The sequence below is a fragment of the Mustela erminea genome, chromosome X (assembly GCF_009829155.1).
Source record: "Mustela erminea isolate mMusErm1 chromosome X, mMusErm1.Pri, whole genome shotgun sequence".
In the NCBI taxonomy this organism is placed as follows: Eukaryota; Metazoa; Chordata; class Mammalia; order Carnivora; family Mustelidae; genus Mustela; species Mustela erminea.
In genome coordinates this window covers 6,661,614-6,794,837 of record NC_045635.1, presented here as the reverse complement: position 1 = coordinate 6,794,837, position 133,224 = coordinate 6,661,614, and the positions used below count along the sequence as shown (strand labels likewise).

The 133,224-nt window shown below is 51.2% G+C and overlaps 1 protein-coding gene across 4 annotated transcripts; it reads right to left on the bottom strand.

Moving 5' to 3' along the window:
* Positions 1-20,576: 20,576 nt before the first annotated feature.
* Positions 20,577-129,526, bottom strand: WWC3 (WWC family member 3). 4 transcript variants are annotated; one of them, XM_032329507.1, is made up of 23 exons: positions 129,374-129,526; positions 89,982-90,091; positions 84,893-85,096; positions 76,732-76,808; positions 75,528-75,607; positions 64,568-64,697; positions 62,010-62,156; positions 59,147-59,220; positions 48,220-48,462; positions 45,513-45,602; positions 43,746-44,311; positions 38,355-38,475; positions 37,534-37,608; positions 37,089-37,175; positions 35,930-36,122; positions 34,673-34,840; positions 34,175-34,326; positions 33,175-33,340; positions 29,238-29,402; positions 26,550-26,642; positions 23,835-24,062; positions 23,280-23,407; positions 20,577-21,712 (listed from the first exon to the last, which is right to left on the bottom strand). In XM_032329507.1, the coding sequence occupies exons 2-23, from the start codon at positions 89,995-89,997 to the stop codon at positions 21,646-21,648; spliced, it is 3,270 nt and encodes a 1,089-aa protein (XP_032185398.1). In that variant the 5' UTR covers positions 89,998-90,091; positions 129,374-129,526; the 3' UTR covers positions 20,577-21,645. The 4 variants fall into 4 exon arrangements, with proteins under 4 accessions (XP_032185398.1, XP_032185400.1, XP_032185399.1 ...); XM_032329509.1 differs by lacking the exon at positions 89,982-90,091 and having other exon boundaries at positions 129,374-129,442; XM_032329508.1 differs by lacking the exon at positions 129,374-129,526 and having other exon boundaries at positions 89,982-90,110.
* Positions 129,527-133,224: the final 3,698 nt, after the last annotated feature.

Here is a 133,224-nt window from a genome sequence, read left to right as displayed (position 1 = left end):
TTCCCAGTGATTCGTTACAATATTGTAATTTTCAGTAGTTACCAGTCATATCAACTTTCGGAAGCAGCTCAAGTTTTATCATTGTCAGAGACACACGGAAGAAATGACCACGTTCAATTAGGCTTGCAGGATAAGCCAAATTAAGCTTCACCTGCATGACCAAACTGGTTCTGTGTGCTCAGGAACCCTTCAAGGTTGGTCTCCCTTTGTTTCTAAATTTAACAATCACCCCCCCCCCTTTGGGTCACCCTCACAGTAGGACCAGCCATTGGAGCCTGATTCTCAGTTACCACCATTGATGGGGTCAGGCAGGAAGATCGCAGGTTTGCTGTTTCCGTTAGCTGAGTCATTGGGCTAGAGGGCCATGTAGGCATCAGCTTCATCATTCATGTGGTTATTGTTGATTTCATCCAGTTGTCTGTGTGTGATTAGCAGCCAACAAGCACTTAAAGCTTCCAGAATATACAATGCCCTAGAAAGGTCAATAGGATGATTGTAGGGAAAACAACAGCCAAACATTGAAGACTTCCCTGGAGCAGAGATACCCAGGAGCCATCGTTTAAGGAACCCAATAAATCCAATGCGTTGTAATGAGATTCAGGTTTCCCTTTACTAAGTCAATCTACAAAAGAAATTTTTTTAAATTATGTTCATAAGCATAACATGATTTATCAGCAAGCACATATCCTCATGATGACCCGGGGCGGGATGAATTGAAAAAATGTATTTCAGGAGATGCCGATGCACGTGGGCTTCCCTCTGAATTAGAACATCTATATGGTGTGAGCCATCAGGTAATTTAATGAGCAGTGTACCCACGGAAACAAAAGAAAACCAAAGACTAATAGCTCAAGCAAATTAGAAATTCCGTTTTCTGAGTTGGGAGAGCCGTCAGTTGAGATTTCAAAAAGTTGGTTTCGAAGTATCTTTACATAGAGTGCAAGCAGGACAGTCAGGCAATCAGACAGATTTTTCCTGTTTGCAGCGTGAAGGTCCCCGGTATCTTTCCAAGTGGCCGCGTACAAGCAGGCCCAAACATCCTCCGCAGTGCGCTGCTGTGATTTCTTTGATGTTTATTTCAAGTTGTCCAGTTTCAGCTTGCATGGCTTGGGGGGGGCAGGTTTAGTTTCGTAGTGATTCCAAGTGAAAGTAGTGAGAGAAAATTGGTAATGCTGGTCTGGAGAGTTTTAGCCAGATATTGGAGGAAGCTAGAGCTCAAGATCCAGGCCAGTTTACAAGTAGAAAATAAACTCCGAGAGAGAGATGATCAACAGCCCTAGAATCTAATATCCACAGGGGTGTATTACTGAAACATAAATTTCTCTCCATAATTATTTCCATTTCCAAAGACAACCATGGCAAGACTAATTTGTTTTGCAAATTAAGTTGACTTTTAATAAACTTGGCCTGATTATTTATGTAAGTAAGCAGGAAAAGTGATTGATTTCTTTCTTGTTCTTTCCGTTCCTTTTAATTCTGCAAACAGGGACGCCTGGGTAGCTCAGTGGGTTGAAGCCTCTGCCTTCTGCTTGGGTCGTGGTCCCAGGGTCTTGGGATCGAGCCCCGCATGGGGCTCTCTGCTCAGCAGGGAGCCTGCTTCCCTTCCTCTCTCTCTGCCTGCTTTTCTACCTACTTGTGATCTCTGTCAAATAAATAAATAAAATCTTTAAAAATAAATAAATAAGGGGCGCCTGGGTGGCTCAGTGGGTTAAGCCTTTGCCTTCAGCTCAGGTCATGATCCCAGTGGGATCAAGCCCTGCATCGGGCTCTCTGCTCGGCAGGGAGCCTGCTTCCCCCCTCTCTCTCTGCCTGCCTCTCTGCCTACTTGTGATCTCTGTCAAATAAATAAATAAAATCTTTTTATAAATAAATAAATAAATCTGCAAACAAAACATTAAAGAACCAACAACATTTGAAATGAAGTCAGAAAAATTCTAACTATCTTCATTAATTTATTTGGTCTCCTGTAATCAATTCTTGTTGATCTCGATCTTTTGTTAGTTTGAGGAATTCATCACTTTTCCGTTAAAGTTTTAGAAATTCTTACACAGTTCTGTGTTATGATCTTGAAGTCATCGGAAACCTGTATTCTACAGAGTACTTGTGGGAAGAAGGGGTCTTTTTCATGAATCTTCTCCAAAATAAAGCATTTTTGCGGGAACATTTTTTGCAAAAGCATCAGAATAAAACAGTAACTTCTGTAAATGATAAAAGGCCTAAAAATTGGCAATGGTCAAAGCTCGGATGAGAAGTCGTTATAATGCAATAGACAAGAAAATTTGATTCCTTCTCCGATATACCATATTTTAAGACCATAGCTGGGATTGATGAAGTTCTAGAACCTACGTGAGGTTCGGTGGGCTGAGGTCCAGAGCCGATGACCAAGAAAGAATTCTTGAGACATCTTTGGTGCAAAATAGTGGTTTATTAAGGCACAGGGACAGGACCCGTGGGCAGGAAGAGCCGCTGCCCCGGGTTCTGAGGGATGGCAGGTTATGTACCCTGCGGTTGGGGGAAGGTGAGGGGAAGGGAGGTTTCAACGGAGTTTTCAGATGCTAAAGACGGCCTACCAGGTGCCGGGAGGAGGCCTTGCCCTTGTGGCTTGATCAATGTCGTCTTTAGGCCAGCCATTAACATCAAGATAGTTGGGAGATCCTTGGTGGGGTGTTACGATCCTGCGATCATTTACCTTCCCTTCTACCTCAGTCTCCTCCAGTTTCGTTTATGATGGGGAGGGAGACATTAGGGCTTGAGGAACTGAGAGTTATTTGCCTCTGGAAATTTGTGCTATTGATAAGGTAACTTCTTTGTAGATCTCTAGGACATTTGTAGAGCAAGGGAGATTGCTGTCTTGCAGGATTGTGATCTCTGCAAGTTAACTATTTGTTTATCGTTTATGGCAGTCAGGGGTGCCTGAGGAACGCTACACATATTACAGAGGGGAGCGGGTGGAGAGGGGGTGCAAGGCGCCAGCTTTTGCTTTGTCTTCAGCCAGGCTTCTGCTCCCTCATCAGGAACATGACAGATAACGCTGTGTCAGTACATCAGATCCCCATGAACTTCCTATAATTTCTGGAATATTTATGTTAATAACTTAAAGTTTAGCATCACTTATTTGACAATGCTTCCCATGAAATTTAACATAATATTAAAAAGTTAGTTGAGAGCGCCTGGGTGGCTCAGTCATTCAGCCTCTGCTACCTTTGGCTCAGGTCATGATCCCATGGTCCTGGGAATGGAGCCCCACATCGGGGTCCCTGATTGGCAGGAAGCCTGCTTCTCCTTCTCCCGTTCCCCTGCTTGTGTTCTTTCCCTCGCTGTCTCTCTCCCTCTGTCAAATAAAATCTTTTAAAAAAAAGAAAAAAGAAAGAAACCTCCCTTTAAAAAAAAAAAAAAAAGTTCGTTGAGAAAAAACTTAGCTTTTAAAAAAAAAATTATTTTTTTCAATGTTCCAAAATTCATTGTTTATGCACCACACCCGGTGCTCCATGCAATCCGTGCCCTCCTTAATACCCACCACCAGGCTCACCAACCCCCACCCCCACCCCCCACCCCCCCACCCCCCACCACACCAAAACCCTCAGTTTGTTTCTCAGAGTCTACAGTCTCTCATGGTTTGTCTCTTAGCTTTTTACATAAAGAAAACAGTTTCCTTTAATAGTCTGATAAAGCCAAAACACAGAATCTTTGTTTTCGAGGCAGAATACATAAAAGGTAAAGAAAAACCTTTGTTTGGGATTTCTTATTAAGAGCAGAGCAATAATCTAAGAACACTTCGTCCTTTTAACTAAGAGAGAAGCAAATTCTAACTGTGCGCCACTGCACTTTTGATATTAAAATTCTTCTCTTTTTTCTTTTTAATTTAAATAAATCCATTTTAATCTTGGTCTGCCTGGCCACACATAGGATTCCTTCCTCAAGATCCCTTTTCTGTAAGCCTTCTACAGCTTTCTCTATCCATTTGGGTTTTGTCCTATCTTTTTCCCTTCTTATTCTTGAATAACGATTTTCCTTTAGGATGAAATTACTTGCTTTTTCCCCCCTTACCAAAAATGTATCTCCGTCCCTCAAACCTTCTTTGACCCAAAATACATCTCCTCCTTTCGGTATACAGTCACTTTCTTTCATCCTTATTTCTAGTAGTTTTGTAAAACCAAACACCAAAAGAAAAACCCCCAAACCAAGCAAACGAAACCCTCTTTTTTTTCTGACAACTTCCACTTGATCGGTTCAAATGTTGTTTTCTCAATTTCAAAAACTTACAAAGCTTATCTTGGAAATAAATGAATGGCCCAAGGCCGGCACTAGGGAATCATCACAGACATACTCAGAGAGGGCGCCAAAGTCACCTCTGCACTAAGTTAAATGAATATACCTCCCTTCTGGATAATGCACTTAAAACAAACCATATGCTTTTTAAAACTTACAGCACGAGATTTACTCGTGCGTCCAGGCTCATCCTGACATCGCTCTGGGAGGCTGCGGGGGACACGGCGGGCAGGGGCGACGGGACCCCCCATTGTTGCTGAAGGCGTTTGCTCCAAGCTGAGCAGACGGGATAAAAATTCGAAAGGTAGAACAGCAAGGTCCCAACTGAGGGCGGGGCTGTAAATTGCTGGGAAGCCGCCATCAGAATTCCCAGCGTCGCAAGTAGTTAACAGGAAATGGGGGAAATGCTTTTTAAATAAATTTTTCCCTCTTCCCCACCCCGCCCCACCTTTTGTTCTTCTTTTACTTTTCTTTTCCTTTCTTTTTTTTTCCTCCAAGGGTGGTGATTCTTGTACTGGTCTTTTCAGCAAGGCCACACAGACCCGGTCTGTTGCTCAGTTTTCTGTGGTAGAAGCGCGGCGGCCTTCAAACACTCTGGATCATTCCACAGCCAGAAAGACGGTGCGTTAGGGCCCAGCACAAAGTTGCACCGATAAAACCATGTGAGTAACCGGAAGAAAAGCAGACACGTATCTCCCATTTTGAGTATATGCCACGCAAGCTCTCTCTTTTGTACTTTGTGAAATGATACTTTTATCTATATGCAGCTAATAAATCCATCTATAATAAATCTCAATAAATTGTAGATAAAATTGAAGAGATATATTATCCATGTATCTAGAGAGATGCAAATTCCAGGTGTCTTTTCTATTTAACTGAATGCTAATGCTCACTCCCCCTGGGTCTGGGAGCCCAGTTTGGGAACCAGGAAGTTACAGCAAAGCCTCGCACAGCAGGACGGAGCGCGCCGGCTTCCAAGCCCGGGCTTGGGCGCAGTTCCTTCCTGTTCCCAGTGCTCTGACTTACTCTCTTTTTGGTTCATTTTGCAGTCCCAGCCCTTCTCCTAACTTTTTAAACTGGTCGTAATCTTTGCTTTCCACGGAAAACCGAGAAGCAGGGCGCCGTGAGCTGTCCAGCATAAGTCAGGATCCTGTGGTACGTGAGCAAACCAATAAATACATTTCAAAATCATCGGAAGTGTATTCTTTCCCGTAATAATTTCTTCTCAGTGTGGCCTAAGACATGGTTATCAATAGGCCCGCGTATTTGTTTCTCTGTAAGAAGTAAAAGAACAAAAGTAGATAAACTTAGGTTTCACATATAATGGTCACCTTACTTGGAAATGAGTCACAGTTTCACTAAATAGCCATCATTTCATTGAACTTAGCACGAACTCTGACCTTATTTATGCTCGTTTAAATCGCTCTTTTTAAAAAGATTTTATTTTTACTTATTTTCAAATTTTATTTATTTGAGAGAGAGAAACAGAGAGCAGGAGGGGGAGGGGAGGGAGAAGCAGCCTCCTGCTGGGCAGGGAGCCCTATCCCAGGACCCCAGGATCATGACCCGAGCTAAAGGCAGACGCTTAAACAACTGAGCCACCCAGGCGCCCTAAGATTTTATTTTTGAGTAATCTACACCCAATATGGGGCTCAAACTCACAGCCGCAAGATAGAGTTGTACCTTCAACCACCTGAACCAGCCAGGTCCCCTTAAATTACTTCTTTCTAATAACACTGATGTTGGATTCGACATCAAATAGTTAACTATTTTCTTGGTTATTTTTTGTTGACAAATTTGAAGAGATGCTTGCTTTTATTAAACCAATGAATTTAAATTAATTTTTATTTATCAAAGATTATCACAAATCATGTGAACTTGAAAAAACGTATTTGGGTTCCTTTCTGAGAGTATACTTGATCTATATAAACAAATTTCCTTAAGCCAATTAAAATAGAGCTCTTTAAAAATTCGTTAATACCATCCAGAGATAGAAAAACATCATATGTCTATAACGTACACACACAGACATAGAGACGACACAGACATACAAAAAGACACAGAGCTCTTACAGCTTTTATTTTAAAAAGTTTAGCCATGTCTCAGTTACAAAAACTCAAAAAAATAGTTAGATCCAAACTGTGTTTCTGGCAGATACACTAAGTTAAGGTTACATGCTCAGATGACCAGTTTTGTGTGTGTTTGCGTGTGTTTTTAAGATTATTTATTTATTTATTTATTTGACAGAGAGAGAGAGAACAAAGAGAGGGAACACTGCAGCGGGAGTGGGAGAGGGAGAAGCAGGCTTCCTGCTGAGCAGGGAGAGATGGATGGGGGGTGTCAATCTCAGGACCCTGGGATCATGAACTGAGCAGAAGGAAGACGCTTAATGACTGAGCCACCCAGGTGCCCCCCGGATGACCGAAGTTTTTACTAAAGATTTTTATTTGCATGCTGTCAAGATCCTTTCAGAACTGTTTTTTGAGGTCACTTTGTGTTTTAGAGGCTTCCCCTCCTCTCCCTCAGGCGGGTCTCCCAGCTGGTGACATGAGCCTTTCAGCCCCGGCATCCCCGGGTCCCCTCCCCGGCCGGCCTCTACGATCCCAACAGCTAAGGACGTGGCATCGGCGGGAACATCCTCTCGCCCACTTCTCCTGTACTTCGAGGTCCACGTGAAACTACACGTCGCATCTATCACGCCGGGAAAGGGGGCCCAGGTAGCCCGGTCTGCGCGACATGCTGGAATGAGCCGGGCGCAGCTCGGCGTGGGGCAGGGGCCCTCCGCCGCCAGACGGGGTGACGCGGGGGCAAGAGGGGGCCCGGGCCGTCCCTCTCTCGGGCTTCAGGGCGGGTCGGTGCCCGCGGGAAATGGTGGCTGAGCGGGACGGTGTCCCCCGGGCGCCGCAGGGAGAGCCGGGAGCCCGCGGGTCCCCTGTGCCGGCCCAGGGCGGCCCTCCCTCTCCGCACGCGTCGGCGCTTGTGTCCGGCGGGCACCGCGGACCCATGTCATCGCTCACGGCCTCGCCACTTGGACAGAGCGATTGTTTGGAATTGAAGTTACGTGAGAAAGAGCGAGCGTGAGGACGCTCGGACCTCCCTTGTGCCCTGGAAGCGGGACATAGGGTCCCCCGTGAAGGTCCCCGGCCTGTCCCGGGAGGAAGGCAGACGTCCTTCTTGCCAGAGATGGGGAAGTCAAGGCCTAGAAGGTCGTGTAAGCAAACCGGCCACTTCACTAATCTGTTACTGCAAGCCCCAACGTCTGTCAGTTCTTCGTGGATTTATGGTTTCTTTGTCTAAAAGGTATAAAAACGGCTTGCCTTGGTCACTTCTGGGGGTCTCGTCTTTCTGTGGGCTCCCGTAGGTACAAAACCAAATCTGTTTTTCTCCTGTGAATCTGTCTCCTGTCCGTGTCATGATTAGACCAGCCCAAGAACCGAAGAACTGGGAAGGGAAGCCGGTGGAAGTTTTCTGCGCCTACAATGTACTATATTTGTATCTACATGAATTCCTTCATAAGTGAACGTGTAAAACAGGCAAAACCACTAAATTCTCAACCAACCGTGAGATTTCCCTGGCTAGTGGAATTAGGGGCATTTTACATTTGTCTTCCTTTTAGCTTAGTTATATTTCCCAAGTTTTCTACGATTACCACATATTACTTTTATAACAAGAAACAGCTACTGCTAGCTCTCTTAAAAGCACAGTAGTAGACAGGATGGTCCGGGAATAAACATTTTTGACTGCTTTCGAATGCAGGTTTCATTACTCAAAAGTTCTCACATCTTTTTTTTTTTTTTAAGATTCTATTTATTTATTTGACAGAGAGAGATCACAAGTAGGCAGAGAGGCAGGCAGAGAGAGAGGGGGAAGCAGACCCACCGCTAAGCAGAGAGCCTGAGGCGGGACTCGATTCCAGGACCCTGGAACCACAAGCCAAAGGCAGAGACCCCAACCCACTGAGCCACCCAGGAGCCCCAGGTTCTCACATCTTAACTGCAAAGCCCCAAGAGAACAATTCCTAGTCACCCTAGATGATTCTGCTCATAAAAATCTTAACGAAAGAAGATGCCAACCCAAAGCCAGCGTTACTGTTAATCTTCTGCAGGTCAGTCCCAATTCCTCTTCCATATAAATTCCCTTCTTATCCGGCTTCCTGTAGAGATAGAAAGCTAGCCGTTACCAGCCTTCTGGAGAACATCCTCCACATACTTGCGTAGCAAATTCTGAGTTTCTGTCTTCACAGATTTCTACTTTGTATTCCTTTGAATCCCTGACATTTTCCTTCCTTTCTGCGACAGGGACGGTTTTGCTGCCTGGGCTCTGTGAGAGGAGCGCTACTGCCATCTAGTGGCAAAAGGCTGGAGGTGCGGCTCAACGGCACCACAGGAAACCCTGGCTTGAAATTACTTACAAAGTAGAATCTGATGCCAAAAATGTTCCGTTTCCCAGCCACTTTTAAGAGTTCACCATTGTCGGGCGCCTGGGTGGCTCAGTGGGTTGAGCCTCTGCCTTCGGATCAGGTCGTGATGTTAGGGTCCTGGGATCTAGTCCTGCATCGGGCTCTCTGCTCAGCAGGGAGACTGCTTCCCTCTCTCTCTCTCTCTCTGCCTGCCTCTCTGCCTACTTGTGATCTCTGTAAAATGAATGAATGAAATCTTTAAAAAAAAAAAAAAAAGTCCACCATTGTGTAACATGCTGGAAACTCGGCTTCATTTTTAGTCCCTTAAATGTGGTTGTTCGGGCAGGTGGGAAGTATTATTGCCTGCATATACTCACATATTATTTTGGAACGGATGTGAAGGAAACTGCAGGAGGTAGTTCTGTCTGATGAGGAGACCCTGGAGTCTGGGACACACAGATTAAAGATTTTATCCATTCATCTGACATAGAGCTAGAGCTCGTGAGAGAGCACATGCAGGGGGAGGGGCAGAGGGAGAAGGAGAAGCGGGCTCCCTGTTGAGCAGGGAGCCTGACATGGGGCTTGATCCCAGGACCCCAGGACCCCGCCATTACGACCCCAGCCGAAGGCAGATGCCCAACAGACTGAGCCACCCAGACGCCGTGAAGGGAAGTTTTCATAGACACGGAAACACATTAGTTACATGGTTTAAAAAGAATAATAATAAAAAAGCAAAAATAAATAAATAAATAAATAAATATTTTTAAAGAGCAGTTTTCAAGCCTCCTTATATTAATGACATGAGTGTTCAGTGGCTGCACACTGGTCTGAGGATGTCATCTGATTGTCGCAGCAGGCTGCGGGCAGGGTAAAAAGGCAGGCTCCCTGAGTCTTTCTACAGAGCGCATTTCAGGTTATACCCAAATCATGGGCCCCCATTCGCCTCGAGTTCCTGAAGGAAGAGAAGAGAGCTGGATTTATCTACCGGGCTTTGCAGGGCCGGTGTTGAGGACTGTCTCTGTTATCCCAGAACCAAAAACGTCTCTGAATATCCTCAGCCAAAGACTAGCACCTTTTGTCAAGCACCAGCTGGATGGATTACATGACCGTATTACAATCGCCTGTGCTATTTTGCCAAGTGTCTGCAAGCCTTGATTTTCCGTTCTGTAAAGTGGGCAGCAGGAGCAGACAGTAATGATAGTATCCACCATCTGAGCGCGCTGTGACACTTAAGTCAGGGATCTGGAATGTGTAAGCAGTGCCATGCAAGGCCTCATTGGAACCAGAGACACAAAGAAAACTATTTGCCTATAAATGCTCATCAAACGAGCCTTCAATATTTTGAGCCCAGGAGAAAGGCTGCACAGAAAGTGTACAATCAAACACACACATCCACAGCTATCTCTAAAGCCCACGTGGCCCAATTTCTTCTCACACCTTTGTTAATCCAGATAAACCCACCCGGTGGGGCCAAGCAGGGCGCATGACCTCTCGCTTCCCCTACCACGGTAATGCGGGGACATTGAACGACAGCCTGTTTTCACTTTTTAATTATGAGATTTTGCTCCTTGTGTTTTTTGCATTACTTTTGATTTTTATACATATTGTCTTGATCATCAATTTTCTTTTTCTTGGTGCCCACTTAAATTTTGTACCCGAGTCAAGTCCCTTCCTCTCCTCCGAATTCTAGCCCAGAGTGACTGGCAAACTATTCCGTAAATGGTGGGTCTGATAAAACCTGGATCTGAGGACCCTGTTTCATCCTGTCTCTATGTCCTGAGCTACAATGCATACGAACACCTTCTCTGAATGAATGAATGAAAGACTGTGTCCCCTCACACCTAGCTCAGGGCTACACACATGGTCAGTGTCATCAAAGATGAGAGGGACGGGCACCTGGTGGCTCAGTCGGTTAAGCATCTCCCTTCCACTCAGGTCTTTTTTTTTTTTTTTTAAAGATTTTATTTGTTCATTTGACAGACAGACATCACAAGTTGGCAGAGAAGCAGGCAGGGAGAAAGGAGTAAGCAAGCTCTCCGCGGAGCCGAGAGCCTGACACGGGGCTCGATCCTAGGAGCTCGGGATCATGACCCGAGCCGAAGGCAGAGGCTCCAACCCACTGAGCCACCCAGGCGCCCTTCCACTCAGGTCTTGACCTCGGGGTCCTGGGATCTAGCTCCGCATCAGGCTCTCTGCTTAGTAGGGAGCCTACATCTCCCTCTGTCTGCCTCTCTCTCACACACACACACAAGTAAATAAAATCTTTAAAAAAAAAAAAAAAAACACAGATGAGGAGTGCCTGGGTGGCTCAGTGGGTTAAGCCTCTGCCTTCGGCTCAGGTCATGATCTCAAGGTCCTGGGATCGAGCCCCACATCAGGCTCTGTGCTCAGCGGGGAACCTGCTTCCCCACCCCACCCCCCGCCTGCTTGTGATCTCTGTCTGTCAAATAAATGAATAAAATTTTTAAAAATTAAAAAAAAAAAACAGATGAGAAGGAAAAGTGACCTGTGTAGACTCTAAGTAGATGCCCTCCAGCCTCTCCCTGGCATTCCGAGCTGCGGTCATAGCTCCCAGCGGGCATCTGAAAGCTGCAAATGTGGACCCTACTCCCCTGACATCTATGGAAAGGGATAACCTCGGACGATGTGACAAAGCACGGCGGTGAAAGCTCTCTGCGCTTTTGCCGTAGAGCTGTTGTCAAGGCAGTTGTCTAGGCAGTTGTCATTCTGGGAAGCCTGAGAGTAGATCCCGTGCAGCTAAGAGAATCCTTGCTTTGTCCCCTGAGAAATCACTCCAGTGGAGACCGTGTAGCTGGCAGGGTGCGCTTTTTTCTTTTTGGGTGCCAGGAACCTTAGATGGTGCTCGGACAATTCGGTAGGACTGTCCCCTCAAATTGGCTATACACAGTGGTGTGCTGGCCAGGGTTCAGGAAGGCAGCCCCATGCGGATGGAGATGGGGGTGCGGCGCCCTAATTTGCAGCGCCTGCAAATTCCATGGCCAAAGTCCTCCTGCCACAGCCAGCTTGCAGCCACCGAGGGTGCGCCCGGAGTGTGAGTCAGCGTCTACACTGTTCCTATGTGGGTGATACGAGCAAGCTGTTTTATTGCGCCTGGGCAAGGGACAGCTTTTCTCACCTAGGACCTGGTTTTCGAGAAAAGCTGTTCCTCTTTTGAGGGCTTTAGATCGGATAGGTGATTTTCGTCAGTTGGACTGCTTCAATACGGGAGCCCAGAGCCTCGAGGTGCTGTTTACTTTTATATTAAAGCCATAACATTTAAAAGTCAGGGGCATCTGGGTGGCTCAGTGGGTTAAGCATCTGCCTTCGGCTCAGGTCATGATCTCAGGGTCCTGGGATCGAGTCCCGCATCGGGCTCCCTGCTCAGCGGGGAGTCTGCTTCTCCCTCCGCCTGCCGCTCCCCCTGCTTGCGCGAGTACTCTCTCTCTGTCAAATAAATCAATACAATCTTAAAAATAAATACGTAAATAAATCCTTTCCCCCAAAATGTCAAAGTCAGTTCCTCAGTCACGCTAGCCCCTTGTCAACTGCCCAAAAGCCACAAGTGCTAATGAATACACCATTTTAGCGCAGATAGAGAACAGTTTCACCATCACGGATGGTTCTATTAGATAGTGCTGTAAAGCATTTCTTTTAAACTAATTCTGTTTGAACAAGGCAATTTACGTTTATTACCCAGGGCATTCAGCCTGTAATTGCAGGGTAGGAAAAGCAACCTGGCCAGAGTGTCTGTTTGTGGGAAGGACAGAAAAGCATGGATTCCAGAAGGCTCGGTGCCTCCCGCCGCAGGTCCTGGGCAAGCGGGTCCCAAATGCAAGGATGGGCAGCCTCTGCCGTCGGACTTCACTCGGGGCCTGCAAATCTTGTTCCAAAGTGAGAGGACAGTGTCTGGTCACTTGTTTCAAAGCAGAAATTTCGGTGCCTGACATGGGCATGCACCTGAGAACAGAGAAACAGGGCTTTCAGAGACGAGCGCTTCTGTAGTCAGTTGAATACTGACCCTCCCGAAGATGTTCCCTCCCTGATTCCACGGGTCACCTCGCGCAGCACAAGGGACTTGGCAGCTGTGATTAGGTTCCTGAGATGGGAGGTGGCCCCTAGTTGATGCGGGGAGGGGCCCAAGGTCAACCCAAGAGGGAGGCCTGAAGGGTCGAAGTCAGAGACACGGAGCTGTAGGCCTTGACCATGGAGGGAGAGGCCGGGAGCCATGAATACAAGTGACCCGGAGACGCTGGGAGAGAAAGGAAACAGACTCTCCCCTCGAGCCTCGAGAAGGATCGCAGCCTTTAGACTTCTGACTTCCAGCTAGAAATGTATGAGAGTAAACCTGTGTTGTTTTAGCCACTAAGTTTATGGACATTTGTTACAGCGGCGATCGGTACCTAATAGAGCCTTGACTTGCTGAGTCACCCAGTTCATTCTGCGAGAACACACCCAGGGTGCGCAGCGCCCTGGAAGCAATGCTTTGGACTGACCCGGTGCCTCTGAGCTCAGAGTTTCTGGTCTCTGGGGAGAAAGCCATGAAACGAGCCTTTCCAATCGACAGTAGGCAGCGCTCCAACGAGAGAAGGCCCAGGTGATGGGGAAACACAGTGTTAGGGGCCGAACTGCGTCCTCTCCCAAACTAATACGCGGCCGCCCACCCTTAGTGTCTTAGAATGTGAGTGCATTTGGAGATAGGGTCTTTAAAGAGGTGACGTACATTTAAAGGAGCTCATTAGGTTGAGCCCTAACCCCATGGCTGGTGTCCTTACAAGATGAGGAAGAAATACCAGGGCTTAGGGCACCAAGGGGTGGCCATGGGAGGAGGCGGAAAAAGGACGGGCGGCCATCTGTAAGCCAAGGAGAGAGGCCTCCGAAGAACCCAACCCTGCTGGCACCTTGATCTTGGCCTTCTAGTCTCCAGAACCGTGAGGAAATTAATTTTTGTTATTTAAGCCCCTTGGTCCATGGCATTTTGTTATGGCAGCCTGAGCAGACCAATACATAAAGTGGGGTTCTCTGCTCTCTGCAGGGAGCCTGCTTCCCTCTCTCTCTCTGCCTGCCTCTCTGCCTACTTGTGATCTCACTCTCTGTCAAATAAATAAATAAAATCTTAAAAAAAAAAAAAAAAAAAGAAAGTAGGAAATGCAAGGGGGAAGAACCTTCTGGAAGGGAAGGCAGTGCCCTCCCAAACATTCTTGTGCACTCTTGACAGACGGGAAAACAGGTGAAATTGGTCATTTTTAAGAAAAATACAACTCAACTGAAATTGACCTCAAGGGACAGGTCTAACAAGCTCAATTTCCACGGAAGAAATAGAGTAAGTGATTTCAAGAGTGCACCGGTGATAAAAAGCCCAGAGCCCACCCAAAAGCCTCCTCAGCCAAATGCTTCCAAACCTCCCCTTTTGGAGCCAAGAAAAAGAAGAATTTTCGTATTTACTTTATAAAGGATGACGTTGACCCTCAATCTGGCAAAGCCTGCACTACAAAAAAAAAAAAGGGGGGGGGGGCGCCTGGGTGGCTCAGTGGGTTAAGCCGCTGCCTTCGGCTCGGGTCATGATCTCAGGGTCCTGGGATGGAGTCCCGCATCGGGCTCTCTGCTCAGCAGGGAGCCTGCTTCCCCCTTTCTCTCTCTCTCTCTTTCTCTACCTGCCTCTCCATCTGCTTGTGATCTCCCTCTGTCAAATAAATAAATAAAATCTTTAAGAAAAAAAAAATCTGGTGAAGCAATGCAAAATTTATAAATGCAACACCAGCAGACCAACTCCAAAGCCCATGGATGTATATGTATTGTGACCAAATGGAGGTTTTTTTTTTTTTTTTACAAAAGTTCTCTATTAGGAAATCCATTAATACAATCAATATTTTTAAAGCTCAGGAAAATCATATGATCATTTTAGCAGATGGAGAAAAGGGATTTGAAAAGCCCAATACCCATTCATGTTGAAAACACTCAAGAAGGGCGCCTGGGTGGCTCAGTCGGTGAAGCGTCTGCCTTCAGCTCAGGCCATGTTCCCAGGGCCCTGGGATGGAGCCCGACGGTGGCCTCCCTGCTCAGGGTGGAGTCTGCTTCTCCTTTTCCCTCTGGCCCTGCTCTCTTCTTCTCTGTCTCTCTCTGTCTCCCTCTCGAGCACTCTAGCAAATAAATAAAATCTTAAAAAAAAACACTCAAGAAAATATTGATTGACAGGTTCGTCCTTAACATCATAAATATGTGTGTGAAACTGACCTCCTGAAGCCAACACTTTATTTATTGGGAAACACTAGCTTTTTCACTGAAGTCTGTAAAAAAGGTATATAGCCTTGTCTGCATAGAACTTATCTTTGTTTTCAGTCTTTATGTGGATAAAGGCAGAAAACAAAATAGGCCAAAACCTCTCAAGAAATGTCTAAAATATAAATGAGTAAAATTGCAAAGCATTCCTGAAAGAACAAATGTAAATATACAATACATTCTCAGATGAGAGGCTTCAACATCATAAAGATGTCAGCTCTCTCTACTTTGTAAATTTAATGCATTCTGGTAACAATGCCATAATTTCCCTCCATTCCTGGGCTAGACAAGTTGAGGATAAAGTCCATTTGGAAGAAAAATAATCAAGAATAGCCGAGAAAATGCTGGAAAAAGGGAAAAGGGTCAGCCCTAATAGATAATAGAGCATATCAAAAACTTCTATGATGAAAGCCACCTTGCACATATGTAGACTCTGCGGAGGTATCATTTCTCATCTCTGGAAGTGGCAAACATTCACAAGGGGACAAGGTTTCGCTGCTGACCTTGCAGTGGAACTGTGCCCACAGCGCTAGTGGGAACACAATATGGCGCAGCCCGTGCGAGAGAAATGTGGGCATACCCAGCAAAACCCCATACGCCTTGACCCTCTGACCCAGAGCTCCCACTTCTAGGGATCTAGCCCACAGCAACCCTGGGAAAAACTAGGAAAAAAAAATGTCTGCAGAAGGTTTTCATGGCTGAATTATTTTTAATAGCAGAAGACCAGAAACACAAAGGGGTATTGGATAAATTAGGCCAATGGGAATGGAGAGGCCTATTCCTGCCACTCTGGGGGGTGTGGGGGTCGGTGGATGGATCTCACATGCGGAATGGATGTGAATTTGGGGGAGCCAGAGGGCAGATGGTAGTGGGCTGAACGGTGACCCTCTGAAAGAGAGGTCCCTCTTTAAGTCGTGAACATGATCTTATTTGGAAAAAATGAGTCTTTGCAAAGGTGATTAAAGATAGATCTTTAAGTGCCAAAAGCCAGGTGGAGAAGTGCGTTTGGTGTGCTGCTGTTCTTCCGAGAGGGGAGCGAATACAAACACATATTAACAGTACTTGCATGTATTGTAATATGATAGCCACAAGAATGGAAAGATTCCAAGTTACTTTAAAACACCCTGCATTTGGGCCCCTGAGTGGCTCAGTTAGTTGAGCAACTGCCTTCCACTCAGGTCATGATCCTGGAGTCCCAGGATCGAGTCCCGAATCAGCCTCCCTGCTCAGCGGGGGGTCTGCTTCTCCCTCTGACCATCCCCCTCTCGTGCTCGTTCTCATTCTCTCTCTCTCAAATAAATAAAATCTTTTTTTAAAAAACCCTACACTTGAGTACGTATTCCTAGCGAGACACACCTCAGAAACTAAAAGAACGGAGAGAAAAACGGTGGTCTCTAGTCCTTCGATTATTGGCGCTCACGTTGGTTCTGTTATTCTGGAACTGTGGTGTGTGTGTGTGATATGGGATAAAGCGAATGAGTAATTATATGACAGTCTGTCATCCCTTTATCCTGGGGGAAGAAAAAAAGAAAATACTATCTATCTAAAAGGCCTAAAAACAATGATAAGCCCAGTAGCAAGGAGTACCAACCCTCCTTGGAGAAAGGCCCACCTTCAGGTCAGACTCATGAGGTCACGCGGGCTAGCAAGGAAGTCAGCTAAGATGCTGGGGACACACAAGTAAGGACCCAGGAGCCAACCAGAAGAGGTTCCCCACAGCCAAAGGCGAGAGAATTCAAGCATCAATAAGGACAAGGCCAATGGGTCAAAGCACACCAAACGTATTTAAATTGTGTGTTCATAATGATGATAGCAAAGAAATTGTTATTTTTTTCACAAACCAAAACCAAATTTTTTAGCACTGTGCAGTGCTAGGAAAGTAATTCTTTATTTTTTCTTTTTTAAAATATTTTTTTAAAAAAGATTTTATTTATTTATTTGAAAGAGAGAGGGAGTGCACGCACAAGTAGGGGGAGCGGCAGGCGGGGGGGGGAGAAGCAGGCTTCCCGCTGAGCAGGGAGCCTGATATGGGGCTCTGTTCCAGGACCCTGAGATCATGACCCACGCCAAAGGCAGATGCTTAACAACTGAGCCACCCAGGCATCCCTATTATTATTTTTTAAAGTGGTTAGTAAAGAAAAAAATGAAGCATCTCTTTTGCTTTACCCATGGGAACTCTACCACTAGGTAACCAAATGGATGGGTTTCTTTTTATAAAGGTATTTCAAGGTAAGTTTTAAAAAATTAATAGAATTAGAGTATCATCACTGTGCAACCTTAGTGAGTTAATGGATCTAGCCATTGCTTACCAACAGTTTCAAGCATTAAAAAAAAAAAAAAGACATTGTAAGCCACCTGGTAGATAAATATGATTCTCACCGCCTGTTCCCTGCCCCCCTTCCTGCCAAAAGGAGAAGGAAATGGACTGGAACCTGGTCAAGCTTCTAGATTCAACAACAGCTTTTTCACCAGTATTTATTCCTTGACAGTAGAATTAACAGGAACGCGTTAAGCTACACCACAGGGATATAATTAGCAAAACCCAGAACAGGGGAGGCTCCGAGAACATGAAATGTCCTTTCTTCAACAAACTACCCTGCTCTGCTACTGGGGGGAGATAGATTCTGTAGATTAAAGACAGACACAACTACGATGAGCCACCACTTCACACCTACTAGGACAGCCACGATCAAAATGACATAATTGTTGGCCAGGATGTGGAAGAATTAGAGCCCTCGTGCACTGTCGGTGGGGACTGGAGAAGGTGAGACGTGAGTGACCGCCTGACCCGACAATTCCACCCTTAGCTTTAGGTCGAAGAGAGATGAAAACACATGTCCACACAAACACTTGAACGTGAATGATGGCGGCAGCATTCTTCATATTAGCCAAGTAGTGGCAACAGCCCCAATGTCCTTCGACTGTCGGAAGGCGGACACAAGATGTACTCTACCCACACAATGGGATATTCTTCAGCAACGACAAGCAATGAAGTCTTGACACCAGCGACAACATGGACTAATCTGGAAAACCTAATGCTGGGTGAAGGGTGGAGGAAGCCAGACCCAAAAGCCTACCTAGAGCGCGATTCCATTCATCTGTGATATCCAAAACCGACGAATCCGCAGAGCCAGAGAACAGGTTAGAGGTTGCCAAGGAGTTCGGAGGGAGAATTGGGGGTGACTATTAATGGGTTCAGGGGTTCTTTCTGGGGTGATGAGAAAGTTCCACAATTGATTGTAATGACACCTGCATAATTATGAGTAGCCCCAAACTGACAGATTACACACTTTAAACAGGTGAACTATATGGGATGCGAATTCTACCTCAAGAGAACTGTTACCAGATAAACCCCCACAGGCACAAAAAAATCCTAATAAATATGTATTTGGATTCTATTCGGTTAAAAAATGACGTATAAGACATTTGGAAAAGTGAATCCTGCATATTCAATGACGTTAGACATTATTAGATGTTAAAATGTGATAAGGATACCGTGCATGCCTTTCTCTTTAGCGGAACATCCTGAAAATATGTAGAGCTCAACTGAGAAGGCGTGCGGGATTTGCTCTGACACACGGCGGGGAGACGAGTAGAGGTGTAGACCAAACAGCCCCCCATGACCAATCCATGCTGGGGCGGGGGAGGGCTGCGTGTGTGTTCCTTTTCTTATTCTACTTACATACCTTTGCTTTTATGTTGGAAAAAATACTTTCTGAAAAAGATTTATTTAGAGAGAGAAATCGAATGCGTTGGGGGTGGATGGGTTGGGGCTGGAGTGAGGGGTGGGGGGTGGCAGAAGGAGAGAGAGAATCCCAAGCCGACTCCACACTGAGCACAGAGCCCGACACGGGGCTCGACCTCAGGGCCCCGAGACCATGACCCTAGCTAAATCTGAGTCAGACGCTTAACTGACTGAGCCCCGAAAAAATGAGTATATTTTTATATATTTAAGCCCATGTCATTACATTTTTCTTTTAAAAAATCACACATTTCCATTCTGTTCTTAAGGCAGGTTAGTTTAATTTTATAGAAGGAATACTTTCAAACGGTACAAATGACACAATGAGGGAAGAGTGACAAAAACAGAGATGAATACTGAGTCTAACGTATTCCCAGGACAGGTCATTTCAGCAGTGACAATTCAGAGACGGCAGAACGTGAAGACCAAATTCCCCTCTACTCGTCGCACCGTTTCTAAAGAATCCTGGTGGCGGACTTGGGATTGTCTCTGGGCCAGAAGTGCTGGTCAAACACGGCAGCTTTCTTATCCCAAGGCACGGTTATGGGCAAGTTCAAGCGGAAGATGGAAACAGCCCTTCCGACAGCAGGACTTCACTTCCCCGATGTGTGCGAGTGTGGGGCGCAGTCTTCACTAGAAAGAAGCTGCAAAACCAGGTCAGGAGAGAGAAGCCAATCATGGGACCTCCTGTCCACCCGCCAGCTCGGCTGGCCTGTCGCTCACAGAGCCCGGCCGGCCGGAGCAGCGCGGAGCCCCCTGCCCTCCCCCTCCCCCATCTGTCTGGCTTTTCCCTCCCCCTCACTCTGGTCCCATTCAGGTGCAGAGGGAGACCCTGGCCAGAGGCGGGAGAAGTTGGGTGGCAAATCCAAGCGCTCCTTGGACTGACACTGGAGTAGGGACTGTATTTGTCTCTAGGGGGGTGAAGCGCTTTTTAAACACACACACACACACACACACACACACGGACGCACACGCACACACGCACACACACACACACCCAACTAAACTCTGGGGTGTGTGTGGGGGGGGGCGCCCCAAACAGAAGCCTGGATCTACTGGGCAGTGAAGTTAACTGAAACCCCCACGCTGAGGGCCTTCTGGAGTGACCGTTACTGGCAGGGGCAGGAGGAAAAGCTGCCTCAAGGCCCCAACCGAGCGCTCCGCGCGGCAGGTGCTGAGAAACAGCCGCCAGGCACCGCAGCCCGGGGACTCCTCTGCAGCCCGGGAGCAGGGCCCCCGAGACACCCAAGTTGGTGGCGGACAGTTCTTCATTGGAGTTCAAAGTGTCACGAGCTGGGGGCACAGGGAAGGCCTGTCATTGTCGCCACCTGCTTGCCAGTGCGGTTTGCTGGGGGGGGGGGCAGGTCTGGCAGGGACTGAGGTTCGGAGCGTCCCCCTCCCCGGACGCGGGGCAATCAGCTGACAAACCCTGCGCGCCTGGAGCAAGGGCTGTGCTGTGAAAGCACAGCGTCTCCGGTCCCCGCGCAGTGACAGGCCCCACCGTCCGTCAGAGGTCTCACGTCCGTGAACTGCTTCTACAGGATGCATTTTAGCAATGGAAAGAGGCGGGCAGGTTATGCAAGGGGCCAGTTACAGACTAAGGAGGAGAGAGAGAGAGACCAAGTCAAGGGGCGAGTTTCCCAGGGATGAGGAGGAAGACGGAGAGGGCGAGTTCTGTCTTCTCTGCGGTTCGCGGGCCCTGCCTTGCTTACGTGCCTGAGGCCTCCGGAAGGAGAGTACAGTTCTTATATAATAAATAGGCATTCGGCAAAACATTCAGATCATTTGACATTTTAGAAGAATATCGGTATATTTTTATTACATAAAAATTTTTTTTGCTCATGAACTACTTTCTAAGATTTCTTAAGAAATACTGGGCAGACTCCAGTATTGGGGGGGTGGGGGGCAGATTTTGATTTAAATCAAATACTCTCCTATAAGTGACTCCCTGGGCAAGCGTCGCTCCCCACATGTGCTCGCTGCCTTCCCCAGACAAGCGCCTTCAAAGGCCGTCGCGTCTGTGTCATAGCACTCTGTCCACCCGCGGACTCACGGAGTCTGCGAAAACGCGCGCTCCTAGCTCTCGTGGCGTCCCTTCCCGACAGAGCCGTAGTGCGGGAGCTCCATGCGGCCTCGTCGGTCATGAGCATCGGATGGGGCAGGCTCCCGGGGGGGCTGCCGGCGGTCTGCTGTGGGCGGGCGGTGCAGACGGCCACCCTGGACGGGCAGGCCGGAGGCCGGGCTGCGGGGGCCGGGAGTCTGCCCCAGACTCACAGCGAGCGCACAAACACGCAGACGACAGGAGAGGTGGCCGGTGCACCGTCTGCACAGGGGACAGCTCGGCTCGTACGGCCCGTGGGCCGCCCGCAGGGCCGCAGCGCGTGCAAGCGTGAGTGAAGGCAGAGAGCGGAGCGTGCAAGATGCACGGTAGGTACACGCGGGAAACGGATACAAGTGACGCGCTCAGCACAGAGTGTTTGCGGTTTGGGTGGCAGAAACAGAACCGGCCCCAAAGCTCCATTGTAACCGCATGACAAATACTGAAGCACAGAAGTTTAGTCTTTAAAATACATCTTAAAGTCAGTATTTTCCTTCAAGGAAAAAAAAGTATTATAAATAAATTACAATACAGTGAATTTGCCTGAACTCACTTTGTTTCTGTCTTCCAGCCTTTAAGTCAAATAAAACAGCGTAAAAACTGTACATTCTTAACACGACAGCTGTTCTTTTACAAAATAACCTGTTTTCAGAGATGTCAGTTTCACAACAAGGAAAAACCAAGCCCTGTTGCCGTCACTATTATAAAATATATACGTATAGATATATGTGTGTGTTTTTTTTTACAAAGTGTGTATATTAATAGCTTTGCACAAATATTTTAAGGACAAATTCAGCTAGTCTAAGGACGTCATGAAAATAAAACAGGCGGATAAATACTTCATGTGTACAAAGCACTATGTCAAACGTCGTCCGCAGGCAGAGGAGGCACATTAATCCTTGGTCTTGTAAAAAATGCTATCTTCTCCCTGGGATTGGAAAGGATTACAGGTTAGGAGTGGATGCAAATGCAACAAAAGCTCTCAGATCGATGACAGCTTTTCTCACTCATACAAGAAAACTGAACTTCTGTTCCACAACACATCTGTCTCTATACGGATTCTCTAAATTTTATTTTATTTTATTTTATTTTTAAAGGTTTCATTTATTTGACAGACAGAGATCTCAAGTAGGCAGAGAGGCAGGCAGAGAGAGGCGGGGAAGCAGGCTCCCCACTGACCGGAAAGCCCGATGCAGGGCTCGATCCCAGGACCCTGAGATCATGACCTGAGCTGAAGGCAGAGGCTTTAACCCGCGGAGCCACCCAGGCACCTGATTCTCTACATTTTAATACGAGGTATGAAGCCTCACATTATCCCAAGTCAGAGCGGCCAAGCACAAAGGATCACACAGAGTAGGAACCCCCCTTACACTGAGCATACAGAACCGGCAAAGCCTGCAGGGTCAGGGGCTGTGGGGCGGGGGGGAGACGGGGAGGGGCTGCTTCATGGGGACGGGGTTTCCTTCTGGGGTGAAGGAAATGGTCTGGAACTGGACAGAGGGGACAGGTGCACATCGCTGTGAGTGCACTAAATGGCATGGAGCCGCTCACTTTAAAATGCTGACTTGTACGCTATGTGACTTTTGCCTCGATTTTTTCAAAAGTCAGACACAAAAGAATATAGATGTCACTGTAACTCTCTTCATACGAGAAACAAAAACAGGGAAAACTACCATACATTGTTCAAATTTAAGACATTATTGTCTTATAATCACTATTGGTTATTCTGGTGTGGAAATCAGGGGGGTGGTGGAGAATAATGTTCGATTCTTGCCACGTGGGGTTGTGACATCTTACCATTGTTTTATACACACAAAATGCATGCTTTCCTAAATGTCTGTTACGCTTCTGTTAAAGTTAAGTAAAAAGGCAAAGCTGATATGTGTGCATATAAATATATGTGTGTAAAACCACTGTGCTGTTCACAATAACAAATATTTGGAAAGAAGGTTACAAAATAAAGTAGTTATGGGGTGCCTGGGTGGCTCAGTGGGTTAAAGCCTCTGCCTTCGGCTCAGATCATGATCCCAGGGTCCTGGGATCGAGCCCTGCATCAGGCTCTCTGCTCCGCAGGGAGCCTGCTTCCCCATCTCTCTCTGCCTGCCTCTTTGCCTACTTGTGACCTCTGTCTGTTAAATAAATAAATTAAATTAAAAAAAAAAAAAAAACGAAAATAGAGTAGTTAGACAAATTACATCTTAGATGAAACATTACAGCCAAAAAAGAGGACAAATTATGTGGCAATGCAGGATATTTTTATTTAGGAAAAGAAAAAAGCTAAAAGCACACTTGAACCCATGACGATGGTGGGCAGCATGAACAAAACTATTATCGAGACAAAAGGATCAAAAGGCAAAATGCTAATAGCAGTGGGGACTTCGCTTTTATTCTTAACTGCCTGTGGGGTTTATTTTTTAATATTTACTTTACTTTTTATAATGACAATGGCAGGACAGTAAGAAGCAAGCAAGAAGGCGGGTCGCGGCCCTCCCTACCTGAAGGTCTGCACCTGGATGGGCTCCTGGTGGTTCTGGCCCCGCAGCTGGCACACCCCTCTGGAGGCCTTCTTCAGCATCTTCTCAGCTGCCTGTTCTTGATGGAAGTCAAGTTTGGTCTGTCTTGTCTGGAACGGCAACATTGGATGAACGAGATATTTTTACTTCTAGTTTTGAGGAAGAAGGAATAAAGCCACTCCCGGCTCTGGGCTCCCAGAGGGGAGAAAGGGTGCCCCATCCACACACACCCCGGCAACGGCAGATCTTCACAGGCGCTCCCGGGGTCCCTGGGGTCGTGCCTGGCAGACGGACCCAGAACATTCCACTACCAAGCAGAGGGTGGCGATGCCAGCAGGAGGGTCTGGGGATCCTGCCCTCCAGCAGCCCCCCACCTGAGGGAACACCAGCTGCCAGGCCCACACAGGGAGAAACCCAGTCCCTTCAGAGGAGCCCTGGGAGTGTTCAAAGCACAGCTTCATCATCATGACCAGGCAGGCCCCGGATGCCGGAGGGACTCCGTAGCGGGCCTCGCCAGGCGGGGCCCGGGCCTCTTACCTGCCTCTCGGCTTCCTTCAGCAGGCTCCGGAACCGCTCGTCCCGCAGCACCCAGTGTGGGAGGTCGGTCTGGCCTCGGAGCTGCGCGTCTTCCAACCGCTGCCTCAGTTCCCGCAGGGTGCAGATCTCCTCGTTCAGCTGCCTCTGGCGCGTTCTGGAAGCCTGGAGATCCAGCTCCAGGTCCAGGGAGGTGCGGGCCATGAGCTCGGCCAGGGAGGACCTGCAGGGCTGCGGGGACGACAGCTGTGAGCACACACGCTGGGGGGGGGGGGGTGCGGCGGAACCAGCAACCTCGGCGCGTGGCAAGGTCCCTCCATGATGGGTGGGGACAGTGTTTCTCCCTGACGTCGTAGCCGATGTCAGACAAACAGAGATTTGGGCGAGATTAATTTAAGTCTCTAGTGCAGTATCAAGTTAGTGATGCCAACGGTCTGCTTTAATGGTGACCTGTGCATTTGCAAAAGTGTGAAGAAAGAGACCCTCTCATACGGAGCTGGTGGGGTCAAAAATGGGTATGATTTCAGGGGCGCCTGGGTGGCTCAGTGAGTTAAGCCTCTGCCTTTGGCTCAGGTCATGATCTCAGGGTCCTGGATCGGGCTCTCTGCTCGGCGGGGAGCCTGCTTCCCCCCCTCTCTCTCTGCCTGCCTCTCTGCCTACTTGTGATCTCTGTCTGTCAAATAAATAAATAAAAATAAAAATAAATTTTAAAAATGGGTATGATTTTAAAAAGAAATAAGTAATAAAAAATGGGTACAGGGCGCCTGGTGGTTCGGTTGGTTAAGTGGCTGCCTTCGGCTCAGGTCATGATCCCGGAGTCCCAGGATCAAGTCCCACATCGGGCTCCCAGCTCCACGGGCATGGAGGTCCCTCTGACCTTCTTCCTTCTCATGCTCTCTCTCACTGTCTCTCTCTTTCAAATAAATAAATAAAATCTTAAAAAAATGGGTACAATCTTTCTGAAGTTCTACTTGCCAATACACATCAAGCGACAAAATGTACATTTTCTTTGGTTCTGAAATTTCATTTTGATTTGCATTTGAAAGGCACAACTCATAATGCACAGAAGGGATCCAATTAAAGTTTAGGATAGAGAAAACCTAAATACGTAACAAGAGGAAACAGATTAAGTAAATTATAAGGCCAGGAGAAAATACAGTCACACTGTAAAAAGTCAAAAAAATATACTGGAAAATCTTAAATGATCCATGGTATAAAGGGGGAAAAGCATGTCATAAATCATCTGGGTGCCTTTGTTTACAAGATTATACATACCCACATGCAAGCTATCAAACTTTTCCTTCCCATATAAGCCTCAAGTAAGCAAACCTGCCATGTTTAAGAAAAGTCCTAAGATGAGAGAAGAATTTTGTGTGCTGCTGAGAACAGTACTTCCCACCCAATGGGAAACGACCCCAGGAAAGGCAGTGAACCCACACCAGCGCTGTTCAGTGGGCTGGATAGCTGTAGGCTTTTTACATGCACGTAACACTATTCCGCACACATACAGAATTGGAACGCAAACTCATGATCTGACTTAAGAAACCAAGTTTACTTAAAAAGCCCTGCTCAGGGGGTGCCTGGGTGGCTCAGTGCGTTGAAGCCTCTGCCTTCGGCTCAGCTCATAATCCCAGGGTCCTGGGATCGAGCCCCACATTGGCTCTCTGCTCAGCAGGGAGACTGCTTCCTCCTCTCTCTCTGCCAAATAAATAAAATCTTTAAAAAAAAAAAAAAAAAAAAAAAGCCCTGCTCAGTTCCTAGTAGAGCTCAGCGGTTCTCAAGCAGGGGTGACTTGGCCCGCCAGGGGGCGCTGGGCAGCCTCAGGAGACAAGTTTGGTTGTCACCAGTGGGCGTGGGGAGCGCAGGGCAGCCCCCACAACCATGACCCAGTCCGAAGTGTCAACAGCGCTGCTGCTGAGAAACACTTTTGTGGCTGAATTGTCTTTTCTTCTCGTTCCCAGTTGGCAGCTGCTCTAAATATAGGCACCACAAGGAATTCTGGATTTATTATTTCTTTGAAAGAATCTTAGCCTAAAAAAGACAAGAAACTGCTTGCTTACAAACAAAAAGCAACAAAACTGTAAACTGACGCCATGGGGAGAAAACACTCGGTGGGTAAAGTAAATGGAAACAACAGGACAGGCCCATGGAGAAGACCACCCTATGCTGAAAAACAAATTCCTCAACTATACATACCCCCTTGTTGGAAAAGAATAGAGGGTCTTTTTTTTTTTTTTAAAGATTTTATTTATTTATTTGACAGAAAGAGATCACAAGTAGGCAGAGAAGCAGGCAGAGAGAGAGAGGAGAAAGCAGGCTCCCTGCTGAGCAGAAAGCCCGATGCAGGGCTCGATCCCAGGACCCTGGGATCATGACCCAAGCCAAAGGCAGAGGCTTTAACCCACTGAGCCACCCAGGCACCCCGAAAAGAGGGTCTTTCATATAGATTGGTTGGCTGTTAGTTTATTATATTTAAAGATGTAAAGATCATGAATTATCTAAGATCATGATGTTATCCTAGGAAATTAAGAAATATTGGTAACATTTTGGACATTATATAGGCTCCTGAAAATCATACCTCGGTAAACAAGAAAATAAATGCCTTTTTACAAAATATATTCCCTTTAAATTAATGTTATGTAAACTCTTACCGTCTAAGTTCTGTAATACAACTCCCAGGGTAAGGACAGGTTCCATATGGGTTTACGTGGCACGTACCTGCTTATAGCGAAGGGTCCGTCTTTCCAAGGTATTTCGGACAAACGGGGACTTCCGGGGCAGCGTTGAACTGTCGCTGTCACTACGGTAAAGCTGTGCCAAAAAGAATGATGTTTAGAAACACTTTCTCAGAAATGCACTATTCATGCTCTCTGTGTATCCAAACTGTGTGATTCCCCATCGTCTCATGGAGGGGGGCACGAATGCACTGATAAGGTGGGCACTTGAACCCAGCCTTCTGGGCTCAGTGAGGACGAAATCTACTTCAAGTACCAAGTAAGATCAAAGACAAACCTGAACAAACCAAGTAAGCAAACCGACGCCCCACCGTCCCTCACATGACATGTCACCCGAACCGTGGGAAGCTTCCAGGGGGGTGGCATCAACAAGCCTCCTGCCCCGCCAGCACCGGCAGGGACTCTCGGGGCCCTGCGGCCCTCACCGAGCCAGAAGTGGCCTCGGCGCCTCTCACTTGCTCTCAGTCCTTCTAGCTTGCTCTATTCCTGGCTTTGCCAAGAGCTGGGGAAAAAATGACTTTCCAAAAAGAGACCCGTTGCTGGTAGTAAGACAAGCCAACACTACTAACAGCCACTCTGCCCATCAAGAGAAAAGGTCTGCTTTTAAAGAGAACAAGAAATAACACCTTCTTCATGGGAGCCAAGACAGCCGGTGGCGGGTTCCTGCTTCGGGGTCAGTGTGCATCCGTGTGAAAGCCATGGCTCCTGGCTCCGTGGCTGCTCTCCCACGCCAGCTAAGCCCAGAGACCCAGGGAAGGCCGTGGCGAGGCAGCGTCCATGCCCCCTCACTCGATCGCGAGCAACAGAGAAAAACGACCAAGCCTCTAAAAGCAGCAACTGCAAATGCTTGTACGCAGGGCATGGAAGCCAGCACAGGAGCTGGACACCCTCCTCTGGGGAAGGTCTCCTGCTCCGCCACACAGCAGACCCCGCCCGCTCTGTGCTGGGTGGGCAACAGCCTCCGGTGAGGAAGGGACGCGAAGGCAGCCCTGGGTCTAGAGCCTCCAGGCAGGCGTCTGGTTGAGCCCAAGCCTCCACGGAGCTACAGCCTGATGGGGCCAGAGTGCCGGAGCCTGACTCGTGGGACCCCGGGCAGCCACACCCGGACACCTTGCTTCTGCGGGGATAAGCGAGGCAGGTCCTGCAAATGGCCCCGGGGCAGCTTGGGACACCTGGCCCTGCCCCCTGCTGTTCTCCCCCGGCCCCGCCCCACTATGCCTCAAGGTAAAGGATTAACTTTGCTCCAAGAAGGGTCTGGTCCTTGCCCAGCTCCTGGGAAGTGACCGATAACCCCCTGGAATGTCCTGAGTGTCTCTGTTTATCTGAGGACCTCGGGCCAGGCCAGTCTCTGCCAACAATGTGATTTATAGTGCGGGCCTTAGGCCATCAGCTTGACCTGTGGAGGGGCTGGAGACGAAGGTCAGGAATGCAGGCCATCAGCACTGTGACCCCCTCCCACAAAACCCGGCTGGCAACCCTCCATGCGGGCGGCCTCTCCCAGCAGGGACGGGTGACCAGAGCCATCCGCACAATCCCACTCGAAGAGACCCAGAAGCTTGCGCCAGGTCTCCCTGAGCACTGCCCGATGTGCCTCTTCCCTCTGCTGACCTTGGTCTAGATTCTGTCACCATAATAAACCACAACTGTGAACAGAGCCGCTTGGCTGAGTTCTGTGGGTCCTAGTAAGTTACGGAAACTGAGTGTGGGCGAGGGGACCCCGGAACCACATTCCCGGTGTCTCATCTCCCACACATGCCCGAGCTCGTTTCTCTCGCGGGACTGAGACCGGCTCCCCAGCAGTCCCGGTCAAGGGAAGGTGTTTTGCTTCAACAACCCCAGTTCAGAGGTGGGAAGGGTCAAAGTTCTCCTTGATCCAAACAGCCCCATCAGGCCACTGGGTCGTGACCACTTATCCTTCAACTTCCCTTCTCTTTCCTAATCCGTCCTGTCACTGTCACACCACCACTGCCAGCCCAGCTCCAACATGTGGTCCTATCTTCAAGGACCATAGTGCAGTTCTCAACATCAGAAGCACCAGGGGTCCTCCCCAAGCCGCACCAGGAACCACCATGAATCCTGGGGGTGGGACCTGGGCACCAGCATTCTGGGAGGCCCCACCTCCACCCTCAATGGCACCGACATGACTTCACTGCAGGGCACAGCCCTGGCTGAGAACCACCGTTGTCTCCTGCCGTCCCCTCAAGCAGAGAATTTACGTGCTGGGGGTTCTGAACCCGGCCTCCGAGTCCTGAGACTTCAGCGCTGCTGTCCGCCCTGGGACCTGGCTGAGCGACACTTCAGGACTCCTGACCGCTTAGTGGCCTGATTTCCCAACCTCAACCCAATTCAGGATACGCCCTGTTCCGACCCGTTACCCGCAGGCCACTGTGGAAACGATTCTCCGGGCTACCCGACCATGAGACGGTGCACACACGAAATGAAAATCCGGGGAGAAATGTGTGAGAATCTTGAGGACATCCAGAGGGCGACAGGCACAGGAAAGGGGCGAGAAGGAGCGGCCACGCGGATCCCGCGGCTCCCGTGTGCCGCACGGGTCGCCGGCACTTGGGGGAACACACAGGTCTTTCAGGATGAACAGTAAAACGAGACCCGAAAGCGGGTAAGAAAAAAGGAAACATCTCAGACAAGCGGCAAAGGAATTTCAACTTACTCGGCAAACGTACTGGCTTCGCGCTCCAGGGGAGAAGGTCTGCGACCGCACGATTGTGCTACTCCGAACGAAAGGCGACCCTCGGGCCCTGCGGCCGGGCCTCTCCTTCGGGAGACTCGCCACTTCGTCCGGGAAGACGTCTTCTGTGTTGGTTTCTTTATCGACCTAGAGAGCGGTTCGTTATTACCATGACTTGTTTAAGGACATGAGTGATAAGCCTCACACGAATGCCCCTGGCCTTCTCCACTTAGAGATTTGTTTTGTGTTTTTAAAGATTATTTTCTTATTATTTTTACAGAGAGAGACAGCGAGAGAGGGAACACAAGCAGGGGGAGTGGCAGAGGGAGAAGCAGGCTTCCCACCGAGCAGAGAGCCGGATGTGGGACTCGATCCCGGGACTCTGGGATCATGGCCTGAGCCGAAGGCAGACGCTTCACTGACTGAGCCCCCCAGGTGCCCCGTGCAGATGCATGCTTTGACCACTTGTCACCAGCCTTCCATTTGGGTCACCGTCATCTCGTGCCTAACCGGCACCCCAAGCTTCTGAGCGGTCTCCCTGGTTCCACAACTCCTTCCCCGTTCCATCTCCACTCAGCCCAGCACAGAGGGAGAGCCTGGTAAAGCTGGTTAGAGGCGGCAGCTCCACTCCCAGGCGTTCACAGAGAGAGCGGAACGCAGGTGTTCGAACATTTGCACGCAAACAATCACCGCGGCGTTATTCACGTAGCCGAAAGGTAAAAACAGCCCGAGCGTCCGTCCATGCATGGACGGATGACCAAAGAGCCGAACACCCATCAAGGTAATACTACTCGGTCACGGAACAGAGGGAAGGTCCCAGAACAGGCAAATTCCTAGGCAGAAAGCAGACCGGGGGTTGCCAGGGGCTGGGGGAGACGGGCTGGCGAGCGACAGTCTCACAGGTGCGAGGCTTTTCGTCGGGATGATGGAAAGATTTTGGAACTGGACAGAGCAGTGGCTGCCCACGTTGTGAACATGCTAAATGCCTCTGAACTGTTCACTGTGAATAAGTTCCCTTCATCTTCTGTACATTTCATGCCAATTTTAGAAAAAGAAAAATCATGGGGCGCCTGGGTGGCTCAGTCGGTTAAGCAGCCAACTCTTGATTTCAGCTCAGGTCGTGGTCTCAGGGTCATGAGATCCAGCCCTGGGCCGGGTTCTGTGCTCAGTGTGGAGTCTGCTTGGGAGTCTCTCTCCCTCTGCCCCCACCCGCTCCCCACCCCCTCACACGCACACTCTCTCAAATTTAAAAAGAAAAAAAAAGAAAGAAAGAAGAAAAAATCCACAGAAAACCTTAAGTCAGATCATGTCAGCCTTGTGCTCAGAACCACCCATCACGTTCCCGATCATCTCAGAGCAAAGGGAGAGTCCGGAGCGGGCCCTGCATGATCTGGTCCTTTTGCCTCCCTCTGTGCTCGGCTCTGACGACCGCCCTGCCCCCCTGCCCCACACTGGTCTCACTGCTCTCCTGTCATCAGCCCCCTGAAGCCCCCCACTCGTGGGCCTGCACTCGCAGCTCCCTGCACCCGAGTGCTCTTCCCAGCCCCCCACAAGGCTCCGGGGTCTCCTGCCTTGAGGCTTCTGTTCCAAAACTGCGTTCTCCGTGAGGCTTCCATGACCTTTCATCCTTTTTTATTGTACGAAACATGTAAAATACAGCTTAACTGGTTTTCAGTGTACAGTTCAGTAGTGTTAAATATATTCGTGTGCTTGGGAAACAGAACTCTAGAAATTCTTCATCTTCCCAAACAGCCTCTGTCCCCATTAAACAACTCCCCATCCTCCTGTCCCCTAGTGACCACCTTTGTACTTCCTGTCCACATGAACCTGTAAGTGGAATCGTACTGTGTGCTCCCTTCGTGGCTGGCTCATTTCCCTGAGCACAGTGTCTTTAAGGTCTGCCTGTGTTGTAGAATCTAAGAGGATTTCTTTCTTTTTGAAGACTGTATGATACTCCACTGCTTGGACAGACCACCTTTTCCTTATCCATTCATCTGACAATGGATACTGGGCTCCTTCTATCTCTAGGAACAAGGGTGTGCAAATATCTCTTGGAGACCCTGAGGTCAACTTTTTTGGATATATATCCCGAAGTAGGATTACTGGATCATATGGCAGTTCTAAGTTTTGGAGGAACCTCCATACTTTTATCCATACAGGCTGCACCATTTCACAATCCTGATCTAAAATATAAATGCAGGAGCGCCTGGGTGGCTCAGTAGGTTAAGCCTCTGTCTTCGGCTCAGGTCATGATCTCACGGTCCTGGGATGGAGCCTGGCATCGGGCTCTCTGCTCAGCAAGGAGTCTCTTCCCCGTCTCCCTCTACCTACCTCCCTGCCTGCTTATGATCTCTGTCTATCAAATAAATAAATAAAATCTTTTTAAAAATAAATAGATAAAATATAAATACAAATCTGTATATATATATATATATATATATATATTTTTTTTTTTTTTTTGGACAGAGAGACAGAGACAGCAAGAGGGGGAACACAGAAGGAGGAGTGGGAGAGGGAGAAGCAGACTCACCACCAAGCAGAGAGCCCGATGCGGGGCTCAATCTCAGGACCCTGCGATCATGACCTGAGCTGAAGGCAGACACTTAATGACTGAGCCACCCAGGCGCCCCACAAATCTCTATCTCTAAATGTAAACCCCTTCTAAAATAGGAAATCTTTCTAAAAACGCAAACCGCACTTGCCTACCATCCTGTCCTCCAGCAGCCCTCGTCTCAAGCACGGCTGTGTCTGCTGAGTGATGGCGTTGCCACCCACCCCCCAACCAGGGCAGGATTTCCCATTCATTTTCTTCATGGCCGCATCTACACTGCGCCGCGCCCGCCCACGTGCACATGCAGAGAGAGAATGCGGTCAAGAACGAACAGCCAGGGAGTTCCGGTGAAGGGCGTATGCGTATTTGTTCCATTACTCAAGCAGTTTGTAGGTTTGAAGTATTTCAAAATTAAAATCGGGGCTGGGAGGCGGGGATGACGACCGCACACCAAACTCACCGCCCACAGCCCCCTCCCCCGTTCGAGCCCGCACTTTAAAGGGTCTGAAAACGCTGACCCCCAGCAACCACTGGGAGACCGGGCCACAGAACCGCTCGTGTAGAGCGGCCGCACGTGTGCGGTTGGGAAGCGGACACCATGTCTCTCGGGACTTGTGCTTTGGGGTAACAGTGGGGGGCACGATGATGAAACGGTTCGAGGAGTTGAACGGTTGGGAGAAAGCTGTCCCCAGAGCACGGAGGTAGCGTCTCCCAACCTCACAGGCTTCCTTAGACATCTGTCATGGCAAACGTGAAAGACATCCTCACTGAAAACATGGCCCTGGGCACAACTGAGATCGGGTGAACAGAAGGGGCGACGGGCCAAGGGCCACTTCACAGTGCCTAAGGTCACAAGGGGAGCAAAGAGAGGAGACGAGCCCAAGCGAGGACACATGAGACCTCCTGAGCCGTGTGGGGCGCTGAAGACCGGAGCGGGTCACCGCCGGGCGACACGGAGCCCCGATCTGCCCTTTCTAGCTGAAGCTGTTCTTTCTTTTCAACTCAGAGTGGGGGACGTTTCTGCGGTACCTGCTGTGCCCATTTTAAGCCATCTACAGATTTAGGCCCTTCCCTTCTCTCCCTCGGCTCTCCGAGAAATGCCCCTGGGCTACAGCCCTCTGATCCAACAGCCACAGCGCCCCCACAGCCACTGTCACAGGGAGAGTCTGCAGGTAAGCCGTGGCGTTCTGCTCGTTCTGCTCTCAGGTCGGAGCCGGTCAGCTTCATCTGGTCCGTCTCCTCCACCCATCCCCTCCCGTTTCGTGGGGGTGGGGCGCACACACGCCCTCCTTCCAGGGCTGTGCCCGGGGCTGGGCGGCAGACCATGGCGGGGGGGTGCCCAAAAGGCCCCTGAGCCTTTCCACTCACCTTCAGAGGTGGGGGCTGAAGTTTCTCGGGGCTGAAAGGGTCGGCCTGGCCAGCAAATGCATGTCCGTGGAGGGGGTCGCCGCCCACGCAGCAGGGCTCCGGGTGCGGGGGGCTGGTCTGGGCACAGCTGCTGCAGCCGCTGTCCACCGAGTCGGCCTGCCAGCTCCTGCAGACAGACGTTGCCGAAGCCCCCAGCGTGTGGGTCAAGGTGGCCTTCTGCCCCTTCCTCTTTTCTTCCCCAACTACCTCCGGCCGCCCTGCCCTCTGTCCTTATCAGGGATTCTCCTGTGAATTTTACTAGTGTGGGGTGAGTGGAACCGACGGTAACAGCTCTCCAGGATTTCCTGTTTTGCATTTTGTGGATCTTCCCCTTCCTCCCCATCCCATACATAAAACATTCTGTGTAACCACCGTTGAATTTGGTAAAAACCTCTCGCCAGGACGGACGTGTCACAAAAACAAAAGATACTACTTCTTACAAAACTGGGGAAACAGCACATCACGGGACCAGGTACCCTGCCGCAGACGCACCCAGCGAGACCTACGCGCTGTCGGTGGTCGCACACAGGCACTCTTCTCATCAGGTCAAAGGGCCTGTTCTCTAGGGGCCACGACGTGAGGAGGCCTTTCAGTAAGAGGGCCTGTGCGTCTCTAGCACCCAAGGTCAGCACCCTGAGCCCCCGCTCCCAGCCTCGCCCAGCCCCGCCGGGCATCCAGCCAGCCGCTGAGTACTGCACTCTAGCCCTCGCCGTGCACTTCCCCTCCCTGCAGTAAATTCAGGCAAAGCCCTTCAGAAGCAGCAGGAAGCTTTGGAAACGGGAGGCTCTTCGTGGAAAATGTGGAAGTAAAGCAGTACCAAGGTGCTTCCAGAAGGGATCGGACAGAAGTCCATTCCCTCGCGGCACTGGCCCATCTACTGTGGCCCATCTACTGTGTGGCGCCCCCACGGCACAGCAGCCGCCGCCGAGTCGAGGCTCGGCCAATGGGCCGCCTCCGGTACCTCTCGGACACGGCCTCGGCCAGCTCCTCCTTCCGCCCCAGCTCGAGGATCTCGTCCTCCGCGCACTCCAGCTTCACCCGCTCCTCGGCCAGCTCGCGCTCCACGGCCTGCAGCTGGGCTGTGGTTCTGGCCAGCAGCGCCGTCACCGCATCCTGCAGGGGGTACAAGGTCAGCGCCTGAGCCCGGGCTGGCCACCCTCCGTGACTCTCCAGGGGCAAGGGGTGCCCACCGTGCCAGCGGGACAGGGCCGGGCCACCTCGTACAGCTCTGAGGGCTCAAGTTTTAAAACCACCAACGCGTCACCCCCCACCACTAGCTCGTCTACATTAAAGCCACGGCCGTGAACGGCCGTACACACCGAAACCTCCCATTCCTGTGCCTTCCCTTGAACCTGCCTCTTGGGCACTGCTGCGCTTCCATGCTAAGCGCGCAGAGAGGCTCGTGAGAGACAAAGCCCCTGTGACAGTGGGTGCCCGCAGCGCGACAGGGCACACGTACCGTCTTCCCGGCAGTGGCAGCTTGTGCCGGGTCCCCAGCAGCAGCCCCCAGCCGCTCGCTCTCCCTCGCCCTGGGCGGCCCGCAGCTGCTGAACACCTGCACCGCGTACCAGCGCAGCTGCATTTCGCTGGACCCGTCGTAGTCGGCCAGGTTGATCTGAGCAATGCCCTGCAAGGGTGTTTGAAAAAAAAAGCAGAATGATTTCACCTTAACAACCAAGGGGAATCTCATAAAACATCAGGGTTGCCCTTCGATTGTAACCTTGTAACTGGAAACACAGAATGCTCTCCAAAGGACTGCAGTGAAATGAAAGTGGTAACAGAGGGTATCCTTGAGGGAGGCTCCCGGGCCATTGCTTCAGCCCCGTGGGGAGGTGCCGGGAGGGGGACGGGGGCCGAGAGTGGACAACCTGGGGGAGGGGAGGTCAGGCTCAGGGTCCACCCACTGATGAGCTGCGAAATCACTCGGAGATTTCGGAAACAAGAGAGGGCTGGCTGAACTCCACCATCTAATTCTACTGCCGAGGGGTGAGACCAAGGGGAGAAATTCCAACCTCACCAAGAAAGCATCCTGGCTGCCTGGCCACGGCCCCAGATAGGGTGTGGTTGGGGTACTGAACACAAGCTGTTCGCACTCCTAGTTCAAGGAGGACCAGGTAAAACCTAGAGCAGCCTGTAAATGTGAATTTCGAATAAACAATGGATTTCTGTACAGTGTAAGTATGTCCCAAATACTGCATGGGACATACTTATCTTAATAAAGAATCCACAGCTTATTTGAAATTCATGTTTAACTGACCATCCTCTATTTTTTATTTGCCCAATTTTTCAACCCTACTTAGTTCCCTCAACTGAAAATGGGGGTCTTCTAGAAGTCTTGCAAGGGTTAGTTGAGATAATATATTTAAAGTTACTATATTTAAGGCATACTTGGCAAGACAAATCCCTTTCTGTACTCCCAGCTGCAGAGATGACTTCACAGGACAATTTCTAAGCAGCCCACCACCGGAAAAAGGAAGGGGGGGGTAGGAGGGAGCCGGGAAGGAATGGAGGGAGGCAGAGGCAGAGACAAAGGAGAGAGAAAGGTGGGCAGACAAAGAAGACAAAACCAAAGAAAGGACAAAAGATGGAGCAACAAGAAAGAACGAAAGACCAAAAAGAAAGGCAGAAAGACAAGAGAAGGGGCGGGAGAGAGACGAAGACTGTCGGGACAGAAAGAGAGGCAGGGGAGGGGCGGCGGAGGGAGGGAAGGACGCACCAGCAGCTCCTCCGGCAGCTGCGGAGTCACCGCACACACGTACAGCTGGAGTGACTTCAACGTCAACATGCTTGAATGCACAGGGATTCTGAAAATTTCATTAAATACCAGGGGGGTCTGGAATTCCAGAGCCTTAGAGCAGTAAGTGTTCGGGGTGCCAGAGTCGATCGGCGGCAGATAGACTCGGATGTGTCTGGAACCAGAGAGAAGGAAGAAAAAAACAGAGACGTGACACTTCCGGACAGGTCTGTGTGATACAGTGCACAAACTTCATGTATGTGTATACGCATTCCCCTGTTCGGATGCCCAAGGGCAGAATTTTTAAGTCTTTTGGAAAAGGTCCTTTCTCAACTAAGAGTAAGTCCAAGGACTGACATGCCCCCTGAGACCAGGGGGAGAAACGCTCTCGAAGAGAAAGGCTTACAAGTCAGGAGCTACGACTTTGGAAGGAGTCAAACAGAGGTCCTGCTTTCACCGGCTTTTTGGGAAGCCACCTATACTGATCTCTCCTGGCCTCCTGGCTCCCTCTTCAAGCTCCGTGTGCCTGGCCTCCAAGACCGCTCACACCAGCCCGGGCTTCCCGCCCTGTCCACCCCCAGCACGGAACAAACGAGAAGCGCAAACACCAGCTGCAAAGCACAGCATGACGGTGGGCAAAACCCCAGGGTGAGCCCGCGGCCACTGACAACCGGGCTGCTCCCGAGGCCTTCAGAAGACAAGCTTTAAAGACTCCTGGGAGGGCCTGCACCTTGGGCTCAAGGAGACCGTGAGCGCTGCGCTCGGCCGCCGGGTGAGGGGCCCCGCCGGGTGAGGGGCCCCGCCGCGCAGCCAGCCCGAGCCACGGGGCTCCCAGTGGCGGCACCTGCCTGGCACAACCCTGCGTTCTCCCTTGTCCTTCGCTCCGACAAGGGCCCCGGCTCCCGCCCAAAGCCTCTCCGTTTGCTCTGCACGACCACAGCCTGGGGCGCCGCCACGTCACCCAGTCTTCTGAACGCCGCTGAGCCTTCCCGGGCAGACGCCGCCTGGCATTTTACCAGGAATGAGCCCTGGCACGCACACGCCCTAGGCATCCTCTCCCCCGACAGGGGCTACCACTGCCGGCGGGGTGGTCCCCAGTCCCCGGACCGCGGGGAGAAGCGCTGTCGCCACGCTGGCTTACATCTTGCTGTCCTCCTTCAGGACCAGCCCCGCCACGTTCTTCAGCTGGAGCACGTTCACAAGAAGACACTCGTTGGCGCTGTCGAGCCTGGGAAGTAAAGAGCAGCTCGAGCCGGCGCCCCCAGCCCCCGGGGTGGAGACCTTCCGGGGGCCTGTGCTGCTGTGGCCACCTCCCTGGGCGTCCTGGCCCGTGAGGGGACAGCTCCCCACCACAACGCTCAGTACTGGAGGGCGACCGTGGAGCCGCTCTGGCCCAGCCCTCCTTCCCGCCACCTCTGTCCCCTCCCGGGAGCCACTGAAGCGGGCCAGGCCGGGCCAGGCCGGGAGCAGCGCCCAGACGGCGGGGGTCCCCACATCCCTCCCGGCCTGGAAGTGCGGGTCACCGGGTGGGCGCCAGTCTACAGATCAGTTCCAGGAGTGACAGGGGAAGAGTGTCCCGTACTCACAAGAATCCCACGTGGATCTGGGGCCCTTCGTTCCCACAGGTGTCTCCGGGCACAGACTCGTCAGCATCTTCACTCCTGAACAAAGCGGAGGGTCCCCGGCGTTACCGCCCAGGGCGCAGGTGACCGCGGGCTCGCCAGAAGCTCTCTGGTGCTCCGGGCGCTTCTTACCGCCAGGGGCTTTCTTACACTGTGACTTAAATGACCTCTGACTGTGACTGAAAGGACACAGCAGGCCCACGACATACCTCTGTGGGGACCCGCCTACAAAGTGCTGTTGTCTCTGAGCAAACTACTCGGGGCAAACTTCCGAACTAACTCTTACACCATCTGTGACAAGTAAAATGTGTGACAGACACCGGGAAGGAAATAACGATGTCAAACGTGTCAAATCAAAACACAGCCCAGAATCCCAAGAGGTGTTCTGTCGTTACGAAGGGATTCCTCTAGCTTAGGAAAGAGGGGAAGGAGGGAGAACATTCATTTGTAACGAAGGCCCTTTCTAGAAGGGCAGGTCTCTCTTGTCCACTGGCTCTCCTTTTCCAGCTAGCAGGGGCTTGGGCCTCCAGCTGACCAGGGCCAGACAGGAGGAAGTCATGCACGAGCCACGGAAGGAGGGCCATCCTCCAGCCGCCACACAGAAGCCGGAGGACTTTTCTCGGTGGGTTGCCAAGGCCCAACTACCAAAGTGGAGAGAAGCCCGGAGGAGATGCTAGCCTTGGAGACACACGTTTGCGACACTGCACAAGTCCCCGTAGGCACACGTCTTGTGCCTGACAGTAACACTGTGGCAAGTCTGCTGAGGAAGGAGATCAGCTTCTCACCTTTTGTTCAGAGGCTCAAATACCCCGCTATCGCTCGCCAGCGAATAATCCGACAGGCATGCGGACACTCGGCGGGCTCTCCTCTCCAGCCTCCTGGCACTGTCTTCTCGCAGAGTCACTGCTATAAACAAAAGACACACCTGGGGTCAGAGGTGACAGCACCGGGGGGCCAGGGACCGTGATGCCAAGAAATGAGCACCCTATGTTAGGGCACATACAGACTTACTGAGTGTTCCAAAGACACGCCATTCTATACACAGACATCATCAAACAGACATGCATATGTTTAAATTCGCTGCACTCAAAATTTTTTTTTTAATATTGAAAAACTGAAAAAATAAACTTTTGGCTACTTCTTTAAAAGCTCTTTACTTTTTTTGTTTGTTTTTTTTTTTTAAAGATTTTATTTATTTATTGGACAGAGAGAGAGCACTAGCAGGGGGAGCGTCAGGCACAGGGAGAGGGAGAAGCAGGCTCCCCGCTGAGCAGTGAGCTCCACATGGGGCTGATCCCAGGACCCCAGGATTACGACCTGAGCCGAAGGCAGATGCTTAACCAACTGAATCACCCAGGCTCTCCTAAAATCTCTTTAAAACAGTCACAAATCTCTCTTCAACTCCTTAATGAGCACACAGAACAGAAGAAGATGCCCCTTCGTATCACACTTTGAGAAAGACCATCATCCCTGAAAGACCAGGAAAGAAAGGTTACCCCAAATGCGGACAGCACCTCTTACCTAAATACATGTGAACGGGGGGCGGGGTGATTTTCATTTCCTTCTTTACGATGCTTGGTATTTCCCATATTTTATACAATAAACATATACTCTATATTTCACAACCAGAAAAAAATTTTTTTTTAATTATCCAAATAAACCCTAACAAGATGGGGTGACTTTCAGGTCAGAGGACACGGCTGGCCCCAGACTCAGCCTCTGGAAACAGCTCCTCTGATGGCCACGTCCTCCCGGCCGCCCAGGGGCCAGACCTGCTTCTTTCTAAAATTGCTTTCCCGGGGTTAGCAAGCTACTGGTACTAGGCAGCTTATGGTTGCCTCGTCTCTCTCTTAGTCGAGAGCCGAGAGCAACCACCCACATTCTTCCTTTTAGCACTTCATGCCCTGTCTTTGCTCCTTCCCTCACAAGTTCCTTTTCACAAAGCCAGTGAAAGCCGGGCCGCCACCCTCCGGTGCCAGGTGTGAACGTGCACACGGGCGTGTCAGCGCCTTCCAGGGGGGCAGACTTGGTGAGGAGACGGGAAGTGAACACGGAGCCCCGAACGGGGCCTTCCTCTGACATCGCGAGGCCTCCTGTTAGCAGCGCGGGTCCCCCCGTCCTCTCTGTGCTTCCCTTCGGCCATCTCAGCTCTGAACACGACAATCTAGGCACCTGCGCAGCCCTACGTTGAGGGAAGTGTCCAGGCCACTGAGCACCAGCTCGCTTTCCAACCAAATCGTCATTCGCACACCGAGCCAGGCCAAACACGCTAGACAGCGCCCAGACGGACGGGCCGGCTCGGGCCGCAGCTCTCGGCCGCAGACGAAGGCTGTCCTTCCGGCGGTCTGCAGTGCCGGGCCCGCGCAGCTCCGGGCGCCTCTCCGGTCCGGGATCGAAGCCGGCTCCGTGCCGGGGCGGCCAGAGGCGCGGACTCTCGGAGCCCAGCTCTTCTCATCACTCCTGCCCCTCGGGAGGCCCCGAAGGCCCCAGCTGGGAATCCAGACGGAAGCCCTTTGTCGCGCCGCTCCCCCGCAAACCAGAGCGCTCCCTGCCTGCACCCCGCGCCCCGGCACTCCGCTCGGCTTCCCGGGCACAGCCTCGCGCTCCTTCCAGGCCAGCCCGCAAGCGAGGAGCCCGGGCCCTTCCGGCGAAGCCGCCAGTGCAGCGCTCACACCGCTTCTCTCTCACTGCAGGGCCAGTCTCGGAGGAGAAAAAGGAAACGAAGGAATTAATCCTCAGTGATCCCAGGCTTAGTCACCGCATTCACAGAGCGACTGGCAACTGGCAGCAGGTGTCGGAAGGAAGTAGCTCAGCCGTGGCCGGGGCTGAGAAAAAGCGCATAGCAGCTCCCACGCTACATCCGCGGCCACCTGCTCCGGGGCCTCCAGACGGCGCGACGGGGCGCGGGGCGCAAGGCCAGGGAAGGAAGGAACCGACGGCCCTCCCGACATTCCTTGAGAACATCACCGACCTTTCTACCGTTAAAGACAGACAGACAGACACTGAGACCTAAGGACATCAGCACTGCTTGATGAAAAGCAAATACAATGAAAGTCACATTGTGGGCAAAGCTGCCAGGTGGCCTATTAGTAAAATAATGACAGCCACTGGTATGTGGGAAAAATACACAGAAATATGTACTTCAAGCTTTTAGATAAGTTCTTATGCAACTTTAGTAGCCATGATAAATATTAACATTGAAATAATAATAATAATATTAATAATAATGATAACGGTAACTAGCAAGCTTCTTTAAGGCACAGCTATGCGGTATGCCCCTCCTGGCCACACCCCTCCCACGCTAACTACACAGATTCATCGCACAAAGATGTGCCTACTGCCTGACCAACAAGGTGAGGGATTCCGAGGTCACTTACAGTGAACGTTTCTGTCGAGCCGCATGAGAAAGGAGATAAAGAAAAAAGCACAAAGTGAAAAAACTGCAGAATTTAAGCCAACAGTTTTAAACAGAGTATGAGTATCATAAAAAGTCAATCAGCGGATGAATAAAATCAAGGTTTCCCAGATTTAGATTAGCAAATACTAATGGGAAAAGAAAACAGGAAAAGACTTCAAAAGTCATGATACATTTGGCTTTTTAAAAGATTTTAAGTAATCTCTACACCCAGCGTGGGGCTTGAACTCACAACCCCGAGATCAAGAGTCACACGCTCCATGGACTGAGTCAGCCGGGTGTGCCGACACAATTGGCTTTTGAAATCCCAGAAAGATAAAAGTGTAGTAAAAATATTAAAAACGTTGAAGATTAGAGTCTATTCCCCCACTCCCCTTGCCCACCTTCTGCCTCCTCAGCTTGATTTAAAACACAATGGAAGAAGTGACTCCTAGAGGTTGCTTTATAGGTTTGGGCAATTCTGAATTTCCACATACCACAATTTTATCTTTCTAACAACTAAACGTGCCGGAGGTCAAACTTAGGCTGTCCTGTTCCTAAGGAAACTAGAAAGTCGGGGGGAACTATGTCATAAACGCGGGCGTCATAAATGCGGGCAGAGTAACAAGCAGGACCAAGATCCCTGCCATCTTTACGAAGCTACGATGACTCTAGGCTCAAGTGTTCCCACAAACATCAAGAGAGGCCAGAAGTCACCCAGTGTCCACGCCTGGAGCTGGTTCCCCAACCCAGCCTTCGCAGGGGGCACCCACTAGGACCAATGCATTCACAGAGTTAAGGATTTCAAAACTATAAAGACCCAAGTCAAGGGACACTGTCATACAAGAACTGACCACAAGGTGGCAGTACCCAAACACAGCATAACCAAATACCTCCCAGTCTAGGGACTGAATTACACAACGTTAGCCAGAGTGGGAAGAAAAAAATAATCAGGATCGGAAACTCAATCAGCTCTTCTCCCCTCTCACCCTGTCTTTCCCCTGGCCCAAAAGGGCCCCTGGGCCTTGGGACTTTCTGCCTAACAAGACTGATACTCGTGCCTCAACCTTTAAAGCCAGGCTGGCAGGGAGGCAAGGCACTGAGGGCAATCAGCTTAAGCAACAACAGATGTGCCATTTGGTCCCGATTTTGTGTTTTCTTTTTTGAATTAAAGGAGTAAACATGGAACGCTGAACCTGTGATTATAAAGAACAAAGGGACGAAGGGCACCTGCACACGTGAATGCCAGAAACCGTATGCCTGGGGATGCGAAAGGCATGCTTGTAAACACAGAGAAGACAGCAAAGTCACAGGTGCCGCAAAGCCACAGGGCGGCCTCCCCAGCTCACACATCCCTGGTCCAGCAGGCAGGTGCTAACAGAGCCTATCATTTGATTAGAGCCACAGTAACCAGCGTGCTTACATACGTAAAACTCAGGCAAACACAACGGTGGTGAGTGAAGACCGCCTTGTTCGTGGGCAGGGAAGCCAAGACTCAGCTGAGTCCGCGCATGCACTCAATCAAGGTCATGCAGCTAGCGGGCCAGCAGGCCAGGCAACAGAGTCTGGGCCTCGAAGCTGTGTGTCTGAAGCTGTTACCACCATACCGCCCTGGCTTTGTCCTCACGTGTCGTCTCTGCCCCCTGCTGCAGGACCGCTCACCGGTGCACGGCCAGACCAGGCCTCTTGGCCTCAGCATAACTGACCTCTTGGCCAGACGGCTCCTTGTGACGGGGGCCGTGCCGGGCACTGGACAGTGGGGAGCCGCACCCCTGGCCTCCACCCACTAGACGCCAGCAGTGCCCCCTCGCACAGCCTTCACTTGTGACAACCCAAACCTGTCTCCAGCCACTGACCAGTACCTTCCAGGGTTCAAATAATCCCTTGGTTGAGACCCACTAAGCTACACAAATATCTTGCGTTTGCCTAAATGGAAGGTCTAAAACCTTGCCGTGCATATAAAAGTTCACGAACCTGAGGAAGGAGACCTTGCTCTTGGTCCTCTCGGAACTCTAAGGGAGTTAAAGTTGCTGCAGTTTGGCTCAGAAAAGCACACGGGGTCCCGATGAGGAGGGGCGGAGCCTAGGCCCTGCTCTGTGCATAAGCCATCGGTTGGAACGTTCTCTGGAGCGACAGACCCGTTTTCTATGGGGGCTACCACTGGTCAGGGCCGGGCACCAAGGACAAGCTGAGGTAACTGACTGGATGCACAAGGTCGGCCTGGCTCGATCTGAGGGGCACCAGAGACATCGCTTGGGTGAAATGACGGATGCTTACGGGCGTGTCTTTTGAAATGACACCAATTATTTTCATTCCCACGTTTGATAAATTACAGCTTTGAAAACTGGGAGGTCAGAGGCTGAAGAGATGAAGTCACGGGTTCACCGGAAGTAGAGCTTTCCACTGGGGCTACGAGCAGACCCGGGCCAGGGCGAACCCCGGGGAGCTCACGGAGGCCCCAGGACCTCCTGAGCGGCCTCGGACTGCGGGAGGCGGGGGTGCTTACCATCCTTTTCGACAATGGAGCACATTCTGAAGACAAGCAAACTCCTGGGGAAGACGACCTGACCAGCTCCACGACCTCTCCAGACCCCAGACCCCGGGGCCCCAGGAGGAAAGCATGCAGCCGGCAGGCGTGACCCCACCAACCGTCTGAAACCAAAGCTCGCTATGGAATCGAAGAGCCGGCTGACGTCAGCGCAACTGCACGCGATTTCATCCCCGAACCCGAAACCGCCGTTTCCCCAGCACGAGCAAACCCGCAGCACTCCTCCGTACTCACGGGCAGCCGTGGGAGCGACGGTCGCTTGGGGTCCTCGCTCGCGAGGTCCTTCCCCTTCCCCGAGGAAGCCGTGCGGCTGAAGGGAAGCCGTGCCCTGCAAGTCTTCATCCCCCAAAGCAGAGGCCTGGGCCCGCAGTCTGTCGAGGGTGCCCAGGCCGGGCACCTCGAAACCGTCCCCCAGTTGGGCCAAGGGCGAGTCGCGCGAGGCCGGGAGGAAGGGCGTGTCCAAGGGCGAGCTCGGGGGAGACAGAGAGGACAGGGAGGAGCGGGAGGACAGGGAGGCCAAGGACTGCGGCGTGTCCAGGGAGCGCCTCTGCTTGTGGAAGGCCGAGGGCACCAGGGGGTCCAAGAAGGGGGCGTCTCGTCCCAGGGAGTCGAAGGGAATGAGATCGAAGCGCAGAAGCTGGCCACACTCGGCGTCGGGTTTCTCGTACTGCGGGAGGCCGTAGATGTCGGTGAAGCTGACGGAGCTCAAGGACCCGCGGCTGGAGGCCAGCGAGCCCCGGCTGGAGGCCAGGGACCCGCGACTGCTCCCGGAAGACACAGTCAGGGTGCTGGCGGACAGGCTGCAACAAGACATGCCCACACTCTTAGAAAAGCGCCCCGGAGACCCGTGCTTGAACCCCGCCGCGGTCCACTGCGAAGTGGCGCACCTGGTCGGTTCCAGGGGGAACAGAATCCTGCTCCCCCGTCCCCTGCCCTGGAACAGAGTGTGTCTCTAACCACTCACAAGCACTTGTGAGGCACCTCCACTAGTATTTCCTTTGCTTCTTGTGACTGTCAGTCGAGAGCGGTAGGTAACATCGGAGACTCATGCCTGGCTTCAGGTCCCAGCTCCCAAGGCCGACCAGCCGAGCCCACCAGGTCAAGTGACTTGCCCTTTCGGGATCCCCCCACCCCGCTTTCTCACTGGGGGCTGCAAGATAATCATGCCTACCTCGTGGTGGTGTGAGGGGGAATTACTGAGAAAATAAGACATGGAAAGCCTGTAATATATATATATGTGTACTTGAAAAGGAAGCTACCACTGAGCAATCAAATCTTACTTTAAAAATATTCATATCATTGAGCAAAAAAAAAAAAATTAAAACTATCCATGTGCATATGGAGATGGATATATACACCTGAGAAGCTGTAAATTATAAAATCGCCAGGCCAATTTGACTTCAGACCCTCTATTGTGCAGCCAAGCTCGGTTCTCCTCCCGCTCCCTGCCCCCTGCATCAGCGGCTCCTCTTAAAAATACAACGTAGCCGCTTCCCGCCTCTGTGTTTACAACCACTTCTGGTTCTAAATTCTGGTAGGAGGAAAAACACGTTCAAGGGAATGATGAAGTTCATGGACATGCCTTCATAACATGATAATTAGGCATAGTTTGCTCTTTTAAAGTTACCTGCTTTGGGGCGCCTGGGTGGCTCAGTCGATTAAGCCTCTGCCTTTAGCTCAGGTCATGATCTCAGGGTCCTGGGATCGAGCCTCATATTGGGCTCCCTGCTGAGGAGCCTGCTTCTCCCTTTCCCTCTGCCTGCTACTCTGCCTACTTGTGCTCTCTCTCTACCTCTCTCAAAGTTTAAAAAATTTTTTTTTAAAATAAGATAAAATAAAGTTATCTGCCTTTTTAGGGGCACCTGGGTGGCTCAGTCAGTTAAGCCTCTAACTCCTGATTTCAGCTCAGGCCACGATCTCGTGGAGCCTGCTTGAGATTCTCTCTCTCCCTCTGCACCCCCCAACCCGCTGAAAAAAATAAAAATAAATAAAGTTACCAACCTTTTTAACTGGGACTGGAGATAGGATGTCAAGCGGGTAGCTTCTTCCAGCTGCATAAGGAGACAATTTCTTTTTTCCTGAAGCAGAATCCTGTAGGTAAGAAAACAGTCCACTGATGGATTTCAAAGAAGGTGAGTTTACTTTCCCAACAAGAAATTCAACAGTAAATTCCCCGAAATGATTTAGGTCTGAATGACTCCATTCTAGAATACACTTGTAGGTCACGAACACCACGATAACAGAGACTGCTTGTGTCTTGCTTGACGCTGTCCCCCCAGCACCCTGAACAGTGCCTGATACACCGTAGAAGCTCCAGAGATGGGTGGGTGGGTGAACGGATGGGGGGTTGGGCAGGTGCACTAACAGACAGAAAGGATGAGAGCCTGGATTAGACTAGAAGACGGCCTCACATGCACAGCACGCAGTAATCCGCTGGAATTCCTGCCAACGAATCAGAGTGCCTTGCTTAAGCCCGCCTCTGGGCAAAAACACATGTGATTCTAAAATCCATAGAATTAAGATTAGACACAAATAAAACAAAACAGCAACTGTCACAGGGTTAGAGGGCATTTTTTCTCTTCTTTCCACTATCTTCAACTTTAGGGTTTCTGAAATGACCTCTGTCCACTGCACTAAGTCCACCGCCTTGAATGGAACCCGACACATCCAGGCACTCAACGCTGAATGAATGAATGAATGTGTTTGCCTCAGAACAAAATAGTCCTTGTTTATAAATCAAACCACAGCATTTAACATGTGACCAAGTAGGCACCCTTAAAACAGGTCTGTCCTTTGATGGAGAAAAGGCTTGACACCGTCCCAATCCCCAGTGATACTCACTAGCCCACCTCAGCCGGAAGACGCCGACCTCAGCCACTTTGCTCCGTCTCCACATTGGGTCTAACAGCCCTCAGCCTGTTCCGGGGGAAGCCTCCCACCTCCAGGTCCTTACTCCCAATTCAAGCATGCATCAAGTGAAGGGAGGCGCACAGAGAAACAGGCCTGCCTCCACCTGACCCAGAAGGTCCCGGCAGCAGGAGCCCTGGGGGGGGCACTTAGCCCCTGCCCAACCCCACGTCGCTGCACAGCATGGGTCGCAGACAGTGACCACTGGCAGAAATGGCCGCCGTGGAAGTGCCTGTCAGCAGCAGGGGACACCCCTCCCGGCCCAAGGCCACTCAGCGGCAGATTCAGGAGACACACGTGGACCAACTCAGTTCCAGTGGTGAGGGCTCTGCATCCCAGGACTCAGCGCCTGGCCTGGTCCCGGAAGAGACTCCATCAGCTGGACGAGCTTGGCCAACCCAGTCCCTGAACCCGGGCACCGAGAGTGCCACCAGCTCCATGGGGTTCTGTGGATTTGTACCCTGGGACCCTGGCACTCATGTGTGCTGGGATTTCCATGTGGCGAGGGCAAAAACAGTCAAGGGTGCATGCATGTGGGGTCTTGAGCAGCAGGGGGCATTCGCCGGATAGAGTCCACCCTCCTTAAGAGACAACCCGGCCAACGAACTCCCAGGCCCTCCTACCCACACACACACCACAGAGTACCCAGGGGAGAGCAGAAGCGCAGGCGCACAGGCGAAAACTTCAGTTCATGGTCCCTTTCCAGGGTCAAAATCAACTCCACGTTTATTCTGAGTGAAGTGACAGGGCATGCAATCGCCTCAAGCAAACTAAAACTCACTCCTGTATCCCTTTGAGCCAGGCTCTCCCATGGCCACCACTTCCCACCAGCAATGACATCAGCCACTAATGTCACCACACAGACATTAATGATGACTATCCAAGCATCGATAACCCCAACACGTACCTCGGTTGGGTAAACTCCCGTGTGATTAGATGACAGCCCTGAGGGCGTCGGTCCTCACGCAGTGATTCAGCTGTGACACGCTACCTGTGAAGGCTCATATGTACACAGCATACAGCCCTCCTGACACACCGCATGTGAAGGTCTAGTACACGGTCACATGGGTGATCGCCCCGGGGGTGCTCTCCAAAGCTCAGTGGGTCCCCACAGATACCCTCCTGACAGCTGCGAAACGCAGAACAGAGCTGGCCTCCGAAACGGCCCCGGACCGCGCGCGGCAAATGGAAGGCGGTGGCCCGGCACACGCCAAAAGGCCGGGCAATGAGGACTTGGGCTGCCAGCCGGCCTCACCCCTCCGACGCCCGCAGACAGCCCGAGATGGTCCGCGGACAGACGCCTCTGGGAGCGGGCAGGCACCAGGCCGCTGGCAGCTCCCGGGGGAGACCCAAGTGGCAGACGAGGCGAAGGGGTGGCTCGCCGCCACGCCGGCTGGGCCAGCAACGGGGCTCCCTCTCTGGGGCCCACAGCCTGCCTCCCAGCCTGCTGCCGGCCGTCCCGCAGACAAGGGGAACGCACCCCGATGCTGCAAGGGGGGGGCGCTAAGCAAGGGGCTCCCGGCTGCCCTCGCTGCATGCCCTCCTGCTTCCGAGCAGGGAACAGGAACCGCGGGCGCCCGGGCAGAGCTGGCACCTCCCGCAGCAGGGAAGGCGCGCGTTCCCTCCAGCGCCCGCCTTCCACCTGCTCCGCCAGGAAACACACCAGGCAGTCGATGCCCTGCGCCTTAACGACCAGGCCCAATCGAGGGTCACGGGCTAGTTCTCCGAGTTCGCATTTCTGGTTGGACCTTGCCCGGGCGCTGAGTCCCGCTTGCTCCCGAAACCGCGCAAGGCCGCCCACCTTTCCGTGGCGCCCTGCACGGACGTGGCCCGGGCGCGCTGGATCTCCTCCTCCAGGCGCCTCCTCTCCGCCTCCAGCCGCGCCACGTCTTCCGCCGGCCTCCTCTGCTGGACGATGAGCTGCAGCTCCTGGAGCAGGGCTTCCTTCTCCTTGATGAGCTGCAACCGGTCCCTGTCGGCCTCCGCCAGGCCGGGCCACGACTCGTTCTCAAGCTGGGCCAGCTGCTGCTGGATCGTCGAGACTCTGCAAGAGACGGGCCCAGAAAGATTCATGAGGCCAACATAGCACCGCACGTTCTCCACACCATCGCACGGATTCTGGAAACTCCCTGTGCTAAGTACGGAAATTACTGCACTGAGTGAACCCTAAATGACAAAAAGAAAGCATTTGGAAATGATGGATGATAAAAGGAACGTGTAGACCCTCTGCATCGCCTGCCCCGGTCTAGGAGACTAGGGATGGCAGTAAGCATGGCAGGCCTGCCTCAAAGGACGGACGGGAAGGCCGGCTCCTCCACCCCCCAGGCCCCGTGCTGTTCCGATCCGTGCTTTCCTCCACCGCACTGACGCAGAGCAGGACGGAAGCAGCTCCTCTCTCCCCACCTGCCATCATCAGGAGCTAAACAGTGCTGGATCCCCGATGGATGCTTCTGGCTTCCTGCCTGCTCTGCCGGGCCTAACTGGCAACAGCACCTGGACGGGAGAGCAGTGCCCCCAGCACAGGACTCTGGAACAGAAACCCCGGAACGCCCGGCGACCCACGCCACCTTCTGCGTGTTTGCTTGGCACACAGGCAGCGTGGCTTTGTGTCCTGAGTTGTCGCCAAATGCAGATTAAATGAGATGGATGGGGCTTATATTTTCAGAGCAGCCTTTCACGGGTGGAGGAGAATGGTTTCAGCCCTTCAAGTTGAAGTGGGGCTGCCTAGGAGGGCTATCTGTTTTCAGACGGAAACGAGGGACGCCAGACTCCCCCTGAGCCCGGCGCTATGGAGGGCAGATGCTGGCGTATGTGCCCCCAAAACAAAACCCAGGGACTCCTCTCGGGCCACAGAGAGCTGTGAAGACAGGGAAGCAGCAGGGGTGCATGGCCCTGTAGCCTCTAAGACAGCGATTCTCAAAGTGCGATCCCTGACCGGCAGGCAGCCTCCGCGTTACCAGGACCTCTGTTACAAATGGAAACGTGGGGTACCGCTCGAGGGCTGTTGAACGCAACACTCTGGGGATGGGGATGGGCAACCCGGGCTTTAACAAGTACCAGGTACTTCTGACCCTCACTTCGGTTTGAAAACCCTCTGCTTTCAGGCAGCCCAGCCTGGCCTGCTGGGTGCTAACTGACCGTAGAGCTCTTAGGGGCCTGCGTTAGGCTCCCGGCTGACGATCCTCACTACGACAGGAATGGCGGGAGCACTCCTGCCACCACCGTGTCCCCTGCGCCAGACACACAAACTCATCGAAGCTGGCATCCTGCCCACTAGGTCCGGACCTCCGAATCCTTCTCAGTGCTGTGCTCCCTGCAGATACCAGCAATCAGCGGGTGCTGGCCCACATGTTGGAGCCTGGGGGCCAGCCCCGCAGCAGCTCAGGCTCCTCTCGAGCTAGACAGGAGCATGGGGACTGGGCAGCCTGGCTGGAGCGCTGGGTAAGACACCTTCTTCAAGCACCAAACCCATCGAGGACACCAATTGTAAAAAAATTAAAATAAAAAAAAAGAGTAGGGGAGCCTGGTGGCTTAGTCAGTTAAGCGTCTGCCTTTGGCTCAGGTCACAATCTTGGGGTTGTGGGATCGAGTCCCGCGTGAGACTCCCTGTTCCGAGGGGAGCCTGCTTCTCCCTCTGCCTCTTGCCTCTCCTCCCTGCTTCTGCACACTCTCTCTCTCTCTCTGACTCAAAGAAATAAATAAAATCTTTTAAAAAAAATACAAGTTATAGTTTAAATGTGCACATTTACTCAAGTCCAATTCCCCAAGAAGGTAACGAAAACAGTTGAACGTCAGTAGCTTTATTAGGCAAGTTCTTTTCCAACTTAAAACTAATTTCCTGAAATGTGTTGGAAAATGATGCCAGATCATGTCACTGAAAAATACTGCTGGCAGAGGCGGCTCACCGGGACTGGGGATCCGAGCGGGCTGGAACATCCATCTATGTCTAATTAGTGTAATGAAAATTTATGGCGGTCATATAACTGAAGCCCAACGAAAACATACTCCGAGTCGGCCCATAAATAAGTTGGTGCCAAATCAGACATTATACCCAATGAAATTTCTGGAACGTTCTACTGGAGATCAAGACAAGTCAAGAGTAAGGAATGAATGTGAAAGAGAAGAACAACACTGAGCGAATCCATTGTGTCCTCATAATTTTTCATGTCATTTATCCGAACAAGCCGCAGGAAAGCCTCTCTGAACCCGGCTGACATTGGCGGTATTATTCTGTAACATATACTAATTCTCATTCACATGCTACAGGCGCCCACGTTTTTAAAAGCACTCCCTGTGAGTTTTCTGAGGTGTACACGGGAGGTGATCAAGATTTCACGTGAGCCGGCCCGGGGCTGGTCAGCTGCCGTTCTACAAGCATTCAAGCTGCCGAGGGGGGCAGGAGATGCAGCCCTACATAATCCTCCTCTTCCCAGGCAAATTTCAAGTCATATCCGCTACCAGAAAAGCAGAATGCGGGAAGAGAAGAATTATAGGTGGGAAGAGAGGCGAAGGGCCAACTTCAAAAGGTCTGTCCACCGAAGGACAAGACAAATAGCACCGTGGCCCAAGTGACACCCAGTGCACCGTGACAGTGCATGGCTTACGGGACAAGTATGCACAGACACACGGCAAGGGACCACCTTGGCAGAACAGACAAGATTAGGACAAAACCGACTTCGTGTGGCCCACCCGGAAAAGCTGTTCGGGCTGTGCTGATCACGGGGCAAGCGTTTCTATGCTGAAGAGGAGTGCTTGTTCACATAATTAAATCTCACAAGGATGCAAATGACTGCATGGTCGTCCCAGAGCTGTGACTCTAGAAGAACACAGAGAGATATTGCCAAGTGCCATTTCCTCCCGTACAGCCACACTCCAGATGCAGACATTCGGGGGTGAGGCACATACGTCCTGTCTGTCTGCACTGGAAGCCAAAAGCTCTAGAAGGATTCCTTCAGTGACTTCTCGTGCATTCACCATGGGACAGGCAAGCCGGCTTTGCCTGTGACGCCGTTTGCCTTGTCTACTCTGCTGCCGGCCTGGAAACAAGCCATCTGCAAGGACGACACTTCGTGCGTCAGGATTAGCAGAAGATACATAACCTCTTGCAAATGCCTTTAAAAGCTTTAAAATGTATGTCCGTGTGCTCATGACAGAGAAGAAGCAAAAGCACATCCTTAAATCAAGCATTCAGGTTTCATATTTATTATGTGATCTCCAAATCCGATCCCCCGAGCAGCTTTGATGCAGGCAGAAGTAAAAGAGGAATCATTCTCTCTCGCTGTGTTTCCCTGAACAGGTTTCCTGCTACAACCCAGGCACCATTCAACCATGAATGGAAACCTGCATTGATGCTGCAGAAACTACTGAGACCCTCACAATTCACACGGAAATCCTAAATGTGATTTGCATTTTTACTGTAAAAAATGCACTTCTAATATAACACAGTTTTGAGATATATTTTATATATCTAAAATAATCCTTAATTATTTGAATTTATACCTAAAGTCTGCAGTCTACCATATAATTTTGTGTGTTCCTAAAATATGGCTGCTTTCCGGAAGGGAGACAGAACTCCAGGCAAGCCACGGTCCCATCTGATGGCTATGAGACATGGCAGGACGGCACGGCCACATTCTGGGATACGGTGTCAGCCTCGAGACATGTGCCTTCAGATTTCAATCACAGCTACAGATTTGATACTGCTTATGCTTTCTCTCTTTAGTATTCTTTTTGTAAATATCCATGTAAGTGAACAGCAGAAGTTTAAGAAATCCTCAGCTAAGATCGAGGTCAGGTGGGTGATAAAATCACTGACTGAGTTAAATTGTCGAGCCGACTGGAACCCTAACAGGACACTGATTCCGGACAGCGGAGGAACAGCAGGACCCATCCTGGCAACACATGCTAAGACACAGAGAAACTGGATGGGCCATATGTTTTGCTCCTAGCTGGACTGTGAGTGTTGCTATGGAAACAGCTACAGTTTGTGCACAGTTCTGGAACAAGTGCTCTTAGGTTAAAAATAAGGAACTATCTGTGTCACCGGGATTGGTTCAAGCCCTGCTCTTCCAAACTGGCTTTGAAAAATTCTAAAAAATTTTGGGGTGCCCAGGTGGCTCAGTTGATGAAGTGTCTGCCTTCGGCTCAGGTCAAGAGATCCTGGGGTCCTGGGATCGAGCCCCGCATCAGGCTCCCTGCTCAACAGGGAGCCTGCTTCTCCACCAGCTCCTCATTCTGCTCTCATGCTCTCTTTCTCACTCTCTCTCAGATAAATAAAATCTTTAAAAAAAAAGAAAAGAAAAATTCTAAAATTTTTAACCAATAATGTGAAAATATTCCAATCATAAGGTCTGTCTTGAGAATCCAAAGTGACTTCCCGAAGGGAAACAAAGAAGCACTTGTTTGGTACATTTCACATGAGCCGGAGTTGAAAACACAAAACCAGTCACCACGAGAGTGGCAGTTTGGTCTAGGGAATTCTCTAGCAATCACTACCACTTGGAATTATGAGTCCCACTTCCACAAACTTCCTTTAGATCTGAATACATCCTGATACTTCTCGTTGTCCAGAACACTGCATGTTGACAATTTCACGACTCTGAAAAACTATCTCAAATCTAGACATGCAAGGGAGACATCTCTGAAATACACACACCCCCCCACACCCCCAGCTTAGAAGTGGTAAAGCCCAGGAGGTTCTGCGGAGGGTAGGCAAGCTGAACTTCTCGTGGAGGAATGAACCTCCCTAATGTCACCTGTCTACAGCGGGGTGGGGACGTGAGGCTGTCCTGACCATGGCTCCAAGGTGTGGCCAGCAGAGCGCCTTCCCAGGTGCAGCGGGCAACTGTGTGACCAACAGCTGAGTAGGTTACAAGGCAGGCGCTCACTCGCTCACCAGATCAAGCCAGATCTAGAAAAACTCACTTCAGTGACTAGAGGCAAAATCGAATTACTCCGCGGGGTCTGGAAAGGTGCCCTGCAGCCACCTCAGGGGAGCAGAACCACAGGTGCCCCACAGAGGGCACCGCAATCAACGGCCTTGCTGGACAGAGGGTGGGGCTCTGCCGACCAGAATGCTCCAGACATTTTAAAGCAGCTTCAAGTCCAATGAGAACAGCAACTCATCATCCAAACTCCAGATCCACCTTCTAAGTGACCCTGGGCCACGAGGCGGGCCTCTGGGAACATCCACCTTCTAAGTGACCCTGGGCCACGAGGCGGGCCTCTGAGAACATCCACCTTCTAAGTGACCCTGGGCCACGAGGCGGGCCTCTGAGAACTCTCTCTTCGGGGCCGTTCGCCTCCTTTAGGCTCCAGGGAGCGCCATCCACGTCACACGGGGGGAGGGGCTGATGAAGGGCAGCCGACTTTTTATTTTCCCAAGTAGAGATTTTGCAAAAAACCTACTCACATCAACTATCATCATCATTTTGTAAGAGGAAGGTATTTTAACAGGGGAAAAAAATGACCAGAACAAGAGTTCTTTAAATGGAAAAAAAAGCCAATCCGCGTGATAAAAACCGTCACTGCGCTCCTTTGCCCTGTGCACGGTGGACCGCGGTGCAAGAGGGACACTTCGGAGCAGTGCTTGGGAAGGAGGTCGGTCTGTCCTTCGCCCTTTGCCAGCATCTCCTCCATCGCTGCGGGTCCCCGCAGGGGAGCATCTTCTGAGGTTTTACTTCTTCTTCTCTTCTGCTCACTCCTAGCCAGGCTCTCTGGGACTTTTTGTTCCCCTCTCCGGCAAATTCACTCTCACTAGGCCAATAGCTATGGGACTTTCTTACGATTCAACCGTGAATTCTCTTCCTTTTTCAGTGCACGCTGTCTCCCAAGGTGAGCTCTGCCACCCTGCGACCTCAGTATCACCTAGATGCCGAAGATTCCCAGACTGGTACCTCCCACTGCCCTCTTGGACATCTCCCCACTGGGACGGCTCACACTGAACATTCCCGACTCAAAGGTCCTAGAATGCCCAGCAATTTCAACTCCTTTCCAAGGCACCAGTGGTCTGCCATGACGCGGTCCTGCCTCCCTGCTCGCAGCCTCTTCCGTCCCCATCCCCGCTCGCCTTCGTTCTGCAACTACAAGCCTGTCCCGCTGCCGCAGACCGACCCCCCACCTCCTCGGAGACTTGCGATCGCACAACTTTCCACCCTGATCCCTGCTCCCCAAATGCACAGGCACCCAGAATCCCAGCATCCTTCAGGGTGTAGTGCCAATGCCATCTCCTCCAGCACCCAGGAAGAGAAATCATTATAGAAAGAGTCAAGATCACAAGCCTCTTCAAATGTCCATGAAGGCCCAAGAGCTGTAAGCTGAGCCTGGTGTGATTACAGATCCTGCAAGCACGGTTCTTGAAATGGAGAGACCTTCCCCACCTGTTAGATCCCTAGAGACAGGCACGTCTTGATGCCTTTTCTCTCCTCAGCTCAAGGAGAAGTACCTCAAGGCTCCCATCAGGACGTGGGCCTTGGGGAAGGGACCCAAGAGCAGCGCCGTCCACCTGGAGCTGCCCTGGGCTGCCAGGACGCCTTCTGCCTGTCCGCTGCCAGAAGCAAGGGCCAGACAGCAAGTACGTCGGGACGGGGCCTTCGTCTACTCATCCAATAGCTATTCAGTGGTGTTCAGCTACTGGAATCACAACAATGACCTAAACAGACAAAACTCCTGGCCCTTGTGGGGTTTACGCTCTCGGAGGGAAAAACAGATGATAAAAGAGAAAACACGCACGCAGAGAATGGGTTAGGTGGTCACATCTGCTGGGAGCATCGGGGTGACGGGGGCGGGAATGGGGCATGCTACTTCATTCCGGACGATCAAGGAAGCATCTCCGACAAGGGGACCAAGAGGAGAGCAGAAGCCACCTGACCGACTTGAGACCAAGTAGTCCACCGGTAGGAGAGGAAACAGCGAAGGCCCAGAGCACGGTGCGGGTGTCCTCGTGCTGCTGTAACAGAAGCCCACAGACCCAGTGCCTTCAAACCGCACACATCATCATCTTAGAGCTCAGAAGTCCAAAGGCCAAAATGGGTGGGCAGTGCTGTGATCCTTCTAGAGGCTCCAGGGAAGAATCCATGGCACTGGCATTTCTCAGGGCTGCCCCCAGGCCTTGGCTTGTGGCCCATGCCTCTCTGATCTCTGCTTCCCTCCTCACATCTCCTTCCAGACTGTCCCTCTTCTAAGGGCCCTAGTGACGACACTGAGCCCTCTTGGGTCCTCCGGAACTATCACCGATCTGGAGGTCCTTAACGTAATCCCATCTGCAAAGTGTCTTCTGCCACGGAAGGCAACACAGCCACCAGGTTCTGAGCACTGGGACGTGAACACCTTGAGGGGGCCGTGATTCTGCCAACTCTGGGCACTAAGTCAGGAGTGTGCCTGGTAGGCTGGAGACCCAGTGTGTCTGTCCACAACCAGGCAAGGGAGGACACGGAAGGGAGTGGGCTAACGCCCGGGGTTAGTGGAAAACTGGCTCCTCACAGTAGGGATTTAGAAGTAAAAGCAGAAGGCCAAGAGTAAGATTTCTCAGCTGAAGCACTACTGACACCCTGGGGGGCTGAAGTCTTTGCTGTGAGGCCACACTGTGCATTGTGGGCTGGTCGGCAGCCTCCTGGGTTCCGTCCACTGGCTGCCGGCAGTACCCTGTGCTAGTCCTGAGGACCGAAACTGTTCCCTGGGGAGCAAAAGCAGCCTCCTTCAAGGCTTGAGAGCCATGTGGAACAGGGGAATGACAGCATCTAACATGTTTTGAAAGGATCACTTGTCTAGAAAAAAGAATTCAGGCCCAGCAATTAAAAGAATCAAAAATCACACAAAATTATGTTGACCAGCATGAGGAAATGCACCACTCACACAAGGGAGAAGCACATGACAACTGAGAGAAGGTCTCTGCCTGTTACTCTAGTAAAACTGACAAAGAATAAAGATGTTTAATTGGCGTTGGTGGCAGTGCAGCGTGGCTAAGTCATTCTGGAAGGCAATGTGGGGTTATCTATCAAAACTTTCTTTTTTTAAAAATAGGCTTCACGTGGGGCTCGAACTCAGGACCCTGAGATAAAGATCTGAGCTGAGATCAAGAGTCAGACGCCTGACCAACTTAGCTGCCCAGGCGCCCCTCCGAAACCTTTCAACATATGTGCGTTAAGATCTGTACATTTCATCGCTAAGCATCAGTCCGAGGAAACAGTCATTTCTGCGAGGCTGGGGCCTGTGAAGAGATGTGCGCTGTTTGTGAAAGGGAGGAACTACACCCCGTCTAAGATGCCTGTGCACGGAGGGAGGGCTGTGCACTCTAAGCCAGATGCCCATCACATCCTCCGTTTAATTACATGGGCTTCCTTTATTCAAATGTTTAGGTCAAAGCCTGGAAGGTATCACACCAAACCACGAAGGGTAGGAAGCGGCATCAGAGAAGGGGAAGTGGGTGGTCTCCGCTGTGCGCGCCTGCGACAAAAACAATGTACTCATGTACTATTTTTATAATAAAGACGAAGAGGAAAACAAAAGTGCGCACACACGCGCACGCACAGCCCCAGCAGGTCCTGGGGTGGGGTAGCGAGAGGTCGTCACCCGCAGGCAGAGCCACTGATAGACCGACATGTTCTTGTTAGTTGGGGAGGAGTTTATCTCCCAAACATGCTGAAGACCATCCGTCATGGCATCGCATAAAGCACACTGTCTTTTCTGAAATGTCCAGAACAAGGTTAGGTACCGCACAGACAGGAGTACAATCTCCCATTCTCCCAGCAGCTCCTCTGCCCACTGCTGGGGGGTGCGGATGAAGCTAGTGGGGTCACCCACACATGGAGGCCAGCAAGAAATCCTGTGGGGATGGCCCCGCTGAGGCACCACAGTCCTCCAGCCAGAGCAGGGGTTCTCGGCCTCGGCACTGGTGACATACGGGGGTTCGTTCTCTGTGTGGGGCCGGCCAGTGCGCCGTAGGATGCTGAGCAGCGGCCGAGCAGGTCCCCCAGAGCTGTAACAACCAAACCTGCCTCAGGACGCGGCCAGAGTCCCCTAGGGATAAAGTCCTCTCTCCTCCGCTCTGCCCGGTGGGAACCACTGTGCTAATGGGAAAAGGAAACGTCGTGCTTGTGCAAGCCAATCCAGGACATCTCCACGTGGGTACCTGATATTTAAATGTGGCCAATGGAGCCCAGAACGGCATTTCTGGCCCACCTGGGTCTTGCCCCCTCCACCCCCGCAGCTGCGTGCAATTCCTAACAAGGTCCTGGGCATCCTGAAATAGCGCTGTCTCAGCACTTAAAAGGTTACTCACTGTGTACCCATAGTACCTCTAGAAAACAAAGAAATCACTTGCTATGTTTAGTAAATGTCGCAGCAAAACACGTAACAATTATGTCGCAAAGCATAGCAACCAACTATTTTCTGCATTTTAATACGACACAGCAAATTCCAGCACCCACACTGTGCGGCCCAGCAGAAACATGCAAAAACGAGCAGAGGCGTATTCCAAGCAGACCACGGCCCGACAGACAGCCTCAAGCTCAGGAGAAGGCACGCGGGGCACATGGAGAACATGACCACAGTGATAAGCGGCACGGCTGATTGCACTTGGCAGTGGTCCGTGTGGAAACGTAAGGCCCAGCCCAGATACGAGGTGAGAAGCCAGGAAGAAGCGGGGCTTCGAGCTCCGAGCAATGAGAAAGCCCGTGTCCGCTCACGCCGGCCCTCCAGCACGGAGTCATCTGATCCGCTTTTGTTGCTATTTTTACATTTTCTAAAAAGGCAACAAAGTGGATTTCCAGACATCATGAACGATACAGGATCTGCAGCCGACCCAACTATCTCATTTCCAGAAAGGACCCCCTGACCCCACCTGGCCCTGCGCTCCTTCTCCCCCAGCCTCTCAGAAAATAGTTCACATGTGACTAAAAGACTTTTTTTTGAAAAGACATGCTTCATAGCTTCCTGAAGCACATATGTGGAAATAATTTGGTTTTAAGGCTCTTTCCAGAAGACACAAAAGAGAGAGAGGGTTTCTAGCCAGGGGACCCGAAAGCGAGGGCAGGGTCAGAATACAGGAACCAGGGTCCTGCGGAGGCGGGGAGGAACAGGACGTGGCACAAACCCAGCCTGCCCGCAAGCGCTCCGCGCTGCCTCCATTCTGCCCTTGTCCGATGCTTAGGGCTGGGAGAGGGGGACAGAAGACAAATTCTGAACATGTACAGACAGTCTCAAGTCTCCATTCTCCAAAGGCGGATGATTTACAGCAAAAGTCAACAGAAAAGGCTGTGATGCTCTCCACCCGAGTCCCGCGGCTGAGGAACCGTGAGCACCTGCTGACCTGGTCCTTATTAAACTGTCTTTTAAACCAAGATATGTGACTGTTTCCATTAACCTCTGCAGTTAGAAACGACATATATAAAAGATAAGGCAATTCTGTTGAAGCAGGTCTGAGGGACGGTGGCTGGTCGGGAGGCAGGGCGGGCGGGGGGTGGAGACGGAAGCTGAGAAGTCTCCGTCTTTTTTCAGTCATGGCTTCAGAACCGTCCACAATAGTGAGAATTACGCATCTTAAATGCACATGAAATTTTGTCACGGGCATTAAGAGCCTTACCCAGAAAGGGAGATCGTGGATTTTGCATTCTAGCAGACACTGCTTTCTGATAAAAAGTGGACAGTCTAGCCTGGAGCTCCACAAAAACCTCTTTCCAGGGAAGAAAGGAAGTAGGCAGAAGGCGCGGTTTGAGAAAGGAGCTTCTTACCTCTTTCTGGCCTCCTCATACTGCCAATTAAGCCTGACACGATCCACAAGTCTTGTTTTATCATCAAAGACAAACTTTCCGGAACAGAAGGAAAAAAAGGGGGAAGAGACATATTAAAGACACATTTTCAAAACAGAGAATTCATTTAAACTTTCAGCGACAGTGGAGAATATTTTCATTTGTCTTTGCATTTCCATTTCTCAAGGGTCTGGAAGGAAACACACCCAACAGGGCTCACCCACCACCCTGGCTGGCAGAAGCTGCGAGTGGACCTGGGAAGACTTTGCTCCCCCAACACTGGTAGATTTTTTTTTTTAACAGTGGAAATGTATTCATCTATTGTGTAATTCTTAACAACAACAACAAATTAAGTTTTAAAAAAATGGGGAATTAGTCAGTAGAAGTTGACACAAAGACAAAAATATTCATCCCATTTTGTACAGTACGTTCTCTTGTTCTTCAATGAATGCAGAAGAATGTTGTGCGAAGTCGCGAGATCTGAAGAAGGCAGACTAGCTGGATGAGACATGGGCTACCAGCCTCCTCGGAATGTTACGTAGCATGTTATAGAACGGAAGGTCAAAAGGAAGGAAAGCAACATGTGGAAGAGTCTGATGGGGCCCGTCACCCCAGGAGCTGGAACTGAAATGTAGCACTCTGACGTGATCACTAGCTGTGCTTAAATATTTTCATACCAATTATGCTGAACTAAACAATTCCTAAAACAAAACCAAAAAGACCTGTATGGGAGGTAACTATAGCTCACCTCAGTTACCTCTCCCTTCATTCCTGGAAACATATAACACTAGTTCATTAATCAATTATCTCTGTAGATCTGACCTTACCTAGACCACATGTTATAGCCACTAAGTCTTTTTTTTTTTTTTTTAAGTAACCTCATGTCAACAAACATTTGAAAATATTCTATTTGAACGACTAGTGCTAAATTTATTGATACCAATTTTGATATAAGTCAATAGGAATTTCTCTACATCTTTATTGCTTTGAATGAGGGGTGGAGCAAGTGCTCTCCAGTGAGATGGGTCACCATCGTGCACATTTTAACAGCCTTGTCCAAAGCCCTTCTCCACGGTTTCCTTAACATAAATATCTTTAGTCTATAACATCACAGCTCCAGAAACTGTCTACACTGGAAATGGCTACTTGTCACCTCATCACCCTGAGCTCATCAAGACCAAGAAATGTCGTTTCTTAGAACCTCTTCTCAGGTACCTGGGTGGCTCGGTTAAGCCACTGCCTTCAGCTCAGATCATGATCCTGGAGTCCCGGGATCAAGTCCCACGTTGGGCTCCTCGCTCTGCAGAGCTTCTCCCTCTGACCTTCTCCCCTCTCATGCTCTCACTCTCTCTCCCTCTCTCAAATAAATAAACAAAATCTTTAAAAAAAAAAAAAAAAACCACTCTTCTCAATGCTGTCTATAGATCTCTAAGGTCTGTGTTCGCACTCTTCTTTGAGAACAAAATGGACATCTTGGTCAAAAAAGGAGAAACCTACGGCCCAATGGATTCAACAGGTTCCAGTATAGTCATATAGCACGGAAGTGAGAACGAAGTCAGTTGCGCAGATGTCTAAGATTGTCCCCAATGGTCTCTGCCTCTTGGGACTCACCCCATGTGAAATCCCCTTGAGAATGCCCTTGACTGTAACCAGTAGAATACAACACATGATGGGAAGATAATGGGAAGCCATTTCTGTGATTCCATTATAAAAGATAGTAACTTCCATCTTGCCAACAGACTCTCTCAGTTTGCACACTTTGATGAAGCGAGCTACTGTGCCGGAGAGGTCTGTACGGTAAAGAAGCAGAGCCCTCCGTCCAGCAACCTATGAGGAAGTGAATCCTGCCAACAGTCATGTGAGCTTCAGAGTGGCCCCTTCCCCAGTTGAGGCCTCAGATGAGACCCCAGCCCTGGGTGACTCCTCACTGGCAGTTTTGGGAGAGCCCCTGAGGCAGAGGACCCTGCCCAGACTCCTGAGCTATGGTGTAAGTCTGAAATAATAAAGGCGTTAGGTTCTGGAGTCCCTGGGTGGCTCAGGGGTTGGGCCACTGCCTTCGGCTCAGGCCATGATCTCAGGGTTCTGGGATCAAGTCCCGCATCAGGCTCTCTGCTCAGCAGGGAGCCTGCTTCCCTCTCTTTCTCTCTGCCTGCTGTGATCTCTCTCTGTCAAATAGGTAAATAAAATCTTTAAGATGCTAGGTTCTGGAGTAATTGGTTATGCAGCAATAGCCAACCAATCCAGTTCAGCCTTTCAATACACTTTTTTACAAGTGTGTGATGCAGAAGAAAGCACAGGTGTTTAGGCCTCAGAGATGTCAATTCAAACCCAGGAAGACCTGCCTCCCCCTGGCCACATGACCTCTGGGAACTTGGCACCTCCATCCCCTCGTCTAACAAAAGGACATGGAGGGGCGCCTGGGGTGGCTCAGCTGGTTGGGCGACTGCCTTTGGCTCAGGTCATGATCCACTCAGTGTGGAGTCTGCTTAAGTTTTTCCATTTCCCTCTGCGCCCCCCACCCCCACACTCCTCCTCTCTCTGAATAAAAAAATCTTAAAACACACACACACACACACACACACACACACACACACATCTAAACTCAATTCTCAGGAGTCTGCTGTTTTAAAGAACCCAAATCACAAGGTCAGAGGTAACAAGCAATTCAATTGCCTTCCAGGTCATGGAGTCTTCACAGCTGGATTTTTCCTTCAAATGTAATGGCACAAAAGGGAAAACATTTCTGAAGAGAAAGTGGCAAAATCAAACAAATGAGTGATGGCAGCACAAAACCAGCTCTTTTCTGTCCTGGCACCCTCGGCTCGTGGTTCCGTTCTTGGCGTACCTCTCCAATGATGTCAGTCTGAGACCCAGCATCGCAGAACTGCTGAGGTAAGGAATCGCCGGGCACACCTGGATTGTGAGGGAAGTCTTGCGGAGGGTCGCTGAGAGAAAAGCTATTCCTGAAGCCATCGGTCAGCTTGGCCAGACTCTGCAACAGAAGGAAACGAGTTACTTGAGTTCTTTGTGTGTGATAGAAACTTTCTAACCCCAACCGATGTGAGGCGATGGGTGTGTTAACGAACCTCATCGCGGTCATCATTCCACCTCCTATGTGTATAGCAAGTCATCAGGTGGAACGCCTTAAATTTCTAAAATTTTATCTGTCAATTGTACCTCAATAAAATGGGGGGAGCACTGCCATCCAAAATGTTGTATCGATAAATGAGTCTGACAGAGATGAATGCCGCCTTGAGATTTCAATACACCACACAAAAGGAAAACCACTCCCAGGTGAGGTTTATGTATTTTTAGAGCCTGATTTTTCAGTCGTAATTCTACATGGTCAAGAGTCCTCGCATATGGATGTTAGTGTACCAGAAACTAGAGTAACTGTATCTCCTTGTGTACGTAACTCCTTTGGGTGGAAGTAAAAAAGAACTCCAATTTTCTACAATTTTCTAGAAGACTCTGGAATATATCTCTCTCCAGCAGACGTTTCCATAGACACCAGAACGCACAGGTGCAGCATGACATGCATAGCTGGCTCTGGATCCAGATGGAGGCATGCTGAAATGGGCCAGTACTGTTAAGGTCATAAAAGACAGAACAACTTCTTGGATTTTCCTAGAGAAGACGATGCCCAGGCCTCTCCCAGGAGCTTCTCAAAGATGACGCTGGGGTCTGGAGCTTCTTACGGAAATTCTATAAGTGTCCCCGGTGGGGAGCCCACTCAAGACAAGTGGGTGGCTTGCCCCAGCTCAGCACACTTGGAAAGGCCAAGGCAGAAAAGTTAGTTCCACCTCCTGGGGCAAGTCCTCCAAGCCCCCACGGTGGATTACCACCTGGTTCAGCCCCGGAGTTAGGGCTTAGATTAAATGGGGGACGACCACACCGCACCTTGTCCAACGCTGCCCTCAGAGGCTGCAGTCAGCGGCAGGAGCTCTTCCTGCCACCAGCGCCTAGAGAAAATTGAACCGTTGACCATTTACCTCTCGTGACCTGGGAGGGCCCCTGAAAATACCGACTGGTGGGTCGTACCTCCAGAGCCTAATCCAGCAGGCCTGGTGTAGTGCCCAGTAACGGGCAGTTGAACAACCACTGTGGGGACACTCCACAAGTCCCCTGACCTTGACTTCGGAAGCACTGCCGTGCAAGGCAGTTATGTGCGCACCTGTCTCCTTTGGGCCACAAGTCCGAGCTCTGCTTCACATGTCCTTCTGCAGAATCCAGACACGCGCCTACCAGGCACTCGGGGCGTTGAGCAAAAAATGAAAGCCGTAACAGAAGCACCGGAGTGCACCCCAGGACCAAGTCAAAACACCAGTGCACCTCCACATGCAAAAAATCAAACTTTTTCTAAAAATACCCAAATCCCCAGAAGTCCAAGGGACCAAAAAATAAAGCAGTAGAAAGCTCCAACGATCCCAGCCACATAACTAAAATCTGCCCATGAGCTGGAATACTACGTGGCCACATAGAGGAAGGCAGAAGCTCATGCGGACACGTGCGGAAAAGGGGACAGGGCATTAGGGTCACGTGAGGAAGCCCCACCTTCCTGTGGGGACAGTGGAACATGTGCTCATGCTCTCCCATGTCTGTAAAAATGCTGGCAGGCCACCCAAGAAGCTAACGGAAGTAGTTACTGGGGATGAGTGAATGAGGTGGCAGCCAATTTCTCATCAGACTTTAAATTATTTTGATTATTGAACAATCTGTGTTGCCCATCGTTATGGCTTCAACTGTGTCTTCCGCAATGATACATCCAAGTGCTAGGAGCCCGTGAGAGTGAGCTTATTTGGAAAGAGAGTCCTTGCAGATGGAATCAAGTTAAGGTGAGGTCATACTGAATCAGAGTGGGTTTGAATCCTGTGGTTGGCATCCTTATAAGAAGAGAAGCATGTAGACACAGAGACACAGGGCAACACCATGGGACGATGAAGGCAGAGATCAGAGCAGGGCATCGACGAGCCAAAGAACGGCAAAGATCGCCAGCAGCTCCCAAAGCTGGAAAAGGCGAGGAAGGGTCTCCCCTAGAGCCTTCAGAGAGAGCGTGGCCATGCCGGCACCTTGACCATGAACCTCTGGCCTCCAGACTCTGAGAGAATGCCTTTCAGGTGCTCTCTCCCAGTCTGTGGCACGGTGTCATGGCAGCCTTAGGAAACTAACACCCATACTTCTAAATATTTTAATACACAGTATGCAGAAACATACACACACATAAAGAACATACATACATGTATGAGATGTACGTACGTTTTAAAGTATATATGAATTGTATACATGACAAATACACAATATATATCACAAACCTAGAGTTTCCTAACATGTTACCGAATAGACAGATGGACACGCAGGCAGGCAGACGGACGGACACAGGGTGCACAGAGGGCCAGCCCCTACCTGCATCAGGTCCCGCCTCTCCTTCTCGCCGGTGCAGATGGCTTTCTTGATGGTCCGGAGCTCAGTCATTATCGCCTGCGCCTCATCCGGTTTGTAGCTGGTGTGAGTGCTTGACATCTTCCGATCAATCCTGGTTTAAAACGAAAACGCAAGAGTTATTCTGTGCGAGAGTCCAGCGATAGGCTGAACAACAGTGAAAAACTCAGAAGCTTTTTAGAAAGATGGGACACAAGTTAAACACACTGGTTTGGCAGAGAAAATTAAAGATCCCAGGAACCCTTCCTTGCTTGTGGTAATACACAGAGATGAGGCTCGACCTGCGGACGACATTTCTTTGCTCCAGAACAGCCAGCACAGGTGAGGCCTTGCCGGTCCGGTTCTCACGACCTCTACTAATGATTACGCAACCAACAGCGGCTTGAGTAATTTCCTGGGATTTTAAACTCCTCTCTGAGCGGAGGATCGTGTCTTATTTGTTTAGTCCCAGCACCTGGGTTAGTGGTCAAAAATGTCTATTAAACAAACATACGAATGACATCTGCGCGTAAGCACATAAGGGACAGAAGGAAAGTTGTGAGCGATGCAGTATGAGGCCCGCACATAAAACTGCAAACTCTCTGTCTCCTCTACCTTTCTTCTACCTCACTCTGGTTCCAGTTGCTCTGTCTCTCTCGCCCCCTCCTACTCACCTCTCCAATTCTTTCCTTCAATCCCACACCCGTTCACCCTTCCTTCCATCCACTCCAACTTCCTCCCGCCCTCCGTCCCGCTCTCCTTCCGACCCATCTGCCCCCGCACACACGAGGCCGGGTCTGGGCGGTGGAAGTGGTTGCTGACCAAGCCGAGGCTTGGCTCGGGCCCTCACGGAGCCGGCAACCTCCTACAGTGCGCCCTCTGTCTCACCTTCCTCACCAAATCTGGAGCCTTGGAGGCCCTCAGGGCTCAGGAGGCTGGAATACTTTGGTCCACAAGCGGCATGAGCTCCTCCTCTGCAAAGCCGTGAGCAGGCCTTTCAGATTCCAGATCCCTATTCCACAGGTCCTTACACGAAACTGTTTCCCCCACGTGACCGGGGAATCTGGGTCCTTGACAATGGCCTGACCGCACTCCCCGATTCTCCGCTCACGGAAGCATCCTGGCAGGCTGCTGAGTACCAGCGAGACTCCAGCGTTAGAGCGGGGTCCTGGGCAAGTCACTTCAACCCTTCACACCTCCATTTAAGGTTCTTCCCGTTTACGGAGAAAATGTCAGGAGAAGGCCTACCCGGGCACCGTACATGTAATGTCCACGAGGACTATTCTGCCTGTCAGGACAACGCCGAAGCTGCGTACTCACGGGACACAAAGTCAAAAACTCACCAGCTCCGGTACTCAAAACCCCAAGCTGATCTGAGCCGTCAGCCCCGTGGAATAAGAGGACAAATGAAACCGGCAAGAACCCGTGCCCCCCTCTGGAGTCAGACCCCAGGGCTCTAGAGCATTGCTGGGCCTGCATCGGCTACAGACGATGTATTTATGAAAACTGGTCCGAAGTCCTCTTCCATGGCTTGGATGCAGGTGCCTCATGGGTCCCCACACAAGCCACCGTGACACCCCTACGTCCCAACATGGCCGGGCCACATGTTTTCCCCTTTTGGCTGTTTCACAGAGAACCGAGAGTATCTAACAGAAGGCAGACATTGAAGGTCATCTAGCTCATAGCCCAGCAGCCAAAGAAGTGGCCCAATTTTTCTTGCAGAGAAAATTCAGACTCGTTTATGTAATAATGCCTCCCTGTATTCATCTTCTGATAAAAGGCTTTCCAATATGTCTCATTTAATGTCACAACCGACAACCCACAAAGGCTGATAAAGTCAGTAGAAAACGATTTACATCACTCTCAGACAAAAATCCCAGGGCCAGAGAAAGCGGATTCCTCTCTAACAGTCAAGGACCAGCCCCTCTGCTAACAGGTCTATTGCTCCTCCAGAACGAAGATCACAGCCAACAGATCATCATCTGACACTGCCCCCCGCGCAGAGAAGAGGAACTCCACTACACAGAGCAAAACGTTTTCAACTGCTTGAAAATCGAGGCTAATCAAACAACCAGAAAAGGGCAGACACACGCAGGTGGTGCTGAGGCTGTGGCTCGAGCCGCTACACGTGTCAGCTGCAGCGTCCCACCTCGGTGTCGTGGCTTCCTTCTGGCTTTTGGCAGCAATAAAGCCTAAGTGTGGCCACCAGCAACCCCAGGGACTGAGGCAGCAGCCTGTCGAGCCACCAGCTTCTACGACTGGGCCCCAAATCCCCTCAGGGAGGGGGGATCAGCAGACCCGCCGTTCATCTGCCCAGCAGACACCGCAGAGCACCTCGGAGGACGACAGTTCAACCTCAAGGCCACGGACCTGCACTCTGAGTTCTACCCAAGTGGCTCTGAGACCTCGAAGAGAAAGCAGATTGGCCGACAACAGCTGTTTCCACTCTGTTCTGAGGGCACCCTGGTGTCGGGAGCAGCTAAAGGGAGAGCCTCGGCCTCGGCTTGGGGACCCCTAGAGACCCTTACCCCTGCTAGGGCAAGCACCTTCTGTTTGCTCTGTCTCGGACAGGGGACGTCTGAGATGCACAGAAGGTGTCGTTTGCGGGAAAGGAAAGGGGAGAAGATGCCCCTGTTTACAAAGTATGAAAGTATGAAAAGTACAAAGTATGAAAGCTACCAGGAAACATGATCTTGAAGTCCTGGTATTTCAGACAGAATACTGCTGTTTAAAAGTTATATATTATTGTTACATTATATATGTATACATTACATATTACGTTAATAATATTGCATATTACTATTACGTTATATGAGAATATACTCCTACAAAAAGATTATTATGTACTAAACATAACCTTACGTAAACATTTGATATAGCATATACTATTTTATATTACATAATTATTTGTATAAAGAGTACATTAGAATAGTTCGATGTGTGAAGCACCTACTGGGTGTCGGGGTCTGGCTGTGTGCTTTGCATCTGTCGCCTCCTGGAACCCCCTCACCGGCTTTATGGGATAAGCAGGACCTTTTCAGATTTTATAATGAAGAACCTGAGCCTCAGAGCGTTGAACTAAGTGGCCCAGGATGACAAGCTAAGATCTGGCAGAACTGTCGGGGTTCAAACCCCCATCCCCCAGTTCTCAAGTCAGCACTGGGCAGCCAAGTGCAGAGATGGCCCTAGACGCTGCAGGCGCGCACCTGCTCACAGCGGCCAAGGTCGGGCCCGCATGCTTTTTACGCGGACAAGCAATGTTTCCCAGAATTCACACCACTTCAATTTTCAACTGTGATAAATCTTCACCTAATAAAAACTGCAAAGGGTAGGAAGCCTCTTCCTTTATATCTGCAAGATTCCTTTCTTTGAGAACGTTCTCCCTTTGCTCAAATTTCCTCTAGAGAAAGAAAAAAAAAGAGAGAGAGAGAGAGAGAGAGAGAATTTCCTCTAGAGCTTTGATCAAATTCAGAGGATGTTGTCAGTGATCTGGTATTTTCTAAAATACCAATATATTCCATTTCATAAAGAAAACAGTAACATCTGTCACTGCCAAAAGAACAGTCTTTTCTTTTTTTTAATTTTAACTAAGAGCCCAAGCGAGTGCTTGTACATCTGAAATAAAATGACAGAAAAGCGATAACCGCTGAACAAGGCGGTACAATAAAAATGTAGGTTATTCTACAGTGCGCTACGACCAGGACGCTTGAGCTCCCCTGGCCCCCGGTTACGCGCTGGGACCCTAACTCCCCGTGTGGATGTGCTCGGTGCTGAGGCCTCCGGGAGGTACTCAGGTCATGAGGGAGAAGCCCCCCATGAAGGGGATCAGTGCTGTGATAAGACAGACCCCTCAGAGGTCCCTGCCCCTCCCATCACGTGACGGCACAGCGAGAAGACAGCTATTTGGGAACTGGGAAGCTGGCCATCCGCAGACACAGAACCTGGCCACGCAGGCACCTGGATCTTGGACTTTCAGCCTCCAGGACTTCGAGAAATAAATTTCTGCTGTTTAGAAGCCACCCAGTCTGTAGTGTTTGGTTAGAGGAGCCCACGGGGACTAAGGCACTTTGCTTTTCAAAGCAAAGCAGTCCTCCAGGACTGGCTTGAGGTCACAGAGCCAGTCAGGGACACAGCCAGGCCCCTCACACTGGCACTCACTTCTTCCTCACCGGGTTCGCAAGACACTCAAAGTCAAGGCCTCCCAACTCACACCACGTCAAACCCTGAAGGCCCCCAAACCAAATGGCTCCGTAAGCCCACAGGAAGCGTCTAAGGCTAGCCCACACTAACACCACACACGACAACCCAAAAGAATGAGAAGTTTGGTTCCGACTCTATCTTTTACCCCACCAGCTCTGGCAGGCAGCCCTGAATGCTCCTCAGGCAGCTTCCAGCAGCTTCTGCCAGCAGCAGGTCGTGCGTGGGGCAGCAGACCCACAGCCAGAACAGTGCTCGTGCCCCTCCTGCCCCCACCGCCCCGGGCCCCAGAGTCAGCGGCGCAGCGCGGGGGGTCGCAGCCCAGCTGCACCCGGTGGGCCCGGGGCCTGGGATACCGTGGGTCCGAGCCTGTCCCAACAGTTAGCAGCCCCACTGTCTCCTGAAAGCACGAAACCCCCTGGCACAGAAATCGCTAAGCCCCAGATCGAATTGCTGGGGAGAGGGAGGCCGCTCTTGCCGGAGGAGACACACGGGTTCCGCTTCCTCGCACTGGCGGCCGGGGAAGAGGGGCCGCGGGCAGCGGCGAGCTCGAAGCACAGAGGCTCTGGCCTCGTGGCGAGGAACGCGCCGTGCGGACACTGGATATTGGAACATCTAGCCAACACCCCTTTCTAGGATCTGCACAGCAGCAGCAGGGACTAGGATTCCTACACCACAGCGGAGCGCAAGCTGCAGAAGAGGAGTACCAGAGGGCAGTTCAGAAGACGACGACGGGGCAGAATTACAGAGGACACCACCCCCCCGCCTGTGGTACGGGGTAGCCAGTGTCCAGCAGGGACACGGACCGCACAACGGCTCCCGGCAGCCAGGAGCCGCGACCCCGGCCCCTCGGCCCAGCAACTGGGGCAGCGTCCATGCGCGCCCCTCAGCCCTGCCCTCTGCCTGCAACCCACCTGCGTCCCCAGAACCGCGCTGGGCACAATGCAAAGTCCTTCTCGTGTGGTGTGCCCGTCAAGAAGACAGACCACAAAAAGTAACTCACTAGGGCAGGCGGTGATTGGTGTTTTGAGGAAAAGGAATCCAGTTTCCAGGACAGAGTGTGATGGAAATAAGTCCTTTTTCGGGCCAGTATTTAAGCGAGGATCTTGGTGAGACACCATATGAGCAGAAAACTACAGCAGGGAGGGAACAGGTGTGTGGAATGTGGGAAAAAGGGTGTCCCAGGCACAGGGAGTTAAAAGTTCCAGTGGGGAGAGTCACAGGGTGGCCAGGGGTAGACACAGGTGAGCGGGGGGTGGAGGGGGTGACACCGGGGGTGGGGGAATGAGGTCAGGATGGGGTTCAACTCATTTTGTACTGGGGACCGTAGTCTAAGCAAGAGAGAAAGCCCAGGAGCCACAAGCATGGGAGATACCCAGAGTCCCCATGACTTGGGCATGAGAATGGTGAGCTGCACTGGTGACCACGGCAGAAGATACAAGAAGGGAATGGGAGCCAGGAGGGGCACCAGCATGCCATGAACAACAAACAGATGCTAAGAAGCAGGCAGGACGGTGCCTCCCTCCCAGGGCATCTCGGGCCATCCCGCTAGTACACAGGGACCTTACGGGTGTCCCGGCGGAAGGAGGCTTCAGTGGCACGTAAGCATGGGAAACTCGGGCTGAAGCAATGTTAAATGAGCTTTCTGGCCGCAGGACAACTCGGAATCTGACACGAGGTGTACTCCCTATCTCCAGGAGATCTTAGAATAACTCAAGAGGGAAATCTCCCACACCTACTGGCACACTCAGCACATTCTCGTCCGTCACCCATTAGGGAAACCGTGCACGTTCTGCTCCTGAGTCCCCCGCCCTTGGCCGTGGATGTGGTTAACAAGTTACAGGAAGATCATTTTTCTAAACAACCTTCACAAACTTGAGGGCACTGGAGCCCAACAGCATTTTCACTGCAAAAATCTCGATTTTCAAGACTTTCATACTCATAAATGCTGCTCCTACTTTCCTCCGAAGATGTTTATAAAAGGCCTCAAGAGAAATGCAAATTACAACTACACTGAGATCCTATCTCTCGCCTGTGAGACTGGCAGCAGTGCAGAAGCACTGACAACACATTCTGCTGGCACAGCCGTGGGAACAGAAACTCGTCGGCTAGAGGTAAGAAGACAACAGGGGGATTTGGCAACATCTCCTCAGTATGACCCATGCATTTGCCCTCTGACCCTACAAACCCTGCTGTGGGAACGTATCCTGAGCGCTTCGTATGTGCACGTGCCCAGCATCAGGTGTGGAGCTGATGGGAAACACTAGGAACGGACGGATGTGGCTGACCGCACCGGAACCCGTGGACACTCCCCATGTCACTGGAGAGTCTGCGGCTCCCGACAGAAGTAACGCTACCATCAGCTACGAAACAGACTTTGCCCCTTCCCCAAAAAAAGAAGAGAAAAAGGACTTGAACTCAAATCAGATCAGGCCTCTCGAGCTAACCACACTCACCTGTGTAAGCTGGGGGTGGGGGGGCGGCGGGGGACACACGTGAAAGCAGCGAAATCCAGAGTCCGGAAAATTCTACAGGACAAGCAAGTTGGTTTCTTCAACAAATAAGTTGTCAGAAAGGGGAAGACAAAAAAAAAGGGATAGGGGACTAGAGATTCAGAGACACACCAACCAAGCATATTGTGCGGGCCTGGGCCTCGTCCGAAGCTGGACCCAAACTCGCCGGAGAAATGGGAAAACTTGCTGGAGAAGGGATAATGTTAAGAGATGACTATTAAGTGGGGTACAGGCATTATAGTTATGTTTTCACAAGGGATCCCTAACTTTAGAAGAGCTATTTGTGGATTCAATATGATTCTGGGATTTGCCTCGATAGGGCAGTAAGGTTTTGGGGGACGTGGCCGGCTGACAGACCCAACAGGACCGGCCCCCATGTGGCTCGGTGGTGAGGCGTGGAGAAGGGTACAGGAGGGCTCCACGCTACTGTTCTTTCTACTTTTGTGTGTACTTGGCATTTTCCATCAGTGGAAGTTTATATACGTTACACACACACACACACACACACACGTCCCTATTCTACCACTAACCCAGAGACTGTGTCCATGGCCAGCTCCCATTTACAAAAATTAACAACACACATAGACCTAAAAAAAAAAAAAAAATACAAAAGGTTCTTTTTACTTCACTTGGACCCAAGCGTAATGATGGATTTCCTTGCTAGCCAGGAAAGCTCACCAAGATAAACAAGTAAGAGTTTAAAATGTTATAAGCGGCTAAACTCCTGGCGAGGAGCTCTGGAAAAGAATATCCTGGATATTCTGGGAAGCAAGAACAGCAGAAAATTTTCTGGAGGAAAACCTAGGGTCTCTGCCTTAAATCAATGCTGGTAACAACATCCAAGAAGCCCTTCTCCATGCCACGGCTCGTGTATTATCTGCTTAGAGTTAGGATTTCACAGTAGGGGAAAGGTAATCACATCATCCATGCTCACAGAAGGTTTTCAAAATTCCTCAATAATAACGCCAACCTGCAAGATTCGATGGAAGCCTAACAGCCAGTCTTCAACACCAGAAAAATAATAAGGCTGTTTCCATCTCCTACATAGCCTGTATAATTCAGGGGAAGGCTACGAGATTATTTTTCACTTGCAAAGATTTTGAAGCATGGCATGCGTGCCCATGCTTTGTCTCCTTCCTGGGAAGACGGAGCGAGCATGTACAATTAAACAGCCTCTCGAGGTGGCTCTAGCTGGAAAGCTGCAGTGAGTCACCCAGGACCAAGGCTGGGTCCAGAACCTTCTCCTATGCCCCTCCTCAGCCTCCCCTAGAGAGGGGCGGGCATCCCCACAGGCTCTGGCAGGGAGGAAGGATGGTTCCCTGGGCAGGGACCCATTTACCCCCACAGGTCTCTGGTCACAGCTGTCCCTGCACTGGCTGCCTCCCATCCCATAAATCTGGACAACCCGAGGCTGCCTCTTCCCCTTCTTGAAATTAGTTCCACTACAGGCAATGAACTGACTTCCTAGAGGTGCCAAGAGAAGGGGTTTCTTCGCTCCCCTCAACGCCCCAAGCCCCAGCACCTTTGCTTTTCTAGCGATCAGCCTTCAGTTGCCGGGGTGTCGGAACCTCTGTGTTCACAGAAGGGAATGGCCACAGCCAGGGTGGCAGAGGCCAAGGGGACGGGCCCTGGGGCCGTCAATCTTGCTACCAAAGCCAGAGCCGGCAGGGAGAGGCACCGGGCCGGGGCTTGGGGGTCCTGTGTGGCTTCAGAGTGTTTCCGAAGCACGCCGAACCTCCATCACCTTCCCCAGAGCTTCTACAAGGGACAAGGGTCGTAACTGCAATGTGCAGCCGGAACGAGGCTCACGTTCGGTTGCGCCGTGTCATCCGAAGACCCTGCCAAGCGTCCGCCCTCCTCCCCGGTAATGAGAGAGAGCCACTGTGTGGCCAAAGGGGAGGAGCAAGTCAATCTCCAGTTCAAGCAGACAGCCCTAGAAACTTGAGAAGGCCTCCCAAATTTAACGATTTGCTTCTGCCTACATCATACCTGGCCCGTGAGCGGAAGTGACACGGGCAAGTGTGGCCACAGCACATCCAGATGCCGCCTCGCACACATCTGAGCATCTGGAGGCCGGGGTAGTTACAGGACCCGTATCGGCGCGCTGGGAGGCACCGCAGCAGAGGGCCAAGATGGGCCACAAAACCAGGAGCCGATACTAGAAAGACGACAGCTCTGCCCAAGCAAAACTTTTCTCAAAAGCTATACTGACCAGGACTAACAAAAGGAACCCCCATGGCGGACTGAATCACAGGAGAGCGCATGGGCACTCGCACACATGCGCACACGCCGCCGGGGAACCGCAGAGAAACAGAAAGCTGACAGCAGGGTTGACAGGGTCCAGGTCACACTAAGTCTGTGGACAGGACTACTGAAGTCCGCCATGTGCCACAACCTGCAGAAGGCACGGTTGGGTCTCAGGGCCAGAGAGAGCCAAGTCCAAGTCCCCTCAGGCAGGAGCCAGCTCCCCTTTCTACTATGACTCCTTTGGTGCCTATAGTAAGTCCTTGATAAATAAGCCCAGAAATAAAACTGGGCAAAGAAATCATCAACCAAAACAATCCTGGATGATTAAGAAAGCGAATCTCAACCTAGTATTAAACAACAGGGTTTGACACGCCCGGTAATCAGCCTTTATATGAGGCTGAGATAATTACACTTGTCAAACACTGATGTTCTCGTGTCCCTCCCCTATAAAGAGCAATCCTTCGGTCAGGTGCGGCACCCTGTCGTTGCCTCCGCACACAGGATTCAAGAGAGCGGCATGAGGCCCACGCTTCCTGAGAAGGCAGCAGCACGGACCCCTGCCACTTGCTGAAGGCTGGCCAGAGCAGGCTCGGCCTGGGGCTGCCCTCTGGACAATTCGGCCCAATGTCCGCTGCTCCGGACCCAATGTGCCCGGCCCTCCACAGTTCACAAGGTGAGCCCTAACTCCCACTGTGATGGTATATGGAGGAGGCCCTCGGTGGGGGCCGTAACAGAGGAGATCGTGAGAGTGGGGTCTCCCATGACAGATTGAGTGTCTTTAAAAGAAGAGACCCCGGAGGCCAGAGCTCACCACCACCAGCAGCAGCACATAAAGACAGGGCAAGAAGGCAGCAAGCAGGCCCTCGCCGGATTCCACTTGCCAATGCCTTGATTTTGGACTTCCTGCCTCCAGAACTGTGAGAAGTCAATGTTTGCTGGTTAAGCCCCCAGTCTCCGGTATTTTGTCAGAGCAGCCTGAGCGAAAACCACCCCCACTGACTGATGAGAAAAGTAGGCACAGAAGGTTTCGTGAAGGTCATGCTCAAGTTCGGCAAGTGAAGCCGGGCTCGGAATCGAGACAGAATGGACTCTCGGCTGACCAAAAGGCATACGCCACCCTTTCTCAAGAAAATCAATTCTATCGAAAGAACAGTAGCACCATTTATAAAATCACTTTTGTTCACTGAATTTGCTGACTTAACATAGCTCCCCCAAAAAGAAATTCAACCCCAAGCTCTTAGTGGGGATAAAGTTCTAACTGTAAAGATGCTGACAGGAGGAAGACCTACAGACCAGATTGTGCAACAGGATGTTCTGGGACAGTGGGAATGTTCGATTATCTGTGCTTTTCAAGCCAGTGGCCTCCAGCCCAGTGGTTCTCAACCAGGGGCTCATGTGCCCTCCAGGAAACATGTGACAGCGTCAACATCTAGAGGTAGTCTTGGCTGTCACAACCGGGTGAGAGGGTACTACTGGCATCCACGGGGTCAGAGCTAAACACCCTACGATGCACGAAGAGTCACCGGGTCCAAAATGTCCATCGCGCCGAGGCAGAGAAAATCTACACCAGCCGCCAAGTGACAGCTGAGCACTTCCAATGCGGCTATGTGACACGGTTCTGAATATTTAATTGTATTTCATTCTAATGAATTGATATTGGAATTGTAGAATAAAAAACTTTGAGACTAAAACGAACAAGAGTGGAATTCAAATTTAAACAGCCTTGCATGCCTTGGACAGCGCAGCTACAGAGAACGTGCATAAATAGAAAATAAAGGTCTTGTTTCCCACGTTTCTCCACTTAAAAGAACCGAGTACCCTTAAGGAAAAAAAGGACTCTGAGGCTTTAGGATTGGAAAATAAAGGAGCATAAAGAAAAGCATAAAAGGGAACGCCGGCCCGGCTGGAGGGCCAGGGCAGGCGGCGCCCAGGGGAGCACAGGAGGAAGCGCCAGGAAGGGCGCCCCTCCTGCAATCAGGGCAACTCACTCTCGCAGGGTCTCCACCCCCTTCTCCTTGGACTGCAGCTCCTGCTTCATCTGCGTCAGCTCGCGTTTCAGTCTGGAAAGCTGAAGACAAATGACATTTTTTTTCTCAAAGAAAAGCTGTGGTGAAAATGACGTCGGCAGTTGTCCGCACTGTCACCTACGTTCCCGATTAGCTGACAACCCACCGGGTCGCCTCCCCCGTCCACGGATTTCTCTCCCAGGCTTACACCCAGTGGCCATCCTGGAAGAAGTGTCCCGCGGAGATGCGAGCCTCCCGGATCCCCGAGAGGGTCCTGCCTCTGCGGAACCCGCCACCGCTCTCTTTTTCAAGGCACTGATTACCCGTCACCATCAGTAAACCACATCACGCTTTTTTCACCTTCCCTCTGCTTACTGCTTAGATCCTGCCCTGCAGCGCTGTCGCTAAAAGCATGCTGTCCCGCCAGGGAAAGTCAGTCCCCTGAGCGCCACCGTCGGCAGCTTCCAGCACCCACTGCAGGCCCGTGTCAAGACTCAGGCGCTGGGCCTGGCAGCTCCCACGTTTCACCGACACCCCACATATGTTTCTCAGGTGCGCTAGGCTTTGAGAGCCACTGCGCTGAGACATTCTGGTTTCGGGAACGAGACACCAGAAGAGGAGGCCTCGTTTCCAAGGTGTCTGCCATGCTTTGCTGCTGCAACTGCGACACAACGGTCCCCTTTCCCTCACACCCAAGACGGGGCTGAAGGGATGAAACGGGGCAGCACATAACGAACTCCAGTGTCACTCGCAAGGGCCATCAGAACCTTCTGGTCAAACAGCACTACAGGAAGGCTCTCCCTAGGAATACAGCAACCAGGGAACACCGGCAGATGCTAAAGCTGCCGACGGTCAAGGCTGGCATCCCACTAATAAAGGGAAGCAGTCCTTTGAGATTAGGGCTTAATGTCACCAAATCGTAACAAATTGGGCAGGAGGAGTCTAGCTCTATGAAAAACACAGAGGGATGTTAGATGCGCTGCTGTTTCAAAAAGAAACTTTGCCCGTCCTCTTAGAAAAACGTGAAGAGTAAAACCAAATGTAATAATAATCCATGTAAGTGAAAACCTTCAAACCAAAATTTGAGCGGTAGTCACACTGACCAGCATTAAATGAGCCACGTTAAGTAACATTACACAGAAACACGAATGGGGCTTCTAGTTACGAAAGCGCTCATTCTACTCACCCTATCCCGACGACTTGCTATTTCTGCTTTAATTTGGTATGGGTCGTACTTTGTATTTGCTGAATATCCAGAGAAGGCTAAACAGAAGGAAAATATTTTATTTTATAATGGATCCTTTAACATAAGGCAATACACATAGACAGGAACTTGTGAGTCAATACTCAATTCTAAATCTCTTGTCAATAATCAGTTTACAAGTCAGCACCGGCTCCTAAGGAATTAACATTTCACATCCTCAAATCTTGATGTTGGATTTCTGCATGAGGCCTTCCTTCGTGATTCCACATGAGAAAAATCCATGGCTGTCGGTAAAACAAAACTCTGTGTTCACTTCGACTGCAAAATTACTAGGATCAAAAACCACAGATACACTCAGCAGGTGGGGGTGGGGTGGGGGGTTGTGGGCTGGAAAACTGCTCTCACTATGAAAATAGTACATGCGGTACGAATCCATTCCGGGGTCCAAACTCCTGGCAAGGCTTGCGGCATCGTGAGTGTGCAGGGCCCGCACGTGGGGGTGAACGCGAGCCGGAGGGCTGCCGAGCTGTGCGCCGGGCACAGCGGACCAACTGCCGGTGGCGCGGTCAGCGGGGAGCCCGTGCCAGTGCGTCAGCTGCTCAGGCGGTGAGTGGCTGCGTCTTGTGGCTAGCGCCCCCATTCACCTCCCCACACTACTTTTTCTCGCTGCTTCCGTCTCCTTTCTCTTAGGCTCCAGAAGCCACGAGCTTGTGCACAGCAACCACGTGGTCCAGCCTGGCCCTCACCGCTGGGGCACTCCCCTGTCCTCCTCTGTGGCTACCCCGCCCTGGTGTGACCTGCCTCCGGGGCCCTGGCGGTCATGTCACCTGCTCAGAAGGCCCAGCTGCAGCCCAGCCTCTTTCCCAGACTCCTGTGATCCGGGGACTGGAGGGTGACTGTCATTGGGATAACTAGGGTGCCAATGGCCGGAAACTAGATCAAATCCATTTTCTGACTTTGTCACAGAGAGGATGGCTCAAGTCATCAGGCAGCTGACACAGCAAGTCCGACGTTCATTGAGCGGTTTGGACACCTCTTTAAAACCAGCTCTCGAAGACATTTGCTATTCAAGTCCCTATCAGTCAGAATTTCAAACCACCAGAATCTACTAGAAATAAGCATCTGGAAGAACCAAGCAATTGCCAACTTTATCTCAAATGTTCTTAGATTTAGAATCGTAATCTCTTGAAGACACAGAGTGAGATACTTCTAAAACAGATTTCCTTCTTAGACAATGAGTATCTATCTCCAGGCCTACAGTTTCCGTCCTGACGGCCTCTTCCGCCTCACGGAAGAGCAGCACTGAAAGCCACACCTTAGACAAAGCCCTGAAGATTTAGAAATCATTTCTGTAACATCTCTACATCAAACTCCTGGGACTTAAAGGCTTCCCAGACCAGAGCCGAAGGGACTGTCACTTGGCCCCGGATAAGAAGCCAATGAGGGCCGGGCTCGCAGGCTCCTCACCTCCCTGTGTGTCAGCCTGCCTTTGAGGAAGACGGTGCCCACAGCGATCACCTGGGATTGTTCCACTTGGGGCAGAGAGGAGCCCCGTCACCCAAGCCCTGCGGTGTTAACTGCAAAGTTAAACAGCAGTGACCACGGTCTGAAATCGTTGCCACGAAATTCCTCTGCGATTCCACAGGGAAAATGAGCGGACACCTGAAACACCAGCACCGAGCGGGACAAATACAGCAACTGGCCCCCAGTTACCCTGCCGAACTAACGGGACCTTGAGCTTGTCAGGTACGCACCTCTCCCCTGGACACTCAGCGTGTACCCAGTCCTGGAGGGGGAGCCCGGAAAGCCATGGCCTCATAGAGCAATGGAGAAGCAGGATCCCTGCTGATGTGGGATTCGATCCCAGGACCCCGGGATCATGACCTGAGTTGAAGGCAGAGGCTTAGCTAACTGAGCCACCTGGGCGTCCCAAATAAATAAATCTTATTAAAAAAAATCTTCTGAGAAATGATGATTACACTTCCCCACTTGACAAAGCCTAAGCTTGTAGTGACTCGCTCTACATCAGTCAAAAAGGGACTTCCGTCTGAAGCTTGGGCTCCTGCGGGCCAGCTGCCCAAGGTTCTTTAATCAGATTCGCTTCCCCATCGGGCGAAGGCACAGACTTCCGGCTCCCCAGGGCCGACTGTCCAACAGGTGAATGTCACCTGTGTCCTTAGCACTCGAGATGCTGCAGACCCCAGTACTGATTTTGGATTTGGATTTTATGGGGTATTGAAAAGGGAAAACATGTACGCTCGTGTGTCTGTCTCTGCCTCCCTGTTGCTCTGTTCCACACCGGCCTCCTCTGTGCTGTGAGAACCTGAGGTCACCCAAGGGGGAACACATGCTTTAGAAGACCAGCAGTCCTTCCCCAAAGATGTGCTCAGGGCACTCTGCGCCTTAGGACCGGGTGTGCGCCTCCAGGGGTCAGCACTTCAGGGAGGGCTCAAGGAAGCCAAGAGAACGGCTGCAGAAAGGCTGGCAAGCCCCGACAGCTCCCGTGCTGACAGGTACTAATTACCAGAGCAGCAACAAAGGCACGCATGTCCACAACCCAGGCCCACAGAGGGCATGACATTGGTTTTTAAAGGTGCCATAAGCAATGGAAGAAAAAAATTAAACAGGCCCACTCAGAGGTCCCCGCAGAAGTAACACAAGATGCCACCAAATTCAAACCAAGAATTCTCTCGGAAATGTTCTCTGGGGCAGGCTAGGGGGTTACTTCTCAACAGACACCTATGCTCCACAAGCACCTTCGAGACTGAGTCTTGCCAACTAACACCTGTGAAAAATGCTGCATGATCCATTCTCCTCCTGCCGGCTCCAACATGCTTGCAGGAAGGAAAACAAAGGGCTGAATGGATGGACTGTGGCCATGACCCTAACCTAGACAGAAGGGGAGAAACCCTCTGTGGGGATAACCCGGGCAAGACAGTCTTTGTGGGATGGGCGTAAAGCCTTAGCCTTAGAAAGAATGCCGGCCAAACTGAGAACTGATAAGGTCCAGCTTCACCACCACCCAACTGAGGAATTCAGGGAGGGTCAGCACTTTCTCACGGGACGTTAGGCCAACTCTCCGAACTATCCGAAGAGACAGACTTCTGGTGCAGACTTCTGGTAGTTCCTAAGAGCCAGGGTATCAAAGTCAGGTGCCTGCTGCTGGAAGAGACCATCACAAGTCAATCCAGACTACTGGATTCCCAATGCTGGGAATCACCTGGGAAGTTCTACCAAAAAATGCCTGGCCCCACCCAAAGCCAAGCAGATCAAAATCTCTGGGAGTGCTCCACAGGCAGCAGTTTTAAAAAGCCCCTCAGGCGATTATACCCTGTAGCCAGAGTTCAGAGCTACTGGTGTAGACCTGGTGTTGGGAAACTTTCTCTGCAAAGGGCCAAACAGTAAACACTTATGGCGACGTGGGCCATATACAGTCTCTGCCTCGTTCTCAACTCTGCTGCCGTAGCTACTATAGACAATAGGTAAGTGAGGGCACGTGGCTGTGTTCCAATAATGCTTTATTTATAAACAGCCAGAGTGGACAAGAGTCAGCCCAGAGGCCATACAACATTTGCTGACCTGTGGATTAGACTATAATTGACCCTGCAAATGGTCGCAGGCTTCATCCGAATGCATCCAGAAGCTAAAGGTTCTCCGGAAAACTGAACGATTAGCTCCAGAATGAAAGCTTCGGACACAACAAACGTATTCAGTGGAAAAGGCAAAGAGAAGACCGCGTAACGATGCAGAAAGCAGGCTATCTTCTTCTAGATGAGGAATCAGCTCACCATATGAAATAAACACATAGAACTGGGAGACACATTTTAAAATAAATTTAAAGAAAGAAAAAGACCTCCCTCTTTCCACCTCGAGATATGAGCCAATGTTAACAAGTTAATGCAGTCCCCTCGTTTCTCTTTCTCCTTTGGGGTGGGGGAATAACACCCATCAAGAAAAGCGTAAAGAAAAGGACTTAATGCAAAGCCAATACAAATGTGACCACCCAGGTCAAGAAACACAAAGGTCTCCAACTGTCAGGAAGTACTTCGGTTTTCCGTTTTTGTAGTGCTCCTGAAAGCTGCAATAAATTCCTTCACTACAACAGCTTTAATAAACCTCCTTTGCCAGCAACACAACACAAGATAACACGTGAAGAAAGTGCGAGAACACCACAAAGCGAGCTGCAGGGAAGTAGTGCGTGCGCGTCAGAGTGCATCCGCTCCTGAGCAGCTCTGTGCCCGTGCTCTACAGAGCAGAAAACTGGTCTGGGTACCAAGCAGCCGCCAGAAACACAGCAGAATAGGGTTCTTGGTCTCGTGGGGACATGTATGCTCAAATCCAGCCAGCATCTGAATCTGCTTTGCTCAGGGACAAAAAAAAAATGAAATAAAATAAAATTTAAAAAGGTCAAGGCGTGGATATTCTTAGATACCAGATGGCCCAATATTGACACAAAATCTTTTCTCCCCAGTGAATGGAGTTTTATTCTGGTGATTTCCATAACTCCGGGGAAATCTGTGCCGGGTGTGGGAGAAATGCACATCCCTTCCTCCCAGCCTCCCCCTTCTGCTCAGTATCAAAAATGGCTGTTTTTTTTTTTTTAAATTCTTTATTTATTTGACAGAGAGAGAGATCACAAGTAGACAGGGAGGCAGACAGAGAGAGAGAGGAGGAAGCAGGCTCCGCACCAAGCAGAGAGCCAATGTGGGGCTCGATCCCAGGCCCCCGAGATCATGACCTGAGCCGAAGGCAGAAGCTTAACCCACTGAGCCACCCAGGCGCCCCTAAAAATGGCTATTTTAGTTCATTCCTCTGTTCACCATCACGGTCTTATTTTTCCCTACAATCAGCCGTTAGGGATAAATCATGTCCCCGACATTTAGTACCTACCAACAGCAGGTGCTCAGAAGTAGATAGTGCTCTGCCTTCCACTTGCCCCTTTTAGTTTCAAAACTGCCAGGTGACTTGTCCATTTATAATAGGTCTTTATTTCCGGATTACTCAAACAACAGGAAGGCAACATGTTTCAAAAACACGATTAGCTCTTAGGTGCTGCCTCTCCCATGTCTAGGACACAGTACAAGGCATCGAAGGCCACACATACAAACAGGCCTCGGTTCGAGGCCAAGTTCTACCATTTACTGGGTATGTGACTTTGAAGAAGTAACTTAGCCTTCCCGATACCGTTTCTCACATGTACAGCAAAGACAGACGGCCTCATGTACCTCAGAACGTTGCAATCCCAACAATGCAGAGATAATAACACTAGCCCACTGAATCCTGGCTCTTTTTGCTTCAAGTCATTGCCGATGAAGGAAGTAATGCGAACTGCGTCCAAGGGTTATTCTGTTCCCAGTCCCGGAGCACGAAGGCGCCTCCCTGCTTTAGACGACTAGCCCTGACAGCACTCTGGGCTGAGGGAGACCCGTGCGGCCAGAAAGAACTCCTCTGAGTCATCTAACAGAGCTTTCCTCATCGTAATGGGTAGTTCAGGTTAAATGGCAAGCTGAAAGCTTGGTCGGAACCCCAGGGACAGACAGCAGCAACCTTTCGGTAAAGCACTCAGAGTGAGTCCTAGATTCCATTCAGAGTCTTTTCCCAGATGAGCCAATAGACCCCAGCAAAATCCACCTGCGTCTCCCACCCTTCGTGAAAACAGGCAGGCCCAGTCTGGCCCCCGAGGCCACTCAGACAAGTGGATGCAGAGACTACGTGTACAGAGACCTCTAGGCTGGTCGGGATTCTGATGAGCGTGTCAGACTCTCAAGTCAACACTAGAGCCATGTTCACTGGCAAGAAACTTCCTGCCAAATTGTTCTGCTATGTCTTTCTCTCATTCCATTCTTAGAGAAACCAATGGAAGAGCCTTTGGAGACCTAACCAAACCCAACCAGGAGACAGATAAGGTCCCTCAAGGGTACTGGGAAGAGACATTCTAGTAGGCAAACTCACATGAGACCGCCAGTATGCAGTCCTCCTGAAGCTACAAAAATAAATTCCTATGGTTCAAGCCAGCTTCTATCAAGGCACTTTCTAAAAGGCTCCAAATCCCTAACCATATGCTCTCAGAAAGTTATAAGTCACCACTACAGCTAGGTGTGACCTCGAGGTACCAAGTCCATGGGCTTCTAATCCCATAAGGCCCCTGAGAGAGACCAAATGCCGGGCGCTAAGTCGTAGATTCCCAAAGACTGAAATCTTACAATGTGTAGTTTCTGACTACAGCAGAATTCAATTAGAAATCAACATGACATCTTTAAAAAGTCCCAACAACTTACTTTTAAAGAACCCATGGCTCAAAAGAAAAACTACAAAGGACATGGGAAACCATTTTGAATTGACTGAAAGAATACCAACATTTGTGGCAGGTAGTTAAAGCTGCACTTAACGAAGAAGTCCTACCTTCAGAGGTTATGTAAGGAAGTAAGAAAGCCCTAAAATCAATGCTCTAAGCTTCTACTTTATGAAGCTAGAAAAGGAAGAACAGAGTAAAGCCAAACTAAGAAGCAGGAAGAAAATAATAAAGAAGAGAAATCAATAAAATAGAAACAGACAAGAAATGGGAAAAGAAAAAAAAAAAAAACCAAAGCCAGTTTATTGTAAAGATAAATACAATCAATAAAAGTTTAGCTACACTGATTCAGAAAACAAACAAACAAACAAATTTTTAGTATTTAGTATTTAGTATTCATTTAGAATGAAAGGACACCACCTCAGAGTGTCTAGATACTAAAAGAATGGGTAAGGAAATTCTACAAACAACTTCATAAACTTGACAACTTAGATCAGCAGTCTGCAAATTCCCTGCAGGCCAAATCGGGCTTGTTACCTGTGTTTACACTTTGATCAGAGCAAGCCACACATATCGGTTTATGTATTGTCTCTCGCTGCTTTTGCACTATGAAGACAGGTTGAGTAGTTGCCACTGAGACCATATGGCCCACAAAGCCTAAAGTATTTACTTTCTAAGACTTGCTTTAAAAAAAAAAAAAAGTTTACAGACTTTTGGATTAGATGAAATAGACAAATTCTTTGAAACACACAAATACCAAAATTGACTCAAGAAACAGAATATCTGAATAGCCCTGTATCTATTAAAGATATTGAATTTATAGTTACAAACATTCCCACAAGGAACTCAAGGTCCAGATGGCTTTTTTGGTGAATTCTATCAAGTTCTAGCAAATACCAATCCCACACAAACTCTTTCTGAAAAGAGAGGAGGAGGCAACACTTCAAAATTCTTTCTGTGAGGCCTGATATGAGAATCAGAGAAAGACAGTGTAAGAAAAGAAACTAGAGATAAAAAACCAGACTCTAAAAATTAGCACTGAGCTGACCACTGCATTCTGATGGATACTTAAACCAAAAACGACAAAAATCTAGCAGTTACCTATATTTGAAGAACAAGAGGTAAGACGACCTGGAAACAACATACCATTATACCCAAGTCCTGACCTTCTGTCAGGGCACACTGACAGCAGAACGCTCTTCTGTTCCTGTTATGGGGGACACGCACCCCTCTCCTCCCCACAGCTTGAAAGGCATATTCGCCTTCAACAGCAGGTGCAAAAAGAAAGACCTCTAGCCCCTCGGCCTTAACTCCATTCTGACTTGCAACACAGAGTAAAGTTCTGACCGTGTCTTTAATGCTCAAGGCTGTGTCAACAGAGCTAAATACCTGGCACAGTGGCAGTCATGTCCCAGGTAAGTCTGTCCGTGTCTCAAGTGGACCTAGGCCGTTGTAACACAGACCTAGCGGTAGCACCCCCACACATTCTTGCCAGGTTCAGTGGCACCCCCAACAGTCACGGCCCTGTGAACCCTGGTGGGCGGTTCAGTGTGACAACTCTGTGGGGAGGGGACAGGCTCCAGCGGTGACTGGCTGCATCCGTAACAAAACGCTTGGGTTTCTGAGAGGGGAGCGGGTTCCTCCAACACCGGCGCACCCGCTGCTGCTTTAGAGGTCCGCACGCGGCAGCCCCTAAAACGGAGAGGGCTCCCTCCCTAAGAGCACGTGCTTAGACACCCCGGGAGTCGGCCTCGCCCGAGTCAAGCTCGGTGTCTGCGGGTGACCTAGAGGGGGCTGGGGCAGGGGGGCTTCCGGCGTCAGGCGGGGGTGCCCCGGGAGGCGTGGACTCACAGCTGGCGTGGGAGCGGCTGTCGTCCTCGCACAGCCTGTGCAGCTGCTGGTACTCCTCCTGCGCCAGCTCGAACCGCTGCTGCTTAATCTGGTAGATCTCCTTCTTGGCATTGAGCGCCTCCTGGGCCACGATCAAGTACTCCTTCAGCATCCGTTCCTGCTCGCGCCGCCACTGTTCGCGGGGGTCCTCGATCTGCGTGAGCTCTGCAACGGAAAGGGCGTGCGTGAGCGGCTTCCGAGTAAAACCCTCGTCCGGAAGACGCGGACGACGCGCGCCGCGGGAGCATCTGCGCCACGAAGCCTCCTGGAGCGCGGGCCGAACGCCTTCCGTCCGCACGGGCGCGGCTGAGAGGAGCAGGAGCCCCGACGGCCGCGCAGACGCTGGCTGCAGCGGGGCCCGAGACGCCACCACACAACCTCTCACACTGCGCATGCACACGGGTGGACACGAAACCAAATGAGCTGGTCTCGGTCAAACTGGTGGCTATTTCCAACCTTCTCGCTGACTTCTGTGGCTCGGGCCGCACCCCCCGACCCAGGCTGCGGCCCTCGTCCTTGCCTCGGCACCGGGCCTGCAGCCCACCTGTGGCACCTGCCCCTGCCCCGCTCCGGCTTCCTCACTCTGCAAGGGAGGCTCATGCCTCCCTCCGGCCCCAGGCTCTCTCCTGGGCTCCAGTTTTCGTCCCCACCGCCCCCTAGGCGCGGCGCCACCTGGACGGACCCAGAGCGACTCTGAGTCGTTCATCCACAGTGGAACTCATTCTCGCACAGGGTCCCTCTTCACCAAAACTGGAAGCACAGCAGTGGCAGCGCCATCACGTGCTTCTCCTTCCGCCTCCCTTCTCGAAGCGAGCAGCAGCATCTGCATGTACCCGCTCAGCCCACCCGGGACTCATCCTCAGAGAACGCCTGCTCTTCTCCCTCACCCAGAACGTTCCATATGGCTCATCAAGAACGGGTGATTTCTGCCCCTATATATAATAATGACTGGCGACATACCCTTCACTCCCGCTCCCCTAAGTTCACTCAGACCCGCAGGACCCCCCTCCAGAACCACACGGGCTTCCCGCCGCCGCATCCCACCAAAGGCCACGCTCAGTGCGCTCACCAAGTTCGCCCTCGTAACTCTGCTCGCAATTCCTTAGCCCACGAGTGTCTTTTAAAGCAACAACCTCCACGTGACGTAGGAGTGCTGGAACTAGCTCACCAGCTTAAGTCCTTTCTGTCACTTCCCCAGGACAAGTTTTTCCAAAGTGCTGCTGCTTCTGTCCTCTTCTGCCCCCCGGGAAGCCCTACTGTCTTCCAAGTCCCTCTGTGAAAGCACCTCCTTTTTGAAGCCCCCTCGGCCCCCACAAGCAGGTATACCTCTATGCGATGGGGAGGGCTGCAGTGCTCCCCGCCGGGCACGTAACTGCTCCCCCCACTACACTCCCAAGCGCCTCAAAGACAGGCACACGGCCTCAGTCAGCGTTCCAGGCTCGGGACCTTCCAGTCACCGGAGAGCCAGAAGCAATCGGTAACTGTTGGCCGCAAGCTCACTGAACGCCGAACGGACGGGCAGTCTGCTCCACAGGCAGGGGACCACGTGCCCGAAAGCTGGTCCTGACACTGAGGCGGCAGACTGAGCAAACGGGCCAGACAGCCAGACTCGGAGAAGGCTCCCCTCCTGACCGCGACAGAGCTCCTGGGGGAGATTTCAACACAAGTGCTGCCTCCAGGAAGTGAAAACGGCGAAGCCGCGTGCCCGCTCCAAGCTTCGAGAGCCCGGGCCACGGCGGCCGCCGTAACGATGACGTGCTGGTAAACAGATGCGGGCGCAGGCAGCCCAGACGAAATTAGGGAGAGCTCAGAGACATGCCGGCACGATTCTCCCAGCCCAAACTGTAAATAAATATGCAACACACTCTATGTTAACTTACTAGAATTTAAATAAAATTTGGAAAGAGAGAAAGAAAGAAACATAATTCTTTTAAAATGTACCCAGGAGCTCTCCTTTGTTTGCTAGATGGGATGTTACCTCACTCACAACCCAGTTCCTAAAGCTGGTTAGGTCTTCACACGCACGCGCGCTCGTACATTTAATTCCGTGCGCGGGACCAGCCCTCTAACAACAGCCAAAGGCAGAAACGAGCCTGACTCCAGCAGCTGGTGGGCGGATCAGGAAAGCGTGGTCTGCCCAGACGATGGCGGGGCATTCCGCCGTCCCGGGGAATAAGTCCCGCTTCATGCTACAACACGGAGAGCCTCACACGCATCGTACAGTGAAAGAAGTCGGACACCGAAGGCCACATACTGTATGATTCTGTCTCTACGAAATGTCCAGAAGAAGCAAATCCAGAGAGACAGAAAGGAGATTTCACGGCAGCCAGGGGCTGGGAGGCTGGAGGGGAGCGGGGAGTGACTGCTCATGGGTGCCAGGTTTGACTTCGGGGCGATGACGTGTTCTGGAACCAGACACAGGTAGTGGGCATACAACACAGAACACACCAAATGTCACCAAACTCCACAATTCAAAAGGCTTAATTTTACGTTCTGTAGATTTCACCTCAAAGTGGTTGAGAAAGGAATGTCATGTTTTCTTTACTATAGACACACACACACACACACACGAGTGCTTGCTAGGATGTTTCAAGGATGTCCTCCCTTTGAACCGCCTTCCGCCGACACCCCCTACCCCCTTCACACCGCCACCCCAGGTCCGCACTGGAAAGCCCCTCCAGGCCTCCAAGGTCTCACCAGGAAATAAGAAACCAAATATAAAAACAGTCAGGGTTCTGAGCTAGCCCCAGTTCAAACTCCGTGGGCCGGGGCGGGGCAGAGTCACGGCTGTGGCCACCAGAGCCACTGCCATGTACACAGCCCTGAGGCCCGCCGTGGCCCGCGGACGTGGCCTACACGCTGGTCAACACACTGGAGTCTCTTGGGGGCCTCGAAGGCGGTCGACCCAGGGTCCCTCTGGTCGACCTGCACAGTTCTAATTTAACGTCTGACTCCTCAGGGTCAGGCCTTCAGAGAGTTTTCAAGCTGTGCTATGAAGGCTTGGGTTCTCGGGAGCAAGTTTTCTGGAATGCAGTGTTTGGCCCCCACATACATTTTATTACAACAATAACCTTTCTTGTCCCCCCAAAAAAGAGGGGGGGGAGTTGCGTTCTCTGATGTCTTTATCACCCACAGTGCTGAGTCATCCCGCTTATACTCAGTGGCTGGAACAAAGTCCTTGGTGATTACTCAGTTTTTGGGTTCATAGCCACGTCTAGAGTATTATGTGAACTCCTTGAGGGTAGACGCTGGGTCTCACTTCCCTGGGTCCCCAGAGCCCAAAGAGTGGCCAGCACAGAGAGGCGCTCTGGAACATTCCCTGTTACAGCAAACAGGTGAACAAGGAACGCCCACAGCAAAGTGGCGGGTGCAGAGGGACGAGTCTTGGTATTCAAAGCCGGAACAGTCCACGGCTTCAGTGGCAGGCAGAGTTTCCAGAAAGGCTGTGTAAGGCAGATGCCTCTGCCATTCAGTATCACCACCCGGTCTCGGAGAGGCCGAAGCCTAGGGGTGAAGCCCCGGCACACATGTGCCCAGGCCCGCAGGGCAGCAGCCGTCTCCCGCGGGAGCTGCCCAGCGGCAGCCGGGGAGGCCCGGACAGCAGGATGCCTCGAACACACTCAGTCGTGAGGCATGCGGTCAGCTGGACTAGGGAGGGTGGACTAGGGAGGGCGGCCTCGGCGGGAGCCTCACTGAGCGCCGCGCTCTGCCCAGTGGCTGGGGGATTTATCCAGAAGCCCTCTTGCCCCTGAGACAACTGCCTGGGAAGGCCGATGAGCCGGGGCGGTTCCTCTCCCCACTGCCCAGTCTCCAGGTCAGGGCCGCCATCAAGTGCAAGGCTGACCGCCGGTGTCAGAAATCCCACTGCCCCGGACGGAGAACAGAAGTCTTGCCATTCAGGTTTCTGAGCGCCGACTCGGGGGGCTGGCTAGGAAGTGCCAATGCAGGAATCGGCCCCAAAGACACCAACCTGGGTCGCCTGCACTGAGGGGACGGGAGGGCCCGTGGAACTGGCGTGAGGAAAGAACTTCAGATCACTCACATGGCGGGCGCTGTGCGGCCTCGGGACCCCCAGCCTCCCCTGCACTGCATACACTGAGGGACAGAAAGCGCGCGGAGGGGAAGCCACGCTTCATGTCGCCGGGAGTGAAAAATGAAAACGACAGAAACACTGAGCATAACTGGCATGAAAATGGGAGTGAGTGCAAAAGTGGGAATCTGAGAGGGAAGGGAGCCCCCAGTGGGACCAGGAAGGCTGATGACGGGGCGACAAGCCAAGAGGGAGGGGCAGAGAGCAGAACGGAGCCTGTGAACCAGGGTGCCAAGGTCGGCCCCACGGCCATTCGGCCATTCGGGCGGCAGCTCGTCTTCTGTGGCAGGCTGTCTCGAGCTGCACACGAAGTTCGGCAGCAGGCCGAGGCCCTGCCCACGAGATGCCACCAGCTCCTCTCCCGGACGTGACAACAGAAAATGCCTCCAGACCTTGCCAAGTGGTCCTGGGAAGCAAAATCAGCCCTGGTCGAGAGCCACAGCTCTACCCAATTCTTCCAAGAAAGCCGGCGTGCTCAGGACCCACTGTATTATTTTAGCTGCAGTCTACCGGGCTTTCTCCCTTCACAAAGATCAAAAAGGGCTGGTATGCTAAGGTTGAAGCTGAATGTGTAAGACAAAATGAAGTTAAGGCAATCACTGGGGCATTTATTGTTCCAGGAACTCGTAAGCTCTGCTTTGCAATAAATAACCTTCTCATTATGAAAGATATTTCTATTTCTAGACTGCCTGGGAAACGTATTCCTTTTACTAGGCATTAAAACCCTCCACTAAACATATTCCGTCCAGTCCTGGGCAACACACAGGTAAGGTGTCCCACAACGGCTTCACTTTTTGAAGAACCCCACAAAGGACAACCTCAGGTTACGTTAGTAAAATCCAGCTTAGTGCTGCGGTGGATAGTAACGACTGTCTTAGCCCTACAAAGAGAGTTCTTAGCATCTTTGAGATCAACATGAAAACTCATTCACATATAACTCAAATATGGGAGTCTACTTACTATTTATGTGGTCCATGTAATAAATTCCAATTTGTTTATCGTATACCGTCTCCCATCCTAAAGGAAGTTCATCCCCAACACAATCGGCAAAGGTCAATGGCTTTGTTATCCTGCAAAATAAAATCATGAGAGCCAATGTGAAAGGTCAATTTCATTAAGTTTGCGGAATCGACTCTAGAATTAGGTCTTAATACGAAATTAGATATTATCTCATCTAAGTGACTGCTTCTGCTCCAACTACTTAGTTGGGAAATTAATTCACTGGCTTTGCCTGAATAATACTCAGCAACAATATCAGTACACTTGCAGTTAAAAGCATTCCTATCTCAAAGTGCAACTTTAAATAGCAGCGAAAATAGATATGGACAGTTACAAAACAGGTAAAAGGAGCATCTTCTTCCAAGCAGTACGTTTAATGGGGTGACGGTGTTAGAACCCTCCGCAACAGAACAGCCGTGGTTTGTTCCCATTCCCTGACACATGTCCCCACCCCGCATCACCCCCTGGCCCCTGCCCCTGGGTCTGTTTCCAGGCAGGACAGCGTGAATCTATCGAAAACACTGGTGAGTTTCATCTACCAGAGGTCATCAGTTAAGGAGCTAAACATTAACCACTGACCAAAGACAAAAAGCCCAGCGCACCCAGCCCCCAGACAAGGAGGTACCAATTGGTCCTTAGACTGTAAGAGTCTGAGATTGCAAAGGGTCCTTTTTGTTTTCTGGAGAAAAACAACAAAAGCGCATTGTCTACAGACCTCTCCCTTTGAAGCATACGTGACTAAGGAAACCTCAGCTTGACACAGATAAAGGGTTTCCAGATGGGTGTCTTTAGGGAGCACCTCTCCCTCCCCCACGTCCCACCATCACATTGATTGACAAGACAGCTGTTGTATAAAATAGGCCACGCCCTATAATTGTCTGAGTCTGGGCAGCTCTCTCCTCGGCTGTCTCTATAAATGCACACTGACCGGTATGCACGGGAATCTGACAACCTAAATTTCACTAACTCAGTCCTCCCCATCTTCTGTTCAAGTCCCCGGCCCCAGGAAAGCGAGATACCGCAACCACAGCCAAACCTCACAAGACCAGTATGAACGCGGAACATGTTATTTCCCCAAACTGGTTGGACAACCAGCCTCTGTCCCTCCCAGGAGCATTTAGAAGCCAGTAAACACCATCAGAATGGCAGAGATTATAACTCGTCTTCATTTTACAAATAGTTATAAGACATTAGAGTCAATACCAAAACAGGAAAATGCCGAAGGTGAAATCTGCTGCCGACAGCCCACCAAATACAATGCACTCCGAACTGCACGACCTCACACGACGAGCACACGGCCCGCCGCCCACCCCATCTGCAACCCCACCGTCCGTGGCAGGAGTCCTCCTCGGGCTGTGAAGGGCGCAAGGGCAGCACAGTCCAAGTCAAGCAGGTAAGAGCAGGGTCTTGTGCGTGAGTCCAGTCCCGAAGGGTACCGAACCACAACAAGAACAGTGCTATTTTAAGATAAACGGAGTCCTGAGCACATCTCTGCTATTTAGAGTCACACAGATTCCGCCATTCTAGAGTCACATAGAAGCTTCGAGGAAAAAAAATAATAAGCTTAGAGAAAAGAAAAGAACATTTTAAGCATGTTCACATCTATGACCTCATCTCATCAGCAGAGGTGGGAAACCTGACCTTCCCGCCCTACTGAGCCCAATTCACTTCGTAATTCAGAACTGTTACAAAATGATTTTGAGCTCCTATTTTCAATTTTTGATCCAATAAACAATGCAGGTAATTCTAGTAACACTTCCATACTTGGCGTTCCAAAAATGAACAAAAGGACACGTCTACTGTCTCGGTGAATTTAATTTTAATTTTTTTAAAAGATTTTATTTATTTATTTGACAGACAGAGATCACAAGTAGGCAGAGAGGCAGGCGGGGGGCGGGGGGGGTGAAGCAGTCTCCCCCTGAGCAGAGAGCCTGATGTGGGGCTCGATCCCAGGACCCTGAGATCATGACCTGAGCTGAAGGCAGAGGCTTTAACCCCCTGAGCCACCCAGGCGCCCCTTGGTGAATTTTATTTGGGCTCGATACAGAAGCTGTATGTCTCAGATTCTACTCTCTCCAGACAGAGCACAGAGTCTGCACGGTTACCCAGGAATCTGTACTACAAAGCCACCCGATGAGAGGGCACGGCTGTCACGGTCCAGCTCACACCAGAAGCAGGGTCTCTATGCCCACAGAGAAGTTACCAAGTCCTTGCTATTGGGCTCATCGAGCCCCAGCGCCGCACACTTTGAGCCCATCTACTCACCTGACAGTTGTCTCAACATGCTCAATGTCGATGAAGTAAGTGTTCCAGCTCCCAAAGGACAGAAGTGGTAAACAGGAGGCAAATATAGGGATTGCTTGGGCAGGCCGAACGCAGCAAAGGGGCCAGAGGCCAGAGAGGAGAAGCACAAGCACCCACTCCCCGGCTTCACCCATCACACGGTGAAACATGCACACCTGCGGCAGGACCCCATGGCGGCCGGCTCCAAAGAGGGCCCCCGGCGCTTCCTGCCTCCTGTTCCTCACGGCCTCGTGTGCTCCCCTCCCCGCTGAATAGGGTTGAGCCTGTGACGCCCCAGATACTGTGGAAAGGACAGTGCGTGGCCTCCGAGGTGGGAGTCATAGAAGACACTGCTTCCACCACGTTCTCTCAGATCGCCGGCTCTGGGGGAAAGCAGCAGTCGTGTTGGGAGCTCACACAAGCAGCCCCAGGAAGAGACCCCAGTGGAGAAGAACGGAGGCCTCGTGCCAACAGCCAGCACCGAGCTGCCAGCCCCATGAGTAAACCACCTCGAGAACGGACCCACCAGCCCCAGTCAAGCCTTCAGATGAAGGCAGCCGCCCCAGGCGGCATCTTGACCAAGCCACCTCACGAGGCCCAAGCAAGGCCCACCCAGATAAACTACTCAATTCCTGCATGACAGAAATCATGTGCCCCCTGTCATCTGAAGGCACCAGATGTCAGTACTTCATGGTGCAACAACAGGTAACCAATAAAATCCTAAGCTCTCACGTCCCTTCCGAGTCTACCAGATACTGTAGTGGACATTTGTGCTGACAGCCCAGGCTGTCTTCTGTTAGGAGGCAGTGAAATACAGAGAAGGCTTCTTCATCCTACTTGAGAACGTTAGAAGAAACATCCACACTGCCCGTCCGATTCGTCCATCAGATTCCAGAGAGCTGCAACCTCATTGCGCAGACACACATTTTGGCATGACTTTCAATCACAGCATTGAGAATGTCTACATTTATTGTCCTAATTATCATTCCAACATGTTTACGGGACAAAGACTTCAGCACAGGCCACCACGAACATCTGCAACTGTACCAATATCAAAATGATGTTTTTCTCCCAAGAAAGGTGTTGGTGGGTAACAGTTGCTTCAGTGACAAGTAAATCACTTCAAATGAGCTGTTCCGATTTCGAAGGTATCTGATCACACTGCTACGGTGACGAGAGCTGAACAACTCTTGGTTCCCTTTTCATGGTGAGAAGGGCAAGGAGTCTGGAACAGTGGAGTTCTTTGGGTATTAGTTTTTCAGCAAGAAGGGCTTTCTGGCTGTTGCTGGCTAAAAAGCAGGATTTCTGCACGTTAGGCTGCGGCCGGAAGCCGCCTGGACAAGATCCCAGCCACGGCCAGAGACAACCAGGACCCTCAGCACGGTGCTGGGCTTCCTCCTGGACAATCCCGTGACCCCTTGTGCTGCTAGTGGCCATCCCTCCAGCTGGGGGGAGACATGGTGACCAAGGACTCTTCCTCAAGAGCATGTGGCACAGCGCTGAGGGTCACGCGGCGCAAAGCCCAGGGCTGCTGTTCCAAGTCCTCCCCAAGGCAAGCCCGGGGTTCTGTCCCCACTCATAGGTATGCCGGCCCAAGTTCCTGAGTCCTCATCTCTCCAGAAATTTTTTTTTTTTAAGATTTTATTTATTTGAGAGAGAGCGAGAGAGAGAGAGAGAGCACGCGCAGGGTGAGGGGCAGAGAGAGAAGCAGGCTCCCCGCCAAGCAAGGAGCCCGAGGCGGGACTCGATCCCAGGACTCTGGGACCGTGACCTGAGCCGAAGGCAGAGGCTTCACCAACTGAACTACCCAGGCACCCCTCTCCAGAAATCTGACGTTGGATTTTTTCCAACTAACTTCTTCCCACGCTCACATGCAACTCAGGCATTTGTTTCCATTACAGAGGGTTTAGGAACTATACCTACCTAGGAGAAAAATGTCCATTCAAACCCCTACTCAAATACAACCATCATTCCTATTTTGATGCATTCTCCTCCATCTTTTTTCTGTGTTCTTTTAATTTTTTTTCTGACATAATCATGATCACACAGTATCTACAATGTTCTATCCTGTCTTTTCCACTTAACGTTGTAACACGGATACTGATTAATTCATACCTTGAGTCTCCTCCAAAATTCCCGGAGATGGCCTAACACTATGGCCTAAATATTCTGCCTCCCTCATAAATTCTCTGTAAAGATCACCTGGAACAGTTAAATAGGCTAAGCTCCTTGAGAACAATTACCCTGTCTCAACTGCCTTTGAGCCCTAGGAGGTGATCTCGGAATAAGAGCTTGCGTTTTTACCAACAGCTTGCTAAGGGGATTGATAAAATTCAGCTAAGCGCTCTCCTATTGTTGACACACCTACATTACTTCCCCATCTCTGCTAATAAAAACATTCAAAAGCACTGCTTTGGAAAATCAGTGCAGCAATTTCTCAAAACAGTTAAACACTGGGGTGCCTCAGTGGTTCAGTCGGTTAAGCGTCTGCCTTCGGCTCAGGTCATGATCCTGGGGTCCTGGGATGGAGCCCCGCATGGGGCTCTCTGCTCGGCGGGGAGTCTGACTCTCTCTTCCTCTGCCTCCAGCTCATGGTCTCTCGCTGTCGCTCTCTCTCTCTCAAATAAATAAAATCTTAAGGAAAAAAAAAAAAACAGTTAAACACTGAGTTTCCATATGACCCAGTAATTCTACAACTAGGTACATACCCAAGAGAAATGAAAAACATTATGTCCACACAGACGAATGTCCGTACTGGCACTCCTCGCGACAGCCAAAAGGTGGAAACAACCAAAGGCCATCAACTGACAAGTGGATCAGTAAAATACAGTCCACCCACACAATGGCATATTACACAACCATTACAAAAGAACGGAGTACCAACACAGGCTCCAACACCAGCGGGCCTTGAAGTCACCGTGTCAGGCGAAAAAAAACAGACACAGAAGGCCATGTGTTGCACGGCTCCATCTCTAAGAAATGTCCAGAACAGGCAAAGCCACGGAGACAGAAAGTAGACCGGTGGTTGCCAGGGCCTGGGGGAGAGGGGAGGGAGCGAGTACTGATAGACACCGGGCTTCTGCTGGGAGGGACAGAAATGTTCTGACACGAGACAGTGGTGATGCCTGGCCAAGGGGAATGTGCAGAAAACGAATGAACTGTATGCTTGAACTGTTGAGTCCAGTGCTACATGTGAATCATATCCCAATTTTTAGAACTATGATGAAAGGAACATCTCTGTTTATTATAAAGCTCATAATCTGTATTTACAATTATCTTCTTCGAAAGGGTCCACAAAGTACATTTGCAAGTCTGAAGAATACGAAGCCTTTCTCCGTATCTCCAAGTCAATGTGGAACCTGCACAGTCAAGTGTAGGGAACAGGAATAAAATCACCTAAAACCCAGACCCCTGGATTCATGTTTTTGTTTTTCTCTCCTTTGTCCTACAGCTCATGTTTCCACAGCTGATATCATACTACATACAATTTCATACACGGATTTTTTTTTATTTGCATATTTCCCCGTGCCCTTCGCCTCCTGTCGGCACCACTTTCCGTCCCGCTGGCGTCTTCCATCATTTGCAGTAAATCATAATTCATCTACCAAGGACCTCGGGTCAGCTCTTGAGGTATGTTCCAATTTTCTGCTCTTCATTGTGAAGGATGAGTATGAGCTCACAGGAAGCACTTAACATCAACTTCCAAAGTGAGTTACCCTCCTGCACACAGTGAAGTAAGAGATGGCCTTTCTCACTACTCTCTGGGGATATCTTCAGTGCACTTGCTTGAGCGCTCAGAGTAAATCCATACGGCACAAGCGTGCTTTACTTTCGAGGAACACACTGGTAGGGAGTACGGGGTAAGTTTAATAGCATTCTCCGAATGCAGGGCAGCCGGGAAACATGGTCAGTGATGAACTGAGAAGCGGGGTACCCACTGTCCCCATGCTTCAAAGTATGCTCTCACAGTGCCAGCTCTCGCCAGTCCCCTCACCATCCCCTGACCTGAGCAACCCCAGCCAGGAGAGGTGCCCTCAAGCCCCCCTCACAGAGATTCCCAATGCAGAGTCTCCCCTTAACGAACGGCTCTCCTTGGCCTTGGCTGAGGAAATGAACACGGTCTGCGGGCCAGTCTTACCAGAGTTGGTCCGCGAGAAGTGAGGACGATGCATGGCACCAATGCTGGCTTCTTTCGGAGCCCATTTGCCCGTCGCATCCTGCAGGGCTCTTTAGAAAGTGGCCATGGACCATCTCAGTCAGTGCCAACGCCAAGAGAGCCATTTATTGCCGTGAAACCCTGGATGAGTCCTTCTGTTTCTCTCTGGGCCTCCATTTTCCAATCTGCAAAATGAGGATGAGCCAACACACCTGCCAGGGTGGTGCTAGCCACGCGTGGCCTCTCCAGTCGGAGCGCAGAGACCGGCTCCGGCCGCTCCCCTTCCCGCCTCCCTCTCGGTTCTCCAGCAGACCTGCTTCAGACTGTATCTGTTTCCTTTTGCCGCTGTAACAAGTCACAACAAACTTGGTGGCTTTAAACAACACACGTGTATTATCTTCCAGGCGTGAAGCTCACCGGTGCAGCTTGGTTTCACAGACCTAAAACCAAAGCGTCAGGAGGCGGCCTCCCCCCTGGAGGCCCTAGGGAGGAAATGTGCTCTCTTGGCTTCTCCAGCTGCCTCCATCTCCGAAGTCGGCTACGGCTGGTCGAGTCTTTCTCAGGTTGCCACCTCTCCAGTTTTCCCTCTCCCACTTCCAGAGACCCTCGTGATGACACTGGGCCCCCCCAGATAGCTGGGATAATCTCCCCACTGCAAGGTCCCGAACCTGGTCACGCCTGCGAAGTCTCTCTTTGCCATGTCGGATAACACGGTCGCGGTTTCAAGGGATGAGGATGTGGACGTCTTGGGAGGCCATGACCTGGCCGGCCACAACCCACCGCCGGGGAGAACAGCTGACAGGGATCCAGGGCCTCCAAGATGGTGCCTTCCTTCCCGGCCTGGCTCTGCAGGAACCACAGCGAGGGGCAGGAAAGGGGCGGTGGGCAGCAGAGGGTGAAGGTGGAGAGAAGGCTCACCACTGAGTCTTCACGCATTCTCCTCATGCGAGGGAGAGCAGGATGGCCCCACGGCACTTGCACTATCTGCTCCAGGCTCCTAGAGCAAGCTCAACTCGGTATTCCCAGTCCGGGCTTGTTTTTAGTATGTTCTTCAGAGGGGATACCATTTGTTTCCATTCTAGTTCCAAATCCATCCTCAAGAAATTAAAACGACTTCCCTTCAAATTTTCTGACCTACCCGGCTCCCAGGGAGCTTTACAGACTTCTGGGGCGGGGCCATTACCTTGACATGGGACCTAACCTGTAACAGCAACTTCGTATGATGTGATTAGAAAGATCATAAGCAGGTACCTCACATTGTTTCCTACAGTGTCTATGCTTTACACTCACAGCGCATCTCATCCCAGGCTGGAGACGACGGACGTGCGCCATCTCCCACGTGGCTGTGTCCACGGGGCTGGTCGGCACAGCTCCAGGGTCTCACCTCGCTCTGTGACCATCTGATTCTATGAAAGATCACGGCAAGACCCACCTGCTGAGACCGAGAGTCCTTAAGAAATATCGTGCCTGAAAGGCCATCTTCCACAAGCCCCTAGTGGGGTGCGGAAAGACTGCTGAGGTTTCTAAGACGGCCAAACCTCATGCGGGGGACTCTGCTTCCCCCCGGCCCCTCGCTGTCCACCGGCGCTCTCAGAACCCGCAGGAGCTGCTCTTCCCCACCTTGGAATGTGCTTTCCCTTCGCCGAGCTTCCCTCCCATCCCCTCCTGTTCAAGTCCAGCTCTCTCCCAGCGTTGCCCCAGATACCTCCTGACCCAGCCCAGCCCAGCAGGAAGCAAGCTGCCCTTTCTGGGGCCAGACGCAGCCCTCTCTCTCTCCCTCTGGGACACCTGTTAAAACTACGAGCCGAACGCCATTACTTGTTCACGTCAGGTCGCATCTCCCCCGGGTGTCTGTTCCTTCCGGACAGGAACGGTGTCTCATCCCTTTCTCACCCGCCCCCACAGAGCTCCAGGGAGTGTCCCCTAGGTGCCCCACCAACACGCACATGGGGGGAGTCATGGACTTGACCTGATCAATGGTGAATGGAGTCTGCCACCGCGTGTACATTTATAGTAGCTCTAGAGTCATTGTTAGATGTCTCTGCCTTGGCAGAACCAGCTCAAGGCAGGAGCACAGCGCTCAGGCCTGAGAGACTGGGTCCCAGGGAGTGGGCTGCCGTGTGGCGGATGCCTCTCTTCCTCTTGGGGACGGGATAACAGGTGCTCAGGATCTGTTTATTAGTGCAGTAGGAAACGCGGGCTTGTTGAGTTAGAAATGGCATCCCGGACCCCTGGTGCTAACTGAGGGGGGCCGGTGCATACTGAGGGGCCCTCACAAGGGGACCGAAAGTCACCTCTGGGTCCTCTGAGATTCCCCGGCTGCCTTGAAAGTCCACGCACCCACCCTGTGCCCGCACAGTCCAGCCTTTGGTGCCCAACTGCTGCAGACGGACCCGAGCTGGCCCCCCCTCCCTGGGCTCCAGACCAGGCGGCTGGTCACCGGGGAAAACCCCAGCCCAGGCAGGTCTCGCTCGGTGGGGAGGGCGGACAGATGACGGCTTCCCGGAGTCTGGATTCTGGAATCTGTCTTTTCCAAGGAGGAACCAGAAAAGCTGACATTCCTAAATCCACGCACAGAAGAAAGCAGATCTGTGACTCTGAGGGACTAGATAGGAAAGGGGCACGGGCTGGGGGCGGGAACAATGGGAGATGGCAATATTTGAACCAACACACAGTGATGCTCACACAGCTGTAAACATTTACTAAAATGCATCGCACAACATTGAAATAGGGAAGTCTGAGGGATGGATGTAAGTTACACCTCACTATAAGTATGTTAAAAATCTATCCACGCACAGGCGCCTGGGTGGCTCATTTGGTTAGGCGACTGCCTTTGTCTCAGGTGATGGTCCCAGGGTCCTGGGAGCAAGCCCCGCATTGGGCTCCCTGCTCAGTGGGGAGCCTGTTTCTCCCCCTCCCTGCCATTCCCTTGTGCTTGTACTCTCTCTGTCAAATAAAAAAAACTTAAAAAAAAAAAAACAAGTGTACACACATGCATTGAGATTCCTCCTAAGTTGGTCACTTACAGTGGGAAGAAATAATTTCAAGAGTCTGAGTCTATGAAACACGCGGAAACACTTCACTGTCACCTCACCTTAGGTTGTCAGAACTAACATCTGGCGATCCGGATCCACAGATTCTAAGTTATGGCTCCCCAGTGTCCCAGTGCGTCCTCCGAACAGGAGGACATGTGCTGACACGGTCTCTAAACTAATCATTTCCAGTGTGCTGCATGCATTGGCCACATTACTCCGCATCGGGCCCTCACGCTATCGTGAGTGCAGAAATCCACGGAGTGGGTCCCGATCGGTGTTGTAGTTTAAGGAGAAAAGAGGAGAGTGCACCACGCCTCATGGGGGTAGCATGGCACGTGCCACGTTATGAAATTTTTCTTCCAGTTCTGTGTGTGCGGCAAGTGTCCTTCCCTTCTGAGCCGTCGGCAGTGCTTAGAAAGGCGGTGCTCGCTGACACGCCTCGAGGTGAGTGAAGCCGGTCTAGGGCTACCTCGAGGGCTACCGCCTACCTCCTCGCACATCTGGCAGACACAACTGAAAGTGTGCGGCCACACCCACCAGGGCCGGGCCAACCCACCCGGCCCTCCTGCCATGCAGGCAGAACCTCCTTTAATCAGCACAATTTTAAGAGCTGAGTCCATTATCATCACCCCCATTTCACCTAGCAGGACTCTGAACTCAGGGATGTGCACCTAAGACGTGGCCAGACTGGTCCCAGCACTGGGAAGAAGCCCTTACGGGTCACCAGCTGGTCCCCTGAAGGCCCACTGGGCTCGGAGGAGTCCAGACAAAAACGAAAGGGCTCCAAGAGCCAATCAGGCAGCAACCACCATTCCTGGGGAAAACGCTAGAAATAAAGACGCTGTCAGAATACAGGTCTACCTCCTTTTACTGCACTTTGCAAATACCTGCAAATACCATGTTTTTTACAAATAGAAGGTTTGTGGCAGCCCTGCACAGAATGAGTCTGTTGGCACCTGTTTTCCAACGATGTCTGCTCACTTCTTGCCTCTGTCACATTGCAGTAATTCTCGCAGTATTTCCAACTCTTTCATTGTTGTATTTGTTACCGTGATCTGTGACCCGTGATCACAGCTCACCGAAGGCTCAGATAATGGCTAGCACTTTTTATCAATAAAGTATCTTATAATCAATGTATATACACTGTTTTTTAGACATCACACTACTGCACACTTAAGAGACTACAGTGTGGTGTAAATGTAACTTTTATGCACACTGAGAGACCAAGATGCTCACTTGGCTCACTTTATTAATGACATTTGCTTTACGGTGGCATTCTAGAACCCAACCCAAGGTGTGCCTATAAGCATACATGCGCCACAGTCCCGTTGGAAGTAACTTTTATCTCTGGTGGCCATGACTCGAATGGGAGCGCAGTTAGGCAGCAAACGGCCGCCTTATTTTTAATATGGACAAAAGGCTAGAGGAGGGAACCTACGCCTTTAAAAATAAAATGTAGTGGGACGCCTGGGTGGCTCAGTTGGTTAAGCGGCTGCCTTCGGCTCAGGTCATGATCCCAGCGTCCTGGGATCGAGTCCCGCATCGGGCTCCTTGCTCAGCAGGGAGCCTGCTTCTCTCTCTGTCTCTTCCTGCCACTCTGTCTGCATGTGCTCGCTCGCTCTCTTTCTGACAAATAAATAAATAAAAAATATTAAAAAATAATAATAATAATAAATAAAAATAAAAATAAAATGTAGTGCTACAGAAGCTTGATTCTTGACTCACTACCAAATACGACTGACAGAAAGGGATATTTAAAAATCAAAAGGGGAGGTTTTAGGGAAGGATTTGGGGGGAAAAAAGGAAAGAAATAGTAACAATTGACGGAAGAAGTAAATTCAACTGAAATGGGAGAGGAAAGCCTCAAAGGCCGAGGAGAGCCAGGAGGCCCAACAATAACATTCTTTAGAAATGGCGTCACAGGGGGAGGCGACCAGGGAGGGTCCTGGCCATCAGTTCAGACAAGCAGCATGCAGCAGTGACGTCACAATCCTCTGGGCTCTGTGATCTCAATCTCAGCTTTGCAAACAGCGCCCGGATCAAGCTCACCCCTTTGGGTGGTTCCCAGTTGCAAAGGTCCCGAGCCAGGCTTTTAAGAGGAAAAGGATTTTATCGTGCATTCTTTCTTGCACTAATCACCTCTCCCCCCACCAAAACAGCCAACTTTCCGGCAATCTGCTTTCTTTTCGGCATGAGAATTTCATTCCTTTCTAAACGCATCTATGCATGTATCACCAACTGACTCCACGACAGAAGCAAAGGGGGAAATGCCAGAACATCTAAGACATCCAGCCGCTCGTCGCGCTCCTCTGAAGAAACACAGGCCAGGAGAGGATGCCGGGAATAGTTAAGTTCCCAGGGAGCGTGCGTCTTTCTGGCCTTGGAGCTCCTTGGGAATCAGAGATAAGCCACTGATCTCCTCCCTAGAAAAATGTGCCTACACATACACCCGGAGCACTGCCCTCAGATGTATGCGAAATGTTGCCAGTCCGGGCCTTCCAGTTTCAGGATCCCTGTTCCCAAGGCTCCCCAGCCAGGGGAAGAGGCAGCAGGTAGGCAGTGCAGTTCCTGGGGGAAGGGCCAGATTCACCCGCCAGCGGCAGGTTCAAAGCCCAAGACTGGAGCACTCAAGGCTGCTTCTGCCCTAGCCCGGGAGGGCACAGGAGGCTGCCAGAGCCACACAGGCCAGGGCCAGATGAACCAGGGCCCTGCCCTGGCCCCCAGCAGATGTCACGAGGGCGTGTTCGGCAAGAGGAAGCCTTCCCAGGAGGCGAGGGCGGGCCTGACAAAGCAGGGGCGCCGTCTCTAGGCCGTGGGAAGTCAGGAGGAATGGAGGCGGGGCACACAGGCCACCATCAGATCAGCCATCTGGAAAGATCCCCGGGGCTGCAGAGAAAGTGGATAGCAGGTAGAGGGACTGGAGGGGCGGGCAGAAAACCAGAAAACGAAGAAGTGGAAGAGTAGGGGGGAGGAGGGCAGGGGGAATGGGGGGGGTGGACAGTGCCAAGGCCAGGACCTTGGTGGGGAGGGCACTCCCCCGGAGGCCAGGTGCTACAGGGCAAGTAACTGCCCACCTGGCTGCCGCTTGCCTTCCTCCCCTTCCTCCTGTGGCCCTGCAGGGCTCCCTGGAAGTCACGTGGGGAAGGTGCTGCGTTTGAGGTCTTCGGCACACCCCCATCCAAGGGTTCATTCGACAGTGGGGAGCTTTCCACAAGGCGCCCCCCCCCCCCAAAGAGGTGGGAACAAGTCGCTGCAGCCCTGAGAGCACAGCATCCCAAGCCGGGACCCAGGGCACGGGCCAGCAACCCCGTGACTGAGTGAGTGACCCGAGCTGGGGTCAGGACAGCTTGTGCCCCTCCACCATAAAAAGCTACCCCCAGAACAGTAGGCGCTGCAGTCCGCAATCTGCCATTTTGCTCAAATACCGAGTTGCAAGAATTGTAAAAAAAAAAAAAAAAAAGTAAAAAATAAAAAGTGCTCAGGGCAGGACTGCGAGCAACCACGAAGTGGCTTCACAGTTAGCCCCCAATTCTCCATGAGCCCGGAACAAAGCTAAGTCTCCCACCTGGACACGCACAGGAAATACGGCGCATCGTGACAACTACTTGAAATGCGACGCCACTTGGACCGGAGCCAGGGCGCATCGCCCCAAGCCCACCAGCTCCAGTGCCTCTTCCTCGCGGCCCCTGCCACCCTGGCCAAACCCTCTGCTCCCTAACACCTCCGGAAGAGCCTTCATGTCCACAGGCACGGGCGCGGGGACACACGGGCCGGTCTGAGGAGCCCCGGGCGAGCCCCTCCAGCTGGGCGCACTGGATTGGGGTTAGTTCCCTCGGAGGACACGCTCCGGGCCCTCTCCGAGGCTTCCTCCAGCTCTAAAGCCACCACCAGGAAGCCTGTGGAATCATCCCTCGGCCCTGCCAGCAGGGCGGGCGGCAGCAGCAGGGGCTCCTCCTCCCGGAGGACACGCGGGACACCGGCCCAGAGAGCCGGGCAGGACGGGCCGCTACCCCAGAGCTCAGCTGCCGGCTGTCCTCAAATCAAAAAGCAGTGCTTAGAGCAAGCCACCGGCTCTTCGGGAGAAGAAAACATCTGTTCTGTCAAACTTCTTAATGCCAAACTCCAAGGCCAGGCCACCAGCCCCTGGAGCCGCAGCCCCTCGCAGAGTTCAGTGCTGTCAATGAAGAGCGCAGGTGCGGTACATCGTGCCGGCTTAATCACACAAGCACAACTGCCGGGGGTCCCTGGGATCCCCAAAACACTGCTTGCCAGGACCCGACAGCAAGGTCCTTTTGCTGAAGCAAACCTTGGGTGCCTCAGGTCGGCTTCGTGGGGTCAGAGGGGTGCATGAGAAAAGGAACTATTCTCAGGACCAGAAAACAAGCAAGACCAAGGGGCTGTCAGACAGGATGGCCCAACCAAGGGGCTGTCAGACAGGATGGCCCGACAATCCGGTGGCGGAGAATGAGACTGCGGGAACACAGGCCTTTGGTCGCGATCCTCCCCCAAACCAGCCCAGTGCTCTAAACCCTGAAATGACCTTAACTCGTCTTCTTTTTTTTCTTTTTTTAAGATTTTACTCATTTATTTGACAGAGAGATCACAAGTAGACAGAGAGGCAGGTGGAGGGGGAGGGGGGGGGAAGTAGGCTCCCTGCTGAGCAGAGAGCCCAACACAGCTCAATCCCAGGGGATCATGACCTGAGTCGAAGGCAGAGGCTTAACCCACTGAGCCCCCCAGGCACCCTTAACTCAGCTTCTCACTCTGAGCATCCGTACCCCCTTTTCCTGGAGAAGCTACCTTACTGCAAGCCCAGGCAATCTTGGTCCCAACACTGTGCTCTGTTCTAAATCTTCACTGAAGGACAAGGGTCTTCAGAGGCCCCCGTTAGTCCGTGTACACCGCAAAGCCAAGGATCATAGAGGTCTTTCCCTGTGGTACCTAGCCCAGACCCGGACCCCACAGCAGGAGTGACTGTGCTCGGACGGACGAAGGGAAAGAGGGAGAGCTGGGGGAGGGGCGAATGAAGGACGGACGAAGATGGAGGAAGGGATGGAGAGACGGACAGACAGCTGGACGGGGGTCAGTGGAAGCATGGATGGACGGATGGATAGAAAAATGGATGGACGGATGGATGGACGGATGGACAGAGGAACGGATGCAGGAAAAGCATGAACGAAAGGAAGGATGGGGGTGGACGGACAAATGAGTGGACAGAGGGACGGACGGAGGAAGAAAGGGAGGGCTAGACAGACAGCCCTCTCTATCGGCCAGTGGGGAGGAAAGGTCTTGAAAAGGAGAAAGTGAACGGTACGAGTTAAGGGGAACTGTAAGCCAGAATTCCCAAACCAGGTCCATCAGGATTTACAGGCAAACACATTCCAGGCGGGCTCAGGAGGCCAGAGAGCAGCCCAGCTCCTCCATATCTCAATCAGGCTTTATTTCTTTAGATCGCTTTCCTGCCCGGGAGGCTGGAACAGAAGCAAAGGAGCCGAACTCAACAGTAACCACACACCGACCACAGAGACGTCGCCTCAAAACTTGTTACTGATTTGATTTTCAGCCAGACCACTGTGCGAAGGGCAGGTAATTTGGGGGTGCCGGAGAGAGCCTTTCCCGCACTGCCCACAGCGGCAGCCACTAGCGGCACGTGGCTACTTAGCATTAAATTAATGAAAATTCAATAAAATGAAAACCCCATCCTTCAGTTGCGCTAGCCACATTTCAAGTACTCCAGAACCACACGTGGCTCGTGGCTGCAATCCCGGACAGGGCAGACGCTGACCACATCCGTCATCACGGACTGTTCTGTCCGAAGCACTGCGCCGGTCAAAGGGCAGCGGGAAGACACTGCTCTCTCGGGAGGAGGAGACTGGGTCCAACGGGGGAGCAGAGAAAGGCAGCAAGTAATAGTTCGCTGAAATATTTTTTCCAAGCAGCATACGCTTTAAGATCCAAGATCTTAAAATCCGTTGACACTCTTTGGTTTGCTAATCCCACTAGCCCAGTGGCTTTCAACCGGGAGTCATTCTGCCTCCCAGGGACACCTGGCAGGGGCTGCGCAGAGGCCAGGGACGCCGCTAAACGTCCTCCAACGTACGGGACAGCCCCCACCCCAAAGCCTGTCATGTCAACAGCACCACCTATGAAAATTACCTAAAATATGTGAAGAGCGTCATGTGTAAAAAGGCGCATCGCGGTACTATGCACAGTAACAGGAAAAAAAGAAACAAGCCAAATGGTCAACAACAGGACCCAGTAACTTACTGCACACCAACGACCATTCAAGAGCTGTTCACGGAGTACCTGCTCCATTCCAGACTCTGCTTAGGCGCTGCGGACGGAAGGAGTAATCACTAAAACGGAATTCCTGCCCTTGTGAGGCCTACCTGGGGTAATTTTAAAGTACGTTTAATACGTAATAACATCGTGACGGGGCGCCTGAGTGGCTCAGTCGGTTCAGTGTCAACTCCTGACGTTGGCTCAGGCTGTGGTCTCAGGGGTCCTGGGATGGAGCCCCACACCGGGCTCCCCGCTCAGCAGGGGCGTCCCTGAAAGAGGAGTCCCTCTTTCCCTCTCCCTCTGCCCCTCTCCCAGCTCGCGTGTGCACGTGCAGCCTCTCTCTAAAATAAATCTTTGAAATCTAATAAATCTTTAAAAAACTAACACACTGCAGTGACTTGCAAGTGCTTTGACTGTTGGTCAGGGAGGAAGAGCGGCTATAAAATCAGTGGATATATGATCACATTTTGGTTCCTTTGTTTACGAAAAGCAAAAATGCTAGAGAAGACAAGTGAGCACAGCAGTATTTGTAGAGAGAGGGCTGGGCTGAATTGTGGTACGTTTATACAAATAGATCATTTTTTAAAGGGAGAGTTTACCCAGAATCCCACAAAGCCTGGTCTCCCCGCCTCTTCCCATGATCCATCCAGGCAAGTGTGGCCACCACCGCACTCCGCTCGGGTTCCTGCCTCTCTGCCTGGGACAAGGGCAAGCCAGGGGCCAACTGGGCCTGCAGACGTGGTCTGTCTGGTTTGCAGTGCTGGGCCTCGGAGTGCTGTACCAAAACACCCTTGAGCTGCCAAGATTTTTTTTTTCTTTTAAAAATTTTATGTATTTATTTGACAGAGAGAGATCACAAGTAGGTGGCGAGGCAGGCAGAGAGAGAGGAGGAAGCAGGCTCCCTGCTGAGCAGAGAGCCGAATGCGGGGCTCGATCCCAGAACCCTGGGATCACCACCCAAGCCGAAGGCAGAGGCTTTAACCCACTGAGCCACCCAGGCGCCGCGAGCTGCCAACATTAAAACTCAGAAGATCTCATTTCAAACGCCGGAATTTCTAACTCTCTTGAACATTGAAGAACTGGCACAGGGGATCACAGTCCCCAAAGACAAATGACGACTGAAGCCGTTGAGGACCATCGCCGTTGGGAGGGCATTCTTCTGCACGGGGCCGGCTTCTCCTTTTCTCGCAGGGAGATGGCAGTTCTGACACAGTCCCCGATGTCGGACATGGCACAGAGAGCACGCGCTAAGAGGCAGGCGACGTGTGGCTGGCCAGGCAGTTAGGCAAAACAGACGGTGCGGCCACCGTCCTCTGAGGCTGAACTTGATGCAGCACATACGGACCCTATAAAAACTGCCCAGTAAAACCACCCTGTGCCCTAACTTGGAATTTCATAAAACACGGGCAGTTCCACGGCACTGAAGCCCTTTGAGGCGATCTTTCTCTTTTCCTTTCCCACTCATCAAAATCATATCCTTGGGAGCCCCTATGTGGTTCCCAAAGTGTGCTCCGACCAGCTGGAGACATGGAGGGAAGAGGGCCGATGGCGGCGGGGGGCAGAAGGTGCGGGCAGGGAGAACCAAGCCCACAGAACACGGCACGCTCCTGGCTCCCACCAACCGAGGAACGAGAAGGGCCCCCCGGGGTGATAAAGGGTGCCGCAGGACACAGGCCAGATCAGCGGGAGGTATTTTCTCTTAAGAGATTCCTATGAAGCAGAGCCCTGGGGATCCCGCCCTCCCCACCCACGCCCAGCTTCCTATCAGATCTATCAGATGAGAACTTCTTTCGATAGAAAGTTCCACCAACTGGCCCAGAATCAAAAGCCAAGCCTCCAGCCATCCTTTGGGATTCAGGGTATACAAGGTAGGGGGGAAACAGGCTGATGACATATTTTAGAGTGGAAAACAACATTCCACGTTAACATGATTCAAATGATGTTTCCAGGATGCCTGGGCGGCTCACTCAGTTAAGCGTCTGCCTTAGGCTCAGGTCATGCGTGATCCCAGGGTCCCGGGAGTGAGCCCCACATCCGGCTCCTGCTCAGCAGGGGAGCCTGCTGCTCCCTTTGTCTGCCACTGCCCCTGCTTATGCTCTCTCCCTCTCTGTCTCTGACAAATAAATTAATTAATTCAAAATAAAATGATGTTTCAACCAAGCACCAACGGGGCTCTCTCCATCAGATGAAACGTAAAAAGAAATACTAAGTGCCCAGCTCCATGGCCTACAGGCAAATGCTGAGGTAGCCTGCCCCTGGGCACAGAAGAAATGTGCAGACGAGTGTTACCCGGAGAGGCCAAACAACATGGCAAGCCTCAGCGCTGGCACTTCAGGAGGCCCAAGCCATCCTGGGACGCGCATGAGCATGGTGAAGGAAGGCCTACTGCACACCGAACAAATGCTCTACCTAGAACATTCTGGAGGAGGGGGAGCAGGGAGCTGATGCTGGCTGATTCTCTACAGGACTGCTGGACTGTCTGTTTTAACGACACCTATCCATTCAGTTAGGGCATCAGTCACCTCTAACGTCTGCTTTGTCACGTAGTTATTTGTTTTTGGGGGGAGGAGAGAGCTTATTGGAACCCCTGGGTAGCTTGAGGGTAGGGGGCTGCGTTTTGGAGAGGTTTTGTTTGGTTTTAGAAAGCTTTCTAGGTACCTTGTAGGATGCCTCACGAATCACTACTCCAGGGTGCCTCGGGGGGCTCAGTTAAACAGTCGGTTAAGAAGGCAGTCGGTTAAGAGGCTGCCTTCGGCTCAGGTCATGATCCCAGGGTCCTGGGATCGAGCCCCTCATCAGGCTCCTTGCTCTGCAGAGAGCCTGCTTCTCCCTCTCCCACTTCTCCTGTGTTCCCTCTCTCTGTGTGTCTCTCTGTCAAATAAATAAAATCTTAAAACAAAAACAAAAAAACAAACAGAACCACTGGTCTGGATCTGTGGTTCCTGGGCCTGCCCACTACTCATAACCACCAGAACTTCTCAAAACCGGACACCAGGTACAGATCATCACGTCTGACGAGGGTCCAGTATCCAGAATGTGGAAGCAACTGTCCAATTTAACAACAAAAAGGCAAACAACCCGATGTAAAAACAGGCAAGAGGCTGGAATAGATAGTTCTCCAAGGTATACAAATGTCCAGCAAGCACGGGAAAAGATGCTCACTGTCATTAATCATCAGGTAAATGCACATCAAAACCACACTAGGGGGCGCTGAGGTGGCTCTGGGGGTGGTGGGTCTGCCTGTGGCTCAGGTCATGATGCCGAGGTCCTGAGCTCGAGCCCCACATCGGGCTCCCTGCTCGGTGAGAGGAGTCTGCTTCCCCTCATCCCTCTGCCTGCCGCTCCCTCTGCTCATGTTGTCTCTCTGCCAAGTAAGTAAATAAAATCTTAAACCCACAATAGACACCACTGCACCCCCACTGGGATGGCCATTTTTTAAAAAAGCAAACAAAAAACAGAAAACGACAAGAATCGAAGTGGATGTGGAGAACGCGGGACCCTCCCACGCGGCTGGGAGGGACGGAAAATGGTTCTGCGGCTCCTCAAAAGGTTAAACATGGAATTATGACGCGACCCAGCAAATCCCACCGCAGGTACATGAGCAGCGATACCGAAAGCAGGCTTCGACCAACACTTAGAGCGTGTGTTCACAGCAGCCACAAGGTGGGAACAACCCAATGCCCATCATCGAATGAAGGGGTGATGTGCCTTCCACACAGCGGCATGATGTGCAGCGGCCACACAAAGAACAAAGCCCCCCTACGGGCTACTGCACGCATGAACCTTGCAAACCTCACGCTAGACGCAAAAGACCACATATTCTGTGATCCCGTTTCTATGAAATGGCCAGAACTGGCAAACGAGAGAGACAGAAAGCAGTCTGGGGAGGAAAGGAGGGAAGAATGGGGAACGACTGCTTAATGGGTAGAAGGTTTTCTTCCTGGTGTTGAAAATATCCCGGAACCAGACAGAGATAGGGGTTGCACGACACTGTGAATGTACTAAATGCCACAGACTTAAACCGTTTAAAATGAATGGTTCACGGTTAATTTCATGTTATGTCAATTTTACCTCGGTCTTTCAAAATGGGAGAAAAATGGGTAATGGGGCTTCCTGGGCCCTGCTGATCAGAGTCTCCTAAGGTGGGGCCGTGTGTGTGTGTGTGTGTGTGTGTGTGTGTGTGTGTGTGTGCGTGTGTGTGTCTGTGTGCATGTAAATGCAAATACACACACGCATATAGCTCCCAGGTTAATCTGGCATCTAGGACTGAACAGCCGCGGGTTAGGGTACTACATACAGATACAGACAGCTCTACACTCGCGCAGAAATGAGCGCGCTCCTGCGGCTGAGACCGCAGGCTTTCATCTGATGCTACACTCATCACAGGCAGAGTATGACATGCTGTCCTCCCTCCCTCCGGGGAGAAAAAAAATCAATGCTTTTTTAAAAATACAAACAGGTATGTAACACTCAGAAACACAAAGTGGCCCCAAATTCCCAGCTATGAAGCCCTCGAGAGCCACATAACCAGGGCTGAGTGTGGATGGAAAATCATGCCCCCAGAACAATGGGAGGGGTCCAGAGGTTAGACCGCGTAGACGAATGCAAACTGGGGGTGCAGGGATGGGGGGTGTCCTCAATAAGCACCGAGCGTGGTGTGCTCATTATGAACACGGAACAAGGGCAAGTGTTAATGGCTTTCCTGGGAAGCAACCAGGACTCGAGCGGGTAGGTGAGACGGAAGCTGCGGCCCGGGCCGGCCCCACGAAAGACAAACCCCTCTCCCCCGGAGCCGGCTAACCAGCCTGGGCTGGAGAGGATGCCCGGCAGAAAGGGACGGGGCCCCTTGACTGTCAATGGCCACACGCAGGCTGAGACTCCGCAGGGACGCTGAGGAGCCAGCTCGAAACAGAAATACGCCCGTGGTTTCAAGCCTAGGCTGCTCCAGTCCAGCGCACTGTGGGTAGCTCCCAAATCTTGTTTTGCGAAAGCTGATCGGAGAGGGTGAGACACTGCTGCATTACAGAGCTCCCCGAGCCGGGAGGCAGCTACCCTAAGGGACTACTGCACAAAGTATTCCTTTGCTCCTTTATAAACAAACTGCACTGCAATGGACACTTTTTCTCCAGCACTTTCTTTTCCTTGCTTCTGGAGACTTCTGACTTTGATCCTATCTTTCTAGCAAGTGTAAGACCTAATTATCAAGAGAGCAGCGGCCTGAAGGTCACACTTCTGTCTCACCTTTACCTGCACAGGAGGAAAAAAGAACTTCAGTTTCTTTGAAACCCGTTAATTAGTATAAGAATGTATCAACTTTACTGTAGGGCTACCTGTTTGGTGAGGAAAAACAAAAAACAAAAAACCCACTTCCTACACCTCGCAGCTTTGCAAACATGAAAACATGACGGGCCAACTGTTCCACAAAACCAGTTCCAGTAACTCATATGCCTGTGGTACCATGATGTCACTGGCTTCATGGAAAATTTTCGATTTTCGTTTGTTTTCATAGTTTGGATTGTGCCAAAGCACCTCCTTTAACTCTGGGTGGAGAGGTAAAGCAGCCTAACCCCCAGTGAAACATACAAAAGACCACAGGAGGGGCACCTGGGTGGCTCAGCCCGTTAAGCGTCTGGCTCGATTTCAGCTCAAGTCACAATCTCAGGGTCATGGGATCAAGCCCCATGTCAGGCTCCAAGCTCAGTGCAGAGTCCGCTTGTTCCCCTCTCTCTGCTCCTCCTACTCACTCACTCTCTCTCTCTCAAATAAATACATAAATAAAACCTTAAAAAAAAAAAAAAGACCATGGGAAAAAGAGGCAAGACTCAGAGGCATGACCAGTGAAGAGCTCACCAGCAACACTGTCTAGCTACTGGGCGATCCAAGTCATCTCTGAACTACCCTGAGTTTGGACAGTGTTCCAGGAACTGGTCTCCAAGCTCAGGGAGGAAGAAGAACCAGTTTAGCTCTTGCTCCTTTCCCCACCACCTGGCTGGGATTAATCCTCACGGTGTTATAACCCTGAAAATGACAAAAACAGCCTTTGTCCCCAAAGTGGCATGCCAGATTGTTATTTTCACTGCCATAAAAAAGGGATGACAGCCACTCCAACCAAGGAAAAAGTGGCTACCGATCACCCCGAAACAGACGGCAAGAAAGTGACCGGTTTCTCCACTTGACACAAGATAAAAATCAGCCCATCTGAAGGAAACACAGACTGTGGATCCCAGATATTTATTGCGCTGGCAGGAGATTTCAGACTGAGATGCTGACAATGACTCAGGGAAAACGTGTGTTTTATCTGTTCTGTGTTTATATCGAACCTTAGAGTGATTTATATTTTTAAAGGAGCTCGGTGATATATGGCGTAAGGAAAATATTCATAATTTTAAAGGCATAATAAGTACACAAGTTTGTATTTCAAAGGTGAAAGTTAGTATGTCGAAAGCTCCAAGACAGAGCTGAGTGTTGAGAGCGGCTCAGAGAGGAATTATTGGTTCTGGCCACAGAGGCGGCACTTAAAATGGAAATGCTGCTCTGTCCTTCTCCCCTAGATACACATGTGAATGCAAGAAGCTATTCTTGGTAATCCTCGACATTTTTGTCAATATGCCATCTGCATGGTGACATTTGGGAGGTTTATAATACTGGAGGAGGGAGGGTTTGGTTTCTGATGTCTCGGCTTTTAATACCGCGACGAAGGAGATGGCGATCTTGGGCTAACCTGGGCCAGATCGATCACAGACCGATCTCCGAGCGATGCCTCCCAAAGCAGCCTACGTCCGGCCAACTAAACGGCGCCACAGTGCTTCTAAAGAAAAGTCCCGACGGGGAAACTCTTGGGAGTTGGCCACCGTGGACTCGTGCCTTATTATAGATCCCAAACCATCCACCCGTTAGCAAGCGACTACCCACCACTCTTTTTTTAAGTCATAATAAAATATCAGGTTCTAAACACTAGAATCTGTAACATGAGATGGGCATTTCCAAAGCACAGGGGAATCTTCTCTAAAGACATACTCTTTAAGTCCACACACAGCTCAACTGCTAAAATAACAAGAATAAAACACATCCGCTGCACAACATTCCCTTTTCCACAGAATCCCTCACAGCCACCAGGAGCAAAGCCAGGCAAAAGGCCAAGCTCCTTTGTGCTGGTCCCAACGTGACAGCTACACTCTCCATTCCGGCCGACCCCTGCTTCTCCAAGCCCACCAGGGCTCTGAGGGAGGGCCCCCAGAGCAGGGCTGAATGGGCCGGGCCACGGTGCCTGGGGGGCTCAGTGGGTTAAGCCTCTGCCTTCGGCTCAGGTCAGGGTCTCAGGGTCCTGGGATCGAGCCCTGCATCGGGCTCTCTGCTCAGCAGGGATGCTTTTCCTATCAAGAAAATGTCACATTTTAATATAGCTAAGAAACGAAAAGCACCCCCACTGCGACCTCCCGTCTCAAACCCCATCTCCCGCCCAGTCTTCTTGCTTCAGCTCCCTCCCCTCCCAGTCCCCCCACAGAAGTCAGAGGGACCCCAATAAAGGGGTACGTCTACCCCACAGAAGGCTCCCTGACCTGCTCAGAGTCCCAGCCAGAGTCCCCGCCATGGCACACCTCTGTGTGCCGGAAACCCATCAGGAGCCACCTCGCCCCGAGCGCTCCCCGCACCCTCTGTGCCACAGCACCTGTGCTTCCTTCTCCCCGAAAGCCTCAGCCCCCCCACAGCTCAGGCTCCCCCCACCTCTGGCAAGCATCACCCCAAGGTGCCTTAACAGCGAGGCCTCCCCGACCGCCACCGGGTCCGGCCATCTCACCCAGAGTGAGCACTGATGGGGTCGGTGTCTGCCACTTGCCCCCACCGCAGTGTGGTCCCAACAAGGGGCGAGGGCTGTCCCGGGAAGGTTTATCGGTGCCCCCCGGGGCAGGTTCCCAGCCCCAGGGCGGCTGACACAGGGGCAGGATCCGTCTTCGTGCAGCAGCCGCCCTGCTGAGCCGCCGCCCGGCCTCCAACCGCTAGGTGTGGGCACCACCGCACCTGTCTCTGGACACCGCCACCTGTCCCCCAGAGGGCAAAGCCGCCCCTAGCCGACAATGCTTCTTTTAGTGGACTTGGTGAATGTATGGGTGGAAATAGCTTTTACAGCTTTGGCCACATGCTGCTAGGACAATATCGACCTGAACTGCGCAAGTGACATTACTTCTTTCTCACTGCCTCCCCCTAAGTCCGTTTCACCCGCTTCCCGTCTCCCACCAGCATGTGAGCCCCGCAAGAGTGAGAACTTTGTTGAGGCGCCAGGATGGATGTGGACCCGGACTCTGAGAAGCCCCTCCAGGGCCCAAACAGCACTGTGATTTGTGTAAACTTAATTTCATCCCAAAAGTAAGTTCATCCATTCAACGTACAGCCAAAAGCTATTAATATACACACAGACACTGTCTTGCAGATACTGCACAAGGTTGCTGAGAAGATGTAGCTGAACATCTTGGCCTTCAATCAACTTCTCCTATTCTTAACACCTGTCCAATATTAAGTATCCAACATTAACTACGGAATGAGGTCTAATCACAGGATGTGAATTCTTCGAGATCTCCAGCATCACTGGGTGCTACAAATACCAAGTTGCAGAACCGGACGATACCAAAACCTGGAAATGAGTAATTCCGTACATATCTGGGGTATTTTCAGATTTGTATCTTTTTTCTTTTTTTTTAAGATTTTATTTATTTATTTGACAGACAGAGATCACGAGTAGGCAGAGAGAGAGGTGGAGGCAGGCTCCCTGCTGAGCAGAGAGCCCGATGCGGGGCTCGATCCCAGGACCCTGGGATCACGACCTGAGCTGAAGGCAGAGGCTTAACCCACTGAGCCACCCAAGCGCCCCTTCAGATTTGTATCTTAAGCTAGCGTGACATTAACGAAAGTTACACATGCGAAAGCTTTGGGGGTGTTAACATGGTATACAAACTAGCATGACGTCATTCCCGGATTGGCCATGTAGAGTCCGTGGGCCAAATCCGGCCTGCTTCCTATCTCTATAAATAAAGCTTTACTGAAGCACAGCCTGGCCCATCCACATTTCCAGACTGTCTCTGGCTGCTTTTGGGAGACAACAGCAGAGCTGAGTGGTGGAGACAGAGACCCCGTGGCCTGTAAACCCTAAGCTATTTTTTCTCTAGCCCTTTACCAAAAAAGTGCGGTGGCTCTGCTCTGATCTGTTCATTCTCTTTAGTAACATTTCGTTTCCAGCAACTTCACTTCCCCAGCCTCCAAACCAAAGAGGATGCAAAGAACAGCTTCAAGCAGAAAGGAAGAACAGGTACCATGGGATCTGAGCACCTGTCTTCCCGCCGGCGGGCCTCCAGGGCCACAGAGCTACGAGGAAAATAAGGAAGCAACTCAGAAGCACAAGTCATAGGACAGAGGGAGGAAAGTTTGATAGGCAAAAGAAAACAGACACTGAAGACTCACAACATGGAATGACTATTCACTATGATCACAAAAGCAACTAAAACGTGTCTATTATGCCCTGGACATTGCTCTAAGTGCCCCCATTTTATGCAAGAGTAAACTGAGGCTCAGAGAGCCCAAATACTGCCTTAGGGCACACATCCAATGGCAGAGCCAGGAGTCAGACTTCAGACTGTCTATGGCTGAAGTTGGGAGTCACCACTCCTGAGCGGTCCCTATGGTTGGCGGTACACTCCAGGACATACCAATGCCCCTGTTCACCCATCCAAACCCTATCAAGAAAATGTCACATTTTAATATATCTAAGAAACGAAAAGCATGTCCTATAATTTTAAGAGGTTCTTCAAAAAATGTGCAAAAGGTGAGAATGCTGATATGTAAAGGCCCAAGTCTCCATCGGCCCTTTAGCCACAAACTTCATTTCACTCCCAACACTGCCACATCATCAGTCATCACATCAACTGGTCTAAAACAAACAGCAGCGCCAGTGAGTTGTCCCAGAAGATAAACTCCTCTGAACAAAAGAAGTAGCTGCCTTCACGAAACCACCAATCTCACTGATCTAGTAATGGTCACGAGGCGGTTCGTGATCACACTCTCCCCTCACAGTGGGCAAAACTCCCGGACAATGCCAATACACAGCTTCCTGGTAAGAGTACCTGCAGACCGCCCAAAAGTTTTAAAGCTTTTTTTACTTCTGATTTTCGATTTCTTTAGAGAGAGTGGGGGACAGAGGGAGAGAGAAAATCTCTCTTGAGATTTTGACGAGGGGCTCGATCTCACGGCCCTGAGATCAGGACCCGAGCCAAAACCAAGAGTTGGACACTTAACCGACTGAGCCAGCCTGGCGCCCCAAGTTTTGGGTTTGTTTTTTTTGAAGATTTTATTTATTTATTTGACAGAGAGAAAGCACAAGCAGGGGGAGCAGCAGGCAGAGGGAGAAGCAGGCTTCCCTCTGAGCAGAGAGCCCAACACAGGACTCGATCCCAGAACCCTGAGATCATGACCTGAGCTAAAGGCAGACACTTAATCCACTGAGCCCCCCAGGCGCCCCAAACTTTTTTTATTTTTAATGGAAGTATAGTTAACAAACAGGATTATATCGTATAAACATTCAGAGAAGCCCAGAAGCCTCCTGCACGGCTAGAGGCTGCCAGATCCAATCTGCACAGCCTGGTCTGTCCTACCATCAAAGCAAGGTAACCACCTGAATGTAAGAACAGTTCACTTAGAAAGATTTTTTAAAAACAATTTTACTGAGGGGCTACCCCCTCAGTGGCTCAGTTGGTTAAGCATCCAACACTTGATTTCAGCTCAGGTCATGATCTCAGGGTCTGGGATCTGGCCCTGCATCCGACTCCACATTCAGCAGGGAGTCTGCGAGAGGATTCTCTTCCCCTCCCCCACCCCGCTCACAGACGCACTCTCTCTAAAATAAATGAACAAATCTTTTAAAGTAAATAAAACAACTTTATTGAGGTATAATCTGCATACCATAAAATCCTCCCTTTTTATGTGTAAAAGTCAATGATTTGGGACGCCTGGGTGGCTCAGTTGGTTAAGCAGCTGCCTTCGGCTCAGGTCATGATCCCAGCGTCCTGGGATCGAGTCCCACATCGGGCTCCTTGCTCTGCAGGGAGCCTGCTTCTCCCTCTGACTCTGCCTTCCACTCTGTCTGCCTGTGCTCGCTCTCGCTCGCTCTCTCTGACAAATAAATAAAATCTTTAAAAAAAAAAAAAAAAAAAAACCTTTAAAAAAAAAAAGTCAATGATTTTTTTTTTGTAAACTTACCAACTTGTATGAGACATAATGCAGTTTTAGAACATCCCCAGCACGTCGGTAACACCCCCAGTGCCCACCGGCCATCACTCTCTTTTCCCACCTCCGGCGCCAGGCAACCACTAGTCCGCTTTCTCCCTCTATGGATTTGCCTTTGGGGGACATTATGTTGTTCTACGTGTCTTTGAGCCTCTGAGGTCCATCTAGCCTTTCCCGTTCTGTGTGAAATCTAGCCAGTACCCGGGCACCGTGACTGCACACCACAGCTGAATGCTGGGGTGCGTGTGAGGCTGCAGAAGAGCTCGAGAAAGTGTTGAGGCTTCTCCACAAATCGCCACTCAGCGAATGCCCAAGGACGTCACTGCCCTAAATGAAATGAAGCCTCAGAGCACTTCTAACAGGACTGTCACATGCACCAAAGATAAATGAATGCCCACAGAAGAAAGCTATAGGAAAAACCTGCAAACACTAGGTTTGAGCTCTACAAATACCAACAACGCAACAATTCTAAAAAAAAAAAAAAAACCTCCTGGAACAGAAAAAAGACATTCGTAGAAAGACTGGTAAAATCCAGTAATGTCTGGAGTTCTAGGAAGAGAACAAAACTGGCTTCTTAGTGTTGACAAAGATCCTAGGCTGATACAAGATGTTAACAATGGGGAAAACTGTCTTATCTTTGCAACTTTTCTGTAATTCTACGTTCCAAAACACATGTGTATTAAAAGCAACCAACCAACCACTGGTTTGCATTCATCCCATGCCTGTAACGATCATAGAAAAACCAGCACTACAGAGAAAACCACTGCACGTAAGCAGCACTAAAGTTACAGTATTTGTATAGTCATAAATATCAAGAGGCAATCTACATGGTCAGAAACAGAGGACTATCTAATAAATGATGGCACAGCTACCTACCCGGTGGCGGCCTACACCCCCAGTAAGAAGGTCAGTGGGGGGAGGTGCACACACCATGAGCTAGCAGCCCCTGAGCGACAACACCTCTACCGCTTGCAAATAAGAAACCCCAGTTCAGCCGGCTTCGAAGGAGAAGCAGATGCTGTCATTTCACATTTCGTGTAAGAAAAGGGGCTGCAGGCAAGGAGCTCTAGAACCTTCAATCAGCCACACCGCCCCCCCTTCACCAAGGATACAGCTTCTCCCCTCTACCAGCCTGGGCTTCTCGGCCAGCACCCTCCTGGGTTCTGTGGTAAAACTAGCTGCCCTGCTCCAGGCTTGGATGGAGACAGGACAGTCAGCAGCGGGCGGAGTTACCTACCTGCACTGTCCTAAGCATTGTAGGACTTTCACAGCATCCCTGGCCTCTACCTTCTAAATGCCAGGAGCACCCCACCCCTGCCCCCAGTTACCACAATCAAAAATGTGTCCAGAGGTTGCCAAATGGCCCCCGGGGCGGGAGTGGGGTGGGAAATGACACAAATTCACTCCTAATTGAGAGCCACTGACTTTGAGCGAGGAGGACTTCTCCAGGAGCTGCAGAGAGGGTCACATCCCCTGAATCAAGGCAAGGGTAGCCGCTCCAACAAAATGGGGGCTCTGACAGCTGACAAAGGGGACCGATCTTGAGAAGTCTAGAATATAGGGAAAAAACTAAGTGAAATACACAAATACACATATAAGTAGAATCTGTTTCTACATGCATAATTGCATTCAACATTTACTGAGGACCCACGATGTGCTCGGTACTATGTAGAAAAAGCAGAGTAAAATCTAGACAAACCATAAGTGACTCTTAATCTCACAAAACAAACTGAGGGCTGCTGGGGGGAGGGGCAGTATGGAGAGAATGGTGGGGTTATGGACATTGGGGAGGGTATGTGCTATGGTGAGTGCTGTGAAGTGTGTAAACCTGGCGATTCACAGACCTGCACCCCTGGGGATAAAAATATATTATATGTTTATAAAAAATAAATAAATAAATAAAATAATTTATTTAAAAAAAGAAAACGGCAGGGAAGATCTGGAAAAAAATCTAAATAAAGGAAAGGAGATGGTTTAAATTTTTTTAAAAACTATAAATAACTGCTTGGTCCCTTCATTCTCTGATTTCCTTTTTTTTCTTTTTTAACTCTTTATTTTACAACAGTCATAGATTCACAGAAAGTTGCCAAGAAATGTATGGGGAGCGTCCCTCACCCAGTTTCCCCCCTGGGGGGCACATCCTACATAACTAGGGCACAAAGCCCGACCAGGTAACTGACATTGGTACGCCCCGCACAGCTCCCTTCGAGTCCGCGTGTGTGCGCACGTCGCCATGTACGTGAGCAGCTGCACGCCTTACATACTAGTTCCGTGCCACTTCATCACGTGTAGCTTCCATCACCGCAATCAAGATCTAGAAATATCCCACCACTACAAGCCTCCCTCAAGCGACTTTTAGAGCCACATCTATCCCTGCCTCCCATCCCCAAGCCTTGGCAACCACTGGTCAGTTCTCCATAAGAATGCTATATAAACAGAATCATACCAGTTTCTTTCTGTGTGTTGTGTTGCCTGGAATCGTATGGTGGTTTGGGGTTTGACTGCCTCTCAGCCTGCTCTGACAAGGAACAGGCTAATGAAGGGCTCTCCCTATAACACCAGTCCCAGAGGGTATTTTCTGCACCTCCAAGGTCTGCAAAGGGGGTTGTGGAAGGGTAGGGAACAGCTGGATTTCTTCTTTCCAGCTGCATGTTCTGAGCAGGCGCATATGTGCACACACACAATTCCCTTAATGGGCCTTTAAAACTCACTGAAGTTCATAAAGTACAGGTCGGGGGGGGTCCATTTACCCAGGAGCACAAAAGAATGAGTCCCTTACTCAAATTCTCCTAGGAACTAAAGCTTTTTGTACCTTTAAACCTCACGTTTTTGGGGTTTTTTTGGGTTTTGTGGTTTTTTGGGTTTTTTTAAAGATTTTATTTATTTATTTGACAGAGAAAGAGAGCACCAGCAGGGGGAGTGGCAGAGGGAGAGGGAGAAGCGGACTCTAGGCTGAGCAGGGAGCCCAACATGGGACTCGATCCCAGCACCCTGGGATTATGACTTAAGCCCAAGGCAGACACTTAACTGAGTCGCCCAGGTGCCCCTAAACCTTCGATTTTTAACTGTGTATTCTTTTTAGCTTTACTAGATACACTGGACATAAAACATTGTGTTAGTTTATGGTGTACAACATGACGATTTGATACTTATATTGCAATACGATTATCACTAGCAAGTATCACATTACATAATTACCACTTCCTTTCTGTGCTGACATTTAAGATCTACTCTCTCAGCAATTTGAGGATACAATACAGTAGTTAACTATAATCACAATGTTGTACAGTAGATACTCAGAATTAAATGCATATTTTTAATGAAAATCTTTCTTTCATTTTTTTTAAGAGGAAGAGAGAGACAGTGCGTGCATGTGGGAGTGGGGGCAGAGGGAGAGATGAATCTGAAGCAGGCATCCGACACAGACTCCATCTCACAGCCCAGAGATCATGAGCTGAGCCTAAAAGAAGAGTCGGACGCTTAACCAACTGAGCTACCCAGGTGCCCCTAATGAAAATCTTTCTAAATGTGGTTACTCTCTTGCCTTCCTAGTCTTAATTCACATATTATTTAAATGACCTAATCTAACTTTCGCTGGTTGTCTTATGACAGATACAACATCCTTTCTTGAAGAAGTTTCTATGGAAGGGATCCTTGACTAAAACATCCCCACTGGCCTTTGTGATTCTGAGCCCCTTTCCTCTAGTTGGTTAGACTTTCCACTGGGGTCTTCAGGTCTTTTCCTGTGCTCCACCCTTCTACATGCCCACTGACCAACGGTTACCTTAATGAATCCTGTATGCTAAGATCCTGTATTCTAAGATCTAAGATCTAATGTCAGCAAACATTTTCTATAAAGAGCCAGACTGTAATATTTTCAGCTTGGTGGGCCATCTAGTCTCTGTCCAGCAACCTCACTCTGTCCTTATAGTCAGTTCTAGCTCAAAAGCAGCCACAGCATGTGGACTTAAGCTCCAACAGAACTTTATTCATGAACACCAAAATGTCAATTTCCCATAAATTTCACAAAACACTTTGCTTCTTTTTATTTTTCTTCAGCCACTTAAAAATGGAAAACCCATTCTTCTCCTGCAGGCTGGATAAAGACACCAGGTGGGCTGGATTCAGCCTGTGGGTTACTGGAGGCCAGCCCTGGGGCTAGGATCTCCTGGGGCCTGCCATGGTGCTTGGGAAACAACTCATACTGAAATCTTGGTTCATCAACTCAATAACAACAAGTATCATGGTCCTCCTTGTCCCTGTGAGATAATCTAGGCACGGGGACATCCAGCACCTTGCATGGCAGCGTGGCGCAGCGGGCAGGAGCCAAGCTGGGGCCGGAGCCTTGGCCACTGGCCTAAGGGCTGCCCCCCCCCCGACACCCCGCAGCACACCGGTAACCACAAGGCACTGGCTTCTTACTCTGCAGATGTTCCCTCTGCTTCCCTGGTGGCATCTCAGCTCCCTGAGGAGAAGGGCTGGTGATGTTCATTTGTTATTCTCCGTGGCACCCAGCACAGACATAGCATCTAGACTATTAAAAAGTCTTACCATACATTAGTGCTTTGGCTCCCCATCCCTAATGATAAAAAGAAATGCAGATGAGTCTGTACTTCTTTCTCAAAGTAACGAATCAAAGACTAAGTTAAGGAACAAACGAAAAGCTAAACTCTTTTTGTTTAATGGTCAACTGAGTTTTCTTAGAGCGTGCTGGCTGCTCCCATGGGCTCAGTTCGCCCAGCTGCCCCGGTTAGGATCACGTGAGGGCACGTCCCTGTATTAAAGTAAAAGCAGAAGCATAAAACCAGACCCCTAAAATGAACCTCAAAAACATCAGGCTAGAGGAAAGAAGCCCCACACAAAAGGCCACATATCACACGATTCCATTTAGATGGAATGTCCAGGACCGGCAAAGCCAGAGAAGGGAAAGCAGCCTGGGGCTGTGGGGAGGGGAAACGGGGAGGGGCTGCTTCATGGGGACAGGGCTGCCTTCTGGATTGAAGGAAATGTTCTGGAACTGGACAGAGGGGGCGGGTGCATATCGCTGTGACTGCAGTAAATGGAACAGAGCCGCTGACTTTAAAATGAGTAATTCTGTTATGTGAAATTTATCTCAGGAAAGAAATTTTTAAAGAATGGTGGTAGATCTGTAGACTCCAGTAGTGGAAAGAGGACCCAGACATACTGTTAAATGAGAGTGTCAAGTCACGGGGGATAAAAGTGGATAGCACAATCCCACTCCAAGACAAAGGTCCAGCTTTTTGCACATGTATTCAGTTGGTTTAGAGAAGGGACTAGAAGGACTCACAGCAAGCTGCTAGAGGAGGTTCCGTCTGGGAAGAGGCAGATGGGGATTTCCATGTGTTCTGCATATTTGTGCGCTGTTTCATTCTCATATGGCAAGAATGTTTCAGTGGGCTCCCCATGTCATAGAAAAATCACCCAGGTCCCCACGGACCTGAATATTTCAAAGGGCAGCTGCGCAGGGGAGCAGAGCGCCAAGCGAGGACGGAGAGTTGAGACGAAGACAAAACCATGAATTTGCACGGCGTTTCCCGCTGCTTTGGCTGCACCCATCAGTGGACCAGGCATAAGCAGTACATCCCTTCACAAACAAGTCTCAGGGGCTGCAGAAGGGCCTACTGTCAGGACAGCATCACCCCAGCCTTAAAAATGTCCGTCTTCTCTAAGAAGCGGGCCAGTGTGTGTGAGGGGCCTGTCTGGCCAAGAGAGAACGGAGGCAGGGAGCAAACGCGTGCAGCTACAGCCAGACCAGCTCTGCCCTGGTCTCCGAGGGCCCGGCCCCACCACGGTACTTCAGGGGGCCCTGGCCCGCTAGCCAAGGTCCACCAGCCGGCCCGAGACCACGAAGCCCCGAACTCCCCCATTCCAAGCCCTCACAGGTTCACCTAGCTCGCCCGTCTATCCGCGGGATAGCGGCCACTGCCCCACGTGAACAGGCAGCTGGGGAAAAAAGGCAAGAAAACATTCTCAGGAGAGGCAGGATGAGCAGTTCCCAAACAGTCCGCCACCAAGAGCTTCTGTTTCAATTCTGAAACGCCAAGCGCAGGGACAGAACCACCAATGTCCACCTCGGGTCAGCATAGGAACCTGCACTGAGTTGTGACACCATCTTCAGAAACAGGAATCTACTTGAGGCTCGTGCTAGGGAATGGAATCTGAAGCCTAAAACACGGGGCTTCCTGGGCACCATGTGCAAAGGCCCCCAGGACCCGGGGGACCCCCAGCGCCCCAGAGAGGTTGGCTCCAGCTATCAGGGAGCCAAACCAAGCAGCAAAGCAATGGGAACAGACAACAGCAGATCCAAGCTCGTCCAAGAGCTCGCATTGCTCAAGGACTACACGAGGTCGCATTTACATTCTGTCACTGTGAACACGGGAATGGCCACTTCTCTGTGAGTAGAACAGCTGGAGTTGACACAAGGCAATTCAAGCCACGCCTACTTCCTCTGCTGGGCAGGGAACACCTGGATGAGGGGGCCCTTCGGGGTGGCTTCCAAACTGCGCCCAAGCCACACAGCCAAGCAGCACTTGGCAATGAAAAGGCACGAAGCACCGATCTACACGTGACACGGAGGAACTGCCACGTGCTGCAATGAGCGAGATAAGCCAGCCACAGGGGGCCATAGAGTGTACGACTGCGCGGAGAGGAAACGGCCAGAAGAGGCGAATCTACAGAGACAGAAAGCACAGGAGCAGGGGCCAGGACCTCAGGGAAGTGGGGAATGACTGCTAGCAGCTCTAGGATTTCTTTCTGGGGTGACGGGAAAGTTCTGGAATTAGATAGCGGTGGTGCCAGCACAACCCTGGGAATATACTAAACGCCACCGCACTGTGCACTTTCAAATGGAGCACCTCGTGGTATGGAAATCCTACGGAAATTTGTTTTCTCTTAAGTGAGGACACTTTTCAGGGCGAATCCAGCTGATCCCTACGCTCCGAGTCCTCCCCGCACAGTGGACACGGGCACGTTCCCGTGGGACAGGGCTCCAAGTGGCAGCGACAGCTCACTGGGCACGGTGGCTCTCTGGGGCCCTGACCGAGCTCCACACGGCCCAGAAAGGCTGCTCCCGCCTCGGCAGTGCTGGCTCTCACGGGACGGCCGCCCAGAGGCTCTCCAGCCGGGCGCGATGGCCGGCCCGCCCCCCCACCCCAGTGCCGGGCTTGCTGTCTGGGCGCTGCCCCAACCTGCTCCCTTTCTCCTTCCCTCTCACTTCTTTAGCCCCCTGAGCTTTAAAGAAATAAAAAGAGGACCCGCCATTTCGAAAACACTGGAGATTCCACAGCTCTGCAGGCACCCTTCTGAGATACCCTCACCATGGTGGGATGTGTCAGCCCCGCGGGGCAGGGACTAGACTCCTGGTGCTCACCGCTGGGGTCCCAAACCCTGAAAGAGCACCTGAGACCGAGAGGCTGTGCAACAGTTGTGGAAGGAAGGAAGGAAGGAAGGAATGAACGAACGAACACACAGAGGTAGGACACTTAAAAGCAGGTGGACTTTGGGCAGCTGCGTGACATTCCAGAAGGAGCACTGGGTCCCGGCCAGAAGGCTCCGCTGGAGTCCCTGTCCTTCCAACTGCCGGCAGGACGTCCCCAGAGCTGTGGCCTGCAGTGCGAAATGAGGAGCCTGCACGAGACAGTCCAAGTACTTCCAACTCCCAAGCTGAGGGTTCCAAGCCCCTCACGGTCCTGTCCAAGTCTCACCTCACACAGAAAGACGAGGCTGGCTCAGTGAAACTGACCTCTCTGATGGCGAGTAGCCGTCGCCCACAGGCACTTCCGGCCTCCGGCACTTTCCTCACATGCCTGCCTTCCTCCTCAGCTCCCAGAAAGCCAAGGAGAAACCCTCAATGGAGGAAATCAATGAAAGAAGATAAAGACACCCCCCAGCACGACCAGGCTCAAATGAGCCCTCCCTCCTTTTCTCAGAAACCATGACCACCTTGTGACCACTGTATTCATTTTATATGTCTGTCTCCCAACTCCCAGAAAACCTGGGCCTCCATCCACCTTGCCAGGGCGCAGGAGGCCAAGAATCTCTGTAAATATTTCTTCATTTTAGTGGATTTAAATGGGAATAACTGAATTCAGGAGAATTCAACGGTGCCTTATTCTATCAGAGTAATTTTATTGAATGGATCAGAAAGGCAACCAACATTAGCAAAAAGACCTGGGCTAGCAGAAGCTCACCAGGATCGCCAGGTGCCTTCTGACACTCAACAGTTGACCTGTGCGTTCCTGAAGCAGAACCTACCAGAGAAGGTAGAATATGTTATTTCCACTTCCGAAATCAGCGTAGTGAAAAGGAAGGAAAGGCAACTTGGAGATTTCTAAACATCTGGGCTCTATTTTCAGAAATGACTTTTCTATTCATTTAAAAAAAAAAAAAGGAAGGAAGGAAGGAAAGAAGGAAAGAAAAAGAAAGATATTAGGCCAAGAATAGACCAAGAAATGACTGTTGATAATCTAAACAAAGATTCTTCCAGGAGCCCACCCCTTATGGCCTTAAAAGCAAGACACTTTTAAGTGTCTTTTAAGATACTTTTAAGTGTCCAAGCTCATGCAGACAGTACCAATAATCTTAAAATATGAAAAATGGAGAAATCATTGTTTATCAAAAAGTTTGTATAATCCAGAAATAGACTCTGTGGAGTAAATATAGTAAACCTCCTATTAATTAATGCTAGATAAAGGTCGCAAGAAGGTGGCAATGATGTCATCCGGCTCTGTTATATGGGGCTCTGGCCTGGCAAATTCCCAAACCATGGATTGTTTTCCCCAAAAAACAATGGCCTGTTCAAAGGAATGTTAATATACCACAGAATTTCTCCAGTTGGAGCAGGTGAAACCCCATCTCAAGAACAAGTGGGTCTCTAAAAGTTTATGTCATGATATAATCTGGGTCTTCTACCATCGTCAGGATTATTTACATTCTGCTTTGATCTCAAATGGGATATGGTCCACCATCTCTAAGCTGCTCGAGGTTGGCATTCCAGTATTGTAATCTCGACTAAGCTCCAAGAAACAGAACATGAAGTTTCAATCACTCAGTCCATCTGTAGGATAACATCAACACAATCACGCAGGAAGCACACATATACACAACTGTCAAAGGCACTAAATTTTTCCAAAGGAGACAAAAATGTTTTTCCCATGTTTTCTGCCTAAATAGCAAATATCTTTGTGTATAGTGGTCATTGAACTCCGAGTTAATATACACAGAATACATGCATGCAACTAATAGAAAACATGCAAGTCTGACCCACAGAAACAATCAACTCTGTATTTTTTAACAAGGTCTTTAGGTACAATTCACAGGAAACTATGAAAATTATACAGACGGTACTGATCTGCAGAGAGAGTGAACTGAAGCCTAAGGTGGGTTGAAAATCAAACCAAAAAACTCCGTTTTGAAAACACTGAGATTTTTTTTTACACATCTGATGCCACATCTGTAAAGATTATTTCCTTATACTTACAACCTTTGGTTGTGACCTGAGAAAGAAATTACAGCTCCAGTGGTGCCTGGGTGGCTTAGTTGTTTAAGCGTCTGCTCAAAGCCTGCTTTGGCTCAGGTCATGATCCCAGGGTCCTGGGATGGAGTCCCACGACAGGCTCCCTGCTCAGCGGGAAGCCTGCTTCTCCCTCTCACTGTCTCTCTCTCTATATCAAGTAAATAAATAAAATTTAAAAAAAAAAAAAAAAAAGAAATTACAACTCCACTAATTCACCAACACACCCTGAGCTGCCAATACAGATTGCCGTTAAACACAACACTGAATTTCGGAATCACTATAAAACTCTACAAGAGATCATTTACAACCCTTGGCTCTCAGTTGCTTTGTTTATAGGGACATATCTTACGCGATACAGTTTTTACTAAATGGTATATGAAATAATGTTCTGAGTTAACAACAATTTTTGCCTCACCTACTACCTTCATTTATTCCTTCCTTCCTAACTTCATTTTCTTTAAAGACCTATTTACTTATTTATTTGCCACTCTCCTGTCAGTTCTCTATTTGGAAGCTATTTGGAGAAAGTCCTTGAACACCGTCTTCCAGTTGTGTGAATCAGACACAACTCCAAAAGGGTTTTAAGTGGCAGATGCACATGGAGAAAATGTGCTCCGACGAACAGTTTTTCTATATAATAAAAATCAATTACAACTTTCAAGGATAATCAGTCACCCATAAAAATCGGCAGGGTTCTGTTTTGAAAGAGGAAGAAGAGTGGCTATTAGACCAGACGCCATTTACACCCCTCGGTAGAACCCACTTAAATGTTTGCGGCTTGCTGAGCATTCCATACATATTTCGGGCAAGGTATTATGGGAGCTGAAGTGCAAGCTGTCCCCTGCTGAATTTTCACTCACTATAAAAACAATGTCTCATAAAAGTATACACATGTTTTTACTTTACAAAAAATGTAAAATATGCACTTTTGTTCACTCAATTGACACTTTTAGCATTAGAAACAGGACTTTAAAACAAATCGATAACATAAGTGATGTCTGAAAAGGGTGAAAATGTCATTCAGCACCACAAACAGATTTCTGGAAAAAAAAGAACATAGGAAATGTGTGTGAAACACACAGAAAGGAAGATTCTACAAGCTGAGTCCTGTAGGGTCTGCTCAACTATGTCCTGGGTCCTACCATTAAAATGGAAAGTTGCACATTTCTATTTTTCATCTTGAATCCCCACTCCAGGGTAACCACAACTGTTTTATATTACCCTCATAAAATGAGCCTTAGCCTTTTCTGAGCCAAACAGGATTTTTAATTGGTTCATTTTCCAGTTGTTTGGGTTTTTAACAGACATACAGCATAAAAGGGTGCTACGTTCCAAGCAGTTCTACCAATTCCAGAACCATCCAAGGCTTGATCAGACAGCTGTGGCTCTAGCCTTTGGTTAAAATTATTATATGATCTCACCTGATTTTCAAAATAACTAAGCATCTTTTTAACCCATAAAACTGGGCTAGGATTTATCTAAGTTTCTGAGTCCAGAGGCTAGCTGCGTTCAGGGAGAATGTCGGGAAACAGGATCGTTTTGCTTTGTTTTTCCCTATCTGAACCCAGAGAGATTCTTCAAACGGTAATTCCACAGCTTCCCTCCTCCAAAGTTGATTTTCAAAGGCCAGTGCCATGCAGCACTTTCCTGTGCAGGTAAGGAGGAGGCAGGAGCAATGTCATCACACTGAGCCTTTTCAAGTTTTAAAATCACTGGGAAGCCTGCAGTATTTCCTTTCTAGCACCCAGGCCCAGCGCAGTGAGAAGTTGCTCCCAACAGCACAAGATATCAGGTAACCACTAGAAACACTCGGTTTCAACAGAATTCCCAATCCCCCCAACCCCCCCACACACACACACACACACGCACGCACAAAAGCATCTCTCCAAAAAAGCGGAACCACTGAAAGCAGCAATCACACAGAGAGTTAAGGAAAAGCACATTACATGAACTTAATTAAATGGAATCTGGTAGTGCTTTTAGAAGAATCCATTTTTTACTCCACGGGATAGATTCACATGAATTATAAGACAACTTAATGCCCCATTCACGTCTTGCACAAAAAGGAAACCTGAAATTCAACTTTTGTTTTGCGTTTACTCCAAAAGCATATGGGTCTAATCATATTCCATTCTGGCTGCAGTACGCAAGGCTATTTCAATCAGAATTTCAAGTCGGTTGTTTAAAAGGCGCTAAAGAGCAACCAGCACGGTCTGGGAGCAGGCTCTCGCAGCTCCGAAAGAACTAGGAATCCCTCAAGTGGCCCATCTGGCAGCAGTCTTTGGTTGGAAACTAGGCTGAGCCCGCCAGACAAGGAACCCACACCACGAAGCTGGAGCGCACGTTTCTGCTCCAAGATGACAGCTCATCTGGCCGCCGCGGGGCCGGGGGCGGTGGGCCGCCGAGGCCCGGGAGGGATGGGCGAGGCCCCGGCGGAAAAAGGAAAAGAGGGCCATCCGTCAGCCCTGGGAGAGGAAATTCCAGGCGCCCAGCTTCCAGGCGCCGGTCAGCGGGTGACGTGAGGGAACCAAGTCACTGTGCCGGCCCCGCAGCGGGGGCCGGGAGGCGGCCGGGGCTCCGCACTTCGGGGCCTCGAGGCCGGAGAGGGGGCGCCTCGATCCTCGTCCAAGGCCCCAGGGTGGGGGCGAGGGGCGCCCGGAGCCCCGCCGGGGCCCCGAAGACACGCGATCTTCGCCCGGACCCGGAGGCCTCCGGGCGTCCTCGATCCCCTCCCAGAGCCCAAGGGATGGAGCGCCCGGATCCCAGCCCCGGCCAGCGCCCCCGCCCTTACCGGTCGCGGGGGTCGATCCACGACGTCTGGCGCGTGTTGTGGTCGATGTAGAAGACGCGGCCGTCGTAGTCGCGCGCTTCCTCCCAGCCGGCGGGCAGCGGCAGCTCGGCGCTCTCCCGGGCCCGCGGCGGCGGCGGCGCGGAGGGCGCGGGGGGCGCGGGGGCCGCGACGGGGGGCGCGGGCGGCGGCGGCTCCCGAGGGGGCTGCGCGGGCGGCGGCGGCTCCCGCGGGGCCTCCCGCGGCTCTCCCCGCCGCCGCCGCCGGCCGCCGCTCAGCCACGGCATGACCGCACGAGCCCCGCCGCCGCCGCCGCCGCCCGGCCGCCCCGCGCGCGCCGCCTCCTCCGCCAGCACTAAGGCCCGGCGCCCGGGGCGCGGGGGCAGTCGCGGGGAGCCGCCCGCCGCACCCGGTGCATCCTCCGCCCGGCGCCCGCGCACCGGCGTCCGCCCGCCGCCCGCCCGGCCCTCCGCGTCGTCGCCCGCGTCTCCCGCCCGCTCGCCCGGGTCGCTCGGATCGCCGCCACGCGTGGAGTCACAGCCCCGGAGCCGCCGCCGCCGCCGGCACTGCCGCTGCTGCCAGCAGCCCCTTGATTCCCGCGGCGCGCCCGGCCATCTTCGTTCCTCCGCGCGGCCGGGGCGGGAGGGGGCGGGGCGCCCGCGTGCCCCGCCCCCTCTCGCTGCTCCGCCCCCTCCGCCTGGAGCCCTTGGCGGCACCGTCTGCGCTCCCTGATAGTCTTGCAGTCTCCCTCCGCCGCTCCGCCTCCAAGCTCCCCCGGGGCTCCTCGGCTCCCCGCTCCTCTACCCCCGGGCCCCCACCTCCTCCTGCTGCTGCTCCTCCGGCTCCCCAGCCGGAGGCTCCTTCTCCCCGCAGCCGCTGCCCCTCCTTCTCCTTCCCCTCCCGCCCCGCGCGCTCCTCCCTCTTCCCATTCCATCACCTCCCTCCTCCGGCCTCGCCGGGAAACCGCGCGGGGGCCAGGATGGGCGCCGCCGCGTCCGTCCGCCCCCGGGCCACCGCGGAGAGGAAGGAGGGCCGGGAGGACGACACCCCACCCGAGCAGCAGGCGCGGCCGGCCTAGGGCTGACCCCTGGGACCCAAACAATTCCCGGGGGAGAGGGCGGTCACCTCACTTTACCCACTCCCAGGCTTTGGAAGTTCGCGGACAGCACCCCTCCGCCCACTTGGGATGCGGGAACTGTGCCCTGGGTCTCCCGAATACCCAAGATGGTCCCGCGAAGTGGGGTAAAGCCCCGTAAGTGAGGCAGAGGGAGCTCGGGTAGCTGGAAGAAGTACCCGTGGCCGGGCATCTGGGATGGAGCTGGGAGGACACACCTGGAAGCGGGGAACTGGGCAGGTGGGCGCTTATGCGTCCCTGCCCGGAGAGCCCGAGAAGGGCTCGTCCGGAGTCCCCGCTCTGGACCAGGCCACCTGACCTGCCTTGAGCTCTAACACCTTCCGGACTACAGGATCTGATAGTTTGAGCAGAGACCCAAGTCAGCCAATGCTGGGGAGGTGGCCAGGTCAATTCCCAAACCTCGAAACTTCGGTGGTAATTACGTTCCGCTCGCATCTCAAGCTACGGAAACCGAAGTCCAACTTTAGGGTTCTCTCTTGCTCCAAGTGTCCCAGCTACTTGGTACTCCAGTTCTCTGGCCACAAGACTTAATGCCAGGAAATGCAGGAAAGTATCAGGAAGGTTTTAAAACACTGTTATGATGATATAAAAATAGCTAGTAAAAAGTCAAACAGCGATCCAAATCTAGATACATAGAAGAAACTAAAGGAAAACCTTTCAAACAGCTCACAGTAGTTGGCAATCCTTCAGTGAGATGGTTTTTTAAAAAACTATTTACCCTCCAAAGTGTTTGTAAAATGGTAATGTTACTTTTATGAGGGGAAAATGTTTTTAAAGACTGTGAAGGCATGGAGACTGCTAACTGGTTAGACATGCTAACCCCAACCCTAACCTAAGGAAGGTGTTTCCTCCCCTCCTCCCACCACTGCACAGAAACTTCCTTGCTCTCCAAGTATCTGTCCCCACCCGAAATCCCACCACTAGAGTCCTTTTAGTGAAACATGGATGATTATTGGATGTTCCAGAGAAAGGCAGGGAGAAGAACAGAAAAGCAAATACTTCCCGATCTTGCACATTCCAGAGGATACCCAGATGCCAAGTCTCCCTGCTCTGACATCTTCCCTCCTGATTGGCATGAGTTATTGCCAAGGGAGCTGCCGCTGCCTTTACTCTCTCTTCCCACCCACCCGCAGTCACTTTGCCACCCAGTGTGCTGGGGCTGAAGCTGCCTTCCCGCCTTCCCAGGCATCATGTACTTTCAGAATTTCACAGCTCTGGATACCGTCGCTCAAATCTGCTCAAATGGGGTTGCGGGGTGTTAGAGAGTGAAGCCAGCCTCTCCAGAGAGAGGAAGAACACCCACACATCAAAGGACTCATACAAAGAACAGCAAGAAGAGAAAGCATCAGGTAAAGCGTAAGGGCAGGGGTGGGGGTGGGGGGGAGTTCCATCCAGTTAGGTGCTGAGAGGCAGGCGTGGACTGGCTTTTCCCTGCGGGTGGGAGGTCTGGCGTACGGGTGGAACCGCGCTGCACACCTTCTGCGTACAAGCCCCGGGCTGGGGACGGGCGTGCTGAAGAGAGTAAGATAGATTCTGTGTGCCCCCCAGGCCACAAGGCGCATACAACTGTGATTTGTCTACAGATGAAGTCCGGGTTCCGACCCCAAACTGAGGATGCAGAGAGGCCCCTGAGACTCAAAGGAAGACACCTTGGATGCGGAAACTGAAGCTCGTGTCTTCAGATTCCCCAGTTCTGAGCCCTGTCCCCTTGGCATGTGGATCTGCTGACCCCAAATACTTGATTCTGGTAGCAGATGGTGGCATCCCACCCAGATCTCCCTGGCTGAGGCAGACACCATTCGTGGAGGTTCACCCTTGGCTGACAGACTTCTGAGAGGTTTATGTCCCCCACCCCCCACCCCAGGGACTGATTCCGCAGCAGGACAGTCCTGCCTCTTGCCTTCGTGAGACAAAGTCCAAGCCACCACACTCCAGACCTCCCTGTGGGCTACTGTGGCTTTGCTAGCCATTCCCCACCCTCACCGGCCTCCCAAACCCCTTCGGTCCGCACCCCCCCCCAGTCCTGTCACTCACAAGATGATGGTCCCCACAGGCACTGCTTCTAGGGAGCCTGACCCAAGAGAGTCAGATGTGCTTGCTCTCTTCCAAGCACTTGGCAAATATAAATCATTTGACCATCATGACAACACCCGCGGATATTCCTCATTCCATGTGCCCGTCACCAGAGAAGAGTTCGGAAAAGGGGGACTCAGCGCGCCAGTGAAGACAGATGGGAGACCTTCACTGGAAAAGCCTTGTCCACACACGCGTTCGTGGTCCCTGGACCCCTCTGACTTGAGACATGCAGCAGGCCTAGTGCTTTTCTCTTCCCCAACTGTGCTAACGAAAGAAGGCCAGAATCTAGGGCCCCCAAGGCCTGTTGACAGCTCCGTTAGCCCTTTTTGACTTGTAAGGTTTGCCCTCAGCAGCCTCTGGTGGTCCCTGAAGAGTGCGGGGAGCTGGGACAGAGGAGAGGCGGTGAGGGAGGAAGGGAAGCCGGGCTCCCCAGCCCCGCCGGGAATCCGGGAGAGCGGTTCGCGCGTGCGGATCGTCAGGGAGAAGAAGGCCCATCTTCCTTACGGTCAAGGGGGGCTCTCCATGTGGGACTGAAACCAGAGGCACACGCCGGAGCCTGGAGCGGAAGAAGTCTTTGGTCTGAGCTGACGGCACAATTACACGTTCTTCATTGCCTCTATATTAAAACCACAGCCTCGCCAAC

Bases quoted from the DNA above. Each gene is read 5' to 3' on its own strand.
- WWC3 (XM_032329508.1), bottom strand. From the start codon at position 90,108: ATGATTTTATTTTGCAGGATAACAAAGCCATTGACCTTTGCCGATTGT. The intron at 45,603-48,219 runs GTGGGCGGCCTT...TCTTACCTACAG, and splicing joins GTGCAGGGCGCCACGGAAAG to GATTCTGCTTCAGGAAAAAA. The intron at 37,176-37,533 runs GTGAGTACGGGA...TTTACTTCCCAG, and splicing joins CAGATCCACGTGGGATTCTT to GCTCGACAGCGCCAACGAGT.